The sequence below is a fragment of the Phodopus roborovskii genome, unplaced genomic scaffold (genome assembly GCF_943737965.1).
Source record: "Phodopus roborovskii unplaced genomic scaffold, PHOROB, whole genome shotgun sequence".
Taxonomy (NCBI): Eukaryota; Metazoa; Chordata; class Mammalia; order Rodentia; family Cricetidae; genus Phodopus; species Phodopus roborovskii.
Window position 1 is genome coordinate 42,770,650 of NW_026126410.1, and position 119,471 is coordinate 42,890,120.

The 119,471-nt window shown below is 45.4% G+C and overlaps 2 protein-coding genes, 1 long non-coding RNA gene and 1 pseudogene across 3 annotated transcripts; 2 read left to right on the plus strand and 2 right to left on the minus strand.

Annotated features, from left to right (window-relative positions):
* Window positions 1-7,451: 7,451 nt before the first annotated feature.
* On the plus strand, window positions 7,452-16,587 carry LOC127220805 (geranylgeranyl transferase type-2 subunit beta-like; annotated as a pseudogene).
* Window positions 16,588-33,029: 16,442 nt separating this feature from the next.
* Window positions 33,030-64,773, minus strand: Srd5a1 (steroid 5 alpha-reductase 1). The gene is made up of 5 exons (XM_051182642.1): window positions 64,327-64,773; window positions 52,581-52,747; window positions 48,546-48,647; window positions 42,267-42,417; window positions 33,030-35,383 (listed from the first exon to the last, which is right to left on the minus strand). Exons 1-5 carry the CDS (start codon window positions 64,605-64,607, stop codon window positions 35,317-35,319), a joined length of 768 nt encoding a protein of 255 aa, XP_051038599.1. The 5' UTR covers window positions 64,608-64,773; the 3' UTR covers window positions 33,030-35,316.
* A 554-nt stretch (window positions 64,774-65,327) lies between these two features.
* Nsun2 (NOP2/Sun RNA methyltransferase 2) lies at window positions 65,328-88,183 on the plus strand. Its single transcript, XM_051182643.1, has 19 exons — window positions 65,328-65,504; window positions 65,603-65,760; window positions 66,325-66,429; window positions 70,650-70,755; window positions 73,055-73,126; window positions 73,748-73,832; window positions 75,045-75,237; window positions 77,269-77,343; window positions 78,476-78,606; window positions 80,290-80,363; window positions 80,928-81,058; window positions 81,456-81,552; window positions 83,865-84,046; window positions 84,316-84,408; window positions 84,935-85,070; window positions 85,513-85,593; window positions 85,849-85,987; window positions 87,049-87,088; window positions 87,375-88,183. The coding sequence occupies exons 1-19, from the start codon at window positions 65,415-65,417 to the stop codon at window positions 87,652-87,654; spliced, it is 2,268 nt and encodes a 755-aa protein (XP_051038600.1). The 5' UTR covers window positions 65,328-65,414; the 3' UTR covers window positions 87,655-88,183.
* Window positions 86,673-87,489, minus strand: LOC127220716 (uncharacterized). Its single transcript, XR_007834393.1, has 2 exons — window positions 87,353-87,489; window positions 86,673-86,903 (listed from the first exon to the last, which is right to left on the minus strand). It is a non-coding gene; the product is annotated as an uncharacterized LOC127220716 (long non-coding RNA).
* Window positions 88,184-119,471: the final 31,288 nt, after the last annotated feature.

The window sequence follows — 119,471 nt, forward strand, 5'->3', positions numbered from 1 at the left end:
TTATCTAATCATAGATAAATTCATCCGCCTGTGACTTACTATTCAGGCAACAAATCCACATGGTGTTTCTGCTATGTGGCAAGTGCCGGGTATTCAGCAAGGGAGGGCAAGGATCCAGCCCTGGGGCATTTTCCATCAGAAGGGTCAGATGAGGACTCAAGCCGATACCCCCAGTGGTCTCTAACACCAAGCCTGTGTCTGTGAGCTTATTCAAGGCAAATCCTTCAGTGCAGCCTGCTCAAGGCCCTGCCGAGTCTCCACACTGCCTACAGTGTGGATTGTGAAGGGACTGCAAGCCAACTCAGGGACACAGACACCAGAATCTTATCAAATCCTTTTAGCAAGAGTTTCTAAAGAAGAAGAGAAGTCCCTTGATGGCACAGATTGTTGTCAACACCCCATAAAGCCACTGCATCCTTGCAGGGTGGGTATATGCTTGCACAGCCCCTTCCTCACTGCCCAGAGTCCAGAGTCTGCCTACAGCCCCTTCTAGAATGTCTTCATCCAGATTCACCCTCCCCTTCTTCAAGGTTCCCTCGCTAGCATGTGGACTTGCCATCACCTCTCTGGGTACGCCAATATGGCCACCTGAGCCCCTCAGCCACATGGCTGCATCCTGATTCCACACTGCAGGGCATGAGTGTTGGCCCCCTGTCTGTGAGCGGCTCATCTCCTTTGGTCCCACTGAAACTAATACCTGCCTTGGTATCCACTGGGAAGTGGGCTTGTCTTTTCTGTCCTTGGTCCTGACCCATGGCTAGTTTTCTTTGAGCTCACTCACTTCCATTTCTACACTGGTTGCCTGTGCCTGGGGACAGCAGCAAGAACACAGCCAACATGTCCTTGCATGTTCAAACTGAAACAAGAGCCTAGAGGAGATGACCCAAGCAGCACCACTGAATATGGTCTGAAGTTCCACATCTAGAAAGAAATCCTAGGACCAGTCCTGTAGGTTGATTCACTGATTAGAGCATCACAATTATGGAAAGATGGAAGATTACAATCAATCATCAGTTCCTTCTTAGACACTTGGTATGAACCTCTCTTTGTCTGGCCTAGCCTCTACACCTATCAGGTAACACTTGGGCATGTTTCGATACCTTCCATCAACGCCAAGCACAAAGAATGAATATTTAAGAATCTAAGATAACATCTCAAGAGTATAAAAGAAATGTTACCGAGTTTGTTGTGATCTGCAGTTGTGTCCACACCATATATCCAGTGAATGTGCTAATTATGGTTTTCTCTTGTTTTATGACTACAGACATTCACATAAACTCTTCCACAAAGGGACATGTCATTCAGAGCCACAAAAAGCCATCTCCCTAGGTTGGACCCTCACATTTGACTCAGAACAAACAGCCTCCTCTGGAGCAGGAGCTGTGTTTTGTGTCAACCAAACTAATGAAGTAGCATCTCGGATCCTCCCTATCTGGCTCTTGAGCTCGAGCAGACTTGTTAGAGCCATTTACCCACTTCCTGGGGTCTGGAATTTAGTGGCACCAGATGCTCACAAACATTCCACCATGCAAGCCACAGGAATGCCCCCTCACTTCTGTCATGACTTCCTCAGTACAACCCAAGTCTTCTGGAACCAGGTCCATCCGCAAAGCCTTCATAGGGTCACCTCATTACACGCCCCTAAGCCACGGAGACAGAGATCTGTGGTCACCATGACAGCCACTGACAACTGGAAAATGAGTGCTAGAACTTCAGTTTCTGCCTTATATTAGTTTTACTCTTTTATCGCCTAAAACAAATGGCCTAAGACATAAATGCAACAGTTAACGGTTCACCTTCTTACTGAATATCGCACATGCACTTCCAGGCTTTGTCATAGCAAGATTCCTCTGGGAATCTGAGCCCTTCCTTAGCCCCACCTCTGGGGCCTGCACTCAATTAACGCTTTCCTGTGATTCTCAGATCGGATTTGCCCATGTGCTTCTCTTTGTCTTTGTCATTCATGTAGAGGCAGGGAACAGGGTCCTTCTAGGATTGCAAAAGGCATCCCCAAAGAGTTGTCCCCAGCAAAAAAGTTCCCTAGCATCGATTACTTTTTAGAGAAAAAACTAGGAGTAAGCCCTAAAGTAGAGCAAGAGAGGTAATTTGGAAGCCTTAGCTATTGAATGCATACCCACTGGAGGCAAGGCTGTCAGCCTGGAAGAGGGGCAGGTGTTTACACACAGCTGAAATGGTAATTGGTTACTAAGTGCAAATCAGTAGGCGGAACTGGGCTGCTTATGAAGAAAAGCAAATCCATGTGTTTCAGGCTTTCAAGGAAACAGTAAAAAGATGCATTTCGTTTATGTTGTTTCCAGCTCCCTCTGCAAAACCATTTTTTTTTTTTTAATTCACTTGTTTCTTTTTGCAGCAGGACACGGGCGGGGGCATCTCAACAACAGTGTGTTTGTGGGTCAGTTGGTTTTATCATCAAGTTACAGAGAATAACTTTGTCAGAGTCGTTTTTTCTTTTTCTGTCTCCACAGAAGCTGTTTCTTTTCAGGAAATGCTCTTAGCACATTTCAGAGATGCAGGCCCTGGCACATCCTCCAGAAGCCACAGGCAGTAGCAGAGAGCAGAGCCTGTGTACCTAATTTCTACTGGGGAGCTCATGAGCCTATAGTGCCAGAGGAAATGCATGCCCAAATGTTGTGACAAGCTAGTAGTTAGTGAAAGCTTGATGAGTGACAGCGTACACAATGAACGACAGATCCTGGGGTGGCTCTCACATTATTTCAGGGGAGAGAGAAAGCATGGAATCTGCAAGGCCCCCAGAGGATGCAGCATGCTACCCTGGGGAGGGGTGCGTTCAGAAGGCAAGATTTGAGAATAACTTCAAGTGAGTGTTGCCAAACACTAAGACATTATTTATATTCCATTTTTGGTTGATATTTTAAAAAAAAACTGGACAGGATTAAATTTGAGTTGAAACTGCTTATGACCTAAACTCTGCTCATGTCTAAAAATCCAGTATAATTCCACGGGAGAAAAAGAAAAAAAATGTGGTCAACTTGAACCTATTTCCGGGGGATTGTTTTATGATTTTGCTTGGCTTTGCTAGAGAATCGAGGATAAATGTGCATATGGTTCTCCGCCTGTGGGGCTGAAGTGTAAAGGTTTTATGGATTAGAAGTGTCAAGTTAAATGATAGCAAAGACACATGCTCCAAAGGCAAGTTTAGTTTATTGATGAGGTCTGTTGCAGTGTGACCAGGCTTCCTGTGTGGCCTATATATCCAGAGGTCGAGCCAAGAGGAGGCTTTTCGAGAAAAAAAAAATGAGGATTATACAAGACACTTTGAAACAATCACTCTTGATTGCAAGATCAATGACAAAATGTGGGGCCCTTCCCATGTGGAGCAGCCAGTTTGTGGGCGAGCATCTTCCCAGAAGTATTTTCTGGGTAAGGCGTGGGGGCTGTCTGCAAGGCTCTGTATGTGGCAAAGTGGTGTGATGGTTAACTGTCAGACAATCAAGAAAAGCCCTTCTTTCACAGGCTCCCAGCTTTGTTTCCTGTTTGGATTGACACAAGTGATCAGTTTTGATGCTGACAGGTTTCCAGTATTTAAAAAAAAAAAGGAAGATTGACCTAAGGGGCAGGAGTTGCAGCCCAGTTGGGGGTGGGAACTATCCGTGGAACGCCTCTCCTGATTCTGAGTGAAACTTAGCATCTCCCCACCTGCTGAGTACACATGGTCATTCCCAACATTGGCATTTGTGCCTTACATTTAAAATTTCGATGCATTTAAATTTTACCTGGATGGAAAATGTGGAAACATAAGGCAAACAAGATGGAAGACATAAGGAAGTGTTTTTGTCTGTTTGTTTGTTTTTGACTAATCAGCCATTTGTCCCCACATTTCTCTTGGGACTGAGGTTGTGATAGTGAATTCTGCCAAACATGGGAGTGGGAATCTAAAGTTTCTGTTGTGTCCCAGTGACTTGTTTATTCACTTCCTGACCAGGAAAATACATTTTAAATCACTCTATTGTTATGTTTACTAACTGAAAAAAACCCAAAATCAAACATTATCTGTTACAAGTAGTTTTTTTTCCCCGGCAGTCTGGAGCCACTGCCTTGCCAGCCCCAATTAACACATTGAGACACTATATTTGATATAATTCTGTTGGCCTGTTACTAGTTTCTTATCAGCTAGCTCTGTCTTAATTATTAACCCATTTCTATTAATCTAAGTATTTCCACGTGGTCTCATCTTACGGGAGAGAGGGGCTGGTGTTCTTCTCTCTCCGTCCTCCATCTTGGATCTCTTCCCTACTCCTTCTGGAATCCTCCTTGTTTCCTAGTCCCACCTATCTTGCTTTCCTATTGGCCAACAGTGCTTTATTCATTAACCAACACGAGAAACATATTTACAGAATGACATCTCCCATCATATCCTCTTTTCTGTCTAAAATAAAAAGAAGGATTTTAACCTTAGCACAACAAAATATATAACAAAACAGTTATCAAATAAGAATCACAGTTAACAATATTTAGTCCATAACATTTAGCAAGATTTAAAGAAAATATGCCATCATCTATCCTATCTTAGTGAGTCTAAAGTCTTATATATAGCTTATTTTTAATCCTAACTAAGGAAAACTATAAACTATCTGTCTTCAACTCCATCAAAGACCACAGAGGGATAGTATATAAACTCTAGAAATGACAGAGACATCTTGCCTGGTCAGTCACCCGAAGTTCTGTAATGTTCCATTTTCAGCCCATAGGCCATAGTGTGTCTGGCAGACTCCTCAGTAAAGCAAGGAATTTTAACTGTCCATCTGTACTGGCAGTTTGTCAGTCATTTTTCTCTGTGTCCTGAAGACTGTCTGCCAGACTCTTCCATGAAGCAGGAACTCTGTAGCAATGTCCATCATGTATAAGCATTCACTTTTCTGTGGGTCCTGCATGTCCAGTTTATACAGCATAAATCAAATAGTCCAGACAAGAGCAATATCTTGCCCAAATGGCTAGTCTTGCCTTATTGAAAGCAAATTCCATAACGAGTTTCTTCGATGTCCATCTGTCTTTCTGACACAGGTGGTGTTGCCAGGAGCAGTGTGCCTCACTGTTAAGAAAAACTCTAAACCATTTTAAGTGCCATATACTGTAGGTCTTTGAAAGGTTTGAAGAATGCCTATCCATCTCAAATACATCTTGAAAACCTAGAATTAAGTAACTTAACTCTAAGTTTTGACTATCATAAGTAACTATCTAAAATCTGTACTAATTTATAAATTACATTTCTAAATGAGCTATATAAACACAATACCTAAACAAGAGGAGAAATATACATATCACAAAATTGACCTTAAATTTGTATCAATAAATGAAAATCCATTCCAAAACAAAGTATTCATATCTATATCATAATCCCCTTTTTACTTTTAAAAAGAGATTGGTTGTGATCATTAACCATTTATAACCAACCCCATTTAAATGAAAACAAACATTTATAGACAATATTTGGGAATTTGGGCATCGTTCTTTCCAAACTGCTTCCTGCTGGTAGGGGGTGCTGTCATAGGGGATCCTAAGAAGATGCAGAAATCCTGGCTAAAGTCTGCAAGGCTGGCTTGTCCCAACTGTTTTGAATGTTGGATCACCTGGGATGCTGTTTCAGGGGGTCTGGCTTGATCAAACTACATTAGTCTGGAAGGAATCCACAGCTTTTCATTTTCTGTGGAAATAAAAATAGAAATCCTTTTCCCCAGTAACCTGTCCTTAGACTTAAATTTTGGAGTCAAAGCATTTTTAAAATATATAAATTGGATTAATCCAGCAGCATTTCTTTTAACAGTTGTTATTTCCTCAGCAGTCAGACAATTTAAAGACAACAGAATAGCATATAGTATCCGAAGTTTCTCTGTGCTTTCCATCTTTACATGGCTTTTTTACTCTATTTTTTCTACTTCTATTTTTTCAATTTTTTAAGACAGGGTTTCTCTGTGTAACTTTTATCTGTCCTGAAAATAACTCCGTACACCGGGTTTACTTTGCAATCACAGAGATCTGCTTGCCTCTGTCTCCTGAGTGCTGGAATTAAAGGCGTGTGCCACCACACTCAGCTACTCTCTGTCTTCTTAAAACTATTTTATTCTTTTTCTCTCCCAAGCCTAAGTATATTTTTAAAACACACAGTAAACCTTTAGCGGTTTTTCTTAATGTGAATCTGTCTTTAATATAAATCTTTAACTTTTTCTGTCCTCAAGTCTTTATCTGGTAAACAACAACATTGCTAAAATGAAAGCCATAGCTGTATTAGCCTCAGCCTATCCAAGATGGCTGTGGGTACTTTTACCTCCAGAACTGAGAGCTATGCTCACTGCCTTGGTCTATGCTGCCATCCAGCAGCATGTTGCCAGCTTGGAGATGTGGTCACTGCCATTGCCAGCTCTCATACAGACCATTACATTGTTAGCAGAGCTCTTTAAATGAGGTTTTTTACCGCTTATCCTGAGTCAGGAAACCTCCCTTAAAGGAGCCCTGCAAGTCTTTGTCTCTAGCAAAATAGAGTCCAACTGAGAAAAATGCTGCTACCAAGAAGTCTTGCTTGTCTTTGTGGGGTTTTTTTGTTTGTTTGTTTGTTTTGTTTTTGTTTTTGTTTGGGGGGGTTGGCTTGTTTCTAAAACCCTTTCTTAAGCTTTTGTTAAGGTTTAAGTGGAAGTTCTTTGGTCCATGCTGGACACCATTATGTTATGAGTAGGGTTTTCCCCACCGGTCTGGGCCCACTGCTGCGCCAGCCACAGATAATACACAGAGACTCTGTATTTGATATAAAGCTGTTGGCCAGATTCTTGTTTCTTATCAGCTAGCTCTGTCTTAAATATTAACCCATTTCTATTAATCTAAGTAATTCCACATGGCCTTATCTTACCGGAGAGAGGGGCTGGCGTGCTTCGCTCTCCGTCCTCCATCTTGGATCTCCTCCCTACTACTTCCTCTTTCCTCCTAGTCTCCTAGTCCCACCTATCTTGCTTTCCTATTGGCCAACAGTGTTTTATTCATTAACCAATACGAGAAACATATTTACAGAATGGCATCTTCCATTAATTATCTTTTAAGATTATACATCCTAGCAGGTGTGTTATTCCAGATAGAACACGCAACTAATACTAATTAAATTTTATATCAATATTATTAATGTAAGTTCAAAAACAAAATTCCAATAGTTTCATAAATTAAAATATATTGGATTATTTGACATTTTAGTATCTATAACTTCATCTTACTTAACTGTAACTGCATATCTAAGAATTAATGTAAGTCTACTACAGATATGAACATTGTCTTCACTTGCTCAAAAACTGTCTTGCAATAGTGCTAGTTACTTCACAGTGACTGGACATTCCCTTTAATGCATTGCTAATATTTATTATTGAAGACATGTAGGCTTTCAGGGAGGGGGTCGACATAGGCACACTGCAGAAGGGTGTTACTGGAGAAGCATGCATGCAGATTAGTTTGCCTCCTACAGCTTAAAAGAAAAAGATGATTATGAATACTGTGTATCTGAGTATCTGAAAATTGGCGGCATTTATTGGGCCCTGATCATGACAGATCTAATGAACAGCTTCATTGCATGAACAGAAAAGAAATACTGGTATTTATCAAGTCATGCCAACATGAGTGTCAGAGAACAAATGCTAGCATTGAACACAAGCCACCATCTTCTGTACACACTTAGTGTTGTTCACACTCTAGTATTAATGCTACCGATGTGAGTAAAGTTGGGCTGAATGTTCAAAGTCCACAGGAAAGAGGCCATTCTTTTGCTGGAGACATCTGGGGAGACAGCAATTTCCCATTGCTCTCTTGGGCAAGCTTGAAGCTATGGATATGGAAAGATGATTGAATTTGCTTTGTCCTATGTGACTTTAAGGATGGATTTGAGTGCAGGCCAGGCTCTGTATCTCAGAGTGGACAGATCTATCATTGCAACAACAGCCAGTGAGCTGCATCAGGTGAATTCTGACCGTCTTAGTTGGTGGCTTTGTGAATGATGATTGCCTCAAGTGGACTCAGCAGAAAACCAGAGAAGTGACCAGATGCATCCTGTTCAAGATGGGGTTTGGCCTCTGATGGGGGAGGTCCTTCTGTATATATGTTTCTCTTATTGGTCGATGAATGAAACACTGATTGGCTGATTGGCCAGGCAGGAAGTATAGGCAGGGCTAGGAGATGAGAATAAGTCTGGGAAATGTAAGAAGACAGAGTTGTCATGTAGAGCCTGGGAAGAGAGGACATACCAGGCATTCTCCAGTAAGCCAAGACCATGTATATATACATAGCTTAATAGTAATGGGTTAATAATTAAGACAGAGCTAGTCAATAAGAATCCACCAGCCAACAGCTTTATAATTAATATAGCATCTGTATGTTTATTTGAGGCTGATGTGGCTGTGGGACCAGACTGGCAGGTAAGAAGTTGTATCAACAGGCCTCCCTGAAGATAATCAGGAGGCTGCATCAGCTTGATGGAAGAAAGCCATGTGATTTATCAAGACAAGACTGGAGGTTTGGCAGAGCAGCCAGGGGATTATGATGGATCCTTTTCATACTGGTTTGGCCTTGGTGGATTGTCACTTCTGGGAGAGGAGCCGATTAAGCCGGTTAGTCCTGTCTTTTGAGTGCCTGAAGAAGTGCTTACAGGGTGCATGTGCAGCCTGAACTGGTGAGCTGGAGTCAGAGAGGGAACTGTATTTACTGCGCAGCCCAGCACTGCCGTGTTTAGCGTGACTACCAAACCTGGAGGTGACTCCTGATAAAATGTATCATGTGACTGATACATAAGTATACATACTATAAAATAAACACCTATGTTGAATTTAGATCTTCAAGAAAAAAAGAAAACATGTAGCTCTCTTATTGGTTTCTGAGTGTTTGATTAGTTACCAGACATTAATCTGGAATTAATTACTAAGTAGTTTTAATGGATTGATTCCTATGTTATCTTCAGGTAGATAATGGACCACTCTCCTACTTTGTCACATACAGTGCTGTGTGTGTGTGTGTGTGTGTGTGTGTGTGTGTGAGAGAGAGAGAGAGAGAGAGAGAGAGAGAGAGAGAGAGTTTAATGTAATACTATCATCTAAAGTTTTCAAATCAGTGATGAATTCACTAGTCATGGTAGACACTTTCTCCTCTTGACTTTAATGCAAATACTCTATTCTATCATTGTTGAATAAGCTTTATTGATTTCTGCAAAGCTATTTGATGATTAAGAAAATGACATCCCCAGCCCTGTTCTAGAAGCTTTTTCTAAAATATGGAGATGAGCATCTATTGACATGTCTTACATTCTTTTATCCTTGACCTACTTATTGATTCAAGAGTCATAAACATGGCCAGCAACATGGCTTAATGGGTAAAGCCATCCGTTACTCATTTCATTGTAGATCTGCATAAGTAATCACTAATAACCACTTGACAGAGCCAATAAGGCTCTCTAAGTCTTCTATGCCAATGAAATTAGTCCTTCTTCAATTCAACCTCAGCCAGATTATTAAGACAAGGACAAAAAACAGTCATATTCTTTGCCAAAACAGCCATGTTCTCTATCTCAATGGCTGATACGTTTCCTTCTGAGATCCTGAGCTGTGTCTATAGTATGCCTTGCTCTCAGCCCTGTTGTCTCTCAAGCCCCTATTAGCATAGCCCATTAAAATCCACTAACAGCATCCAACCATCTTCCTAGTCCAAAGTCCCAAGGTCTTCCACATTCCTCCAGAAAACAGCATGGGCAGGCCTGTCACAACAACACCCAACTCCTGGTACCAACTTCTGTCTTAGTTACTTTCCTGTTGCCATGTGTGTTGTTATAGTTCTGATTGCTGGGAAGAGACGTTATGAGCATGGCAACATTTAACTGAGGTGGTGGCTCACACTTTCAGAGGTTTAGTCCATTACCATCATGGTAGGAAGCATGACAGCATATTGGTAGACATGTTGCTGAACATGGAGCTGCTACATGTTGATTGAAGTCAACAGGAAGTGGTCTGAGTGTCACACCGAGGGAAGTTTTAGCAAAAGAGACCCCAAAGCCAACTCCACAGTGACACACTTCCTCCAATAAGGCCATACCAACTTCAACAAGGCCACACCCCCTAATAGCACCACTCCACTTGGGGGACGTTTTTCTTTCAAACCACCACACCATGACAAAATATCATGACCAAGGCAACTTGTAAAAGGAAATGTTTAACTTGGGGCTCACAGTTGCAGCGGGGCAGCGTTCATGACCATCGTGGGAGGAGGGGGAGCATAGCAACAGGCAGGTCGGCACTGTACTGAAGCAGCTGCTGAGAACTCACATGCTGTTCCTCGGGTAGAAGGCAGAAGTAACTATCTGGGAATATCTTGGGCTTTTGAAACCTCAAGTCTTACCCTCAATGACAAACCACACCTCCTATTCCTTCCCAAACAGCTCCACCAACTGGGGCCCAAGCATTCAAATATATGAGCCTGTGCAGGGGGCATTCTCATTCAGACCTCTACAGTTTCTGTAAATGAACAATAAAGAAGGAGAATGTGAAGATTAAAGTGTCTAACACTAAATGGAAAGGGACGGGTGTGTGTGTGTGTGTGTGTGTGTGTGTGTGTGTGTGTGTGTGTAAAATAGAGATATGTGGAAGATAAGAGGGTATGGGGAAAGAATAACCACAATGCATTATACACATGTATAAAATTGTCAAAGTACGGTCTTAGTTAAAAAAATAATAATAATAAAAACACTGAAATTAGCATAAAACAAAACACCTAGAGTTAGATATATCAAAATGTGTGCCTTGAGCTGGAGATACGGTTGAAAATGCACATTGCTTTTACAGAAGACCAGAGTTTGGTTTCCAGTGCCCAAGTCAGGTGGCGTATGGCCACCTGTGGTCCCTGCTCCTTAGGGATACCTGACTGACTCCTCGGGCCTCCTGGACACCTACATTCACTTTCACATACACATAATTAAAAATAAACCTTAAAACTTATGTACAAAGCCTCAACTCTACACAGAGAACTACAGGCAGCTAAGGAACAGTAAGAGCAGAAGACATAATCTTCCCTAGAGAAGAGCAACAGTAATTGGCTAACCCAATACCAAATGGTCAGCCCTGAAAACATACATACAAGTAACACTATACAGATGAGCAGGTTGTTCTTAAGTATTTAGGAACATATATGCATGGACATGTATGTATGTAACAGCAACTAGTTAAAAGAAATCGAATTTGAGAGAGAGGAAGGAGTGTGTGAGAGATTCTGCAGGAAGGAAAGGGAAATGATATATTAATCTAAAAAAATGAATATATTTTCTGCTGTCATTGCACAACACTCACACAAAAGCAACTTAAGAGAAAAAAATGCTTATGTCAGCTCAGAGTTCCAGGAAGTCCTCTGTAGTAGGGCAGTCATGGGGCAGGAACTTGAAGGAGATGCCATAGCAGATCTAAAGCCAAGAAGCAGAAGGCTATAAATGAATGCATGCCTGTGCTGTTTAATCTCTCCCCCCCCCCAAAAAAAAAGCCAGGATTCCCCTGACCAGGGAATGACCATTCTCCCTGGGTAGTTCTTCACAATAATCAAGATACTCCTCTGTAGACTCACCCAGGGGCCAACCTGATCTAGACAGTTCCTCTGTGAAACATCCTTCATAGGTGGCTCTAGATGGTGTCCAGTTAACACTTAAAGCTAGCCATAGCAATGTGTGTGACCTTCACCCTGAGAAGCAGCAGAGGCATATCACCTTCATGGATTAGAAAAAGCAACAGTCCCTCCAACTGATTTGTGGGTTCAACTGAATACTAAGTAAAACCCTGCAAGATTCTTGTTTCAGAAACTGACTGATTCTAAAATGAGCGTGGAAATGCAAAAACACTACACTGACAAAGAAGACAGATGAGAACAGAGTTGGAAAACTTTGGTCTCTCACATCATCAGCCTTTTAGAGTCAGCTTTTGGGGGTATTTACCTTGTAGGTAGCACATGTGGGTTTTGTGCACCATGGATATCACATCATTTAAAAAACAAAAAGCCCAGTTGATAAACTGCTGTTTTTTAAATTCCTGATCTTTGAGTTTCCTCTATTCTTTACTTTTCCTTCCTTCTATTTTGATTCTTGCTGGTGCAGTGGGAACATTTTATATCCTCTCTCCTTTTTTTTTTCTTTTGAAGTTAGAGCCTTCAAAATCTGGAAATGATTGTATAGGTATTTTAATTAATTAATAATTAGTGTATTTATGGATTATGAATACATGCATACAGTACCTAATGAGACCAGAAGAGGGCAGAAGATCCTCAGTCATGAGTGGTGGGAATGGAACTCCAGTCCTCTGCAAGACCAATAGCTGCTCTTAACCAAGAAGCCATCTCTTCAGGCCCTATGTTGATATTTTATTATGAACTTAAGAACTAGTCTTGTCAAGTTTGTTGGCTTCTTTTGATACTACCAATGGCCCATCTAACCCAACCTTGATAAATACCTGCACATGTACCCAAGGATTTTAGTCCAGTCTCTGTTCACTTCTCCATGTTTCTGGTTAACCTGGCTGTAGTGAGATAACCACCATGCCCACACTGACACTAAACATGTAGGTACCATAAGAAGAGAAGATAGCTATCCAGAAAGAACCATGAAACAAAACAAACAAGAATCTGACGCGTGGTACCAATATCTAATTCTGATGAACTATTTCTATACAAAAATCTATTTCTCTTTACTTCCTAGTACTCTGCCCATCCCAATTCATGTAAACCAATGACTTTTGGAGTTAGATTTGGCTTTCCTTTTCTAAATTCAAACATGTTGTTAAAATAAAATTCAGAGTTTCTGTCTTATATTTTAAAAAGCCAATTGATGTAAAACAATAGAAAACTGTCATTTGTTTAAACTCGGTTTCTCTCTCTGAAATCCTAATTTCCCTCATACCTATTTTCATCCTTACTGTTGCCTTTCCTGGTATGCATACCTATAAAAGTTAAAAATTTCTGTGTTGATATTAATGTTTAAGTTTTCCACAAAGAACAATAACAATTCATAACAGAAATCTTTAAACTCTCCGGAAAGAAGATGGGGCCCCACTTCATCTATTCCATTTGATTCAACCTGATGCATCACCCTAAAACCAATTTGAGACTATAATGCTTGAGACAACTCCAGACTAGCTAGCAGAAACGGTGCACCTTCTTATTACACCCTGGCCAGAGCTTCAGATAAGAACTTCAGTAAAACATTTCCTGTCACACAGAGACTAGCTACAAATGTTACAGCTAGACCCCTTGAGAAATTTTGTTGCCTTAATTTTTTTCCTACAGGATCCCATGGAATCATCCTTGTCCCATTTCAGCAGGAAGCAATCCTAAGAAAACAACATCCCCTTTCCCTACTGTTGGCATTTAAGGGATAATATACACCTGCATAGGGTTGGTTTTTAGTTGCTTAGGGTTGGGTATGGAAGGTGATGTTCAGACTTTGGTATCTCTTTTAGATAAGATTAGGGTATGGTTGGGAAGGATATGGTTAGGATGGGATATAAGTAGATCTATATAATTTCTAGTGTACTAACTTTAGCAACTGTTAACTATAGATAACTTAAATTGCTAGATCCTTGATAACTAAAATTGTTAGATTCCTGTATGGCTGTTTTGCACCCAAATATAAAACACCTGAAAAAAAAATAAAAAAAAAAAAAAAAAAAAACAAAAAAAAAAAAAAATAGAAAAAAAAAAAAATATATATATATATATATAGATATATATATATACATCGAGAGAGAGAGAGATAGAGATAGAGATACACACACACACACATTTTGTATATTGATACAACTTAGGATATTTTGTCATGTTGCCGTTTACAATTCTACCTCTAGTTGAGATATTTCAGCTCTATCTCTGTTAGTGAGAAAGATATACATACATACATACATACATACATACATACATACATACATACAATCTTTACATTTTTTAAAAGTCTCTGTCCTTGCTGAATTAGTTTGGGAGCTTCAGCCATTATACAACTAGGTCCCTAAGAATTAGAGATATTTTCATCCATCTTTCTTTCTTTCTTTTTGGTTTTTTGAAACAGGATTTCTCTGTGTAGCTTTGGAGCCTATCCTGGTACTAGCTCTGTAGACCAGGCTGGCCATAAATTCACAGAGATCTGCCTACCTCTGTTTCCCGAGTGCTGGGATTAAAGGCATGCCACACCATGGCCCAGCTCACCCATATTTCTTATACCTATGAGATTAGTCAAATATAGATTTTGATCTTCAAACACTCCCTAGACCGTAGAAAATATTAGATACTAGACCGTGACTAGTACCAGGCCTGGTGCACTTTGCTGATAGCACTGCACCTTCCCAAGAAAATGTTGGGCACTGATGTCACTCCTTCAGGAGTCCATTCTCTCCTTGGTTATGGTCTCTTGGGCAAAGAACTGCCCCCACCTCCACAGCTGACTTTGGACATGCTGTCCTACTGTACTTGTAGGAGACAAACGCTGGATATGTAGTTCGCTTGCCAAACCCCCCCTCACTTAGATCTTAGTGACTTTGGGTGACTGCCAGGAGCCTGAAGTTGTCTTCACTGCACCTTTTGGAAGTTCTTGACGCCCCCACCTGCCCTAGTATTGTCTCTTCCTCAGCTTTAATGGGGTGAAGTTTAGACGAAAATCTTCTTCCAGATAGAAAAGGTACTAGACTTAAGCTTACGAGTAATTTACTGACATTTGTCTTATGCCACTAGTTTTCGTTCTTATAGCAACGTTTTACTGACTTTGTAAAATCAAAAAATTTTCTTTAGACTAAAAGGGGAACTGTAGTGAGATATCCACCCCACCCACACCTGTTGCACTGACCACGCCCATTGGGGCATCGGCACAGGTGCAGATGTGACCTGTGAGAGGCTAGGTCTGGGGTCCCGGACCCCAGCTTGCTCTCTTGCTTCCTGGTCCAGTTGCAGAGGGCATCCGGGTGGCATGCTGGGAGGGGAACCAGCGGCAGTCATCTGTTTCAGTGTAAGTGATTTCTCCCCGAATAAACATCATTGGACCTATACTGTGTTCCAGTCAGTGAATCTTATTTCCCACTTGATACCTGGCATCTCGTACAAACCAACTTAATTTTACTGGATCTTAATCACAAGGCTGAGAATCAATAATTTTTGTAAATTATTGTAAATCTTTTTGAGAATAATTTAATTGTGTTTTTCTGAGCGGGTGAATCTGTAGATTGTGTACATAAGTGGGTGTGGATGCACACCAGTGCAGACGCACAGAGACCAGTGAAGGCCACCGGGTGCTCTTCTCTATCAATCCATGCCTTATTCTCTACCAATCACGATACAGAGACTTATTATTAATTTTGAATGCTCGCCTTACCTTAGCTTTTTTTCTTAGCTAGCTCTTTTAACTTAAATTAACCTGTGCCTTTTTATATACCTTTTGCCTTGGTGTATCTTACTTTCACTGTTTCTATGTGTACGTCCGGCTGGCATCGGCCTGGCTTCTTGCCCCAGGTTTGTCCCCCATTCTCTCCTCCTGCTTCTCTGGTTGCTCTTTTTTCTTCCTCTTGAGCTTATAGTTCTTCTGTTTATTCTCTCTTCCTGGGAGCCCCACCTATCCTTTCTCCTGCTTCGCTACTGACTGTTCAGCTCTTTATTAGACCAATCCGGTGCCCTAGGTAGGCAAGGTGAAACAAATGTAACACACATCTACATAATTAAATACACATCCTTACATTGTTAAACAAATGTGGCATAAACAAAAGTAGCACACCTTTACACAGATAATAGTCCACAGTATAAACAAAGGTAACACACCTTTGCCTAGTTAAAATAATATTCCCCAACATTCCCTTGAGACAAAGTCTCTCACTGAAACTGGAAATAGGTTGGCAGACAATGAGTCCCCCATGATCCTCCTGTCTCTGCTCCCATAGGGCTGGGATCACAAACATGTGCGTAGCAATAGCTGGCTTTTTACAAGGGTGCTGGGAATTTGAACTCATGCTTGCTTGGTAAGTAACTTCCCCCAGCCCAGTCCTCTGCATTTTAACATTCTTCTGCCCACTGGTCTTTTCTGTGACTTTAGCATTCCCAAGCACCAGTTTTTGATTTGTGCCTGTGCTATTCAGAGCCCATCTGTATGTCACTCATGCCAATGCTTTAAATTAAAAAGAAAACCTGAGTGTTCACTACACATAGACAAAGAGGGTGATGCCTGGTTTGGCCACTTCTGCAGACTGAAGGTTGAATGAATTTGCTGCAACGGAACAAATGTATAATGACAGAGTGAGTAGTTAAATAAGTGACACAGAAAGTTCTTGGGTGTCTGTGGAATAAAACCACATATATGTTGAATCAGTAGGCAAGGGGAGGAGAAGGGTTGCTGTCCGCTCCCATGGCAGCTTTCAGATGATCTTTCTCAGCGGGGAAATGACAGAGGACAAAGCCCCCTGCCTTTGGTAATCATGGACTGCAGCTGCCAGCCTGCAGTCCAGCCAGCAGAAACAGCACAGTGCTGACATTATAGAGGTGTGGCCCCCTGATGCCATGGAGCTATGGCAACACTTCTGCCAGCGAAATGACTAAATGTGACGGTGTTGAAAATTGGAAGACATGACACATTCACGCATGCAAAGGAATTCTTCCAACTCCCTTTTAAAAGGTGGTGCTGTCAAAATCAAGTCAGTTCAAGCTCCAGCATGGACAGGAGAGAGGTCCGAAGGCCCCTCGTTAGCTGTGTTAGCAGCTATCAGCTGCTGACAGTGATGGCTCTTTGGGGGTGTGGCCCCTGCTAGGTGACCATGACCCGGTGGATGACCTCGTTCCCATTTACATATAGGTAGCACCAACTGGACACAGTGGGTTATTACAAGTAATTAATTAAAGGGGCAATGGAGTTGGGAGGGGAAACTGTTGGGAGGACCTGGGGGAACATTAGAATGGGGAGTGGCGGTTAACATTGTGGAGTTTTAGATTAAGGTGTTACATTCATTTATGACGTGGAATGTTTGTTTAATGATGCAAAGATGTGTTGTATTCTTTTAGGTTGCATTTGTTTAACTCTGTAAAGCTGTTAGTTTGTCTGCTGAAAACACTGGATTGGTCTAGTACAGAGCTGACCACCCAGTAGCTAGACAGAAGGATAGGCAGGGCTGCCTGGCAGAGAGACTAAACAGGATGAGAAATCTAGGCTAATGAGGGATGAGGAGAGGTGGACACCAGGGGCCAGCCACACAGCCGCACAGTCAGCTACAGAGTATGAAGGAAAGAAAGATATATAGAATAAAGAAAAGTAAAAAGCGCAGAGGCAAAAGATAGTTAAAAACAAATGGGATAATTTAAGTTAGAAAAGCTAGCTAGAAACAAACCAAGCTAAAGTCTGGCATTCATAAGTAAGAATAAGTCACTGTGTATTTATTTGGGAGTTGAGTGGTGGATGCCCAAAGAGTAAAAACAAAACAAACAAACAAAAAAACAAAAAACCCACAACTACAGGGTGTATATTATCAAAATACATTGTACACATGTATGAAAAATTTTCAAAGAATATATGAAAATACTTTTAAGTGTTGCTATGCTAGGGATTGAACAATTTCCAATCATCATAAAACAACCAACTATGCATGATTCCATTTGGCCAGAAAAAGAAGTACACACGGGCACATACACCTGCTGTGAAACAATTGACGTTTTAATTTATTGTGGCAGCCAGAAGAAGCTGGCACAAACTTAGTGATTTTGAGATCATGTAAACTTGTCACCCTGAGTTCTGGAGGGCAGAAGTTCAAAATCAGCTTCATTGACTCATGTCTAGAGGGCTGTGGGGCTCTGGAGAGAAACCCATTCCTTGTTTCTTAGCTTCTAGTGGGTACCCATTCCAAGCCTGTGTCCTTGGCTTGCAGCCCCTCCTCTTCCCTCAAAGGGCATCTCTCCATCATGTGCTGCCTCACACCAGCTTCTCAGATGTTGGCCCCATGGCCTCCTCCTCCAAAGGATCTTTGTGTCATTGGGTCACCTGAACACATCAGTATAATATGGCCTGCTATGATCCTTATCCATGCCTGCTAAGTCAAGTCCCTTCTGCTATGTAAGGGACACCCACGGGTTCCAGGTTTTAGGAAAAGAACATTTTTTACTTGACCACAGCTGGAGAAACACAGAATGGGGGATAGGAAAGGAATGGTGCTGTGACTACAGACACAGCGCTGTCCCCTGGGTTCTCCCAGCATCAATGCAGACAGCTCTCATTGGCTCCTCAGAAGGAGGAGAAGGAAGAGTAGCTGAATTCACTGAGCCTGTGGTGTGTATGAGCAAACATGTGTGCAGCTGTGTGCATGTAAACCTGTGGGAAGGTGTGTGCAGACAGGGGGATGTTCGAATATGAGTATGTGATTGTGGCAGTGTGTGTGTGTGTGTGTGTGTGTGTGTGTGTGTGTGTGTGTGTGTGTAGTTGTGTATAAGCAAATGACACTGTTAAGGGAACAGCTGAGTTTTTGAAAATCTATACCAGAAGTGACAATGGCAACATTCTTGGTTAGATAGTCCTAACATTGAACCGCTTTCTGCTGAGACCCTTCCAGTCGCCATCCCTCATCCTTCATAACTCAGGACAGAGGCATCCCCATTCTCAGGTACCAAGAGTGAGGATCAGGACTTACTGACTCTCTTCTTACAGTGACAGCTTTGGACAGTCTGAGCTCAAAGCCAGTCTCTCAGCCCTTCGCATGAGCCCGGCCTCATGTTGATTGTCGGCTGTTTCTCAGCTCTGGCCTTCAGCCTTGCCACTGTTAAAAAGCCAGCTGGGCAGAAAATAAATAAACAAATAAAGAAACAGGCAGTGGGGAGTGCTTAGGTGAGTTTATCTCTGAGGCAATGGGCGTTTACATTTTAACAGACACATGCTCAGCCCACCTATTTCAGGCATTAGACTGTATAATCCATTTTAACACGAAGTCACACAGTCACAATTCCCTGGAACTCAGATTCTTCTGAACCCGGCTTGTTGAATTCTTGGTAGAATCAGGAGCCCTGTTGTATTTGTTCTTCTGAATATTTCATTTTTATTTTTGAGATTATAATATAATTTGTTTCTCCCTTTTCCTCCTTCCAAACCCTCCCACAGACCCCTCCTGCTCTCCTTCAAATTCACGGCCTCTTTTTTTCCCACTGTTATTGAGTGCATATTTGTACATATGTATGTATAGGCAAACTACAACCCTAAATATAACCTTTTTGGTTCATATAATGTTACTTGCATGCATGTTTTGGGGGCAGCTTTGATCAGTTACCTATAGTTCTTTGACTGTCAAAGGTCTGGTGCCGTCCATGGTGTTTAAACCCTTTTCACAGACTGGACAAAGCCCTCCTACTTTTCTGAATGATTCTAGGCATCCAACTGCACGGAGTAATTTATAGCTTTTAATTTGGATTCTACAAAAGGAGGAAGGGAGTGGAGGGTTGGCAGCTACTGTCCTAGAAGAAATATGAATCTGTGCTGGCACAAGTGTTGACTGATCTTTACTCAACTTTTTGGATGCCCAAGAGCCTGAGCGGGGCTGTTGAGACCAGGACATCCTGAGAAGGTTTGGGTAGTCCTGACTCTATGCAGAAATGTTCTGGTGTCTGCACAGAATGGTTTGGGTGCTTTTTCTTCAAGTTGTGACCACTATCTTCTTACACACTCACATTAAAGCCGTCCCATTGCTTTGCACACTAACGCACTCAATTGTCTTTAAAATAACCCTGAATTGGAAGTGCAGGAGAGGGAAGAGAAGAGGACAGCTGGGGTTAGAGCTTGGTGGTCTTCCTGGGTCCCCCCTGCTTGAACTTAATGCAGCAGCCTGCTTCAAGCTGACTCCCCCCTGTCAGGAACCATCTGCAAAGCAGGCATTCGGGTGCCTCTTCCCTAGGGACTTGGAGGACAAACCTCACAGGAAAAAAGAAAGAAAAAGAAAAGAAAAGCAGACACGTGGGACTGGTCATGCAGCTCACTTATGTGCCAGAAGTCAGCTGAACTATCACAACGCAATACCCACCTGGTAATTAAGTGCACACTCAATGGCATGGACAGCATCAAGTTCACTAACAGAAGTTTGGGGTGCATGGAACCCTAAAAATAGCACATTCAAATGCAAAGTGTTGCCTTTTGAGTCCTGGGTACCCCGAATGCAGAGCATCATCCCAGTTGTAAAGGTAGCAGCACCTAGTAACTTTCCCATCCCTTGGGAAACATCATCCCCGTGTACTTCAAACTTCTTGGCTCTCAAGGCCAAGGTGAGCCTTGGAGAGTTCCTGGCATTCCTATCTACCCTGCACCTGTTGTGAACTTCGGACACCTATTGTGGACGAAATAGTGTTGACTTCCAATACACAGGTGAAACCCTTAATTCTCAATGTGAGTATAATTGGAGGTAGGACCGTTTAGGAGTAATTAGGTTAAGTGAGGTCATGGTGTTAGTTGAGAGCTCATATGACAAGGATAGGTGCCTCTTATAGCAAGATAAATGCCAGAGGTCTGTCAGTGAGCACAGAGGTTGTGCAAACGCATAGTGAGAAGAAACCTTTGTGCGAGACAGACAGAGCAGCCTGAGCTGATCTTCCAAAAATCAGCCCTTCTTCTGCCTGACTAGAAGCTCCTAGAACTATAAGCAAATAAGCCACCATTATCTAAGCTGCTTGGGGTGTGGTATTGTTACAGCAGCTGAGCAATACAGCACCAAAGTCACCGGTCACTTCCTGAGCACCAAATCCAACCTGCACAGTTCTGGCCATGAGAGAGATCGGAGCGGTTTTTCTCCCCCCACGGGCTATCAAAACAGCTGAGTTCTTACACAGATTAGGGCAGATAGAAGAAAAGTGAGCATAATTCTGAAGCAAGACTGTAGAGAGGGTTGCTGCTGTTGGGCTTGATGGGTAAGAAGAAACCACTGGTGTTTGTAGATTAGAAGAGAAAAGAAGTACATTTTTCACATTTGTCGGGTGGTTTGCTGCATAGCCAATACCAGGGGCTTGGCTGATGCCGTCTGGGAATGATGACAACGAGGATGAATGGCTGCTAGCGACTAGAAACACAACATGAGCAAGCTCATGGAAACCCAGATAACTTCCCAGATGGCCTACAGGTAAGTTAAATGTGAATGGAGGTCTCATTCAGAGTACAGGAAGAGAATGAGCCAGTCAGAGCAACTAGAAATTCCACCGGCATCGCGGCTCTTTCGTCGCTTAAGTCCTTGAAGACCTCGTGAGTCACTGCAAACCATCCCAGCCCAGCACTATTGTTTCTGTTTTCTCAATTTAAATGGAAACAAAAATTCAAAGAAACCCACTTGTCCCTTTCTGTTTGTACCAGCACACACACCAGCACCAAGAGCGATATGCATCGTCTTCCAATTGCTGGCTGTGTGCATCCCAATTACTATTGTGAGGCATTGGGCAAGAATACCACAGTGAGTCCATGGCCAGCGGATCCATTGTGGGATTTAGGCCAATCCCCATTTTTCATTTCCATAACACAAGCCTCTCTCTGACCAGTTAGACAGTAGCCCTATTCTTTTCAGAGATTAGCCTCACTTCAAAGCCATTGTCTAGTTCTCAGAAAGCTGAACATCAACCCTACTCACTGCACATCTGTCCTGGTAATTTTACTCTGTGGGAGAAAGCCTCACAAAACGTATGCGTGGACACTCTACAAGATCCTTATCTGTGTAAACTACTCCACAGCAACGTTCTCCTTTGGACTCTGCACACACGGGGCATGCCTGCTTAGCTCATTCTCACAATCTCAGATCCTAGCTGTGTTCCTGGGACAGAGGAGCACACAGACAGTCTGAATGAACAAATGGTTGGGCAGAAGGAAACAAACTCATTCAGTACTAAGCCTAGTTAGGACCAATAATCTATTAGGCCGAAACAGTGTTCAGTACCCAAGTTTTGCCTTCTTGGGCTCCCCAGGGGGTGACATTGTGTGACATTGTGGTAGGACCAGCTACCATGTATTCAGAATTGTGTCCTGGCCCTCTCATAGCCTTTGTGATCAACCTTATCATTCTTTCTTTGCTTGCTGATCTCTGCTTTTAAGCTAATCCGTATCTCAGCTCCAATGAGGAGTCTGGATCAAACAGTAATTAGCTTTCAAAGCATCAGTGTGACCTGATACTGAGGGCCAGTGCACTTGACATTCACTGTATACAAAGCAGCAAATGGATCTCCATGAGTTCAAGGCCAGCCTTATCTACCTGGAGAGCTCCAGTCTAGTAAAGAGTTATAAAGTGGGACACTGTCTCAAAATAAAATTTAAAAAGCATTTTTTTTTCTGGGCTCAGAGGGTAAAGGCATGTGGCCTGCAAACCTGATAATGTGAGTTCAACCCTCAGATCCATGGTGGAAGGAGATAAAATATCATCTGACTTTGACACAAATGTTCTGTGGCACATACATCATACACACACACACACACACACACACACACACACACACACTAATACATTTAAAGTGCTTTTGTTAGCAAAGCATGGTGGCACATGCTTGTTATTCTCACTGGTACATTCTAGACCAGTCTGGACTATAGCAGACTCAGGCTCAGAGAAATACAAAAGCAAAGGCTTTATTCTACTCTTCCTCTCTCCCTCTCTTCCTCTCCCCTCTCTTTCCTCTCTCCCTCTCCTCTCTCTCCTCTCCTCTCTTCTCTCCTCGCTCTTCTTTACTTCATTCACTTATTTATTGTGTAGGGGTGAGGCCTTGGGTGGGCACTCATATGTCACTTCACACATATGGAGGTCAGCGGAAGACTTGTGGGAATTGGTTCTCTCCTTCCCATGTGGGTCCTAGGGCTGGAACTTAGGTTATCAGCCTTGATGGTAGGTACCTTCACCTGCTGAGCCATCTCACTGACACTTGCAGTGATATTTTGAGTGAAGTTACTCTAGAATCTAGACATTTATGTACTGTTTTTTTTTTTTGTGGATATAAGTTCTGAAGTCTAGTGGATGAGTGGGAACTTGACTGAATCAAATTTATGCTTTTTAATATTTATTTTTTTTGTATGTGTGTGTTGCTTAGCCAGCATTTGTTTGTGTACCATCTGCATGCAGTTCCTGAGGAGGCCAGAAGAGGACATCATCCCCCCACACCTCCCATCCCCCCCACATCTCCTCCACCCCCCACCCCCCACCCCGCCCTGGAGTTACAGATGGTTGTGAGCCATCTTGTGGGTGCTGGGAGCTGACCCTCTGGGAGCAGCAGGTGTATTAACCACCAAGTCCTTTCTCCAGCTCCTTAGTTAAATTTTAATCTACGTTTAGTTTTTGTTTTTTTTGTTTTTTTGTTTTTTTGTTTTTTTTTGAAAACTGCCAGATCGCCTTTCAAGGCTGTCATACCTTTTGACTTGCAGTTCCCTGATATGTAGCATGTAGAACTTTTCATGTGTGATTGCTCAATTTTGTTTATTTCCCCTATGGGCCTATTGGAGATATTTCTGTTCCAGAACAAAAAGCATCACTTATTATTGCCAGAGAAATATGATTCTGAACTGTTTGGGCCAGACATTCCTCTAACTCGTCTTTCAGAGCCAATAGGGAGAGACTCACGCCAAATATTTCCTTTTAAGATGTTCTCAAATTCGGCAGCACAATCGGGGCTAAGAACAATAAGGAGTAATTAGCTTTCCCAGGATAGCCGCATGGGGAAGGGCGGAGCCATTGAGAATGGAGTGTGGTTTTGCAGTGGGGAAGCAACCAGCCACACTCTGCACTAAAACAGACAGCAATTAATGTGAGATTTCTTTTCAATCCTCCCTCTCACATGTATATTTCAGTCTGGATTGCCTAAATTGTAAGAAAGAAAATAAAGCACTGATCTAACCTGCTGGTTTCCCATCCTATCAAGCCTAAGAAGGATAGAAAACTCTGTATATACTAAGATGAAAAGAGCCACACCTTCTTGAGAGTCGAAAAGAGCAGGGCCCTGAACTCACCTCCAGGAAGCTCATAGTCTCCCTGGCAAGGCAGGTTTGAACCGAGCCCTACAGTAGGGATGGCCACATATGCAAAGAGCATGCAGTAGCTATTGCATCCAAGAGCTGCAGTGTCGAGAATGACCCTGGGCGCACATGGGTGATTGGCATTGTCTGCTTGACAGAGAAGGAAGCAATCTTAGAAAGCTGTGTGAAGGTTTGGTGGGGTGGGGGCCAGTGCTAGACCCTGACTAGGAGCCTGCAATGCTCAGCCCAGCTCTGGACTCAGTTTTCTCTTTGAGCATCATTCTGATGTGTATCTTCTAAGAAGTGTCATGGAAAGCAGTAGTGGCTCATGCCTTTAATCCCAGCCCTGGGGAGGCAGAAACAGGCAAATCTCTGAGTTAAAAGCCAGCTTGGTCTACAGAGTGAGTTTCAGGACAGCCAGGGCCACATGGAGAAACCCTGTTTAGAAAAAAGAAAGAGAAAGAGAGGGAAGAACGAAGGAAGGAAATGGAAGTGAGATATCTTATCATTCCTAGGTTTGTCTTTGCCCAGACCTTTGTCTACCTTGGCAGCTTTGCCTTCATCCCAAGCATTACTGGACTCTCTCCAACTCTTCCATCCACAGTACAGTGTAACAACCTCAGCTACTCTTTCTTAAGCAGTTTGTTGGTGGATATTGACGAATCTATTCCTCCAAAAGCTCTATAAAGTAAGCCAATTTCCACCATCTATCGAAAAGGAATGGAAGATGGGGAAGCAAGCTAGGAAAGGGACACTTTGGGCAGATTCCTTCTCCCATGTGAGCTGCACAGATCCAGCCACCAAGAGACACAGAACACAGATCTGGCACCTGAGAGATGTAGACTATAGCCCCAGCCTCTGAGGCAGAAAAGATGCCTTCCAAAGCATCTAGATGCACGAAAGACTCAGCTCTGTGCACAGCCTCCTTCTACTCCCCTGTCAGCCCATCTAGCTCAGTCTGTGGGGACTCCTTCCAAAATCTATTGTCTTCATGCCTGGCTCTATAGGCAGACACCACCTGTCCATTTGCCAACAGGCATCCAGACTGCTGAATGCCAAGGGATATTTTTATTTCCCTCTGTGGATATGTAGTCATTTTATGTAAAAGCTGGGTTGGGAGGACCAGGCTTTGAAGCGGTAGCAGTGTTATATTTAATCTTTATTTTATTTGACTGAGTAAAAGGTGGGCATTCTGAAGTATCATCCTGGAATTCCACCCGTCAGCAGAGGGTACAAACATGACTTTCCAGCTCCATTTTCCTCAGAAAAAGGTAGAGAATGACATTAAAAGGTAAAACTGGGACAAGTGGTCTGGTTTGAAGTTGACCGATAGTGTTAATCAGATTTCATGACTGTAGAGAAGGTTCTAGAAGTTCAGAGAAAACTCTTTTTGCTGACTTAGCAGTTCTATTTATCTTCTTACTAGTCAGGCTTTGAAGTTATCTAAATTAGCTAGGGCAACACCCTGGCCAGTTCTAGGGTAGAACAGACTAGACTTGGTCTTAGAATGTGGTGTCCTGGTTCCTTATGAAGCTAGCTGTGTTGGCTAGGTTTACTTCAACTTGATATAAGCTAGAGTCACTGGAAAGGAGAAAGCCTTAGTTGAGAAAATACCTCAATAAGACTGGGTTATAGGTACATCCTTACGGCATTTTCTTAATTAGCGATGGATAGGGGAAGGCCTGGCCCATTGATGGTGGCGCCAGCCCTGGGCTGGTGTTCCTGAGTTCTATAAGAAAGCAGGCTGAGCAAGACATGGGGAGGAAGCCAGTAAACAGCACCTGTTCATGGCCTCTGCAGCAGCCTCTGCCTCTGGCTTCCTCCCTGTTTGAAATCCTGTCTTGACTTCTTTTGGTAAACAGTGATGTGGACATTTAAGCCCAATAAACACTCCCCATGTTGGTTTTGTTCCTGGTGTTCCATCACATCAATAACAGCTCTAACGAGGACACTGACCTGAAGCCTGTCCTGACACATGGATATTTGTATTGGTGAAGTTTTCTGTCCTTGGTCAATTCTTTGCAAACAAAGCAAGCTACTACAGTTGTTATTATTACACTTGTTACCAGAGTTATAAAATCTCAATGTTGGGAGAACCAAGGCCCTGGGTAGGGTTCAGCTGTATCTGCTGCACAGGGTCCTGGCAGATTCCAGTCTAAGATGCAGGTTGTGGTGTTGCCACAGGCTTTCAGTGATCACAGGTGTGAGGGTCTCATTCATTTCTCTATGTCTACTGAGGAATCTTAAGCTCCTCCCAGACCCATCCCTAGGGAAACACCTACAATGACAGCTGCTTTACTAAGCAACCATCTCCTGGCAAGGTGAAGGTGGTGGTCATGACTACCACAATCATGTTCCCTGCCACCCACTATGAGAGTGTCACACAGATTGTGAAACCAGGGTGTGGGGTCTTGGGGGGGCCACTGTAGGATCCGTCAGCTATGATATAATACATCTTTCACGTCTATGTAGAAGGATCACTCGAACTCTGCAAGAAGAACAGCACTCTTACGCCACGAAATAATGAAACAAAGGTGTCTGTGGGCTGAAAACAAGGAGCCAGTGAGCCAGGACCACCTGTCAGCGGCGTGCATTTGTTGTAAGTGGCTGCAATGCGAAGTGTCTGGATATACAGAATGAAGTACGTTGCTGTGGCACATGTACGAGAACCCACACATCCCAACAACAGTGCCCACGTTATTGTTGAACATGTACCCACATCTGCATTCACTGCCCCAAGTGCCCATGCCTCCATTACCCGAGGTGACTCTATCAACACTACACAGATGTGAGCCTGCAGAGCTAGACCTCGGGCCAGAGCTTATAATGCTACATGTCCTGTCCCTCTGAGGAGACATGCGGGCAAGAACTGAGTGGCAGTAGGGTGATTATGTCTGAGACCACTGAGGCCAGGGAGGAGCAGTGTGAAACCATGTGGCAGGTGCCTGAGCCTCCGGTGAGCACACAGTGAGTGCCTGGACACATGGCACCCAGATACATGGCCCCTGTTGTGGAAAGAAACCACACTTGATGAGACCGATTGCAACTGCAGAGACGTGGAGAGGGTAGAATACTGAAGGTCCACAGAAGCTGATTACCTTCTCCGGCTAGCTTTAGCCCCCAGAATAGCCATTCTTTGACCACCTCTGTGCCACAACTGCCATGCTGTGACTAATGGACAAGACCCTTTTGAAATCTATTAACTTAGCAGACCACTGGCTTCTACCCACTCAAATGCTAAGACTATCATCAGGTAGCATCTTGGACCTACGGCAAAGCTTCCTCTATCTTACTGTAACCATCCATGTATTTTACATTTCCCTTGATTTGGGGCCTTCTCTGTTCTGTAAAACTATAAACTGTTTCCACATTAGAGCATGGGATTTGGGATAATTTGATAGATACGTTTTTCTGGTCTGCTTTCCTAGTATTTGGTTTAAGGTATCCACTTCATTTTGAAAACATTTCTGTCTAGATGTCTTGTTTTGTGTGCTTGCTTGCTTTCAGAACTCTAAAGGCATTTTGGATTCCGCTTGCCTTTGGAACTTTGAAAGCACTTTCGCTTTTGTTTGACTCTGAAGTGCTTTAATTTACTACCCTGCGGCCTGTTTCTCCTGACACTCTTCAAATACATAACCCTGAGTTTCTCTGCTGCTTCTCCTGTGACCCTGCTAAGACTCAGCAGAAGTTTTATGAACGCCTGGCAATAAAGACCGAAGACAAGATACAGTTGCCCCCTCCCTCCCACCCAAAGGTGCCGTTCTGTCAAGGGGAACACCCTACCATGTAGAGTGATCTCATAGGGGACCCTAATAAATATATCCCCATTTCTAGGTCAGAAGGAACTGCACTGGCTCACCTAGGAAGACACATATAAGGGATTGGTCACCCAGTGTTGTTGAGTCCCCCTGTATTTGCATAAATGTGCAGGATAACCCCGAGACCCAGGGGGAGAAGATGGCCTCAGGGTAAAAGCCGAGTAAGTCGATCCCAAAGGCAGCACACAAAATCCATCCCACACACACATTCCCTGGATATATATGCAAGTATTCAGAAAGGGAAAGCAGAGTAGGTGTGGGCAACAAGGTTTTCAAAAAGGAGAAAGTGTTTGGAGATAAACAGTCATCTGGTGCACCAGCCAACTTCATGTACTGAAAAGGACTTAGGAGGCCCTACATCAAGGGGAATTTAGTGGGGTGGTGGTGGCACATGCCTTTAATCCCAGCACTCGGGAGGCAGAGGCAGGCAGATCTTTGTGAGTTCGAGGCCAGCCTGGTCTACAGAGCAAGTCCAAGAAAGCAGAAAGCAGGTGAGGATGTTACTGAAGGTGGGACCATGATCCCAGCCCCAGCAAGCAGAAGAATTTGGCAGCTTCTGCCATGTGGTTCTGGCTTTAGAGCTAAGGATACAAGAAAGGGACACACAATTTGTCTCTGTGCCTAAGGAAAGCCTCTAAGGCCAGGCATTCGTCATGTGTGTCCCCGAATGGAGGCCTAAAAAGGCCATTAAGTGAAGCTGTGAAGCTGAAGCCTGGATTGCCAAGATGTTAGAGATGCCAGCCTTGTGGGATACCTGTGGAGGAGAGCTGCTAACACGGGGTTGCACCGGCCCAGGAGAAAGAAACTTGTTACAGTCAACAGAGCTGAATGAAGCTGGAGATCTGAAGAGTGTTTTTGACATCAGACATGGAGATGCAGGGTTTGGAGTTTACCCAGCTGGTTTCGGCCTTGCCTTGGTCCAATCTTTCCTCACTATGTTTCCTTCCCTATATTTTGGAATGGTGATGTACATCCTGTGACATTTATGTGCAAAATATGTGTTAGTATTCAGGTATCTGTACTGGCCTGCGCTTGGGGTTCTGACAGGATACGCCATCAGCTGCAGCCACTAAGAGCACCACCTGTGCACATTCACTATGTTCCCTTTTAAAAGGGTCCCACCCCTCTCTTCTCCTCTTCCCTCCTCTCTGTTCTCTCTCCCTTCCTTCCTCCCTCCCTCCCTCTCTCTCTCTCTTCCTCTCTCTCTGCCTCTTTTTACTCTTCTGCTGCTACTGTCCCCAGAGACTGGTCTCCCCTGTCCTCTCCCCCTTTCTCATTCCCTTTCCCCTAATAAAAACCCCACCATGTGAGCTCTGTTGCCCGGCGTCTTTCCCTCATGCTGCTGTTTTTTTAAAATTACAACAGTATGTGATCTGCTTTTTGATTTTGATTTTATAAGGCATTACAATTGAGTGATTGCATGAATCTCAAAGAGACTTTGGACTTTTAAACTTTGCTGAGATTGTGACAGACTATGAGGATTTTTGAAGTTGAACTAAATGCATTTGCATGGATACTGTTATAAGCTTATGGGGGCTTAGTTTGAATGTATTTGCCCTCTTAAGCTCATAGGGAGTAGGACTATTAGGAGGTGAGGCATTGATGGAGTGGGTATTGTGTTATTAGAGGAAGTGTGTCCATTGTGGGGGTGGGCTTTGAGGTTTCCTCTGCTCAGGATACTGCCCAGTGTCCCAGTTGGGTCCACCCACCCATTCTTCATAAGACAATTGAAGGCCAAATTTAAAAGCTCTGTACAAAATGGAATAAACCAACAGAGAGGCCCAGTCTCAACCAAGGTGGGAGGTGAAGACTAATTCCGAGGCTGTCGTGACTTCCACACATGCAATGTATCATGTGCTGAGGCTGCCCTGACTTCCATACGTGTGCTGTGGCATGTGCTGAAGCTGTCCTGACTTCCATACGTGTGCTGTGGCATGTGCTGAGGTTGTCCTGATTTTCATGCATGCAGTGTGGCATGTGTTGAGGCTGTCCTGACTTCTATATATGTGCTGTGGCATGTGTTGAGGCTGTCCTGACTTCCATACCTGTGCTGTGGCATGTGCTGAGGCTGTCCTGACTTCTATACATGTGCTGCGGCATGTGGTTACCTGCATTCCCATATGCAGCAATGCTCACAACACCCAGAAACACAAAGAAAATACACGTTTAAATTATTATTGAGATTCGGGATTTCTGCACAGATCTTTATCACACAGCTGACCTGAAATGAAGTCCACTGTCCATTCTGCTACAGTGACAAGTGTCCCACAAGTGACCCATTGCTGATGCTCCACCTCCCGATGTCTTCAAAGTGGTATTTCCTCTTGCTCTTGAGTCACTTATTCTCCAGAATCATCCTTTTTCTAAAGCACATGGTGACTTTATGTCACAGCTCATTTAAAAAAAAAAAAACCAAAGCAGAGTAGAAGTGATTTTGGGGCACCATCAACCCTCACCCAGGCTGTCCTGCAGTGTGAGGCAAGAGGTACTAGCCATTACAGACCATGACTCCCCCAAAACCAACATGTCAACTTTTCTCTCCATGCTGTCGCCTAGGCTGGTAGGGCACCATGTAGCTTAGGCTGGCCTCAAACTCAAAGAGATTGCCCTCAGCCTGCCAGCATGCCTGCCTGAGGGGTTTTGCTTCAAGGATGTTTGAGAACTAGTATACAGCTGATTTCCAGGCTTTACATTTTTGTCAGAGGCAGGTATGCAGGCGACAGGATCATGTACTGTCGTCACCGTCTAGGAGGACTTCACTGGGCTGTGCTCTAGGGGCCAGGACCTGCCATGCCACAGAACAAGCACACATCTGGGTGCTTCTTCACCCACTACCTTCTCCTACAGGTGCTGAAGAGTGACTCACTCCAAACCTTGGTACAGGATTTTTACGACACCAGGAAATGTGTAAGAGCTCATGTTGAACTGACCTCCACGCTTGGACACTGTGGAAGGCACTGCTAAAATCAAAAGGCCAGTTTCAGTCTTCTTTTTTTTTTTAAGGAAGTCTCTTCCAAATCATTTTAGACAGCAAGAGAAAGTTTTAAAAAGAGGGCTGGAGAGATGGCTCAGCGATTAAAAACAGACTGCTCTTCTAGACCACCTGGGTTTGATTCCCAGCATCTGTACATCAGCCAGCAACTGTGTGTAACTTCAGTTCCAGGGACTGACCCCACTTTCTGTCCTTGGGCTCTGCTCACACACAGTATACAGACATATATTTGGACAGAACACTCATACACAATAAAATAGTAATAAACCTTCAGAAACAATAAGAGAAAATGATTCTGGTGTGGTGGTTAGTAAGACAAGGTGAACTAATTTATTATTTGTAAAACCCACTTGTTAAAGAGAACTAAAGTGAGTGCCATCTAAAAACGCAATAGCAAGTTAAAAAAACAGCTGATGGATACAAGATGTGTACATCTACTAAAAAGACAGTGTGGTCATGTTCTTACCTAAGCAGACTTTAAGTCATGAAGCAGTCAGCTGGAGGACGATGTTTAAGCTGGTAAGAGGCACAGATTCACATGAGGCAAGACCATCATCAGAAATACAAGGAGAACTAAATATGGGAGATCAATCAGTTATAAAGAAAAATTAATGTTTGAACTAACGATAACAGAACCAAATAGGATAGACTTAACACATGGTCCTGTTATTGCTGTAAAGTGTGATCTCCCTTCAGGTTAGCAAGAAAGCCCAAAAGCCACAAAGAAAATTTACAGAAAATAATCTATATCCACACATGCAGTAAAGGATAAGGAAAAATTCTTTTGTATAGAAAACTAAGTGAGCTGGGCACAGTGGCATGTGCCTATAAGTTCAACAGCTAGAAGGCTGAGGCAGGAGGATGGACTTTCAGGGCAGCTTGGGACACATAGTACAATTTTGTCTCAAAACAAAATAAAGCGACACACTCCAAAAAAGTATCCTTCCAAATATATTACCTTTTAAAAAAAAAAAATCTCTGGATCAAAAGTAATCTTAAAAGTAAAATTAGAGATTATTTAGCATAATTATGTAAACATGTTTGTAAATTTTTTTTTTTTTTTTGTTAAGTGTGTGCACACATGCCCGGGTGTCTGTGGAGGCTGGAAGAATTGCAGGTGGTCATGAGCTTCCTGACATGGGTGCTGGGGACTGAACTGGGGCCCTCTGGTGAGGCATCTTTCCTGCCCCCATAGGAACATTGTGGCGATGAAGGAAAGAGGGTCTTGGTTATAGGAAACACACAGCTGCAAACCCTTGAAACAAGCTAGCTAAGAAGAGAGAGAACTGGCTGCTCCTCCAAAGCACCAGCATAGACTCCCAGCCCACAAGGTGGCTCACACCTCTATTTCCAGTTCCAGGTGATCTGATGCCCTTTATCTTCTATGGGTACTGCATGTACGTGGTATATAGACATAGATGCAGGCATATACACACTTTTTAAAAAACAAGGTAATTTAGAGTGTCAATGCAGTGTGTTGTAACCACCCTAATTCTCCACACTTGCTGTAAAATATCTTTCTCATTTCTTTCCTGCATAAAGTACCTCTGAAAAATCTCAAAATAAGCAACCTGTTTTTGTTTTACTACTGTGGGGGGTGGCATGCACAGGCCACGGTGTGTGTGAGACCAGGTATGCTAGAGGACAATGGTGGAGTAGATTCTTCTTTCATCTCTACATGGTATTGAACTCAGGTGGCCAGGTCTGCGCAGCAAATGACTTTGCTATTTGAGCCATCTTGCTGGCCCAAGAAGTAAATGGTCTTTAACACGGGGAAAATATCCCATGGGCTAAGGCAGAAAACATCAATAATCACTGCAGGACATAAAATACTCAAAAGCCATTTGTGCCCAAATCACACAGGAATCCAGAGAATCTTCCATGTTTTCCTCCAGCTTCTTGCTGACATACACAGCAAACGACAACAACAACAACAACAACAAAAAAAAAAAAAAAAAAAAAAAAAAAAAGGGGCGTCCAGTGCTGCCAAACTGGAAACCATGAGGGTGGCAACGGGAAAAGCTGGACTTCCTGAAGTAATTTAGCAGCATAGCTCGACATGGTGAAGCCACAAACATCCGTAGCTTCGTTTTATCCCAGTTACAAACCAATTGACCTCAATTAAGACCATAAAAGCTCCCATGACTTATGCACCCAACACTGGGAAATCGGTCAGCTTTCGGGGCTGAACGCTGAATTGGTAATGATAGTCCCAACCAACCACCAAGACAAACAATACAACTGGACTTAGAACTGTAGTTTTATTAACTTCCTTAATAATCACAGAATCACCGTTTACATAAGAGTTTTAAGTAATGAAGGAGAGTGTGATGTTAGGACAGGATTCCGTCTAAATTGATCTCGCACTTGGCGGGTGGGGGAAACAAGCACCAAGCCCATGGGCAACCTGGCCCTTCATGAACAAAGATGCACCACAGGGCTAACGTGTGGCTCAGTGACAGGGCATCTGTCTGGCAACCCAGAGTCCTGTATTCCATTCTGGCATCATGCCCTTCTTCAACGGAGGTTGAAGTTCACAGCAAACATTCCCAGGATCTCCGCTAAGTACCTCCTTCCATGTAAACCTTCCAGGACACACCAGGCAGGCCCGCTTCTGAAGTATGGAGAGGAAAGCTACAGTGTTTAGTGCTTTGGGTTTTGAAGATAAAGGGAAAGGTGGCAGATTTACGGTAAGGTTCCCCCTTTAAACATTGCTTTTGTTTGTTTGTTTTGCTTTTTATTATTAAAATGGAACAGCCACACCACGAAGTTTTCTGTGTCATTCTGCAAACCAGAGGCACAGAGAGTAGCTTGTCTATGAGAGCCAAGGGGCTGAGGAAGCCCTGCTGGGAAGAACACAGGGAAAATAGGTGGTACGTGTAGGAAAGGTGTGGGGGTGGGCACTATGCACACTGTCAGGTGTACCAGGAGGTCCACTGCAGCATCTTTAGTGGGGTCAGAGAGCACACTGTCCCATCACTTCCCCTGAGGACAATGGGCAGTAGAGAGAACATTGCCTTGGGGCAGTGCTGGTCAGTCTGGTAGGGACGGCTTTTCACCACTGGTCCCCAGACTACAAAGAGCTATAGAGGAGCCAGTGTCCTGGCTAGAGGCCTGGGGAGGGGGTCTTTTATCACTGCAGCTGCCTCCTTGGAGTATTACCAATTGGTACTGGGTTTTTTGTTTGTTTGTTTCCAAACAGGGTCTTCCTACACAGCCCAGGCTAGCCCTGAATTTTCTGTCCTTTCACTTCAGCCCTCCTAGTGCTTGGATTTCAGGGATGTGCAATGATTGGTCTTTGGGTGCATTCAAAATAAGAGATTCTGTTCTGAGATTTTTGTTTTATAATGATAAAAAACAATATGTGTTTTTAAATGCCTTAAAGAATTCTAGTTCTGGTGGCACATGCCTTTACTCCCATTAGGGATTAAAGCAGGGGAAGGTGGTCTCTGGGAGTAGACCAGGAGGCTAGGTCTATAAGAGCAAGTTCCAGGACAGGACAGGCTCCGAAGCCACAGAGAAACCCTGTCTCGAAAAACAAGACAAAACAAAACAAAAACAAACAAACAAAAACACAAAAAATTCTAGTTCTGACTAGCCCAAAGGAGGAACAAAAGGCAAAAGTAGGGCCAGTGAGTGAGTGAATACACTCTATACTTCCACTCTCTTTGGGACACAGCGTGTTGACAGGAGCACTTTACCTGGAGAGCTCAGTGTGCAGGCCTTTTCCCAGCCTCTGGGATCAAAGGGTTCACTGTTCAGCAGCTGCAGCAAAGGACAGCAGACTGTGATCTCTCCTGGGCTGTGACCACCCCCACACCACCAGGCTTCTGTGGCCAGGGCTGAGCAGGCAAAACACCCATCTGCGGAGGAGGCAGGATGCTGGCCTGCCTGCATTCCTTGGAGGGTTGGTTGTTTCTTACACTTTTGTGACACAGAACCCAGAGACACTGCCTGGTTTGGTAGCATTGGAGAGGTGGGAGGCCAACACACCTTTACTTGAGGAGGCCTCATATAACCCCGTGAGTTCAGGGCCAGCCTGGTCTACACTGAGACCTTGTCTCAAAATTTACAAACAGTGGGTGGTGGTGTACACCTTTGGTCTCAGCAATCAGGAACCAGAGGCAGGTGGATCTCTGTGAGTTGAAGGCCAGCCTTGTCTACAGAGCTAGTTCCAGGACAGCCAGGGCTGTACACTGAAACTCTACCTTGAAAAAAAAAGCAAAAACTGAAAATGAAATAAAAAATTTAAAAACAAACACACAAACAAAGCCAAACCCTAAAGAGGCACATTTAAAGCCAGAAACACTTTGGCTGCAATGACCCAGTGTTCTTCACTCCTGACCTGGCAACCGATCCCAGTGGGCTTAGTTTATGATTGATTTACTCCTTTACCGGGGGATTAAACCCCCCACCAGCCTTCCTGAAACAATGGTGCTACTAGAGAATTAAGGGAAACATATCATTTATAAGTGCCTAGAGAGCCTCATAAGGAAGGAAATTTTCCAAGACAATGCCACTGACAGCAGTTAAAGCACAAATGGAATTAGCATTTTTCTTGATTTGGGGTAATCTTCAAACTTCTCATGGTACCACCTAAAATGAGAAAAAAAAAAAAAAAAAAGGCTTAAAAAACCAATTCATTCTGCTATTTAAGCATCTTAGAAGATGGCAATGACAATGATTATGCAAGAAATGCCTAGCCTTTTTAAAAAATGTATTTAAAAAATGTGTGTGTGTGTGTATGTGTGTGTGTGTGCATGCACATGAGTGCATGTATGCGTGTGTGTACATACACACATACACTGTAGTAAATGTGTGGAGGTCAGAAGACAACTTTCTGGGAATTGGCTTTTTTCTTTCTACCATGTGGGTACTTGGAATTGAACTCAGAGATCCTCAGGCTTGGTGGCAATCGCCTTAGCCTACTAAGCCATCTTGTCAGCTGTAAGATCTCTCTTTTCTTTTCTTTTCTTTTCTTTTCTTTCCTTTTCTCTTCTCTTCTTTTCTTTTCATCTCTTCCCTTCCCTTCCCCCCCCCCCTGCAGTAAATCCACATTATAAATACTTCTAAGTGTCTGAGGTGTATCTCAGAAGTGGCCTGGATAATTCACTTTTCCTTTTAGATGGGATACTGACATGTACCAAAAAATACAATTGGGTAAAGTCCACAATTCAGCCTTTCCCTCTAAACACTTATCTTCAATGCATCAACACAGGCAGGTCAGTGGGGGAGGCAGATTAAGAATGCAAACTAAGGTTAGTTATGCCTACAGTGGGGATGGCCAGCAATCCACAAACACATTCTTTCTTGTCTTCCTTTTTCTGAGTCACTACTGCAAAAATCCCATCATTATGTCCCGAGGACACGCTTAGGAGGTTTTAAAAGGGACATGGAACTTAATAAGTAGGTTAAACATTACACTATTTCAGGCAGTTTCCTCTATGGCTGATCTTCAGGCTCAGGTGTTTGGTGTGAACAAGCACAGGTCTATAATCTAGTCTGCCACTTCAGGAAGAGTTGTGATCTGTCAAACATTCAGTGCTTTGCTAAGTAAGTATGGCTGCTCATTCTCCCCGAGTAGGCAGTCTCCCCTTAAGTCTCTTTAAGTTTTACTCTCAAAAGAGTACACTTGTTAGCAAACTACAACAGCCACCAATAGGGACATTTATAAACTGAAGTTCCAGAGCAGTTACTCTATTACAGAGCGGTTACAAGTCAATGCTATTTTGCTACACTGCAGTGAACACAAGGCTAGGAATTGCACCTTGAAGTGTCTTCTTCTGAGTAATTTATCTGATGGTTTAGTTGCTGGATCCACTGGGTTATTTTTTTTTTAATTCTCTATTATTATGTGCCTGTATTCTTTGCTACTCGAGAGGCTGAGGCAATGGGATTTTCAAATCCAGACCAGCCAAGGTAACATAACAGGACCGTGTGCAAAGGGACATTTATTTTCGTCCTTGGCTTGTAAGGCCAATAGTTTTTGAATATACCTCCACAGAACTGAATTACTCTTTGGGATTTAAAATCATCCCACACCAATATCGACTTAAAGAACTGAGGACAAAAGCATTTCCAACTCTGAAGGCCCTCTGCAGTCAATGCAGACCTGAGATAGAAACTGGCTAGGCAGTTTAAGGGCGGGGACTCCAACCGCCATCTTTCTTGGTTGGAAGCAAGACATGTCTTCAGTTCTCTGACCAGAAGGGGACGCTCAGGTATTTTTGCCTCTCCTAGGGTGTCTCAGTGAGGTTTGATGGAAACTCCAGTTCAGATGCTAATTCCTTCATGGTGGATGGATGTACTGCTCCCAAACTCTGGCCGACTTTCTAAGCAATTTAAAGGTACTTATTCTTAAGGGACGAAATGTTACTGTAGAGGCCACTGAGGTTATCTGTTGAGGCCCATTAAGAAAGTGATCTGCCCCTAGTCAAAGGAACGGAATCCACGGCTGGCCTTGGGTGGGACCTTTTCTGATCTACTCCAATGAATAGAACATTCATACTATTGACTCCTTTGTTAAACGTTCATCCAACGGGCCTGTTAGTCATGGGGCCCAGGGACCCTCAGGAAGTCACATTCACGAAAAGCTAAGCCATATTAAAAAAGAGACAGGAACAATAATTAACCCTTAATGAGACAATATACTTTCCCCTCTGAGAAATCCAGCCCTCGGTGCAGTTGCTGATGTCACACCATCACGTAGCTCTGCTCTATGTCCTGCTTTTCAGAGTTTAAAAGTGTGACTTCCTTTTTCTTCTTCTCTTTCTTTTAGATACTGGTCAAAGCCTGAGCCTGTTTTCTCGGGCACCTTGCACTTTCTCCTTCCTTTCATTGTGCAGCTGTCTGTGGCCATGTAAGCTGTTCACTGGCTCCCACTGCCTCTGCATGCTGGTCTCTTTTCATGTCCTTCATGTCCTCCTCACCCCTCCCCCCCCAAGCAGCTGCCATGATGCACACCTCGTCTGCCCTATGGTTTTCTCTCAAACCCAAATAAGACTGTGTTCCAGCCTCCTCCTGATGCCACCTTTCAATTGGTTTATCGATGAGATTGAGAATCCAGTGGAGGGGCCCTGGTTTCCCTGGCAACACAGAGAATGTCTTGGGATTTTCATTAGAAAGGCTCTCATTTGGAAAACTCAGGGATTATTTATTTCCCGTTTCTGGACACTTCACATTTGAATGTTGAGAGGGACTCTCTCTCTGTCTCTGTTTTGTCAGAGGAAAGTGATCCATGATGGAGTCAAACACCTCTTGTTCAGTCTTCCCCCTATCCAGTTTTCAAAAGTATGCTTGCTCATTTATCCCATCAAATGCGGCAGGTGTATAGAATAGCAACATGCCTCCAGGAGTCGACAGCATAAGAGGCCATGGTCCCTGTGCATTTTCTCTGCCTGGGGCTGAGCAATAGGACTCCATGAGGCCCAGTTCAGCGCCTGGTTATGTGTTCTTAAGTTACAGAGGACACTGTTTCCATCCACTCTTCTTCCAGGCCACCTAGCAGAGAAATCTGGGGCCTTCACAGGTCAAACTCACTGCCTTTACTTCCTGAAGGCTCAGTCCATTTAAAATGGCTGAAGTCTGTCTGGGTTTTTTGTAGATGTTGACAAAGTGCCAGAACCCAACAGCATGAGATCCTCCCCCACAAGCCTGAACCATAGTTGTGACCGTAACGTTCCCTTTGAAGGTCTTCGCCCACCAGCTCCTGGTGGCCCAACCTGTCTGGCCTCTCCATCCGTGTCTCTCCACGTGCTGTTCTCTTCTGGGCATGCAACTCTGCAGCTTTCCACATTTAATAAGCACCCTCACTATGGTGGCTTAGTTCCAGTATAACCTCGTCTTGTGCAGTCACATGAGTCCACAGGGACTGGGGTCAGAACTTTCTGCCTTCTGGTAGAATTCAGTCACCACAGTAACCCCATTTCTGACTAAAGGAGAGTTAGTGGGATATGAGCAGGCCAGGTAGGTGAAAGTAAGCTTCATGAAGAGGGGGTGGGTATCTAGAAAGGACCAATAGAAGGAAGGGGGAGACCCAGGACCCCAAGAAATGCCCAAACACCCAACGCAGTGTCCATTTAATAGATGTCCAGCCTTAGACTTTTCCCATCCTGTCTTTCCCAGTCATTCAACTCACTGCTTGTGGCAGGAGATGGACATGGCAATTCCCTAGACAACACCTGTCACCCACATTCCCTGTGGTCTCGTCTGGGATTTCAGAAGACAGCTGTATGCCTGACTGAAAACTGACAAGCATCAGAAGTACCCGTGACCCACTTGGTATTCCAAGGACTCCCCAAGCTAGGGGATACCCCAACCATGCCTACTGTGGTAGAAACCCAGGTGAGCCGTCACCCCCACTGGGAGAAAGGACAGTAGGTGTTTAGACTCCAATGGCATGGAATCCAAGTGATCAATGATTAATAATAGACCAGTGTCATTGAGGCAAGACTTCTGTGAGCGTGTCAGTACACAGAGGCTATGGGCCTGAGGAGGTCAAACTGAAAGCCATGCTGGCAGCCGACATAGGTAATGTGTAGGTCTCCCACACGGTACTACTGTTGGTGACATAAAGCTGCAGGAAGCAATCAGGACTGTGGATGACCACCAGGGACAGCAGCAGCTGCATAGCAAAGCTGGCCTGAGTCAATGAGATGAACCATGTGTGCTGTGGAGGCTACGCAGAGTCGGTTGTAAGTCCCAGATGTCGTGTAAGGGGCTGTTTATACTGTCGGAATCTAGTTTCACTGTAGTCTGGTTGTGACTGTACCCTGGTTCTTCCCTCTTGGGTGACAAGAATTGTTTCTGAGCTGTAGGGGGATGGGTCGCCAAAATGAGGCAGCCAAATCTTGGTTCCCTGGCTCTCCTAGTACGGCAATGTGCTAAGGAGTTGGCGTCTGTCTGCCTCCTCCTGAACCTGGCTCTCTGTCTGGCTCTGTGAACACAGGGGAATGAGGTTGGGGTAGAGTGGCTGATGATTTGAGGTAGCAAATGTGGCTCTTGGCTTATCTCCGAGCTGGTGTTGTTTACTGAAGGAGGAAACTGGGCAGGCAGAGCATTCAGCCATGGGAAAGGTGTGGAGAGCCTGTTTCTAAATGTGACCTCTCCAGGGGACAGACCAGACTGTGCTAGCTGCTCCCTGCTGACTGACAAGACTAGACATCCCAAATCAGGTGGATGAAGAAACTCAAGTAATCAAAAGGTAACTATGACCCAAGATCTCTCCATCTCCCCTCCCCCAGCTCGCTTTAGATAGGCAGACTAGTTCCAGGAATTCCTTGCCAACTTGCTTTGATCATCATGGTGTTTCATCACAGCAATAGTAACCCTACTAGGAAACTAAAGTGTGCAAAAGGTCAAAGTTCAGCAAACTGATATCAAACCTCTGCTTAGATCAATAGAGTTATAGGTCTACTCTTCAGAACAATTACCAGGACTGACTCAGAAAAAAAAAAAAAAAAAAACAATCAAAATTTATTTAAGTGTTTGGTTTTATCTGAAGTGTCCAAGATTTATCTAAATATTACACAGGAGCTAAGAGTACCAGGCTGATACATTGATCTTCTGGGTGTTCAATGAACATGCTCCGAGGCTATGCTAATGTAGTAAGAGAGATGAAAAGGGGACTATTCCTCCCCTTACGCTGTCTCAGAATGTCCTGTAACTGGGGCGGGAGGTGGGGAGGTGGGGGGCTGGAGGGGGATTACCTGGAGACCCCACCCAGTGAGCTCTAACCAGTATCTGGTCTCCTCTGTGCTTTGGAGTGAAACCACACAAAAGGAAGGCCTTTGACTGTAACTCATCTTCATACTGATGGAATAATCACTAAAAGGGAAAGGGGGCAGAGGCTCCTCTGATGCTGTTGTCCCCGAGAACCAGGCCCTTAAGTGGCCTTGGCACTAAAAAGTTAGAGGCAGCTGGTTCTGGCCACAGGTTTGATCGTAAACAGCCCAGGGTATGACCGTGAGGGTAACACTCACTGGACACTGGGTTCAACATTACAGCACCTATGTGAGGCCCACTATTGTTTTAACCTAATCGTCAATTAGTGATTAATCTCCCTCCCTCTCTGTCTCTCTGTATCTGTCTCTCTCTCAGAGGCACCTCTCACTGTGGTTCTAGCCACTCTGAAAACTACCAACATGCCTGAAAATAGATCCGGAGTTCATCACTCTCAACAGCAGCCTTGGATGTGGGACATTTTGGGTAATTGCTGGCCTACTCTGGGCTATACTAAAGTGGTTTCTAATATTCTCCATTCCACCTGGCCCTCTGCTACTACAGATGGTTCTGCAGGAAGGGCCCAAGATATACTGCCTGCCAAAATGTTATCAAAACCTGCAGGACCAGTCCCAGGAGTCACCTTGTGAGAGTTCTTTCTCTTTGAGACCTGTGCCACCACAAGACCCTGCCCCATCTTAGCATGAGGCCGATGCTGCAGCAGCCATCGCCCTATTCCCTGACAGAAGTAAGTGTTGACCTCTGAGATGGGGGAATGCAGGAGAGTTAGAGGTACTTAACTAGAGTAGGAAAGCAAACAAAGGCTGCTACTTGTCCCCAGAATACACTGAGAGGTGAAACAGCAGGCAGGTGTAGGGGCAGTATCTAAACTATCACTAGGAGGAAGGGGGAAGCCCTGTCAAATGCCCAACACAGACTCCATTTATTCCAGCCTCGGTCTCTCCCATCCCAATGGGACAAAGCAGTTACTTTTCCTCTCTGTGAAGTTATGTCAACAGACTAGGCAATCCCATAGACAGCAAGCAGTTAGGTCATTACCCTGACTGTTTTTTTGGCCATTTGATAATGTAAGTCACCTCTGTCACAGGTACTTGCCCTTATTTCTTTACAGCCCTCTGCCTTTCTCAGCAGCTCTGGGGGTTTTCAGGTTGTGGTGGTCTGAATAAGAATGCCCCCCCCCATAGGCTCACGTACTTGACTGCTTAGTCACCAGGGAATAGCAGTACAGGAAAGGACTGGGAGGTGTGGCCTTGTAAAAGGAACTGTGCTACTGGGGGTGAACTCTGAGGTTTCAAAAGCCCATGCCACGCCCAGCGTCTCCTACCCCTTACAGATAGGACAGGCTCTCAGCTACTTCTCCAGCGCCTGCCTGCACGCCACCATGCTCTCCGCCAGGAAGATAATGAATTAAACCTCTGAGAGTGTAAGCAAGTTCCCAGTTGCCTTGGTCGAGGCACTGCTTCTCAGCAACAGAACAGTGTCAAAGGCATGGTCCCTGACACTCTGATCAATTCCTGTCAGTCTCTGTTCACGTGAAGACTCCGACCTGCCAACACAAGGGAGGACCCACCCCCTCCCTGCGCCCAAAGCAACAGGTCCTGCTCCTCCAGCTCTCTCCTGTAAGCAGCCAGGATCAGCGGCTCACACCATTGCTAGGGTTATGAAAGTCTAGCCTGGAAGCTGTGATGCTGAGGCCCAAGAGCAAGCTGCAGATTGCAAGATGCGTTTCCAAACTTACTGGTGATGCTGCTTCGCCCTGGTGAATAGTGCGCTGAAAGTGAACAGGGCAAACACTCCGGCCTGGAGGGACCTGCTGGCCAGCGCAAAGCCGCACCACTCCATGATCTCCCCGAAGTAGTTGGCTGCAGAGACATATTCAAACAAGCCTCCTAGATGGAAAGAGAGGAAAGAAAAGTAACTACAAAACAAGCCAGACAACCGTGTGGAGGGGAGTGGCAGCTCCCGAGTTAGGCTGGCCAGCAGGGGAAGGAGTGGGAAGCAGAAAGAAGAAAGAAACGGGGAGGTCTGGCAGGGAAGGTGTCAGAGCAGGAGCAGAGGTCACAAAAAGACTGCTGACCTGATCACAGCTGGCTGACAAACTGGTTTTTCTAAGAAAGTAACTCAAGGTAGCCGCCATGTCCTCTGCCATTAGGATTTGGAAGCAGCCCTTTTCTGTAGTAACTTTGAGCAGTAGATTGTGGAAAGCAGCATACATTAGGAGAGATTTTGGAGGGGGTCAGGTCTGGGAGGCTGACAAGGGGAGGAGGGGGTTTAATGGAGAAGAACCAGAGAGGCAGAGGAGGATGCAGACTGAGGCAGAGGCGGGGGGGGGGGGGCACACTGCTCCCTTAGAGAGACTTCTCATCAAGATCAGCTAAACCTCGCTCCTTGGCCCAGTCCTACACCATACAGCCCAGCTCCTCATCAGCTCTATGCAATGGCCTTTGCTGTCAATCCAACCATATATAATGAACACAGTGGGTTTCTAGAGGGCTGCAGTTTCCACTATCAGACAGCTCAGCCCACAAGACCCCAGATTCTCTGTCTGACTGTCTGTGTCTGTCTTTTTCTTTATTCATGTACTTCTGTATCTGCCGCTTTCTTTATCTGCGTACTATCCCAGTCAGGTCCCAAGGCCCTGGAACTATGTAAGGAGACACCGAGACATCACTGAGGGAGAGGGGGAGAGGAGAAGGGGACGGGGAGAGTGAACATACACTTAAAGGTCAGTTTCAAATTGCAGCATTTTGAGTGTAGGGTGATTGTTTTTGTTTTTGTTTTCCAAGAATTCCTGTCTTCTTGCATCTGTGGCCAGAGTACAGGGGACTGAGAAGGATAATTTGTTGCTTCGGGCACTTCCTTGGAATGATACTGTCTCACTCACCACCATAGGAAAAGTAGCCACACATGGTGGCACATGACTGTTATCTCAGCATAGGATATACGAGATTCTGCCTTCAGAAAGAAAGTTCTAGGCATATGACAAGGGACTCAGGGTATAGGTAGTGTCTAAGGGAGGAGCTGGAGCTCCAGGATTGGGACTAGTGTGCAAAGAAGGGCCAGGGTCTGGGAGTGTGGTCACAGGTAGATCAGGGTGCTTGTTGCCAAACTTAATGATCTGAGTTCGACACCCAGAACCTACAGGTTGGCAGGAGAGCTGACTCCCATGAGTTGTCCTCTGACCTCCACACATGTGGTGTGTGTAGCAGGTGTGTGCCGCACACACACACATATACATATTCAAATGATGATGATAATAATGAAAAATGACAAAAATTGCCTGAATTCTCAAAGTGGGCACCTCTGCAGCCTCCCTTCAAATGCCACACCATCCCAACCCGGGGTGGAGGCTGCAACGGGACCCTTGAGTGTCCAATGTGGAGAGTTTATCATCTGGTGTGGGAGCAGGGGCTGGCGTGCACATGGCTGGTAAGAATCCCAGACAGCACTCTGCTAGCTGTTGTGCCTTTAATAGAGGCAGGGGAAGGATGCTGTGTTACAAGACAGTGCATGTCAAGTTTGTGTAAAATGTCACAAAGGAATGCATTGCCCAATACATTAATGTATGCTAATTTCATAAACCCTGAGGGCAGGTCAGATGGCAGTCACTTGCTCTGTGAGCACAAGGACTTGGTTTCAATCCCCACCACCCACATAAAAAAGCCAGCCATGGGAGCATACGCTTGTGTTCTCAGTTTTGCAGAGATGGAGACAGAAGGAATCCCAGGGCCTGCTAGGTAGCCAGTCAAGCACTTAAGTGCCTTTTAAAATATTTTAACTGGACAACAAAAATAACAGAGCAGTGGATTCTCACTGTCACCTATAGCCCATGGCACTTGCCCTTTATCTCAATCTGGGTTGCGTGGTCTGGGAACCTTCTCCGAATCTACATGTGCAGACAAGCACGGATCATACCTCTACATCTATGCCTGGATCTGTATTAGCTAGCAAAGAAACTGACGTCAGTGTGACTGTCAATCAGTTCTGCTAAATAACTCTGTAGGGTGTGACTCCATCTTTAAGCATGAACATCACCACCACGCATGAGAAAATACAACCATGTCAAGTGTCACGTCAGAAAAGCCTCTTGAAATTCAAAGCATGCAGGAAGTTGGTCAATTTAAAACTAAGAGCTGTCACAGCACCTCGGTGGCCACAGCCCCTGTGCCCTAGGCCCCCAAAACCACCGAGGGAATGGACGTAAGGAATGCTGGGCAAAAGCCTGTGTTTCCTGCTTCAGAGGTACTCAAGGATCTATCTGAGCCGCCACCAGGAGGAGGATTCTCCAGGTACAGCTGACGGCTTTCTGTCAGCTTCCCCTGGTGTGTGGTGAGCTCTTCTGAAAGGTAGCCGTGAGGCTTGAGCATCTCCGCCAAGGCTTTCTTCTCTTAGGTTCCAGGTGTGTTCCGTATCCTCCAACAGGCACACCTACCCCCCACCCCGCTTTGCTTTGTGCAGCTACCACGAAACTGACTCTCTCAGACTTCATTTCTTCCTCTCTTTTCATTTCCATCTTTTATGTCCTTCTGTGGGGGCTGCTGGTTGTCCTTGGAGTCATCTTAACTTCAAAGATTAGAAAGGATCAACTTTAGTAGATAAGTCCTTCCTAGCCTCACGACTCCCGCCTTGCCTTTTCTGGGCTGCTGACATCTCTGTTGTCTGCTTAGCTTGTTCTAAGACCAGCGTGGAGTGTTGTGGGGTATCTGTATACTGTGTGAACATGTATTTGCTGTGACTGGTGCGACAGAAAGTTGAGTGTCCAACAGCTAGGCAGGTGAAACAGGCGAGATTTCTGGAGAGGGGAACAATGAGGAGGAGAATCCAGGCTCACAGGAGATGCTGGGAGACAGAGAGGAAACAGGAGGTACAAGGTGGAAGAGAGGTGACGCCATGTGACAGAACACAGATTACTATAAATGGGTTAAGTTGTAAGAGCTAGTTAGGAACAAGGCTAAACTAAGGCCAAGTTTTCATGACTAGTAAGTCTCCGTGTCTTATTTGGGATCTGGCTGGGGACAGAGAAAGACTCGTTTCAGTGGAGGCATCTGGGGACATGCTGCTCCAGACAAGGAGGTGGTTACTCCTCACTGCAGGATGTGGGCTGCCCTGGTTGTAGCAGGGATGGAGCCAGGCTTGGAGCTGGCAGAGCTCTGCTGGCACCCAGCCAATGAGCACTGATGCTGCAGCTGTCTGATTTATGTCCCTATAGACAAACCACACTGGGATTTCAGCTGCAATTTCCTCTGGCCGGAGAGAGGCATTCCTGTTCAGACAGACTCCACAGCTGTCTCCCCCAGCAAGTGTGTTTGCAAAGGTGTCCTGACTTTCTCTTTCTTGTTCTTCGGGTTTCAATACATCAGGTTAGGACATAAATATGCAACCGGCATCATGAAATCAAAGAAGCTGGGTGCAGTAGTGTAAATGGAGGTCTCTTTGTCCTGCAGCCACTTTCAAATAATCATTTAGAGGCTTAACATTAATTACAGAATGCTTGGCCTCTAGCTCTTACATTTCAGTGAACCCATTTCTATTCATCTATGTATTGCCACATGGCCGAGGATTTTACCAGTCCACTGGCATCTTACTTTTGGGGCAGCTGCTCACATCTCTCTTGACTATGCCCTTCTTTCTCCCTGTATTCAGTTTGGCTTTTCCTTTGGCTTTCTCACCTAGCTATATTCTTCCTTGCCATAGGCCAAAGCAGCTTTAATTACCAACCAATGAAGACAACATATATTCACAGCATATAGAAGGGTTATGCCACAGCATGGTAGTACATGCCTTTGATACCAGCCTTTCAGAGGCAGACAGCAGAGGGCCAGCCTGGTCCAGATAGCAAGTTCCAGGCAAGCCATGGATACCAAGTGAGAACCTTGAATGAAAAAGGGGAAAAGACAGTTTTGGTGGCATCTCTGCTGCTGTGAGCTGGACAGCCTGCTGTATATGAAGTCCCTCTGGGCTTCTGTGTGACCCACTCTGGCTAGGCAGGCCCCTCCTCCGGGACCCAGCCCTCTACAGATATTACAAGAATCAATGACCATGAAATGTCCATCATAGACTCATGTATTGGGACATTTGGTCCCCCAGTTCCTGGCACTATTTTGAGAGTGTGTAGGACTTTTAGGAGGTGTGGCCTATGTGGACAAAGTAGGCTGTTGACATGGGTAAACCTTCAGAGTGCTTCCTGATCGCCCCGATGCAGGGCGGTTCTAGCCATGAAATTCTACCGTGCTTTCTAGTACCCTCTCAACTGTAAGCCAAGACAGACCCGTCCTCTAAAGTTGCTTCTAGTCGGGGTGCTGTGTCTCTTAGACGTGGTTGTTTCTTGAACCTGTCACTCCCATGGCTTGTCCTCTTCTTGCAAAGCATCCTGGGTCCTCCCACATCTGGAAGCAAGTCTTTATCATTCAGATGTGGATATGAGGCATGAGGCAAGGGAACCTTCTGAAAGCATTGGGGTTCACAAAGCACCCCTCAAACTATGAAGGCAGTCATTGCAGGGGGCGGGGCTCTTCAAGCTGCCAATGGGCAAGTCAGACCGGGGAACTCCTGCAATGCAGCTTCCCTGAGTCACTACCCATTGGGGTGGGCTGTAGGTAACACACCTGCTCCTGGAAGCCACACCAATCAGCTCACCGGTTCATTTAAGGAGACTGAGTTAGAATCCTTCCTTTGGTCTGTCACTGCCCTGTCTGGGAATGATGGGAAGACAGATGGTTGTTTACATCATCTCAGGAAAAGCCACGCTGTCTATCACAGGACTGTAACTCCTGGAGGCTACCTCTGCCGCTTCCTGCCTCTAGGGAGTTGGAGTGACTTGAAATATGGTGTGGTTTTCTTTTACTTTTTTTGTACATCTTATGTTTGTTGTTAATCAACCTCGTGTGCTTTTCTTCATCAAAGTTTCAAGCTCATCTACGATGCTGTGTTGTTTTTAGAGATTCTACTGGTTTCCACTTTCCATGCGCTCAGCTACTGACTCATCGGGGCCATCTCCACTTTCAAATCTGCTCCGATCCCGTCCTCCAGTCCACAGAGCTCTGAAACAGTGCCCTAGATCCTTGTGAGACACACCGACTTTTGCACGATTTTTGCCCGTCTCTTCCTCGGGGCACGGTGCTGCCTTGAGGGCTAAGTGGTTGTGGCTGAAGACGGATGCCTCTGGGGCTTTGCTGCCAGGTCAGTGGTGGCACCACACCAAGACCACATGGAGCATAACCCACAGCTTTAGGTTTTTCAGATTGACCACGGGCCATGAGTTTGAGTGAGCCTGAGGGGCACTAGTCACAACTGTCACACGGTGCCCTTCGGACTGCCTCCTGATGATGGGCTTTTCCTGGAAGCTCATGTCTTTCTCAGCCAGGGTTTCTACTGCTGTGACAGACACCATGGCCACAGCAGTTCTTATAAGTTAGACAATTAATTGGGGGTCTCACTTATATCTTCAGAGGTTTGGTCCGCTATCATCACGGTGTGGACCATGGTGGCATGCAGGCAGCAGGAAGTTGACTGGGTCACTGGGTGGTATCCTGAGCATAGGAGACCGCAAAGCCTCCCCCCCCCCCCAGTGACATACCTCCTCCAACAAGGCCATACCCACGTCAACAAAGCTACCTGGGGCCAATTATATTTAAACCACCACAGCACAATAATGTATATTTAAGGGTTTTATTCCTCTAAAAAACAAACAAACAAAAAATCGCACACGATATTTTATATAGTTTTCAAGAGGGAGAGTCCACGAAAGAAGCCATTCTGGCACAGTGCTGGACATTAAGGCCTGCAGGGTCCTGTGGCCTCTTAAGTCTTATCATCCCACCTCCAAACAGACACCTTGCACTGCTTAACCATCTCCCCGGAAGCCAAACCTGGGCCCTTGTAAGGACAGTCCGAACTGTGGCTCACACAGAGAAATTTCAGTCCCTAAACACTGTGCTGTGGGTTTACAGATCTGAGAAATGAAGGTAGGGTGGCCACATGCAAAGCGACTCTGCAGAGGGCCCCTCTTGGTACGTACCCCTGGGGATTTTGTATCCCACTTCCCCAGGTTTCCTCAGATTCCTCAGGATGTGGTCTGAATGGATATTTATCACCATGCCTGTTAACCACAAGGCAAAACCTAAAGAATAAACAAGATTAGTATGGTTAATGACTGGCAGGAGTTAAGAAAGCCATGCTCAGCTGAACAGTACATTGCATTCCTTGTATCAGTGTGAGTATGAGTATGAGCCATGGCTGGCAGCAACAGCACAACCACCAGGGCTAGCCACAGCAACAGTCTGTTTCCTTAACCATGTTTACAGAAATCAATTCCACCCAAAACACTTGTGGTCTCAATCTATGTTTTTACCATGACAGGAACAGAAAACAGGACTTAATTATGACCTGGGCACAGGGGAATTAGGCTGCAGGTATGTTTACATCCCCTTTTCCTCAGGAAAACTGCATGAGGAAATACTTACAGTCTCCCCTCCATATAAGAAGAGGCAAATATTTACTGACTACCCACCCTACCCCCGGGGAGTAGGCATAGATCCTAGGATCCCAGTGATGGTTCTTTCTCCCCTTCGAGCTCCATAGTGCATGTCCCTGGATTTCATCCTATCAACCCGCTACAACCTCCCCAGTGAGCTCTCCCCTCCTACTTGGCCACTCCTCCCTCCCCTTAACTTCCATCCCCAGGGGCTAGAAACTACATGGCTGTCTCTGGCATCCCAGCACCGAGGAGGTTCCTCTCCCTGGGATGTTTCTTCAGATCCTCAGGAGTTTTCAATGGAGCATAGTGTGAGACTTTATTAAAGATGGGTTCATGTCTACTTCAGTGCAGAGGTTTGGAGAGATGTTCTCAGAAGTGGTCCTCATGGTGAGCATCACATCAGTTACCTTCAACCAGAAAAGGCAAACAGCCAAAACTCTGCTTTGATACAGAAAGCAACCATCTGATTTTTCTGAGATACTATAAATGTAAAGGCCAAATAGTGTCTCACAGTATACAGACACTTCCGGGCAGGACCTGTATTCAGAGTGCCTCTTCCTACTACAGTTAGCATTGGAAGGAAAGGAGAGGCCCAGAGCTGGGCACCTAGGAGTTACCGTATCCTCCAGAGGCTGTGTGCACCAGGCACCTCTCACAGACACGCCTACAGGTGTGTTTAACCCTCCTCGTTTCAGCAAATGGCAACTTTCTCCTCTCTGTGAGGCACTTGTCACTCCACTCTGAGCAGCAGCCAAGCCACAGTTAAGATGTTTTCCTCTTAAAATTCTCCCACCAAACAAATCAGCCCGCTCCCTTTGAATCCAGTTTCCATGGGCTGAGGTCATGAACTGAATAAAGAAGAGAAGGCAAGCTTGGCTTCAACATTCGCCTCCCTCCACGGCATGACTCTGCATGCAATGTGACCAGTCACCTCATGCGCCTGCCACCGTACCTTCCCTGTCCTGATGGCCTGCACCCTCAAACCGTGACCAGCACAAACCCTTCCTTCCCTAAGGTGCTTTCCTCTTGTATTTTGTTACACTAAGGAGAATAATAACTGGCACACTTTCAGAGTTAAAGTGGGGCCACTTCTGCCAAGTCCCACCTAAAAAATAAGTAATAGATCAGTGGAGGGGATGTGCACATACACATATGAACAACAGTGGGGGGTGGACATGGACACATATGAACTATAGTGGGGGATGGGCACGTACTCATATGAACTATAGTGGGGGATGGGCATGGACACATATGAACTATAGTGGGGGATGGGCATGGGCACATATGAACTATAGTGGGGGATGGGCATGGACACATATGAACTATAGTGGGGGATGGGCATGGGCACATATGAACTATAGTGAGGGATGGGCATGGGCACATATGAACTATAGTGAGGGATGGGCATGGGCGCATGAACTATAGTGGGGGATGGGCATGGACACATATGAACTATAGTGGGGGATGGGCATGGACACATATGAACTATAGTGGGGGATGGACATGGACACATATGAACTATAGTGGGGGATGGGCATGGGCACATGAACTATAGTGGGGGATGGGCATGTACACATATGAACAATAGTGGGGGAGGGGTGGGCATGTACACACATGAACAATAGAGTGGGGGGAGGGGTGGGCATGTACACATATGAACAATAGAGTCGGGGAGGCCTTCCGTTCACATATGCAGAAATGAGCACAGTTTCTGTCAACTATAGCCCCACCCAGCAGCCACTGAAACTCCCGGGGTATATATCAGAAGAGTTAACGTGGACTGGATGCCACCATTGTTATCTTGGTACATATCTCAAACATTCCCCTTCATTTTATTCCTAAGACCTTCCCTTTGCCTCAGCCTTCTTGTATGCACAGGCAGTCTGCAACATAGTGATGTTGTTTCCATAGTGATGCCCTCTGACTGTTAGTTTGGGTTGCAAATCTTTCAGAGTAGCCACTTTTACTGCTAGGGGAAACTTTCCCTTAGAGTTTTGCATAAGGACAACCTCCTAGCCTGTCTCCTCACAAAACAACATGCTGAATGACATCCACAATTAAATGAAGCAATCTAGCTCACTTCCTGCTGGGCATGTCTTTGCTTTCATGCCCTTCCATTTAATGGTGGAGAAGTCAGAGGTCTGGAAACAATTAATAGGCAGCTCAAGTTGGAGACCAACTGCAAGATGCTTCCAGGTGATGTGATCTCTTCAATGAGCTGCTTCAAATGGTGACACACCCACCCCTGGAAGGACCCTAACAGAATGATCTCCACAATCCCCACGGAAATGACTGAGGCATCTGAGTCCTTGGACTAGGTGGGTCATCAGCCTGTGGCCCAGCCCAGCCCGGTGAGCTCCTATGATCTCATCCACTCATGCTATGCTCACACTGGGTCACCCCTCATCAAAGACGCTCCTTTTTGCAGCAGAGACCATTACAGAAATCTACAACACTCAAAATGCAGAGAACAGCTGACTACGGAGGGCCCCACTCCAGCCAATCCATCTAAAACACAACACTACATTAAAGATTCGGGGAACATATAGGATGTGGCATAAAGACCGTAAGAGCCAGAGGACTAGGACATCTGCCGAGACATAGTATCTTCTAGGCAGGGAAGGTGCACCCATGACACCTCAACAGTGGGGTTGCCTGAACTTGCATAATGATAGCACCAACTGGCACGCCAATGTGGCTGGGGAAAATTCCACAAGGTAAAGAGCTACAGGCAACCAATGGTTGTTGAAAGAGAAGAGTGAGTTTTTTCTATGGCTGAGCTCCATTACAGGTGATCCATCCCAGGTGACCAACCCTAAACACATACACATACGAGCAACTCTAAATGGACTCAGTAGGTTTCCTGTGTGTGCGTGCACATGTGTCATAATAATTAAAGAAAAGAAGGTGGCCTGGCGTTAGTGGCGTACACCTTTAATCCCAGCACCTAGGAGGCAGAGGCGGGTGGATCTCTGTGAGTTCCAGGCCAGCCTAGTCTACAGAGCAAGTTCCAGGACAACCTCCAAAGCTATACAGAGAAACCCTGTCTCGAAAAACCAAGAAAAAAAGTTAAGAAAAGAAGGTTGTGAATTTGAGATGAAGTTGGGAAAGCATGGGAGGAGTTGGAGGAGGAAGAGGGAGGGGGTGGAAAGGTTGTAAATATAACACTCATGCATGAAACTCTCAAAAGATTAATTAAAAAAATAAGCATTTGAAACGTATTATCTACCAATAAAAGGAATGAGAGAGAAAGAAAGGAAACAGGGAGAGAGAGGAGGAGAAAGAGAGGGAGAAAAAGAGAGAGGGAGAGGTAAAAATTCCTCTTTTGCTTCTGATCACCCTAGAGCTGCTCTTTCCAAAGTTCCCTGTATCCCAGCATGTGAATCAGTACCAGTGGGGTCAAAGTACCTGGCTTGGGCCTTCCCTGCTGGCCCCAGCAAGCAAAGACCATCTCATCCTCCCTGCTCTGCAACCCCTGAGGAGGTCACATTACAGACCTGTGGTTCCTTCTCTAGCTTGAACTTTCTAATAGAAATCTCTGGGCGTAAGTGGAAGGGATGATCTCTGGTCACTCACCAGTCAGGAAACAGGGATGGGCCACCCAGTCTTCGGCATACACCGCAAACTGGCTCAAGTATCTGCTCTGCAAGTAGCCATTGTAGGTACAGAACAGGACTGCTGCAGCAAAGGAAAGCATCGGTGTGGGTTTCCCTCCTCGGATCAGGAGCGGGAAAACCAAAGTCCTTGGGAAACACAAGCAAGAAACACACTTAAGAACTGGAGGGTCTGTTTCTGCACTGTTGCTTTACATGGGTTGGGTTTTTCCAAGTTTGTTTTCTTGTACAGATGTCATCCTTGGTTCACATTTATACTGATTTACTCTATGCTAAAATCCAGGGATTTTAAATAAAGAACTCACTGTGCTTCACGAGTGTTCATCAGTCACAGTATTCAATATTCTAATTACACAAAGCATGGAACAGATATACTCACTTAGAGAAAAAAATCCTAAAACCACCTGCAAAGCAATCTGACACTTCTGACCTCTGTGGGCACCTGCACAGTCCTACACACACACACACACACACACACACACGCACGCACGCACGCACGCACGCACGCACGCACACACACACACACACACAATTTAAAAAAATAAAAATTTTAAAAAATATGCCTGTTAAAATATAGATTATTGGTGGCCAGAGGGAGATCTTAGTTGGTAAAGACTCATCTTGCAAACACAGGATTTGAGTATAATCCCCAGCACTTACATTGCCAGCACTGGGGAGGCAGCAAAGGGGACAGGCAGATCCTGGGTCTTGCTGATCAGTCAGCCTAGCCTCATCAGAGCCCAGGGGATGCTCTACTGGATACGTCCTCAGTACTCATGTTACAGCACGTTTAAGTGGGCTCTAGGAATCTACCCAGGGCTTTATCTTTACATAACAAGTGCTTTACTGTTTGTTGTGGAACACTATTTATAAGTGTTACGTTTCTTCCTACTGCTTTTGTTTACAATGCAAAAACATGTTTCATTTGTTTGACTGAATAAAATTAACCTGTTATCAGGAGGCCAAAATCAGCACCAGCTGACAGGAAGTGGTAGGGAGGAGCCAGGTGTAGCATGGGAGCCATGCAGAAGGTCTCATGGGGTTTTAGGGTTTTTCAGGAGACTAGAGCAAAGACAGAAGGTGAGCTCCTTGCCATTGAGCCTCTCTGAGGCAGAATTTCATCTCAACCTTTGAATCCTGAGTTCTACAGAGGGGTAGAGATCTAGATAAAGTTTCCCTTATTGGCTCTGAGAGATCTGGTTCGTCCTTGTGGCTGAACCATTGGTGGTAGCAGAGGAGTTGTAGTTGTTGATTAGGACACCAGTTGTGTAAGGGGCAGCCACTGAACTGGGTGAGAAACAACCACTTTACCAAATGAGCTAGCTCCCAGTGTGTTAATATTTAAAGTCATAGGCTGGAGACCTGTGGTGACATATTATTTATGACTTATTAAAGCTTGACTGAGGATTCAGAAAGCAAAGTCAGCCAAAAGCCTTAGAAACCAGGCACACATCTTTAATCCCAGCAGCAGGAAGCTAGGAGGTGTTGACACACAACTTTAATCCTAGGACTCAGGATTAAGAGACGGATGGATCTCTGTGAGCCCAAGGCTACCCAGATCTACACAAGAGTGAATCAGTCTAAAAGAGAATTATAGCTCCCACCTTTAATCCCAATACTAAGGAAGTATGTAAGATAGAAGGAGAGGTATTCGTTCTCCAGCCACGCTGAGGAGAAGTTACAGTCTGAGGCTTGGTGAGAGCTCATGGAGACAGGATCAGCCCACTCAGCCTGAGGTAGAGGTAAGAATCTAATGGCCAGCTGCTTTGCTTTTCTGATATTCAGCTTGAAGCCTGAACCCCAAAATCATTCTCTGGGTCATTTATTTAATGCCGGCACCCAGCATTAAAGTAAGACCTCACAAAAAAGCTTTTGAGGCGACCTCACAAAAAAGCTTTTGAGGCAAAGGGCCCATGCCCATGCCCAGCCAAAGCCTGAGCAGGAGTCGGGACTCTGCCTGAGTCTCGATTCTGGAGTCCTCATGTCTGAGTCACTGCTAAGCAGCTAAGTTTTCTCCTCAATTTTTTGAGCAAGTGTGGGATTTTTTGGTTGCAGCTTTTCTCCAGCCTTCAGCTGCCACCCAAACTCTGGAGCCCCCCTCTCTTAGGGCTGACTCTGATTCAGATATACGCCTCACAGTTCACTGACACTGTTTGCAGATTTTGAAAGTTAATTAGAAATTCTTACAGGAAGGGATTAGTTATAAAAAAAAAAAAAAGTTTTTCCCCCACAGTAAAAAAATGGAAAATACTATTAAAATGGAGAAAATCAGAACCTTCATATGATTACATAATAATATGGTTAAAAATGGAACATGAAGGGATAATCAACTCACTGTTGTTATTTCATAATCTTTGTTGTCCTTTTGATAATTCTTGGTTCAATCTCTAAAAACAGTTGGTTGAGATGAGTGCTAAGATGCAGGCCTTATAAAAACTTTTTAAAGCAGATTATAGACATATCCGAACCCAGACTGAGAAATTAAATTGGAAAAAAAATTCAGCATTGCATTTCAAGGTTAAAAATGAGCACTCTAAGGTCTTAAGAGAACCACTTTTAATATATCCAGTAACCTTACAGGAAGTGCCAAATGAAGGAGATTCTGTAAGTAAGAGCTACTTGGAAGCCTGGGACAATGTTAGATTCAGGGAAATTCAAGGAAGCTGTAGTCTCATATGAAATCCACTCAGCATTTGTGAAGCACATGATAAACACGTGGCTTATTTGTAATGGGGTTATCCCTGCAGATTGGATAGATTTGATTTAAACTGTCTTAGAGCCTGAACCACAATTACAATGGGTTGGCTGGTTCGGAGAAGAGGCTAGGGATATTGAACAAAAGGCTAGAGGTATAGATATCAAATTCTTGGAGGAGATTGTGCTTAGGAAGGCAATGTCAATAAGATGATCACCTCTTGGGTTTAATCTATGCAGTAGCTCTGAATGCTTGGGACAGAACTGGAGAAGCAGGAAAGAAAATTGAATCATTTTCCAAAGTCATACAGGGCCCAAAGGAAGTGTTCAGGCTTCTTACAAAGACTGTCATTAGTAGTCAATAGAATGATATCAGACTCAGATGCAAGAAAAGTAGTAATCGAAAGAATGGCTTATGAAAATGCTAATGCCCAATGCAAAAGGATAATTAGGCCTTTCAAAGCAAAATCAGCACCTTTGGAGGACTGAATCAGAGACACAATTAATGTCAAAGCTCATGATGATGATATATGGAGAAGTGATTTCAAAAGGTTTAAAGAAAAAAATTGAAGTGTCAAATGTTTTTTGGCAGACAAGGTCACCTGGAAAGATATCATAAACAAGGCATTTCTATAAACAATTCTCTTTATAACTATAATCCAAACAGAACGAACTTTCTGGATTATGCAAAAGGTGTGGCAAAGGCAGGCATTGGACTAGGGAGTGTAGGTCGACCAGAGAGTACCAAGGTAATCATTTGCCTCCATTAGGAAACACCCTGAGGGGCCTCTTGAAGGCCCCTCTGCCGAATCCAGTTCAGTCCTTTCCTGTCACCTTGGAACCCACTACCCAGAGCAATTAAAGAGCCTAATACCTATTGTAAGAAAACATACAGCTCTGGATGGTAGAAGAGCCACAAAAGAGAGAACAAAAAAAGTCAGAAAAAAAATCACAAAGTGAGTATATTGGCAAACTTCTATAAATGAGTAGAGACCAATATTAAAAGTATAGGAATAGATGATGTCATCATGGAAGGTCTGATAGACACAGGTGCAGATGTAACAATTATATCACAAGGATCCTTGGCATCCAAATTGGCCTCTGCAGGAGGTAAATGTTCAACTCTTCAGGACTGGAACTCCACTGCTTCCTTACTCTATCAGGTTTCTACCTCAGTATCTGACTCCTGAGTTTTTATTAATAATAGAGCAATTTAGATAAATGCTTCAGTCACCCATGGGCAGATCCGATACAGCATGAACTTGACCATCATCACCTTTTGCTCTGAGCATGGGGAATGGGCTGCACGAGTGTCTAAGCTCTGGCACAGCAGTCTGGCAGCCCAGAAAGGTGTCTGCTCTATTCTGAACTTAGAGGGAAGACACACAAGTCCTGAATGAGGACCCCCAAGCTCCTGGTGAGCTCTGTAGGTCTTCTGGAAGGAGCTTCTCTGCAGATTCAGCAAATTGTGTTCTTGATTCATCTGAACATTCAGAGGCAAACGTCGTCAACATGCAAAATATTCACAGCTTAATGATAATGCCATTGGAATCTAGTCATGTCACGTGCTTTATACATTTTCCCACGAAACCCAAATTCAATGCGGAATCTCTTATCATGTTAATTTGCAACAAACATAATTTCTCTACTCGGGCTTTGCCAATGTTTCATGAGACAGAACTTTCATGTTTTAAAAGTCTCTTTGGGTAATGGGGAGTTGCCATCTAATATTTGATAGGAAGAATTTAATCTGCAAGGTCATATCATTATGGAACGTGCATACCAAAGAATGGACAAAACAGAATTACAAGAGCTTCTCAAGTGCACCACTGAAAATGAATACGACGGACTGCTATCAGTAGATTTCTGCTTTCCTCAAGAGCCTCAAGAGTATCTAACAAAGCCCCCAGTGCCAAGCATGGGAAACCTCCCTTCGTAGTTAGTTGAGGGAGTCCAAGAGACTGCCGTTACCCTTGGTGACCTCCCAACTACCATTTTGAGCACTCCCACCCCCTCCCCCGAGCCTGTTCTCAGAACCAAAGGTTCATATTCCCAAGGCCAGGTGTGGCTTCCCTCTGGTGCACTCACTGGTACACACTCCGGTACACCAGACTCTCAGCACCACTTCTTGGCTTTGCCCATGTTATTTTGTTCTCAACTGCCCCCTCGATTGGCTTGTGCCACCCACAATAACCTGCACCAACAAGGGCTAGGGACAGTTTGCCAGATTGGCTGTAGTAAATGTTGTTTCCACCCTGGTTTTCTTCCAGAACTTGCCGATAGAGCTCGAATGACTGTTTAATAAATGAGGTGCATGGGGAGAGTGGAAACTGCTTATCTTTTCTACTGGTGAAACTTAAATGTCAACAAATTACCTGGGCTTATGTGTCTAGCAACATGTATCTCTCTCTCTCCCTCCACCCTACCCACCACTCCCACACAAGTCCCTCCCAGAAGTTTTAAATACCACATCTGTTGGGGCCAATAAAGATGGGTTGGGTCCATTTCATCTTGCCTCAGGATTAGAGTTCAAGACTGTCCTTAGTATGTCAAAAGACCTAAAGGTCTAAACACTTGGTTAAGGCAGGATGTTTCAGCCTTGGTGGTGTCTGTCTTATCTAAATAACAACAGGTGTGTTCATTCTTGAACCTGCAGGCTTGATAACCAAATTACTTGGAGGATTAAGGGAAGTCTGTTTGCTCCTTACAAGGGATAAGGATAATAGAAAGTCTTCTGCCATGACCCCACTTTTGGTTGGGTAGCCCTGCAAAGACAGCTTCCCACCCACATCTGGCAAAACAAGTGGCTTTTGGAACAGTTTTCTACTCAGCCACAAAGACACTAAGTCATGGCACTTGCAGGAAAGAGGACAGAACTGGAGATCCATGTGTTAAGCAAAAATAAGGAAGTGAGACAAACAACACATATCCTTTCTCATGAGTGGATGGTAGATCTCATGTGGGGACTCAAGACAAGGTTTCTGTGTAGACTTGATTGTCTTGGAACTCATTCTGTAGACCAGGCTGGCCTAGAACTTTCAGGGATCCATCTGACTCTGCCTCACCAGTGCTGGGATTAAAAGTGTGTGTCACCACCACCTAGCTGGATCCTAGATTTTAACTTTTACATACGTGTGTGTGTGTATAAATGTTTGTACTAGTACAGATCACGAAACTAGAATAGGGATCTTGAGGAGGAGGAAAGATTTTAATGGGGGCACAGGAGTGGTTGCTGTGCTCAGGGTTCTCCTCCCTATAGAAGGGTCTGCTCAGCCTCTGCCACTCCAGATGTGACTTTCGCATTTACACAGCTGTCTCCATTCTCTCACTTGTCTACAATTAATCAAGGCATTCCAAACCCAAAGGCTTTGACTGAAACTGCTGAGTGAAATTTATTTCTTACTTTGTGTTTTCACAAGTTCTTTGCTGGCATCGAGCGTGGAAGAGATAGGCCCATATGTATGTAGGGGTAAAACAGTGCCTGTCATCAATTATCAAACCCTTTCATGTGCCAGTACTCCATGAGCTGTTCAGACAGCAGTCTATTTATCATGAATACCAATCCTACATACTTAGGCATCAAGAAGAAACAGCTCATGCTATTAGTGGGAAACCTTGCACAGTGTAGGAACTTACTCCAAGAAATTATGGTGTTGGGATAACCCTATGATAACAGGTAGACTCAAAATTTGCTCAATGGCCACTCTGCCTTACAAAACAAACAAACAAAGTGATTTCTACAAGACGTTTTTATAACGAGGCTATGGTGGTTTGAATGACAGCATATTTCCTATGGTCCATTACTTGAATGTTTGCTCCTCAGCTTTTGACTCTGGGGAGACTTAGGAGATATGGCCTTGCTGGAAGAAGTGTCTCACTGGCGATGGCTTTGAGAGATTAACATGTGCCCTTTTAAGTTCATTCTGTTTCCTAATTTTGACTTTGGATGTGAACCTTCAGCTGTTACTGCCACCATGCCTGGTGAAGGACTCCTACTCCTTCAGAACCATAAGCCCAAAATAATACTTCATCTCTAAGTTTCCTTGGTCACATGTTTTACCAAAACAACAGAAAAGTAGCTAATACAGAAGTGCCTTGTCTTGGGCAGATTACACCTTCCGTAATAATTCTGAGTCAAGAATTGCTGTTTCAAAATACTCTGTGCAATTCTCTCATTTACCTTGGCAAAGGTCATCTTAACCAAATTCTTTTAAATGTGCAAAACCCGCAAAGGCCCTGGTACTTCTCCCAAAAGCATGTGTCATACCCTCTGGGAAATCCCTCTCTGCTTGTTATTTAATTCCAAAAGGGGAAATAAGTGTGTTAGTTTGTTTGGCTACCCATTGCTTAGGGTAGTGAAATAAGTATGCCATTTTATTCAACCACCTTCTTGCCTGGGTCAAATCTCTGTGCTCAGAGCAATAATAAAAGATCCCTTTGTTTGGTGTGAACCTAACTTTGTCTGCCCCAAGAGCCATGGAAACCCAAGGGTTTACAACCAACCTTTTAAGATGTCTCCCACCTGCAATGTCTAGTTTCTACTGGAAACTGAGAAATTCTTGTTATTAAGTTCCCAAGGCTTATGCTGCTTTGGAGGTTGTCCTGGAACTTGCTCTGTAGACCAGGCTGGCCTTGTGCTCACAGAGATCCGCCTGCCTCTGCCTCTGCCTCCAGGGTGCTGGGATCAAAGGTGTGTGCCACCAACACCCTGCTTCTTTATATATATCTTTTCAGAAGCATTTATTTATAAAAGCTTAAAAATAAACAACTGTTAAGAGTCCTGGACCAGACTACTCAAGTTAAGCCTAAATGCTGCCCTCTGTCCATCCTCATAGTTAATTTTGGGCTCTTAGCTTTCTAAGCGCGCGCGCGCACACACACACAGAGAGGTGTGCAAGGTGGGAGGGAGGAATGGAGGGAGGGAGGGAGGAAGGGAGGGAGGGAGGGAGGGAAAGAGAGGTCACCTAAGGCCTTCCTGAGTGTCTGAATTCCAGGCAAACGACTCTCACTACTCCAAGGAAGCCTACAGACTGCAGGCTGCCAGACTCTAAGGCATCTCCACCTTCTCACCTAACCCACATTCCACATTCTCAGAGCCTCAGTTTCCTTCCTCTCGAAGCCCTCTACCACCTGGGAATCAGGGACAACCTGGCTGCAGCTTGTGCTGTCAAGTCTTCTCTTTTTCTGAGTCCTGCAAGAAGGGACTTCCACTCTGCCTTGTGGGACTGAACTCCTTTAGAGCTTCCAACATTTTGCTGTTGTTTTTGTGCTTCCCAGGCCAGAGACCTTGCATGAATATGCCCTGTTCTGCAAATAATGTTTTGTTTTAAAGTACCATGCTGTACAGCATTGCATGTTCTTTGTTTTCTAGAGATAGGGTCCTGCTATGTAGCCCAGGCTAACACTGACCCTGAGATCCTCTTGCTTTGGTCTGAGTGTTGTGTTGTGGAATATTTGTACACTGTGTGAAAATGTGTTGCTGTGATTTATAAGAAGGTGAAGCTAGGAGGAGGTAAAAGGGAGGACTTCCAGGGACAGAGAGGACTCTGGGAAGAAGAACGGAGGAGATGCTATGAGACAGGCAGAGGAAAAAGGAGGTGTAAGATGGAAGAGAGATAATGCCACATGATAGAATGTAGATGAATATAAATGGGTAAGGTACAAGAGCTAGTTAGGAACAGGCCTAAGCTATAGGACGAACATTCACAATTAATAAGAAGTCTCTGTGTCATTTCTCTGTGCCAAGAGAAAAATCTGCCTACAATGCTGGGGTTACAGATGTGCAAAAGATGTGTTACTTTTTCGGAGAGAAAAGTAACTTCACTTGATGACTGTTTGTTGGCTCATTTTCCACAAGTGATCTAGAGGTCACTGTAGATGGAATGTTTGTAAATAAACTTTCCATGTAATTTGAAATTTTTTTTTTACTGGCTTGCAACTCAGAGTGCTGGGATTCGAGTGTGCCAGTACACCCATGTAAGATGAAAGTTAAAAGTTATGTCAAATTACATAATACTGGGATAAAGTCTGAATGATGCTGAATTCTCTCCCCCTTTTCATTCTCTTTCGTTTCCCTCTCCTGAGTATCAAACTTAATTCTATACGTAGGTAAGACACCAAGCATTTCAGTAATTTCTTAGTTAAGTGGAAGTTCTGAAATACCAGTAGCTAAAATGTAAATTTAGGTCTCTTGGGCTTGTTAAATTCTATGCAAAGGACTACTTATCACATAGCAATATGCATGACCAGTTTAAACCATTCTCTATGATCAAATACGTACTTACTGCAACCATAGGTCTATGTGAAAATTTTAACATTGACAACCTTTATTTTCATAAGCTTTGTCTCATCACATGTACATGGCATGAGAAAAATCAAAGTGAATTTCTTTTTTGTTAGGCAAACTAGATGAATGGCTTGTAGTGAGAAGTAGACTAATGTCTACATTGGAGGGTTTAAAAATAAGATTACTTATAAAATACAAAGGTAAAGGGGAAAATATAAGCAAAGTGGAAAGGAACCAACAAATAGAAAAGACAGCCCTGAAGAAAAAGATAGTTATGAGGATGAATTTTAGGTAAGAAAAAAATTAAACAGGGAAATGGGATATTTTTGTATGAGAAAGAATTCTGTGTGGTAGGATAATTTATTATTTATTTATATTTGTTTATTTGGTCTGAGTTGAATAGTCAGAATGCCCCAGAATGGGAAGAAAGAGCAAAACTAAAGATAAAGCATGTTGCAAAGGGGCTGAGCAGGTGTCAGGTTTGTGAAGAATGAACGTTATGGAAACAACCTGCACTGGACATGTGTGTAGGATACATGTCTGTGCCGGCACTAATGCTACATGTTGCACCTGCATGACTCTCTGAGGGAACTGAGAGATGAGGTTTTGACAGTTGAGCATGAGTGCAAGCAGGATCTTGCCAGGCCAAGGAGTTTGGAATGATGGTGTTTACAAACTGTAAAAACGGGTGCACAATGGAGAACGGATCCTCATAAACCTCCCTGTTTGCATGTGCCTGAGATACGGGCACTGTGATCTCCCATTACCAATCACTTGTTCCTAGGCTTACATTACACCAGAACCCAGCACTTCAGAGAAAGTACTCCATCAAAGGGTAAAGGTGACAGCTCTTCAAATAATAACCACTTCTGCCATTGTACTAATGACAACAGATAAAGAAGGCAAGAAGTAATTGGGGAGGGGCTTGCACCACTGTGTTATTGGGAAGACTTATCATGAAAGAATATGCCAGAACTACAACCTTGGGCAGTGGTCACCACAACCTTACACCAAAAATAACTTCTGCAAGGATGTCTGTTTAACCTTAGATTATTGACCTCCCCCTGCCCTGCCCCCCCCCAGTTATAACTCTTTAAGGAAAGTGTTAGTTTCAAAATACTGTATGTAATCCTGAGGCTGCCCCTTTTAATTTTTTTGGCTTTACCAATGGCACATACATTCTCATTCCAATAGTCTGTGAGCCCTTTTCCCCTTTGCTCAATGCTAGCGCTCTCTCCCCTAACTCAGAGCCTCCCTTGCACCACTTAAGCTAATGTCCTGACAATGAGTAACACTCTCAGTCCAAAGGGAGTCTCCGGGATTTGTTATTTAGATGGACGTACCTTTAGCAGTTTGCCTCCAGAACTAACGTTTATCCATAAGTGATACACACTGACACAAATTTTGGTGTTTTTATGGAGGTATTTCCACGGACAAGAATTCAGTGGATATTCAAACAGCAGCGATGTCCTGTCCCTTCATAAAAATAGATCAAGCAATTCGACAACAACTTTGTGTTTGTTATCTTCTTTGTGTTTTTATTTGTATCTGTGTGTGGGTGCATGTACGTGCATGTACGTGATAGAGTGCACGTCGAGGTCAGAAGACAACCTCAGCTGTCCATCTTCGCCTTCTAATGTCATTCACTGCTGTGCATACCAGTCTAGCTAGTCCCATTTCCTATCTCTGCTGTCCATCTCCCCACAGGGACAGTGTTACTACAGAAGCTTGTGTGGGAAGCAAACTCTGGTTCCTGGGCTTGCACAGCTCCCCACTGAGCCATGTCTCCAGCTGCTGGAATGCAGTTCTTTGAGGCACACAGAATCCAGTCTTTGTTATGTGTTGATTATGTCCCCATATAAAATGCCTGCACTAAAGATGACTAGTTCAGGATGGTGAGAGCGAGTGGCTGGCCTAGAAATCAACTACTGTACTATGCTGTACTCCAGGGACTTGTGGGCACAGGACTGAGAAACCATTCTTCCTTCTCACTGTAATATAATAAAGAACAGGCTACCAACATAACACTGAATTCTCCAAGAGTCTCCAGAAAATGAGCATTTTAAGGTAGGTCCCCCAAACCAGAGAATGAGAGACTTGCAAACATCAAGGAACTCAATTCCCTAAGAATACTTTTTATTGTGCAATTTTCCGGATCTGGATGAAAACATTCAAATGTTGACTTACAAATGTCGGAGTCAGTTACAAATAACTGGAGACAGTCCAGTCCAGTTTATTAGAAAACCTGAAGGCCTGAGATATCACTGAAACATCTTTCACATAAACTTCTCTCGGGAAGAGATTCATAAGCTAGCTGTGTTTGTGCCTGGAAAGCCAACCCCTCTCAAACAAAGACAACACATCTCTGAAATTGCTCAAGTCCACCCACATTCGGGGTCCAGAGAGGACCCGAGAGACTAAGCTGTTAGCAAGTTAAAGCTGGGTCACCCGGTTATGAGAGAGGTTGCGCCAAGGATAAAGATTCCCCAAGGGCGAAACAGTAGACACGCAGTAACATCACTACGCTGCAGACAGCCAGAGAAATCGGGACTACTGTACCACTAGCCATGACTAGGCACGCACGCCCACCACTTCCACGCGAACTTTTATACCTCCCTTTCCACGCCATCCTCTGTATTTCGGAATTAAATCATTGAGCGCGAGTTCTCGTTAGACAACAGCTGTGGGGTGGGGGGGAGAAGCGAGTGCAGGAGGATTAGAACATTACCTTTGCACGTAGTGGATCAGAAACATGGCCAGTAGGACCCGGTTGGGCAGGCTGCCTAGGCGCGCGGCTGCAGGGCGAGCGTACTCAAACAGCGGCCAAGCCATCGAGGGCAGCTCCTGCAGGAACCAGGCGGGTCGCGCCGGCACCTGGCGGCCGGGATAGTGCGACGAGTAGCGGCCGTAGGGAGAGCCCAACAAAGTGAGCGCCGCGAAGGCCACGAAGGCCATGAGCCCCTCTACGTAGGTGAGCGCGTCCAGCAGGCGTAACTCGTCCAAGTCCATAGTTGAGGTCGAGCAGCGTGCTCCATACCTGGGCGTCCAAGTGGGGCCACATATAAGCCCAGGAGGAGGGCGCAGAGCGGCCCACTCTAGCCAGCGCCCCAGCAGCGCGTACCTGCCCAGGGGAGGGGCGAGCCACCTGTTCGGGCGGGGACTGGACGACAAGCTGACACCACCAGACAACGCCCTCCCGCGGGGGTTCCAAAGCAGAGGCCTATTGCGGAGAGCCCTGCCTACGCAGAGAGCCCAGCCCTCCCTCGGGCCCCCTGCGATCCGGAAGAGCTACCCATTGGCCTAGGGCTCCTTTGGCTCGCATCCCCGAGTGGAGGGAGGGCGAGGTCCAAGTCCGCAAGGGCGTGCCCGGCAGCCGGAGCCCCAGCCGAGCCCCACAGTCCAGTTTACACAACTACGGCCCCGCCCCTTGCTCTAAGAGCCTCCCTCTGCGACCCGCTCTGCACCCTGAGGCCACGCCCCCGCAGAAACCACGCCTCTCCAGTCCCCCCCCGCCTCCTCTCTGCGCACGCGCCGCTCTCAGGTCGTCCACGCAGGTGCCTGGGCTCCGCGCAAGACGGGTTGATGCATGCTCAGTTGCCGTGGGGGTTGCCGTGGGGGACACATGTTCCCTGAAGGACAATCACCCATTCCTCGTGTGCGTTTCCTGCAGGATAGAGCTGCATCCTACAAGGCATATTTCTAGACTGCCCCCGCTAGGACCCTGCGCGGGGTCCTTGGGGAGCAGCCGGAAGTGCAGCGTGCGAGCTGGCTGTGCTGGTTCGCTGTCTGCGCTCCGCGTGTGCAGCCGCGTGGGCCATGGGCCGGCGGGAGAGGGGCCGGCGGCTGCAGCCGCAGCCTGAGGGCGCGGAGGACGGCACCGAGGGCGGCAGCAAGCGCGGACAGGCGGTAGGCACCGGGGACAGCGTGGGCTCGGGCGTGCAGGCTTGCTCGTGGGCCGGGTTAGCGGGGGTGGGGGGCTCGCTCACCCCTGGCTTCCCCGTCAGGATTGGGAAGGTGGGTACCCCGAGATCATCAAGGAGAACAAGCTCTTCGAGCACTACTATCAAGAACTCAAGATCGTGCCCGAGGGAGAGTGGGACCAGTTCATGAACTCACTCCGGGAGCCCCTCCCGGCCACGCTGAGGATCACCGGTTACAAAAGGTAAGTCTGTTGTGGTTTTCCTGGTGGGGGGGTGGTGTGGACATCAGGCCCTGGAGGGGGAGATGGGGTGCAGGGGAGCAGCCTGGGCTGCATAGGCGTTGCAGGTGGAAGATCAGAACATGACTAGGAAACTGCTTCCTGCGGGTGAGCGAGTTGATGCGCCCAATGAGGAACATGCAAAACTTGTGGCGCCTAATTTTGCCTCTTCTCCCCGCCCACTACTGTACACAATCCCCCAGATTTGCTCCAAGTGAAAATGAAGCAGGGCAGAAATGCAGTATTTCATTACCGTATTTTTAAGGTGTGTTCAACCTGTGCGCCCAACGCAAAGCAGCAAACTACAGAGGTTTGGGATTTAGTTAAATCGGTTTTGGTGCTCTGCAAATTGAATTCTTATAAATTAACAGCGTCACAGTGTTAGAAGGCTGCACACCCCTGGATGATGAAGGAACATTTCGGAGTTGGTTTTAGTTTTAAAATGTTTTTAGCGTTAAAATTATTAAATTTTATCAACTCAGAGTTTTAGGCCACTATGGAAAATTACTTTTGTTTTGTTTTTCATAGCCATGCAAAAGAGATTCTCCATTGCTTGAAGAACAAGTATTTTAAGGAGTTGGAGGACCTGGAGGTAGATGGACAGAAAGTTGAAGTTCCACAGCCTCTAAGCTGGTTGGTACAAAATCCTCCCTCATCTTGGTTTTCTATTCTATTTATTTATATTATTATCCCTTGGATGCATTTCTCAGCTCTGTAATCGATGTTGACATAAAGAGCCTAGGTGAGCTTTTCCAGCATCTTAAGTTATTTTCCCTGGTGCTTTTACTAACATCAGACTGGTGTGCACACATTCATAAGTGACACCCTTGTCAGTCCTGTTTCCCACACAGAGTTCCGTCAGCTGGTTTTTTGGGTCTAGCCTCTTTGTTGATGTTCCTGAGTGACTTTTCTCACTTATGTGTATAACCCACTTGAGTTTCCCATTGAGAGTTCCCGGGTAGATGTTCTCCATTAAGAAAGGGAGAGAGACTCTGCTTGGCAAAGCCTCGACGAGGGCTGGTGTGGCTTATGTCCCAGTGTCTCCCCACACAGCCTTCAGGCAGGTTCAGTCTTCAGTGTGTCCAGCGGCCATGGTCCCATGATGGGACTTCCTTGTCCTGTGATCCCTGGAGGCTAAGGTGTAGGATGCCTCATGCAATACCGAAAGTGCTCCGTACAGTGAATGGACAAACTTACAGACTTTTAAAATTATGTGTGTCTCATAGTTCGGATTTGGGAATAGAATTTTCATACACACAAAAAGTTTTTTATGTCATTGCTGTGTAAGGGTGAATTTAGTAAAGTCTTTTCTGGTAGCTTTGTAGATTTGGGCAATTTTATGCCTTTTATTTTGAGACAGGGTCTCTTGTAGCTCTGGCCGGTCTAGGTTTGCTCTGTAGACCAGACTAGCCTCGAACTCACAGAGAATGAACACCTTGACTCCCTTCTGTTGGAATTAAAGATCTGTGCCACCATGTCTGGCATTTTGACTATTTGTAAATTGATGTCATTTTTTATTTTTAGGTAGCCTTTTGTGGTCACAACCCAGGATTAGGGCTTTGTCAATCATGGAATATAGATGTCCTTTTCTCACGGGCCATTTAGATTTTCTGTGTCCTTAGCATAGTTAGGCACAGCATATTCACCGATAGGAGTACTGGATATCAGATGCTAAAATCTATGTGCAACAATGATCCAAACCTAATGTCACTGCTGCAGAGTAAGAGTCCTGAAGCATTATACCCGGCTCCCGGGTTATGTGTTTGGACTAGATTTTAAAATCCGGGAAGTAATACATAGGAGAATGACTCGAGCATGCTGCTGTAGTGCAGTTCAAGTCTGTTGTAGTGAGTCAGAACAGAAGCTGTGTCTCGGCTGCTTTGGTCATTGACTGGCTAAGGTATGGAGTCTTCTCAGTGTCTGGCCTTCCTCCCCCTGGTAGCTGGCCAGCTGACTGGCCTCTTCCTAACTTCTCCTTGAGTCTTGGTTTGAGACTGGTGGTAGTGGTGTTTGTACATTGCTTGATGTAGGGGCTTCTGGCACCTTAGTTTCCCGTGGAGTTACTGCTTTACGTCTCACTTGGAGACATTTGTTCTGTAAACCTTGAATAGTGCTTGGGCAGGGAGGCTTTGCAGATGAGAAACCCTCTGTCTGCTGGCCTCAGCATGCTGTTGTAGTCACCATGTTCTCTACTTTACAGTCAGACTCTTTGAACAGCCCTTGAGCACCCAACTGCAGCAAATGGCAAAGTTGCTTTCCCGACTCATTTTCTGCAGTCGTGTACGGGCATGGGGCAAAGCCTTCCAAAGCCCTCAGAGTAAGGTCACGATAGGTGGGGAAGGTCAGAGTGTCTCTATCTCTGTCAGTGGCCGGCAGCTGGCTACTGCTGTGCTTAGTTTTCTGAACACAGCTAGGGTATGAAGAAAGACTGAATGCTTTGGTTCCTAATTAATAGCTTTTCCCATTATCAATGGGTTATTTAATCAGGTTTACATGTTAGTGTTGGATACTTGGAAATCTCAGCAGTAAGGCAGCAGCTTTCTGGGACTTGTGGTTCTGTTCAAAATGCAGCCAGCCACAGGGTATTCTCTCTGGCCAAATATAAAAAGATAGTGCTGCTTCTGTCTTTCATAAAACTTCAAATGGATTTTAAAACCCTTTAAGACACTGATTTTAAAACAACTACATGTCAGCAGATTTTTCTTTGGGCGGCCAGCTCATAAAAAAATGACACAGACTTATTATTAATTATGAAAGCTTGGCCTGTAGCTTAGGCTTGTCCCACTATCTCTTAGCCCATTTCTATTCATCTATGTGTTGCCATGGGAGTTGGGCTTTTGCCTCTCCTCTGCTTCCACTGGCGAATCCTGTCCTCTTTCCCCAGACCTCTCTCTTGTCTGTCCCTGGAAGACCTGCCTAACCTCTTTTCTTATCTAGCTATTGGCCAGGCCACTTAGCTTTTTTGTAAACCAATCAAAAGGTGCTTTGGCAAAGACATATTTTCATGGTGTGCAAAAAGATTATTTCGCAACAAATACACCTGTTCATGATTATTTGGTCTTAAAAGTACATGTTTTAAAATATTTGCCATTGTCTGGTGAGATAGCATAAGCCTTTGATCCCAGCACTTGGGACTCGGTGGCAATCAGAAGTTTAAGTCCAGCCTGGTCTATGTAGGGAGCTCTAATGTAGCCAAAGCTACATGAAATCCTATCTTAATTTATTTATATATATATATATTTTTTTTGCTGGCTACTCTAAAGATATATGGTCAGTTTGTTTTTTTGTTTGTTTTTTTTCTTGTTCATTTTCAGTTTTGCATTTAGCTATTTGGAAGTTTAAAACATTTTACTTAGGAGATCAGTAGCTGCCAGGCTCACTATAGGAGACCTTGAAGCTTATTGTAAACTTACACCTTAACTATTGGTACTAGAAACTGATCCATAGGACCTAGGAAGCAGCTGTTCACTCAAACGATGTGCAGGTTGCTCCCATACTTGAAATGAAAATTCAGTTATTTCTAGTAAGTCTGAGTGGTTCACACTAACAGGCTCTGGTATATGGCATTCACACTGGCGCTCTGGTGAGTGGTAAATGTTCGCATTGACACTCTGGAAAGTAGTAAATGTTCACTCTGACGCTCTGGTGAATGGTAAATGTTCACACTGACACTCTGGACAGTGGTTAATGTTCACACTGACACTCTGGAGAGTGGTAAATGTTCACACTGATGCTCTGGTGAGTGGTGAATGTTCACACTGATGCTCTGGGTTGTGGTATATGGATGTCATTCACACTGACACTCGAATGGTATATGGTGTTCACACTGATGCTCTGGTAAATGTTCACACTGACGCTCTGGTGAGTGGTATATGGTGTTCATAATGACGCTCTGGTGACCTGGCGATTTGTACAGTTTACTGTCATTGGACACAGGCAAGTTGGGGGTTGCCAGAAATTATATAATAGTTGGCATGTTGCTTCTCTGTGTTTCAGGTAACACAGTAGTCCAGATGATTTTTGAAATACAACTTTAGGAGCCAAAACCGCACATGTATCTATATTACTACCTGTAGTGACCTCAGTTTTTTGTTTAACTGCCTGATAAATCGAACATAGCTTAAAAGTACTGTGTAAGTGGAGGGTTCTGTGTGAGAAATCCACACTCAGTCCTGTTTTCATAATTTAGTAGACAGAACTTATTACGGCAATCTTAATCTTATTACGGGAATCTTGAATAGGGCTTTAAGATGTTGGAAACTTGTTTGTTCTTGTTACTCCCAACTTTAAATCTGTCACTTGTGTCTGTTTTCCGGTCAGCCTTATTTCATTGTCCCGGCTGCTACCATGGCTACAGATTGATACGTAGAACCTTTGTGACCCTGCATTGTTAACGGAGTTCATTGTCATGCTGCATGCATGACAGCAATGACACACACGTTGATCACCGTCTCGCCTGCTTAATTTTACGTCGAGTTAACTGGGTGTGGTGAGCACTGTGCTATGGGTCACATCAGAGCCCTCATTTCTGTCATTGCAGACCAGTAAATAGGTACAGGCCAAGTGTAGATACCTCTCCCAGTCACTGACCTCATAAAGATAGAATGTTCAGAGATTGACACAGACGTCGAGAGAGACTTTGTCCTTCAGTCTCTAGGTCACCCCGGCCTGGGAGTTAAAAGTGAGTGCATTAGTGGGCCTCTATCTTGTTGCCCTGTAAAACTGCTTTGTGTAGAAATAGAAAGTAATCTAAGAAAGTGGTGATGATGTTTGTCAAACATTTAAATGCCCGCTTGCACATGTATGCCTTATTGTATGAGAATGGTGGTTAACTCTGGGCTCACCTCACTTAGGTACCCTGAAGGGCTTGCCTGGCACACAAACTTGAGTCGAAAGATCTTGAGGAAGTCCCCGCTGCTGGCCAAACTCCATCAGTTCCTGGTCAGCGAGACAGAGTGTGTAAGTCGGTTCTGTGGGTGCACTGGGGGCCTGAAAGCACAAGGCGCAGTGTCAGCGACCTTCCACTGCATGGGGGACCGGGCACAGTCAAGCCCTGCTAGTCTCAGTTTCTCCATGTCGGCCAAACTGCTCTTGTCTCAGTCATGGACTCCTGAAGATAGTAAGTTCGCCTGTCACTGTTCAGTTTGTCTTACTGTCTCCTCTTTGTGGATTAATGTGGCGAGTGCAGGACTAGGCAATCACTCATGGTCCACCTGTTTGGTATATAACCCTTTTCTTAGATGTGCATTCTATTTGCCTGTCATGCACGTGGAGGACAAGATTTTAAGGCAGATTAGTGGACTATGGACGTTGTCCAGTTTCCTTTTTAATGGCATTGTTAATTTCACACTTATTTGGTTTTCCTATGTTTGACTTTTGCCCGTGAAAACAAATGCTTGTAGCTAAGTGCAGCTGTGGTTCTCGTAGCTGCAGTCCTTCCAGGCTGCTGTGAACAGCTTCAGTCATCAAGGTCTGTAGGCAGAGAACAGGCACTGTCTTTTCATGTAGCTGATAAGTGTACTCCCTGTAGCTTCCCTTTTCCTTCTTTTGAGGTCTTTAATTTCACATTTAACTCAGGAGTTTCACCTCTTCTTCTTGTCCACCTCTTTCTGGTCAAGTGACCCATTTTGTACCAGTTACAAAGTGGGCTGCTTGTTCAGCAAGCTTTAGAGATTGCTGTGGTTCCCATAGTTCTTCTTTCCTGACGCCATTACCTCTGTCCCACTTCACAGCTGTTTCCTATCTCCATGGCTTTCTGTCAGAAGAGTAGAGGATATAAATTTGTCTTGGCTTTCCCTCCCTGGTAGTAAGAGTTGAGAGCTTCCACAACTCTGTCTGTACTGGGCTGTGCACAGCTCCCCATCTGTTAAGTGTATGTTTTTTCCCCGTTGGCCTGTTCCCACCGCTGCGCCAGCTCCAGATGACACACAGAGACACTGCATTTGATATAAGGCTGTTGGCCAGTTACTAGTTTCTTAAAGGGCTAGTTCTGTCTTAAATATTAACCCATTTCTATTAATATAAGTACTTCCACGTGGTCTTATCTTGCCAGAGAGAGGGCCCAGACCTTGCCAGAGAGAGGGCCCAGACCTCTGTTCTCTCAAGTCTCTACATGTTGACTCCCTCTTACTACTTCCGGAATCCTCCTTGTCTCCTAGTCCCGCTTATCTTGCTTTCCTATTGGCCACAGTGCTTTATTCATTAACCAATATGAGAAACGTTTTTACAGACTGACATCTCCCATCACCCAACCAAGTTTGTGGCTCCATAAAAGATTAGCAAACCATTGGTAGCATCAGGTGTGTGCTTTGAGTAGAGCAGAGGCTTTGGGGTCTAGAGGTGGGCAACGGGTGGGTATTGTGGTAGGGGGAGGTGGCTATGTGGAAGGAAGGCTTCCAGCTTTTATCAGGACCTAGGTAGTAAGAGCTGTGCAGCTCAGCAGAGTTGGCTTTGCAAACCGGAATCACATGGGTAAACCAGAAGCTTAGAGTCGGTGTGCCTGGGTGAGCTAATGAAAATGCCGCAGAGTCACTGCTGTCCAAACAAGAGAGCAGTGGTCGGTGCAGATGTCAACTCTGATGTTAGTTCTGACTGTCATATGCCTGGCTTGTCATGTGTTAGCGCTTGGCCGAAGCTGGTGGCTCGTGCACACAGCCCACACAGCTTGCAGGCTGTTGGTGGAGTTGTGATTGAGGCGGTGCTGGTCTATCTCTGCAAGTCTGTCTCTGAGTGTGTCTCTTGTGTCTGCCCGCTCCTGAGCCCTCATGAAAGCAACCCGAGAGTGGTACTAGTTGTTGAAAGGATGGATGGGATCAGTAGCTGACGTCATGTCTCCACAAGGAGTTGCTTAGATCTAGATAATGGACATGGAGGGTCCCTGATAAAAGCTGACCCAGAGGACAGGAGGATTATTGTCTGAAGACCAATTTTTTTCCTACACTAAATTTTGGCTCCTGGCTGCCTGCTGCTTTGTAGATAGGAGACCACCCTTGAGGACATCACCAAACCCTATGCCTGAAAGGACCTAGACTGTGGTACCAACCTCCTGAATCATATTTCACATTCTAACTTTGATGCTAGTAGGTTATTGTTAGTTAGATAGCAAGTGACTATCCATTAATTCAGAAATCTCTCCTCACTGACAGTTTTGTAGAGATGTTCCTGTCTTGGGAAGATTATGGGACCTTTTCCTAATGCCCTCGAAAGGTGCCTGATTTGACGTGTTGCTTTTCTTATTGTCCCTGGTTTTCTCCCCAAGGGAAACATCAGCCGGCAGGAGGCTGTCAGCATGATTCCTCCACTGCTGCTCAACGTTGAGCCCCATCATAAGGTATAGTGTACCAGATAGAAGGCGGCAGGGAGGGCGGGTACGGTGGTGCTGAACCCTCTCTGAACCCTCAGGCGTTAGCCTTTTCTGATAAAGGTGTGTTATAAGCTTTTGTAGTTTTTAGTTTTGTCTTCTTTCTTACAATAGACAGAGCTACACGTGAATTTAAAGGGTTTTTTAACTTAGCAAATTAACTATACAGATACAACCTTCTATGATCTTGTTGTCCTAATCACATTGACTCCATGGAGCTCATTAGTGGGGGACACCCTTGCATAATTTTGAAGTAAATTGGCTTTGTCCACACACCCGTCTGGGAGCAGATGAGGAAAAGGGGGGAAGTGAAAGAGCATGGGCTCCGGCTGTGGAGTGACATTCAGTGTCATGCTGGGATGATTCCTGTTCCCCGTTGTACAGCTCGCAGTGCCGTTCTGTTCTCATCCCTGTGGGGACCATGTCTCTCTCATCGTGTGACTTCTTGGTTTTATGGGTAGAGAACATTCTCTGTAATTTAGGTCTTGAAATGCAAGTCAGCATATTAGAATGACTCACAAGATGGCTTAAGATCAAATGTAGAGTATTACAGCTTTTAAAAAGTGGCACGTTCTTGTTTGGTTTTTATAGATCTTAGACATGTGTGCAGCCCCTGGATCCAAGACCACACAGTTAATTGAAATGTTGCACGCAGACATGAGTGTCCCATTTCCAGGTAATCACTGGGGGGTGGGGGTGGGGCAGAGAAACCATTCTGGTGGGTTGTGGGTGAGGAAAGTTCCTCCCCTTTCCTGCCTCCTGAGCTGCGAAGTTGCCTGTGACTATACCGAAGGTCGCATACCATGTTGACAAGTTCTGAAGTCATCATGAACAGACTGACCCTGTCTGTGTGCGCTAATAGGAAATGGGCAGGCGTTTTGTCAGGCCTGCACAGACCACTTTTAAATGTGGGTCATAACACCTGGGCATTGTTCAGGGTTTGCCATAGGAGAGGCGCAGTGGCTTGTTCGTGGCTGTTGCTGCCAGTCCCCTCCATTCAGATCCCTTCACCTTTCAGCGGTGGGTCGTGGCAGCATTAGGTGCCACATATGAACTGGGCTGTGATGCGCAGTGGGGTGGGGAGGCAGCAGAGCGCTCAGAAGGTGGCAGCTCTTTCTGCAGTCTGCCAGTGTCGCCTGCTTCCTGGTTTTTAGAAGCTGCCCAGCCCCAGTTTTGTTTTGCTTGCATACTTACACTGGGGGTGTTTTTCCCCCCTTGTTTGTGTTTTCTTAAGCCCTCATTTTGTTGATAGATAACAATTTCCCCCCCAAAGCATCTGTATTACATATTTTTAATGATTTCCATGTTTTTGGTAAAGGGCTTGCTTAGCTGCCAAGAGCAGTTTACTTTTGTGTCCCTGATATCTTATGTTCCTCGACATAGGGAAGAATGGTCCTGGCTGTAAATGCTGTTCAGCTTATTTTGTCTCTTTTGCTGAAATGTGAGAGGAACCAGAAACGAGCAGGGACACCAGACACCATATCCCAGGGGTTGTTTGATGGGCTAAGGTGACAGGACCTTACCCCAAACCTGATCTTCATTCTCGAGCCGAGTTCTGGCATGTGGGCTGGGTGTTGTTTGCCTTTCTCTCCTCATCTCACTCATAAGTAATAATCTTAGAGAAGTCATTAGTTAACATAAGACAGCTCAACAGGGACAAAGTAGTAGCTGTTAAGAAATGAGACAGGAGGTTTTGATAGTTTTGGGCTCCTATGAATGAAGTCCACGCTCCAATGATTAGCTCTTTTCCCCTTTTCTAGAAAATCTTGATCTCGGGTCTTACATCTCACAACTTTCTTTCTCACCTGCCGACCAGAGGTTATGGTTATGTGTTTCAGGGAATGATTCTCCTGCCACATCTCACCTGACTACAATTTTATGTTCCTAGAGGGATTTGTAATCGCAAATGATGTGGACAACAAGCGCTGCTATCTGCTCGTTCATCAGGCCAAAAGGCTGAGCAGCCCCTGCATTATGGTGGTGAACCATGATGCATCCAGCATCCCTAGACTCACAGTAGATGTGGACGGAAGGAAAGAGGTTCTCTTCTATGACCGAATTTTATGTGATGTTCCCTGCAGGTATTTATATTATTAAGAGGCCAGAAAACCCAAAATCTATCAGGAAGTCCAGTCACATGTAGCTTAGACTAAAGGACAACACATGAACATGGGTGGTGTGCATGGTTACTGTGGCCATGAATATGGAGAAAGAGTGTCATGTTGATGGGATAAAACAGTGATAAATGGCTCTAGAAGAGAGGTGACATTTGTTTGACATTCAGCCATGCGCGCGCGCGCGTGCGCGCACACACACGCGCGCACGCGCACACACACACACACACACACGGATGTATTTCAGGATATCACTGGATCCATTTGCATCCCAGGTATTCTCTTCTTAGAGTGTGCATATTAAAAATGTTGGGGTAGGCTGAGAGATGGTGGCTCATACCTTTGATCCCAGCACTCAGAGGTAGAGACAGGTGGGTCTCTTGAGTGTTCAAGGTCAGCCTGGTCTGCTCATTGAGTGTCAGGACAGGCTCCAAAGCTACACAGAGAAACCCTGTCTTGAAAAACCAAAAGAAAGAAAAAAAATTAGTCTTTTCTATTACAGTTTCTTACTTAGTTCAGTGAAAGAAACTTAGGAATGGAAACTGAAACTCTCATTTTACTTACATACCAATACTTCGAATTTAATGACTGAAATGTTAGACCCTATTCTGTTGTAGATGTAGTTCAGAAGTAGGTGAAAACCCACGTGGGTAACTGGATTTGTGGAGACCAGAGCACAGGGTCTGCAGGAGAGAGCCCATCTGAGGGCTTAGGGACCCTCTTCAGAAGGATGACATTTTCTTAAATGTTTGTGCTGGTAGTGGAACTTAGTTTGAAATTATAGCTGCTACACTTAAGTGTGGCTGAGTGAAAGTGCATGGAAACTGAAACTTTAGAACTGTATGTATGAACTTTAAGGCATGGACTACCTTAGAGCATGGTCAGTAAAACTTGTAACGTTCTGTGTGAAGCATCATAAATTCATGAAGCATAAATTCTCTCATTTCCTTGGTTACAATATTCTTTAACCACCTGGCGGGTGGTGGCACACACCTTTAATCCCAGCACACGGGAGGCAGAGGCAGGCCGATCTCTGAGTTCAAGGCCAGCCTAGTCTCCAGAGTAATTCCAGGACAGCCAGGGGTCTCCAAAAACCATGGGGGGGGGGGGGTATGTAATCAGCATATCAATAAACATTTGGTCGTAGGTGGAAGAAGTTCCTGAAATTATGGTGTCAGGTCTTGCTAATCTTGTGAACCTGCTCATGAGTCCCAGAGAGATGATGCAGGGTCATTTGCTAGGGCAGCAGCGAACCATGGCAGATGAACTTTTGAACCATGTGAGCCTGTCCTGAAAAATGCACGTGCAGCTAATTTTCACCAAGTCAATGGAAGCAGTGAGAAAGTTGGTAATAGCGTTGAATCAGCTTGGTTGAATTTGCTGTGGCAAAATCTTTGCAAGTATAATTGTGGTTTTAAAATGTCATTTTTTTTTTTTATTAATCCCTTTTCTAAAATAGCATTTATGTAGAGACCTGTCTGTGTTCTAAGTATACAGATTAGTGCTGCTGGTGCAGGCTGAACATCCCCTAATTTGAAAATATAAATTTGCTTCAAAAGCCAACGCATTGTGAGTCTTTGTCAGATCTGCAAGTGAACAACCACACCTGAACTCAAGTGACAAGTCACAGCCAAAACACTGCATACTCAGAATGGCCTGTAATTATCTTCAGGGTGTATGTGTAACATGTGCACAAAACAAATGGATTTGTATTTAGAATTGGTTCTCCTCCTCACTTCCAAAGACACCTAGATCTTGTTTTCTCGGGAACACTGTGCCTATGGAAGGCTTCTCCCATGGAAGGAGTCTCTTAGAGTTGATGAGGCTTTCTACTCTGTCCATCCGTCTTTGCTTTGGGAATTGGCTTTGTCTGCTATGAGGATAGAGGTGCTATAGTGAGATTTCACAGTCCCTGCTTTGCAGTTCAGCTAGGATATGACATGGCTGCGAAACATCTACCCAGGCAGGAATTCAGTTTGTTATATGTTTTCTTTCCAGTGGTGATGGCACCATGAGAAAAAACATTGATGTTTGGAAGAAATGGACCACCTTAAACAGCTTGCAGCTCCATGGGTAAGCAAATTGGTTAGACTCGGAACATGGGTATCATTTCCTGACTGACCATCTATGGGTGGCACCTGGAGCCACAGTTAATAGCTGCCTCATGAGAGTTTACCAAGCAATGGTTCTCAACCCTTTAGGGGCCAGTTACCAGATATCCTGAATATCAGATATTTACATTACAGTTCAGAGCAGTAACAAAATTACAGTCATGAAGTAGCAATGAAACAGTTTTATGGTCACTGCATTAAGGGCTTGCAGTATTGGGAAGGTTGAGAACCACTGCTTTAGAGCCTTTAAGCATAGTAGCTGTTATTTTTATTCCATCAAGATGCATATTTATTTAAATGGCCTTTCATGCCCGGCTCACATGACATTGGAAGCATGTGTTTCCTCCACTGTAACTAACTGATCTCCCATGGTAGCATCTGTTAGTGCTTATTGTATTGCCCTGTTTGTGTGTGGCATTCTCTCTTATTTCTTAATTTCATGTGGTTTTTTTTTTTTTTTTTTTTTTTTTTGCGTGTGTTCGTGCACACGTTTATGTGTGCCTAGTGCCTGTGGAGGTCGGAGGTGGACGTTAAATCCTGGGACTGGAGTTATGGATGGATGGTCATGAGCCACCATGTGGGTGTTGGAACCAAACCCAAGTCCTCAGCCAGGGCTGTTGCCTGCTGAGCCATCCATCTCTTTAGCTCACACACAGCGTTTTCGATGGCTCTTTCTAAATTGCTTGGTCTTTTTTCTTTTAATATGAGCACATGTCCTTCAGTGTGTAGTGGGATGGTCTAGTAGACTAGTAAAAACTGACTGCCAATAATTTAACTTTGCTTATTAAATGCTACTGGTTTTGTAGATTGGAGGAAAGAGTTTGTATCTCTTATGTGAATAAATTTGGAGAGTTTTCCTAGAGAAATTCTCCAAATATGTTGTATTTTTCTTGTTAAGCTGTTGAGAAATGTAGCTGAGCAAAAAAACTATAAAAGTAGATTTCTTTTTAAAGAGTGAACACAAATGGCTTCCATAAAATTGTAGTTTGCAACCTGGACAAGTGCTTTGTTCGTTTCTTACCATAGTCCGTGTGTGACAGGTAACTAGGTGCTCTACGGCCCATGCTCTGTTTTAACCTGCAGTCCTCCCTTAGCCTACAGCTCCGGATTGCAACTCGAGGTGCAGAGCAGCTGGCAGAAGGGGGCAGGATGGTGTACTCCACATGCTCCTTGAACCCAGTCGAGGACGAAGCTGTAATAGCAGCCCTGCTGGAGAAGAGTGACGGTGAGCATGTGTGGTGCTGGCCCTTAGGGGACAGCACAGGGTGGGGGGTCCTGATTATTTGCATGTGTGTTTAATTGGTTTCTGTGATACATTTGTCAAATTTTGTGAATTGCTTTCGACATTGGTGCATGTAAAGGTGTTTAGTAAGGTAGTGGTCCCATTAACTGCAGCACAGCATGTTAGGGATTGACAGTACTGTGCAGCTCTCACCACTGTCCATCTTACTTCTTCAGTCTACAAAACCAAGTAAGTCGCTGTGTCCCCCTGCCACCAGCCCTGTTGCCCCCACTTGGGTTTTTTCCCTCTGGACTTTTGGTCCTAGGGTCCTCATGCAGGTGGGTCATAATGTAGCTGTCTTCTCATGACAGCCTTGTGTGCTGTCAGGGTTTCATTCCGCGTGTAAGCTGAGCAGTACCCAGTAGCCTGTTTGACTTCCCCGTGCTCACTGAATCATCAGGGGCCTGTGAACATGGTGTGTTGAGAGTCTCCTAGACAGCCTGCTCTCGGTGCTTTGGGATGTGCATCTGGAAGGGGTTTGCTGAACTCTCTGGTAACTCTTCCTGTGTTGAGGACTTACAGGGCTGCTCTTTGTACTGACAGCATCATTGTACATCCTGTACGTGGGTTCCAGTTGCGTCATGTCCTTGCCAGACCTATGGTTGTTTTGTTAGTACCCATCCCACTGGTTGTAAGGTCTTAGCACACTGAATTACACTAAGCCATGTGACACGCAGCATTTTCAAACTATTCCAAAATAGCATTTTAGCATTTGACTGAAGTGTTAGCTTTCTTCCGAAAGCAAGCAGTAGGTTTTCTCTATGTTTAGGGGTCATATCCACCAGTATGCCACTCTCAGGAACATGGAGGAAGTTCAACATAACTTGGGGAGCGCACTTGCCATCCCTTGCCTGGGGTGTTACAGCCCTGATTGGTCTGGGTTGTGCAGCCATTCCTCGGCTGAGTCCTGTAGACTGAGATTTAATATATTGCTCTTTGTAGTCATATACATTGGCACCCCTGGATGGAGAACTTGTGTTTGCTTTGAAGGAGGGAGGTTCTTAGCAGGCTGCTCTGTAAAAGCCCCTGTAGGTGTAGGATCCCCTTGGGGATCCTTTAGTTTGTTTATCAGTTATTTGGGGTCTTCGCTGCTTCTCTGGGGAGTTTGTTGTTTTCCACACATCTGTATTGATAGCTGGTTAAATGATGACTGATGCCCCCACCGTACAGCGTCCTACAACGTCACTGTGGAAGACAGCAGAATCAGAGTGTGTTCTCACTGCTTTGCTGTAAGACAACTTTAAAAAACTCCCCAGGGTGTAAAACTTTATAGTTGAACTTCATTCTGGGGTGTTTTAGACAGAAGGGCATGAAGACGCAGATCACCTGACCAGGGTGTATATTGAATTTTTATTTGCATTTTAAGAATACAGGTAAATGACTTTTAGTAAAGTTACTCAGCTGAGTATGACCACAGTCCAGTTTGAGGTCATTTGTTGCACCCTAAGAGGGTTCTTTGTGGCCATTAGCATTCACTCCCAGGCCTACTCCAGGCCGCTCTCTGTCAATGGACTTGCCTTCCCTGGACATTCCTACCATGCTGGAACCACACTGCATGGACTTTGCTGTGTCTCTTTGAGTGGGCGTAGTGTGACAGCCTGTGGGGTTCTCTTCGTTTATTCCTAGGTGCTCTTGAGCTAGCTGACGTATCTGCCGAGTTGCCAGGATTGAAGTGGATGCCTGGAGTCTCCCAGTGGAAGGTAATCCTGCGGTGAGGGCTTCAGTTCAAAGGAGCAGGGCGCCTGAAGGGGTTAAGAGTCACAAGTGTTGGAAGACATTAAGTGTGGGTATTGTGAGTCAGTACCCAACACAGACTCTATTTAAAGACAAATGCTAGATTTCATGTGTTTTTGTTCCCCATATAAAACCTATGTTTGCTCTCATGCCCATAGATTAACACCTTGATGAGTATGGGATGGGCGTGGGGGTTTCAATTCAACCTTGCTTTTATAAACAAAACAGTTCCCCTTTGACCTTCCTGCCCAAACAGGAAGAGATTTGTTTTATTTTGTTTTAAGTAAATAAATAACCTGGGCAGTGAGTTTGGTGGTGTTTATCCTGGATTTGGGGTGAAGGTATTTTGGTATTTCTAGAAGATGCTATAAGTTATTTGCCAAGCATGTTTTAGCATTATGTTTGCAAATAGTCTTTCTCTGGAGAGACAGATATAGTACCCTTTGTGCTGTGTGGGGGAGCTCATCTCATGCCTTTCCCTGTGCATTGATAAGCTGCTCATTGGAGTAGTGCTGCTGGTCTCTCTGCAGGTCATGACTAGAGATGGGCAGTGGTTTGCAGGCTGGGATGAGGTTCCCCAGGGCAGGCACACACAAATTCGACCTACTATGTTCCCACCAAAGGACCTGGAAAAACTACGGGCTATGCATCTAGAGCGATGGTAAGTGTGGGCGCTGCAGGCTTTGTGGTAGGGAGATGGAGGTGGTGAACTTGGTGCCCATTGGTTGCTACAACCAGTGTTTACAAATACTGGAACTGGTTAGAATCTCAGAGTTGATGCTTTGGAAACTGCATGAGCTTTTTCACCCCTCATTCATTAGTGTGTAGTGATTGTACAAAGTGATGGCTTGGCTTCATTGTGATAGTTCCAGAAATGCTCGCACTGTCTCTCTTATTCATTCCTCCTTTTTTGTGTGTTTGCCCTCATCTGCCCCTGTTCCCTCCATCGACTTTTCAAAGACCATATGAGTGGGAGCTCTTCTGTGAGAGGAGCTGAGTATCTGCGGTAGGGGGAAATGAGATCACTTACATGACGTCTTACACATGTACTGTTCTAGCCTTCGGATACTACCACATCATCAGAACACTGGAGGCTTCTTTGTGGCAGTGTTGGTCAAAAAAGCATCAATGCCATGGAATAAGCGTCAGCCAAAGGTAAGGGTTTAAATCCAAAACCATCTATCTAATGGAACACTTGACCTTACTGCTCTTGAAACAAGACAAGACCTGTAAGAGTTGGTTCAGTTGAAATGCAGGTGGAGGCTTTGAGGAGTGGGATGTGTAGAGAGGCTAAGCGTAAAGGAAGGGGGGGTTCATCTGCATTTCATGTAACAGCAGTTGGGATGATATGAGATTGATAATGCGTAGGAATAGGGGCTCTGAGTCTGGAGTAATCTGACATCCAGTGTCCTACACCATAGGGTAGGGGTTCGTTCTGTCCTCTCTATGTGCTGGTCATCAGTGAGCAGTCACGGGAAGTGCTGTCTCATGGCCTTCCCAGGCCCCATATGTGGTCCCTCTCTTAATGTTGTTCCCCTCCTCTCTGTTAGTCCAGCCATTGGTTGTGACTCATAAATGAGACTTTGGCCTGGAATTGTTGCGCAAACATCTGTTTCAAGATCAATCTTGGATTAGGACTAAAACTGCTCAGCTTTGGAAAAAAACAGAAAGGAACTGTTTTCTCAAAGGATTGCAGCCTTCTCTGGCTACAGTTACAGATGGCCCAGTTTTCAGCCAGAGAAGGCAGAGACCCTGTGCTTTTAGGTGTCACCATGAATTTTGTAGGCTAGGAAGGTCCTCACTTTGAGGGTGGGGACCTAACTCTGGGGCCATCCTAACTCCTTGGGAGTAAAGCTTAGAACTGTTCTCTTTCCTGATAGAGGTAGGATGCCAGCCATTGGCAGTCTTTGTTTTCCAGTACTGTGCTTTAAAAAAAAAGAAGTAAAATTAACTAGGGCATTTTACTTATGCCCATATATTTCAAATGCTGTTTCCACAGAGTCATTTAGGTTTAGTAGCAGGGTGCCTTGTGTCTTACAGTGTGTTTTAACAGTGGCATGCATTTAATTAGTTCTTTGGAGCTGGGGTTGAAACTAGAGTCTGTCCTGTGTCCAGTTCCAGCAGTGTGTGCTGTGAGAATATTGCGTCTTTGTTTGTACTTGTGGCGTTTTTTTTTTTTTTTCTCCCATGCTCTGGACCCATAGCTAGCTGGTGGTTCTGCGCTGTTGGGAACAGTCCAGTGCTGTTGTGAGTGTGCTGTAGATGGGCCTGCACTGAAGTGCCTCAGGCTTCCCACTCCTGCAGTGTGATGGGGCCTTTCCCCTTGGATGAGCTGTCATTTGCAGGGTTCCATGTTAGCATGTCTGCCCCCACCCCCGTTTCTGTGTATGTGCATGCGTGTCTGTGCATATGCGTGTGTGTGTGTGAGAGAGAGCTGGGGTACTGCTGGGGGTACGATTCTCGTCAGGTTGTGTCTTACTAGTCAGTCCTGGGGAACAGAGAACACTCAGAATTACAGCCACAGACATAGACACTGCTGTGTCTTTTCAGAAACACTTACAGTGGGCTGTTGGAGCAGTCTCTTGACACTGTTGCTGTGACTTCGGAACTTGCCTGCACAGTACAGTAGCATCCTAAATTGTAATCTGACGGTGGAATTGGAAGATACACTTTTTTTTTCTAAAGATTTTATTTATTATGTATACAGTGTCTTGCCTGCATGTTTGCCTGCAGGCCAGAAGAGAGTACCATATCTCATTATAGATGGCTGTGAGCCACCATGTGGCTGCTGGGAATTGAACTCAGGACCTCTAGAAGAGTAGCCAATGCTCTTAATCCCTGAACCATCTCTCCAGCCCCTTGGAAGCTCCAGTCTTACAGATCTTCTGACATGCACAAAGGCTTTGTAGATTGTTTGGTGTTGCTAGTGGTTGAGTCCTGGGCTGTGTGCCTGTTGGGCAGGTGAGCTAGAATACTAAGAAACTTGTAAGTTTCAACATGTAACTAAAACCTTTTGCTTCTACTCCAAGCCAGTTGTATATTGTGGTTGCTCCCCTTTTTCATTTCCCCCAGTTCCTGAAGCCTTGGAAGAATGTTCTTCCTAATTACTCACCCCTTGGAGCAGTTCCCACACACCCCCTTTTGGTTAAATTTCATGTGCCCCTGGTTAGCAATCTCACTTTCTTTTGAACTTGTGCCTTACCCAGAGCAGGCACAAGGTTAATGAGTAAGAGCAGGCTGACTCAGTAGACCTTTGCCAAGGGCAGCCTTGGTGTTCTTCATGGATCTCTTCTCAGTCACCTCCACGTGAACAGAGCCTGCAAACCTCAATTGAAAGAGCAAACTCAAAAATGTCTAATGCCATAGAAAAGCACATCTGGTTGACATAAACATGGTAGCTTTAATTTCTTACAGTGGTGAAGTGTGTTGTTGCTTTATTGTGAAAATGAACTTGTTCCCCTCGACAGGTGCAGAGTAAATCTTCAGAGCCCAGGGAGACCAGAGCATCCAGCAGTGTGGGAACCACAGAGAGGAATCCTGGTGACCCCTCAGAACTGGACGGGCAGCTGACCACCGGAGCTGGTGGCTCAGAAGTGACACATAGCACCGAGAACACAGAGTGTAATGAGAAGAAAGATGGCGTGTGTGGGTGAGGAAAGCCACATCTGGGCATGTAAACTAAATGGAATCCCAGAGCCTCGGCCGTGGAAATTTCCAGGGACCGAGGACATAGCACAGATTGTGAGTTAGGCTCTGCAGGTTAGAGAGCACCCACAGCTGCTTCCAGCACTCGGTGTTGACTGGGATTCAGCTCTACAGTTCAGGACCGGGTGCTGGGTGGGGCAGGCAGAGTGCTGTGGGGTGGATGCTCCTGCCATACTTGCTGATGGCCTTACCACCTCCATATTCCCTCCCCAGCCCTCCTCCATCAAAGAAAATGAAGTTGTTTGGATTTAAAGAAGATCCATTTGTGTTCATTCCTGAAGATGACCCTTTGTTCCCGCCTATTGAGTAAGGGTTCTGCCGCTTGAATCCCACCTTAAATGCATCACCAGTCGCATACAGCTGGTGTCTTGAAGTTAGACCCTTCCTCCTGATCGCAGCTTAGAGCTGGATAGCACTGAAGAGGCGTGCCAGCCTTACCACCCGCATTTGAGGGCGGCAGAAGAGCAGTCAACTGGGACCCAGTTTGGTTCCTCTCTCTCGGTTGCGTGTAGAGGCAGTGGCCACTGCTCCCAGTCTGCTCTTGTTGGGTAATGGAGAAGAGTGTCAGTCTGGGTATTGGTGGAATTACCTTGCACAGGGACAGAAAAGCATGGACTGTAAAAGTGTTAATGTTTGGCCTAGTGTGGGAGTCTGGGCTCCTTGTCATCGGAGTAATAATTGGTAGAGAGCTGCTCCTGGAACAGCCCTTGGCCTGGCTGTCCTGCAGGTACACCCTGCTTGTGCTTTGAGACAAGCTGGACTATGTCTGGAAGTGAGGTTCGGAGGTGTCTGTCCTGGGCTGACTGTGTAAACCGTGTCGCTTCGTTGACAGGAAGTTTTACGCCTTGGATCCTTCCTTCCCGAGGATGAATTTGTTGACTCGAACTACAGAAGGGAAGAAGCGGCAGCTTTACATGGTCTCCAAGGAGCTGAGGAATGTTCTGCTGAACAACAGCGAGAAGATGAAGGTGAGGGCGCGTCGAGGCACGAGCAGAGCTGTGCATACCCACGCCGGTTTTCTCGGGGGGGGGGGGGCAGGTCGCAGTGCCCCCATTTTGTTTTCTCCCAAGACAGTTTTCCTTGGGTTTGAGCCCAGTGGCTGTGCTTCCTAGCAGTGCTGTGGTGAACTGCCTTGTTCGGCTCCTCTTGGGTATGCTGGGCTGTTGCGGCAGTGACCCTGAGTGCCTCTGTTTTGATGCATAGAGACATGTGTGACTTACTCTTGTGTTTAATTGTTGTCATGAGCAGTTGGAACTGAGTTGATTCTTGGAAACCAGTTCCAGAAGGGGCCATCGCTTTCCATCGCTTTCCAAAGCTGCTCGTAGGCAGCCGGTTACCCAGCAGTGGAAGAGGCTGCAGCAAACAATTGTCCGTCCTTAATTCCTGTTTCATCTCACTTTTAACTTCCAGGTCATTAACACCGGGATAAAAGTCTGGTGTCGCAATAACAGTGGCGAAGAGTTTGACTGTGCGTTCCGTTTGGCACAGGAGGTAATTTGGAAATGGAAAGTCCTAGCCATGGTGGTGTGAGACAGCCAAAAGAGGGACTTACGGCACGTCATTAGATTTCAGTACTTCAAGACTTGCTGAAGCTGACCAGGCCTCCTAAGAAAGAGGTCCTTGGGTGCCTCTAGGGCCCTGACCCAGGGGAGAGACTTCAGTCAAGTCATGAATCTCATAGCAAAGCCCTCATGGGATCACAACTCTCTCTGTCTCTCTCCTCTCCCTCCTTCCCTTCTCTTACAGGGGATATATACATTGTATCCGTTTATTAATTCAAGAATCATCACTGTGTCCATGGAAGATGTGAAGACCCTGTTGACGCAGGAGAACCCGTTCTTCAGAAAACTCAGCAGTGAGGCCTACAGTCAAGTCAAAGACCTGGGTGAGTGCAGGGACCCAGAGGCTGCCTTGTGTGTGTGGCCTTCAGAGGCCCCCATTTGGTCCCCATAAATTACATACACTGGGCACTTAGGACCTGAGTCAGGAAGGTCAGATGTTCAGGGTCATCCTTGGCTGCACAGCAAGCAATATGAGTAACAGCTGTGGACAGGACGTTAACCTGCAGATGACTTAATGTTACAGAGGCTGTAAATGGGCCTTATGCAAATTCTTGTCGTTTCATATGAAAGACTCGATTCCTCTTTGGGAGTTTTTCCCTTGTCTCTGTATTACCCTACTACTACTAGGCAGCACCCCCTGAGTTTATAAAGTGCTGGGGTCCTGGTTGTGTGGCCCACCTCTTGACTCTTACCGATCTTGTAGGCTTCTGGGGTTCAGGTTCCTCTGTTACTTCTGAGACCTACAGGCAGCCTTGGTTTCTAACTATCCTCTTACAGCTCCTAAACTAATGCATTAAGTCACTAGGTCATGGTGGTGATGTCTTTGCCAAGCCTCTTTTTTCCTTTGTTTGCATTCTTCTCACAAGTGTCTGCTAGAGTGTACAGACAGCTCTCTCTGCAGCTGCGTGCTTCTGAGCTTATACAGCCTTGTCTCACCCTGGTGTGAGCCACAGGAATGCGGAGTTTAGACATTCTTATCTTCCACTCCAACTCCTTTCAAAGCAGAGGTTATTTAAAAAGAAACGGGAACTTTATATTTCTTTTTTAAATCTTAGATGAAGGTTTCTTTTATGTCTCTCGTTGATGGTTTGGCATGTATGTGCCATAGTGAGCATGTAGAGGTCAGAAGACACCCTGTAGTAATTGATTCCTTCCTCACACTCTGGGTTCTAGGATCAAAGCCCAGACCCCAGCCTTCAGGTTAGGACATGGCAATTCTCAGGTCACTGTAGGCTGGACCTAGGAGCATTCAGAGTTGACCAGTAGTTAAGCCTCCGCCCTCCTGCCTCACTGAGAGTTGTCCTCTGAAGAACAGCATATACATCTTAGCTGTACCCACTAAGTGGAAGCCTTGGTACATGCAACTGTTTCTCTTTTCCTCCAGCAAAGGGAAGTGTTGTGCTGAAGTATGAACCGGATTCTGCGTAAGTGTATATGCCTCACTGTTGGATGAGTAACTAGATGCTGTAGGTCACGTGTAACCCAAAACTTGGAGGGAAGGGCAGGAGGGTCCCAGCTACAGCATCTTCAGGCTTTGCCCTTTGGGGGAGTTCCAGAGTGGGAGGAACAACAAACTGATTGCATCCGTGGCAGGAGTTGGAGGAGTTGGGTACAGCTGTTCTTTTTGTTTGTTTTGAGAAGTTGCACGTCTGTCCTTAGGCGTAGCCAATGGGATGCTGAATGCTTACATGGGACCTTCTTTGTTGGCAGGAATCCAGATGCCCTCCAGTGCCCCATTGTGCTGTGTGGGTGGCGGGGAAAGGCTTCTATTCGAACTTTTGTGCCCAAGAATGAGCGACTTCATTATCTCAGGATGATGGGCTTGGAGGTGTTGGGAGAAAAGAAAAAAGATGGGGTCATTCTTACCAATGAGAGTGTAACCAGCCCAGAGCAGCCTGAAAACGATGAGGGTGCCGAGCAGACAACACAAGATGCCTGCATCCCAGACACCGTTACTGGTGACCCAGCAGCAGCTGAGCCGTCCCGGTGAAGATGTCTCCACACACTGAACTGCCAGCGTCCCTTGCTGCTGGAGATGAAATCCAAAATGTCCTTAGCTGCGAAGTGTATTGTTGGGGCCTGTACACGGGTTGGTGGCAACAGTCTCGGGAGAGTTGTTTTATAGCATTTAGGAGTCGCTCTGGCAGATTGGATCCATGTTTCTGCTACTAAAGGCTGATGCGAAACAGCCTTTGCAGAAATTCGGGTCCCTTGTTGGGCCAGTATTGGCCTAGTCTTTTAAATTTTATTTATAGTAAAAACAACAACTCTTTAGGAGATGACTCTATGCTTTAATAACATTTGGACTGCACATTGGTGCGCCATGCGGTGATGCTGTCTGTCGCCTGAGACCTCAGGTGACTTCTGTGCCTTTGTGGTAAAGGGTGAAGTAAGCGATCCTGGAGTGAAGACTGGTGAATCATGATGGTAGTTGTGGGGACAGTTCTGTGCTTACCTAGCTGGTGCTTTAAGTGGGGTTGCGCTTACTTGGGTCATGAAATAAAGAGCTATTATGATGACGTGTCTGTATGTGACTTTTTAATTTGTTCTTAGTTGGCTAACGGGAGAGAAAGCCAAGCCTTGTTGTCTCTGGTGTAAGCATTGAAGCAGGGCTACCATGGAGTTGTTGGCCAGTGTGTCCTGAGAGGCTTCCTGCTTCCGTGAGGTACTACAGACTGGACTGATGTGCTGGATCCTTGACTTGGCGTTAGCACAGAACCAACCTCTGCTGGCTGAGCCATCAACTTTTCCGTGCCTAAGAATGGAGAGGCAGAGCAGGATGGAGCTGTGCAGCCCCCCTGCCTGGCTTCCAGGTGTGATAGCTGCTCACACTTACCCTTCCCAGCAGTGCTGTGACCATGTCCAGAGGGAGGGCTTTGTGCAGCTCTCCCTGTCAGCCCTTGGTATTGAACAGCCTCATGCTCAGAATTGACAGCTGACGAATATTCCTGATCAGTGTGCACACATGTGGGCCAGACATGACACCTGCTTATGACTGTCTGCAATGTCTGCCTCTTACTCATTGTCCAGGCAGTGTTCTTGGAGTAGAATTTCCTTCCTGTGTATGTAATGTACTTGGACTGTGCTGTTGAGCATCTGTTATAGTCACAAAAGATCATTCCAGCTGGGCCTGTTGACTGTTGACATCCCCTGGGGGAGGGTCACAGGACCATCATCTGAGTGTCCAGCTATACCATATGACACATTGTAACAGTCTCAGGGTGGGGCTGGAGAAGGCCAGGGTGGGGGCCCCTCCACCTAAGTGGCTGCGGGAAAGCCATCTGCTGGTTAAAGACTTGGCACTGGCTCCCCAGAATGAACCAGGTAGAACTGTGGAGTTGAAGCTTGTCATCGGACTCCTAGGAGGGGTAGACTCTGCTTATGTTCCTCTTGCCACGGGAGGGAGAATTGTAGCAACCGTGAGTCTCTCCTACAAATGGGTCTTAGTTACGTGTATGACCTTGAGACTAGAAGGCCGCTGAGCCATAACCATTGGAAGCACCTCACTGCCAAATGGCACGGTGACATCCTCAGCCAGTGCTGCCCAGGCTGCCTGTCTTGTGATGTCTTCCCTTACAGGGTGTGGGTTAGTTGTTTGGTAGAATGACCTTGTGCTTTTGTGTCCAACCCGACAGGCAGTGTGCCCGGGCTCATGTTACTGTTGGTTTGCTGTCACCTTGCGTGGTAGCAGGTTTGCTCATTGAAGTCCTCTGCTTGCCATTGTTCTCCCTCAGATGTTGGTGTCTTACTGGGAGGTCTTTAAAGACTTTCTTTTTGAGTTTTTTCCTACCCCACCAGCCAGCGCCAAATAACGGCGTGGAGATGCAGCAGTGAGGCCTAGTTAGGGTCACTATTGCTGTGCTCAAACACCATGACCAAAGCAATTTGGGGAGGAAAGGGTTTATTTCAGTTTACAGTCCATCAACGAGGGAAGTCAGGACAGGGGCCTGGAGGTGGGAGTTGATGCCAAGGCCATGGAGAGGTGTTGCTTACTGGCTTGTTCAGCCTGCTTTCTTCTGCAACCCAGGACCAACAGCCCAGGGATATTTCCATCCACAATGGGCAGGGCCCTCATCAATCACTAATTAAGAAAATAAAATGCCCGTACAGACCTGTGTAAATGGAGTTCTTAATTGGTCTAGATAATAAAAGGCCTGAGTCAGATATAGAGGGAAATGTTGAAAGATCAGAGAGAAGCCACCACACATCTTACCCCCTAAGCAGTTCAGCAGAGTTGATTTCCTGTTTCCCCCTGCTTAGATCCTGTTTCTGCCCAGTGACCTCACTTCCTATCTGTCTGGACAGACCTCTATGGTTAGCTAGTAGCAATCTCCTTTCTCTGACCCCCCGACAGGCTTTATTTGTATGAGAAAGATAACACCACAGGCTTGCCTTATAGCACAATCTTAAGAGAGGTATCCTCTCAATTGAGGTTCCCTTCTTTCAGATGACTCCAGCTTACATCAAGTTGACAGGAAACTAGCCAGGTCAGGGCCCACCCATAGAAACAGCTACAAAAAAAACCTGCTTCTAAGCATCTCCAGAGGAGGCAACACAGGCCTGGTTTCATCCAGGTAAGCGGTCCAGTCTTCCAGGGAGGCTCAGCTAATCTGGAACCCAGCTTTTTCTTGGGGTCATAGAGGTGCCTTCTGTGGCACAGCTCAAACTCCAAGGTTCCATAGTGGAAGGAGGGGAACACTGAGATCCAAGTGGCCAGAAGTCAGCTAAGGGCTGCCTCTGCCTGGCCTTTCTTCCCCAAGGAGGGAGACTCAGGCCCACTACATTGGGAACCAAATCAGGCCAGCAAGCCTGTGAGCAGAAGGTTCACGGGGCACTTGGGCTTTCTGAGTCCACTGAGTCGTATTCAGTGATATTTCGGATCACGGAGTTCTGCAGTCAGGCAGTAAAAGCAACAGTGCCCTCTGGGGTTTCTTCGCTGGGATTACCCTGTTCATCCACTTTCCATTTTGATGTGGAAATAACGTGCCGAGGTGGGACTCTGTCTTGGTGCATTCTGATTTAGGACAAAAGAGCTTAAGCTAATAGTGTTTGTATGGGTAGCAAACACTGCTTTTTCACTGTTCTGGAGAATAGCATTGTGTGAGCATCAATTCCGAGGTCACAGGTGTCTGTCAGTTTATAAGGGCACTAATCCCCTTTAGGAGACCTACAGCCTTCGGACCTAAACTCCCACATCCCTCAGGAACACCAATGTGAGCCCAGGTTTCCGAATACACATAGTACCACCATGACCAGGATGGAGCTTGGCAAGGGCTGAGAGTAGGCCGGCCTCACAGGGACCACACCTGCAGGGAGATCACAGTGGGTTAGGCCTCTTCTCTTCTGGAGTGCAGTGTGACTACAGAGGAATTTTAGATAAAGCCCAGTGAGAAGTCCCCAACAGTAACCAGCACTGAAACAGGAGGAAGTCAGCCACCAAAACGGATGAAAAGTTCTGCACACTGGGGTAGCACAAAGGAAAGTGAAGGCCCCTAGTCTTGGGACTTGTGAAGGCTACTTTTAATTGTACTGAGAGCAGGGTTGTTGATACATTAAACCTGACCATGTGGCTGTTAAGCCTTTGGAACTGCTTTGTGGAAGGAATGAGGAAACATTTGGTTTGTTGGCTAGAAAAGTTACTGAATGCTGGAAGCAGAACAGGTCATTATAGCAGGCCGCGGGAAGTCAGTAAAGCTGAGAAAAATTCCTAGTGCAACAAGGACTATATCAGTAACTGGACTGGGGCCATTGTGGCCAAGAATCTGGCGGCGTTTTGCCTGTGTCCTGAGAGCTCGAGTGGGTTTAAGGGAGAACATGGCAAAGTGCTTCATCTACACGAAACCATTTCAAGGCAGGGTAATGTTTGTGCTGGTGCTTATGAAGCAGCTAGCTAAATTGGTGCCGTTGTGGTGAAGCCTCCTGTGCTGGGAAGGCTGTCTCGAAGGCAAGAACCACCCATCAGAAGCTTCGTCTTGTTGGGTTCTGAAAGTCTTAAGTTAAAGGGTTCCCTGGTCTTTAAAGCCACTGCCTCAGAGTCAACACACAGAAGCTCATTATGACTGTGGGCCTGGGAGGGCTAAATGTGGAGCTGGTAGCAGAACTTTGCAGTGTTAGAATGACTACCTTATATGCCATCCTAGAGCCCTCATCCAGTAGCTGATGGAAGCAGAAGCAGACACCCACAGCTAAACACTGAGCTGGACTCCCGGAATCCAGTTGCAGAGAGGGAGGAGTGATGAGCAAAGGGGTAAAAACCAGGCTGGAGAAACCCACAGAAACAGCTGACCTGAACAAGGGGAAGCTCATGGACACCAGACTGATAGCTGAGAAACCACCATAAGACTGACCCAGACCACCTGAATGTGGTATTAGTTAGGAGGACTGGGCAGTCTATGAGGCCTCTCTGGTAGTGGATCAGTATTTATCACTAGTACACGAATGGACTTTGGGAGCCCATTCCACACAGAGGGATACTCTCTCTGCCTAGACACATAGGGGAGGGCCTAGGCCCTGCTCCAAATGATATGACAGACTTTGAAGACTCCCCATGAAAGGTCTCACTCTCCCTGGGGAGCAGAAAGGGGATGGAATAGGGGTTGGGATGGGGGACAGGAGAGGCGGGGAGGGTAAGGGAACTGGGATTGACATGTAAAACAAGCTTGTTTGTAATTTGAATTAAAAAATTATATATATATATACATACATACATACACACACACACACACACACACACACACACACAAAATCACCATCCATGAGGTGCTTGTTTTGAAGGCAAAGATACAAGACTGAGGGGGTTGTGGAGAGCAATTGAGGCTAAACATTGTGTGTCATGTTTGTAAACCCTGAGATGACTGTGCAGGAAGCCGGAAAGGTGAAACCCCAGTGCAGTAAGAGCCAGAGCCCAGGATATGGGAGATGCCAGGGCATGCGGTGTCCACCAAAAGTAAATAAATATGAAAGAAAGTAAAAAATGTCAGGTGTGGAGTGGAGCTGGCCTGTGCTCAAGAGAAAAGCTTGTCTTTAACAAATGCTCAATCAAAGCTCAGGAGCCAGACGCTGGGATCAACGCCTCCTAGCTCAGAGAGGCCTTCGTCCTCAGCCAATATCCCAGAAACCTTTCAAACAAACCTCCTCAAACTGAACGTCCCTCCCTTCTACTTCCTCTGTGTTTCTCTATCCATCCTGACTCCCTCTCACTCTCTATGATCTTTTTTCTTAATAATCCTATGTTCACTTCCTGTCAGCTCCTTGCTTACTCCGCCTCTTGACCTTTCATCGACTTTATTTAATCCTGTTCACAATGTTCAAGGAGAAAGCTCCTGGATTAAAGATGTGAGCTAGGGCTAAGCCACCCCTACAACTAGAAACAAGTTTTTCCAGTAAATAACACAATCTCAGGGTTCACATTGTGATTAAATATCCGGCAACAACAATCACACCCTTTGGAGCCCAGTTGATTACAAGTAGAAGACAAAGTTTGTTATTTTCCCTTGAGGATTTTTGTTTCATTCTGATCTCATTGATACTTATCTCCTGGTTCTTCCCTTTTAGAAAATTAAGTTTATTCTGTGCCTGTATATGTTGAAAATTTGTAACTTGATTTTTATTTTAGAGGAGCTCATAGTTAAAGGGTTTTAGACTTTTCGTGTATTGGAATTTAAGTCTATGGAGACTTACTAAGTTTGTATTTTACATTATGAGACACACATGAGACTTTGGGACAAATGTGTGCTCTCCCCGCCCCCACTCTTCTTCTCCCCCTTCCCTCCCCCCCCCCCCCCACACCAGGGTGGCAAGTTTCCCCTCCCCCTTCCTCTCTGGAATTTTAGTTGTATGTCTAGTGTTGATCACAGCTACAAAGGTGCCGTATAAGTTAGCCCCACTCTGGAATTCATCTGAGAACAGAATACGAGGTTTATAACAAAGAAGCTGCAAGGCCAGGAAGGAAGCCAGGCTGTGCACAGGTGGGAGAAACCTGTGGGCTAAACAACTGACCCAGGGGCTTGTGCCCAACTGCCGTCAGGAAGCAAGACCTACTGCTCTTCACACTCAAGCTTAGGAGGCTGGAGGTCTGTGGAGAGGTGTTGCCTTGGTTACTTCTGTTGCTATGATAAGACACCCCGGCAAAAGCAACTTAAGAGAGGAGGGTTGTTTGGGTTCACGGTTCCAGGGTGCAGTCCAACATGGCAGAGAGGTCATGGTGGCTGAGTAAGGCACTAACATTTGCCATATGCCACTAACAGGAAGCAGAGGGAGATGAATACATGTGCCCTATTCACTTGCTCATTTTAATACAGTCCAGGATCTCAGCCTAGGAGATGCTGCCACTCATAGTCGGTGCATATTCCCACCTCACTTAAACCTAGCTAAGATAATCCCCCAAGAAACATCCAGAGGGCCATATCCCAGGCAATTCCAGATCCCATAAAACCGACAGTTGCAATTAGCTGTCAGGTGCAAAGGGGGTTCCATGATGTAGTTGGGTTTCATACTTCATGTCTCAGGAAGAGTGCCAATGAGTGCTTATCTTTACAATATTGGAGTGGGAAAGATCTTTTAAAATATGACCCAAGCCACAGAAACATGAAAAGAAAGATATACACAAGTTTAATTACATAAAAAAAAAATTAAAAATTCCCATGGGCAAAGCAGCAGAAGATAAGGGCAAACTGAAAAGCATGCAGAACCAAAGGGCTAATTTCTTAATAAATACAGAATGCCTTCAATTCCTTCCAACAGGAAATGGTCATCAAAGAGAGAAACTGGCAAAACAGATAAATACTAACAGCCAATAAACATGTGAAATTATGCCCGACCTCATTAGGAAAGGCAATTAGTTCTTTGTGCCTGTCATATTGTATGGGCCAAGTGCATGTTAATTAAACCTGTATGAGTGGCAGTTTTATCGATTCCGCCAAGTAAGAAGTGCCCAAACACTCTGAGGAATTGTGCTTGCAGGAAGTTAGACTGCATAGTCGTTTGGTAAATGGGAGAGGACAAACCAGCCTGGTGAGTCACTGCAGCATTGAAAGCCAGGCGGGAAGCACCAGCCAGTTGGAACAAACCCAGGTATGGGATGCCCACAGTGGAACAAAGGTGTGCAGGCATGAGGGTAAGGCGGCCCACATTTGCTGAAGCATGTCTCCTATGAATCAGCGTGTGTGAAGAAGGCGGAGCCTGCCAGCATCGGTTCTTGCCTGATGTCCCTGAAGACCCATTCTGGCTGTAGGGAGAAGACTGCATGTTGTGTATGTGTGTGTATGTGCAGGGATCAAAGAAGGACACGTCATATACTTTCACCTGTCGTCCTATGTCAGGGTATTGTTAAAACCAGGCAAACACTTGGAAAGCAACAGAAATTGACAATAAGGTGACAAGATGACTCACCAGGTAAAATATTATTACCTGAGTTCAATGCCTGGTCATCCTTTGACCTCCACACACAGGCGTTGGTGTTGTAGCAGGCCTGGCAAAGATGAAGTTGCTTTTATTGAAGAGAATCCCTACTCCCTGAACCCACCAGACTGTTGAAACAATGGTCCCCCAAATGCTGGCTTTCTCCTAGGAATCTCATGGAAAACTCCCTGCTCTGTCTTTCCTGGTCAAGTACCAACACCTGGCTCCCATCTCCTCTCTGCTTCATCTCAAATGCATCCCAGAGCCTTTGGATCTCCCAGGGCCCTCAGCCTGGTCCATGGGGAGCAAGGAGGAGATGGCCCTCCTGCTTGACCCCCCTGAGACCCACACTGAGAATAGAAGACCAGTGTGTTCTGGCTCCATCTTTCCTGGTCAGCCGTTCATGTTCTGTAATTCACCAAGGTGATGGGTGAGCTTCCTGTTGGCTGTCACCTGCTATTGCAAGGGAGGGGTCTTGACAAAGCTGCCTTGGTTAGGTGTTGTATTGCTGTGAAAAGACACCATGACCGTGGCAACTCATTAAGGAAACATTTAATTGGGGGTGGAAACAGGCAAGTCAACTGTGACACCAGGCAGTGTCCTGAGCATAGGAAACCTCAAAGCCCTCCTCCAACAAGGACATTTGAGCTCTCACACAAGTCCAAAGAGGAGTGGAACAGAACAGAGCCAGCGCCTACTCAGTCCCTACTCAGTGATTCAGGAGAGAATCTGTATGCGACAGCATTCGGGCCCCTAAAACGAATGAATAGAAGCAGGCAGGCTTTACTCTTCTGGAACTTTGGGGCCGCCAGTGCCACACCCACATTTGTGACCAGAGCATGGAGGCTAAGTCCTTTGGTGCTGAGGTCACCTTCCAGGAGGGAATCCTGCATGAGCAGTGGGAGACTAAGGGGAGTGATCTTTAGACTAGAACAAGGGCATTACAAGGGCTAGCCTGTAGGGAGACCCTCATGGATGCAGAGGGGAGGGGTACAGGTCTGAAGGCTAACCAGAAACCAAGTTTAGCAGGTTGAATCTGCCCCATTCAAGGCCTCCCTGGGGCATGCAGTGTGCGTGTGCTGAGAAGCCTAAGCCAAGAGTCAGGTTGGAGGACAAGCTTTGGGAGCACAAGCTGTATGCAGCATTACTACAGGACTGTGGTGACCTCACTAACTAAAGTAGCCTGTAACTGCAGAGCAAGATGGAGCTCCTGTGACGGAGGGAGTACTCCTGATGGGCAGGAGCGAGAGCGCTTAGGTCTCTTACCCAGGACTTCCGAGTGTCATATGGGCTTTTCAGCTGACAGCCGTGTGCTGAAGCTGGGGCTTCTCATACCAGAGCTAAACACACACACTTGGCTATGTCCAGAGAGGCTCGGGTGAATGACAGCTATGGCGGACCAGCTGCTGCGCCAAGCCAGCATGTGAGGCCTAAGCTACACCTCCTGTCTCCTCTGCTGCTCAAAAGAAGGTGCTTCCCACCACCCACGTTACCAGACCACACGGGGAAGGGGGCCTACTGGGAAATGTAGTTCAGCCAGTCCACGCTAACCAGCACTGTGCCACCATCCCTGTCCCAGTGATGGGTGGGCTCTGGTGCCCCCTTGTGGAGAGGCCTGAGACTTGCCGTGAGAAGTCAGGAAGTTTGACTGCTCAACAGGCCCGAAGGCCTGAACTCTACCCTGGGACATGGTGGAAGGAAAGACAGATTCCCACAAGATTTCCCCTGACCTCTAAATATGGACCATGACATGTGTGCACAGGATAAAAACTTAAAGTTACAACCACCAAGCTATCCCTTGATTTATCACTTTAAAGTTTAAGTTGTTAGTTCTTTTTCATTATGGAAAATCTCAAGCATACAGGGGGAGAAACGGTACCATGATGCTTCTTTTACAGCTGCTGCTCAGCTCCAAGGAGCTTACACACACACTGCACACCCACACACCACACACACACCATACTATAGCACACACCACACACATATCACACACACCACACACACTACACCACACATCATACAACACACCACATACAACACACACACATACATCACACACACAGGCATCACACACAACACCATACATACCACACACTGCATACACACACATACATCACAGACACACACCACACCACATACACCACACACATAACACACACATACACTACATACATAACACATACATATATCACATACCACACATATATACACACATATCACACCACACACATATACACATCACACACATGCACACTATACACATACATACCACCCCTCGTACCACACTTGCATCACACACCACACCACATACACCACACACATACACACATACATACATCACACACCACACCATACATAACACGCACACATACACACATATCACACACACACACCACATTCTATCAGTCCATAAATTTCTAGGGGCAAAAAGAAGTAAAGGAACACTTTGTCTCAATACAACCATGATGTGATTTCCTCACCTATAAGAGCAAAATATGATAGAATTGTGCTCCACATAAAAATCCCAGGCCCTTAACATTTTAAGGACATGCAGCCTTCTGGAGGCAGAGTCCCCATCCGTCTCCCTGTGCGACTGGCTGTGCCTCTTGCATCTGGTACTTGAGGACACACTCTATAAGTGCTCATCAGATGGGCCCAATGTCCTGAAATGAGCTGCTCCTGCCCTAGCTGGACCCAGCTAGTTTCCTCCCGTGATGCACTTGTCCTCTCTGGACAGCTGGCCTTGCTCTAATAAGCTGTCTGTCTGCTCCTTTGGTGATTTTTATCTGAGTAGAAGTTATTCCCCAATCGATTATCTGCTTTTCCACCTTGACTATTCCTTGGGATCACCGGAGTGGCTCTGAGAAGACCCTGGAGAGTCTGCTGTGACAGGGCTGGGTGCATGGGCCTCTCCCAGGGAGCCATGGCAGGGAGCTGTTACTTGGCCCATCCTCAAAGCCCTGGCAGCTTCTAGAAGATAAACTGATTAGCAGGAGCTACTGCTCTGGAGGCCTGAAATCATTTGCCTGACCCAGTTTTATGGCTTTCAAGTCTAGGCAACAGCTGGAGCCAGACTATTAAGCTAGAAGCATTGCCTAATTGAGAGCCACAAGGGGTTCCTTTACCAGAGTGATGGGAGGATCACGCTGGCCCCTCCATCATCTGTGTCTTATCAAGGAGGCTCCCCAGGTCCTTAAAGCGGGCTGGGCCTCCAGAGCAGACATGCTTTTATTTCTTCTATATCTCGCTGTAGAATCTTCCTTCCTTCCTTCTTTCTTTTTTCTTTGTGTAATATCTCTTTTTTTAATTAATTAATTTATTTATTTTTATTTTATATATCGATCCCAGTTCCCTTTCCCTCCCTTCTTTCTTCCTTCCCCTCCCTCCTTCTTTAGAATCTTCTTTCTCACAGGGTCCTATCAGCTAACCACAGGGCGTCAGCCTGTCCTTCCTCACCTGCTGATTTCAGGGGTAACTGGATTCACTGAGACTGTTCCTGCAGAGGCAAAGGCTGGATATATAGGTAAAACACTAACATGGTTCCCATGATTCCCTAGCAGGCACACCACAACCACACCTTTCCTGGGATGTCAGGCAGGACCATAAAGGGACTGTGATTACTTCACAAACAGTTGGCCTTGCCAGGTCAGAGTTCACAGGTGAGTGTTTTCAAGGTCCCCTTAAAGAGTAGTTGGTCAGGGACGGAGGGGCTGTAGGTCAAAGACCTGCCAGGCTTCTGGAAGTTTAGAGTAGTTCTAGATGAGAGCTAACAAGACAGCTAGGGGCTCAGTTCTAGTAAATTCCACCAACAACCTGGAGACCATGGGAACTGGATGTTGCCAGTGTGAAACATCCAGAAGGAGACAGGTTCCTGACACCTTGACATCACCCCGCTGAGGCCGTGTCCTAGAACTTAGGAAACTGTGAGATGACAGACTGTGGGATTTATTTTGCAGCAAAATATGTATACTATGAATATTATTAATCACATTAATATGAAACTGACTTTAATTTTCAGCATCCTGGATGGAAACTATATATGTCCATTAAGCAGCAACCTCCTTTTCCACATTCTCATTTCCCAACTGCACTGTCTTCTCATGCCCTCTCCATTGCCCTGTCCATGGTCCTGGTCCTCACTGATTTGTCGATGCCCTCTCTGTGCCGCCCCCCCCCCCCACTTTCCTGGCCCTCCTCCTCAGGCCTCTTCTTCATCGGCCATCATCAACGCTATTTTTTTTGTTTGTTTGTTTCTGGAAACCCCCTCCCTTCCCTCTACCTGGTAGCTAGCCCTATGACTCTGTCCCACACAAGTGGACTCATGGAGCTGCATTTGTTTTCTGAGTGGCTTTTTCACTTTGGTGTCATAGTCGCAGGCTTCACTCGGGTTTACATGTGCTGCAACACTTACCTGCTGCCTTTTATCCATCCTTTCAGTGCTGTGAGTTATGCTATGCACACTGGTGGTGTACACTGCTCCTATTTGCTGGTATTGTTTTTGTCGTTTGTCATGTAGCGGCCAACAAACAATACAGTAGGAAACTAGGCTCTCAAGGGAAATGGGAATTAGCTGTGTTTGTAGACCCTAGCTCATGCTATGAGCTCACTCATGTCTTCATATCCACAGTAGCCGTGGGTGAGTAAGGAACGGAGTGGACAGGCCAGGAGTGACACACACTAGACTTCAAAATGAGACTTGTGTTGAAAGTCTCTACACAATCACTCTCCCTCCAGATGTCATGCTGCCATGCCCTGCTGCCTGGGGTCCTGGGCTGGGGACAGCCTGGCTCAGGGATCCCTCCTGTCCTGGTCAGAACCCGCCATAAAAGAAGAGACTTTTCATATGTTCACTTGGAGGGAGTGCTGGTGGCCTGGGGGGCGGTGAGTGTTGGTGTTTCTGAGTGGAGAGTCCCTCTCAGAAACATGAACAAAAAATCAGACACCACAATTTCCTAGAGTGGTGGACAAGATTAAATGTTTTGAAATCATTTCTTTTGAGCACCTGGAAACACCCCAGAAGTAAATGGAGATAGTTTCTGCAATGCTGGTCATGTGTGTAGGGGGGGTCTAAGAACAGTGGGAAGGAGCAGTGTGGGGCGGCATGGGGAGGGGACCTGTGCATTTTAACAGTCTATAGTGAGATTCAAGAGTGAGGTGCATTTTAACAGTCTATAGTGAGATTCAAGAGTGAGGGAACATTTTTTTTTTTTTTTTTTTTTTTTTTTTTACTGTGATAGTTTTATTTAGGGAGTTGCTGCCCAGCTCTAGGAGAGGGAAGCCAATGATCATCTTTTTGTTTTTGTTATCCTATAGGAAGTCATTCTTGAGTTCCATTGAATCAGATTAGGTGATGGGGGTCTGTGCTGGCTCAGCACTGGACACATGGGACACACAGGAATAATGGTCTGTATTTAGTGAGTGTTTAAGAGTGGCCTGGATGGGAAGCAGGAGGGGTTTACTTTGGTTCACTGTCTTCTGGCCCAGCTTCTCATGGTGGGGAAATTGGTAGGAATGTGAGGTGGCTGATCACATTTTGTCAGAGCAGTGATGGCTGGTGCTTAGCTGGCTGCCTCTAGCCCAGGAGGAGCTAGTCACACAGGGAGGTTGGCTTAGAGCTAGCTCTCCTTTCACACTATATTTTAAAGCAAGGTCTCATTAAATTTTCCAGGCTATCCTTGGCCTCATTGACAGCCCAGGTAAACCTTCAACTTGATTCCTCATTCCTTAGTCTCTAGAGCAACTGAGAATACAGGCCTGTACCACTAGGCCTAGCTTTTCTTAAGTTCTACACAAAAATTTTTGCTTCCTATTCTGTAGTTAAAGTGCATAATTTTGTTCTTGCAAAGGAAGCCCTTCAAATAAAACAAGCCATCGCCCGACTGTCATGATAATATTATGGGTTTATTTTTTCTGAATTATATAAGAAATGCCAGCACATTGCAAAGAGGTTAAAATGAAACCTTCCAAGCAAGTCAAAATAGGTCTTATTTTACTTTTAATTGATAACTTAAATTGTAGGTATTTGTAGAGTGCCATGTGAAGTTAGCACCTTGGAGTGCTGAAATGACAGTAGTTAACCCATCTGTAACCTCAGGATTTACTGTACCTTCCTTTCAAATCTCTGGTGGCCTTGAGACACAGAGTGGATTGTTATTAACTAATGCTGTCACATCTTGCAACAAATCACTACAATCTATTTCTCTTGTCTGACATTTGGTACCCTTTAACAAGTCTTTTCAGCACAAAGCAATTAGCATAGTTATTTGTTGTCAGCCCATTCAACTTTTCCTCCAGTGTAAAAATGTTACAAAATGCCACTATCAGCAAGTGGAATCTGCTAGGACATCAGGTCATCAACATCTTTGTGTCACTTTCTTTTTGTGCTAGGTAGATTTCATTAACAAAATGAGCCCTAATTCATCCTAAAATGTTGCAGCCTGGGTGTTCTGATGCTGGCCTCAGTATCATTGTTTCCACATAGGTCTCAACTAATTGTTCTCTAACTGCAACCAAGGGGTGGCAATCCAGGAACCATACCCTATCAATTTCATCAGGCCCATTGTGTTCCCATAATAAGCCAAGCATTAAAAAAAAATACTGTCTAATAAACTGGACTGGTTCATTATAAGATGACAGTGTATGCAATTTCTGTGTGGAAATAATTAGATTATTAGAAAGAAAATTTGGCTTCTTAAGAGGCAGCGCTGTTAATCCAGGCTGCAGAATATATTCACTAAGGACAATTTTAATGACAGTGATTGGATTTAACCTTGACATTCAAACTCAACCAGCCTGGGTAATTCCTCCATCAGCTTGTTTGTTTGTTTTGCTTTTTTGTTTTTTGTTTTTCTCCTGTGATGCTGAGGATCAAACCTGGGGCCTCTGGAACTCTAGTTAAGATATTCTTTCTGAACTACACCCCCAGCCCTACAATAATTTTTAAAGAGTGTACTCCAAGAAATTATAACTAAGCCCATGTAAACAGGTACTTATTTGTAAATTTATAGTGTATAAAAACTTGACCCTACTTTGGGTTTATTCCCATCTTGCTCAGTGGGACAAGCAAATTAATTTGTAGAAACCAAGAAGCTGAGATAGAAAAAAAAATTTTTTTTCTTTGCATGATTTTAAAGTCAGTACAGAAAAGCCAACTTTATGGCTATCTTACTTATGAAGATGGCTGCAATGATCTTAACAAAATCTGAATAGATGGAGTACCACAGTGTATGAGAAAATGGTAATAACTGATATGTAGGAATCCACGTTTTTCATATAAGGAAGCCTCAAAATTGATAGTTTTGTGAAAAAAGGACTTATCTCAGAAGAGTCTAATAAAATTAACCATTCACAATGAGATTAGAAACCTTTTTACCTAGAAGTGCCAGAGGATATTTCTAATGTCTCATGATGGATAGTGTGCATGTTGACTGTCCCCAAGGGCCCTGTCCCCAAGGCTTGACCCCATGTCTAGCCTTCTGTTGGGAGGTGCTGGGACTGCCACCGACAAGCTGCATTTCTTTTGTTTTTCTTGGATGGAAATGTCATTAGGAAAAGTGCAGCTCCGAATCAGGGATGTGTGGACCCCGTCACTCAGAGTTTTCTTAGCTCTGAGTTTTAAATTTCTGTGGTCCAGCACCCAGTAGCTTGTATTACAGCCAGGGCTTAAGACATTGAAAACTTAGCTATTGGTATTACAGCCACCCTGACTCAAGCTGAAACCAGTAAGTCTTCCTGGTTGGCTGTCCAGAACTTTTACAGCATCCAAGGCTAGATGCTCTTCCATGGCCACGATCTCTGATGTTTATTTGTATTCTTGGCTCTCTGCCACCCTTCACTTCTGCACACTGCTCCCCACTGTCTTCTCAGTACTTAGACTGTCCTTCATGGGCTCAGCTGTTTCTGTACCAGGACGTTCTTTGGAACTCATCTTCTATCTTTTCCTGGGCTCTGCTAAGGCTGGCTGCCCTGGGAGTTGACCGTTCTTCGTGTGATAAGCACAGCACACTCGACCCATGATGAAAGCTCACAACCACTTGGAGGAGACCTTGTTGGAGCCTAAGCTGCACTGTTGAGGAACTGCTGCTTGGAAGAGCATGCCTGCTCTTACCAATAGTCACACACATACCTTAGCTGTTGTGTATAGAGAAGTCCTCCTCCTCCACAACTGCATTGTGTCTGTAGTGCCTGTGAGTGGGCTTACCCTCAATGGACGTAGGCAGAATCGTCGCAGGGTCATCTGAACTAGTTATGACCAGTCAGGGCCTCCTGAGGCAAAGCATAGGTAGCGAGGTGACCACAAAGGTGATTTCCACCACCAGAAAGGAGTCTCTTCAGGGGAGAAGCTGATTTTTAAGTCTTCCTTGGGCAACCTGGAGGGTTTATGACAGTTCACAGCTGAGACTGTCCTGATGGCAGCTCAGGGGACAGCTGAAGGAGTGGCTGCTTGATTGACACCCCACCCCAGAGGCCTCTATGAGACCGGTGCTGTTGATTGCCTCCTCTGCTGTTTTCCAGTAGTGGCCGCATCTTGCTCACAGTCTTGGTGGACTCAGGAAGCATGCAGACAACAGCAGCCACTCCCATCAGGCTTTTGTCTCTGCTTGTCCTGCTCTAGCCACTAAGTTTCATCCCTGAATCTGCTGCTGTGTTCAGCCAAGCATGAAGGGTCTGACAGCTGTCAATCAAGCAGACAAACTGCCCCTGACAGACAGTTTAAAAAGGAACAGCATTAAGAGATGTTTACAATAAAGATTTAAGATGCAGCACACTTCTAAGAATATTTAACCTCTAGACAAATAGCCTTGTGGAGGGTCAGCTCCCTGTTCTCAGTGTCTTGAGGAGGTGGAACCCCGGGCGAGGAATTGATCACTGGGGATACTCAGTCCCCTCCCTTCTCTCTTTTCCTCCTTGCCTGCCATGAGACACTGCTTCCTCTTCAACTTGAAAAGCAGAGGCGAGACTAGAGCACAGTTGGAAGTGTGTAGAAAAGTTAAAAAAAAGCAAGTTGCCCTCTTTTTGCCATCTTTGCACACCCACCACTGTACACATCTTTGCACACCACCACCCTGGTACACATCTTTGCACACCTCCATGCTGGTACACATCTTTGTACACGATCACCCTGGTACACATCTTTGCACACCCACCACTGTATACATTTTTGCATATCACCACCCTGGTACACATCTTTGCACACCACCACCCTGGTACACATCTTTGCACACCACCACCCTGGTACACATCTTTGCACACCACCACCCTGGTATACATCTTTGTACACCTCCATGCTGGTGCACAACTTTTCACACTTCCACCCTGGTACACATCTTTGCACACCTCCATGCTGGTACACATCTTTGCACACGATCACCCTGGTACACATCTTTGCACACCACCACCCTGGTACACATCTTTGCACACCACCATCATGAAGCACATGGATATCTTGGAAGATGCTCTCAAGGTCATCAATGATTCTGAGAAGAGAGGAAATGTCAGGCCCTCCTCAGGCCACGCCCTTAAGCCATCAATCATTTCCTAAATGTGATGATGGAGCATGGTTACATCTGCAAATTTGGAATCACTGATGACCACAGAGCTGGGGGAATCCTTGTGAACCTCACAGGAAGGCTGAACAAGTGTGGAGTGATCAGCCTGAGATTTGATGTGTAGCTCAAAGATTTAAGGACAGCCCAGATAGATGGATAGGTGGGTACAGAACCACACAGAGAGAAATTCTCTCCAAATACATTTCTAGAGTTAATGCAGCTCCAGACAGAGGAACTTCTAAGTGATTTGTACCCTGAAAGTTAATGGAATTGTTTTGACAGTTCTAACAGTTTGTGTATGTGTGCATTTTTAAAAAAGAAATTTAAACATATAAAAACCATACCATCTGTAAAAAGAAATGTTATTTCTCATTTGGAAGCCCTTGCTTCTTTGTCTTGCTAAGTGCTTTGCCTAGGATATAAATTGTTTAAAATGCACAACCACTTTGCTTAGACTTACATGTCATAAGATTTTTAAAGTGACATACAAATTTATTGTAATTTTATCTTTAACATAAAATACAAGTAAGCCATAAATTGTACAGTGGTATTTATATAAAATATATGTTTCCATTCTATTGTATAAAGTTAAATAACAGTAAAATTAAGCAGTACTTGGTCATATGGAAATATCCTTATTTTGTTACTGGCCTAAGTTACATAAGATCACAAATAAAATATGCATGAGCAAGAGAAACAGGGACTAGCCACAGTTCCACTGGCTACTGAAGCCAGGTCAGCCGATTTCATGAACAGGCAGGAGTTAGACACAGACTTATATTATTTTTTTCCTTCACTTATTAACCCACCCTTGTGGAGGATTTCCCTGTCAGGCATGCCCCAGTGTCATAACCACAATCTCCCATTACTCTGTTCTCATTTTCACAAGCTTGTTGGTGGGTAAGGCCACAGATGGTAAGGTAAATTCTTGTGTTTCTCCAACAATATGCTCTGTGCCAAGGGATTCAGGCAACAACTAAGGTTAAGGAAATGTCCCACACTTCCTTCTTTTGAAGCATCCAGGAGAAGCACATTCTCTTTCCTGAGCATTGTTGCAGAATCTGGTATAGCATCCTTGGTGTCACATGGAAACTCTATCAGCAAACCCTTGCTGGGAGTGTTTCCTCTTGGGACAGTTCAGTGGGAACTTCAAGCACCTGCTTGGTATTCTCCCTAGTCCATGACTGCTTGGTGGTATCTCTGGTGTCTTCCCCACTTTTACTTGTACCCATCACATCTTATTCAAGCCAGCTATATGTTTTCAGAATCTCTATGTTGGATCCTGGATTTAGAGTTCAGGTGTCCTCGTCACTGGTTCAAATCCATCATTATCTTGTTGCCTGACAGACTCTGAGGAAACAAATCCTATGTTCTCCTTGTAACAGAAAACACCTGTCCTGTATGTAGGACTTCTAATAACTGAGGGATGTTGTGTTCTTGAAGTATTTCTGTAGTTCACTTCCATGATGGGCTCCTTTGGATTATTGCTAAACCTGGGTGGACATTTCTCTGTTTGGGGACTCCAAGGATGTCTCTCACAATTAGAACATTCAAGTTCTTTTTTCTCATTTTTGAAATGGTTTTTCATTGTGTTTTGTTCTTTTCCATTTTCTCCAACTACCCCTCCCCCCCAAAAAAAACTAATAATATTGGAGAAAATGCTGTGCCATCTGTCGCTCAGGTGCAGGGAAGTCACAGTCAAACTGCTTCTTGCTTGCCCTCAGATGTTGGTTATAACATTCTGACCCTGTTGCGGAGACAGGGGTGTGTGTGTGCAGCCTGGGCTGGCCTTGAACTCTAGATGCTCGGTTTCCTCACTCACACACCTGCTTCTGTAGTCTGAGAGCCGGTATTACCTATGTGTGCCACCACAGTGTACTCCAGTTCTGGTGTTCTTAACGAGTTTTGAGGTGAACGAAATTCTTGTCACGCAAACAGTAGCCTGTTTGACATCAGGGGTTTCCCATAGTGATGCTATTGACCCAGTCATATTTATTCCTATGATAATCTTGAGTTTCACTTTGACTTATAGTCTACATTGAAGCTATTTAATGATCAATTATTAAACAACCTCGTTCATGCTCAAATATTGGGTCTTTGGGCAAACAGTTTTACAACCACAAAGAAAGAGCCTGGAAGACAAAACTACATTAATGAGTGAACTCCATGGGCTCAGGCGTAGTGTGAGTGGCCTTGGGGACTGTCTTAGCCTCTTTTCTGTTACTCTGACAAAATCCTCTGATGATCAGCCCAGGAAGGAAGAGTTATTTCCTCACAGATTTCCGTCACACAGAAGAAATGACTGCAGCAGGAGCTCAGGGCAGTCGGTCACATCGCATTCACAGTCAAGAGGCAAGGACAGATGAATGTTAGTGCTCAACTCATTTTGTTTTCTTTATTACCTGTCCAGGATCTCAGTCTGGGGAATGGTACTGCCCACAGTGAGTAGGTCTTCTGAACTTAGTTGACCTAATCAAGACAGTTCTGCACAGGCATGCCCATCTTCCAGGTGCTTCCAGATCTCAACATGTCAACTGTTGGGGAAATGAGTCACCACAGGGACATACGTGCTTTGCAAATGGACATTTCCTCTTCTTTCTCTGGCATTTGATGCTGACAGTGCCTAGTGACGTTCGTCTCTCAAAGGACTCAAAGTGATGTAAAGGGGTGGCGTGGCTCTGCTTAGCAGAGACTCGTTTGTGCTGAAGTAGAATGGAGGGGGAGGCTTGTTGGGAGACACTTGTTGGGAGGTGGACCGCACCCAGTGACTATCTATGTCTTAACACTATTACTCCTTTGCAGGTTCCTTTACTTTTTGTTGGGTATCTATTCATCCCAGAACTTAGCAACTTAAGGAAAAAACAATGATTTTTTTTAAAACATTCCTATTCCTGTAGGTGTTTGCTGGGCTCAGGTGGATGGTTTGGACTTGGAGTCTCTTGCAGCCCAATGGTGATGGTGGTGACCTCACTCATACACTTCCTTGGTGATGCTAGTGCCAGCCAGAAGCTTGTCTGGGGTTTGGGCAGGTCCCTATGCCTGTGGTGTATGGGTCTCTGAAGCATGACAGCTGAGTGATAGCAAGTCTCAAGAGGCTGGGCGCTGATGTTTCCTTCTTCTCAAGGCCATTCTGTGCTCCAGGAACACAACTTAAGCTCAGAGAGAAAGAAGGAGGCATACTCAAGGCAAGAACACTTCTCCTGGGTCTGGGTATGGGAGTGAAGACAGATATAACTCTGTTTCTATTAGCTGAGCTTCTTCTGGCCTGGTATGGTGCCTGGACTGAGGAAGACAAGCAGTATATCCTTATCTCTTTGGAGACCCAAAGGCTTTATCCATCCACTCATGCATTCTTCCACTCACTCAGCAAGTTTGCCAGGTGTAAATTTTTGGGCTGGATAATTTTTATGTCAACTTGGGCAGAAGCTTGGGCTATCCAGGAAGAAGGACTCTTCATTGAGAAAATGCCTCCATAGTTAGGACAGGTTTGTAGAAAAGTTGGTGGGGGCATTTTCTTGGTTGATGATTAATGTTGGAGCATCCAGCTCACGGTGGTAGTGCTGCCCCACCCCCACCCCCTGATGGTGGTCCTAGGAGCTGAGCCAGCAAGCCGGTGAGGAGCACTCTGCCTGTGGCTTCTGCTTCAGCTCCTGGTTCTGGGTTCCTGTCCTGCCTGAGTTCCTGCCCTGACTTCCCTTCAAAGATGGGCTGTGATATGTAATTGGAAGCTGAAAAGATCTCTTCCCCAAGTGGCTTTTGGTTATGGTATTTTATCACAGCAACTGAAACAACTAAAACACAGGTGCAGTCCTTATGGGTGCATGATTTAATATAAAGCTAGTCTGTACGACCCTCAGCTGCTCAGAGTGTTGTGTGAGAAGAAAGATATGCTGGCTTCCAGCAAGCATGTAAAACTGCCACAAGGTAAGGCTAGCAGCATCTGTCTTCAGAGCCTTCAGCAGTCTGGCCTTGGGGAGTTGGTTGGTTGGAAGGACTTTGTTGAGGTTCTGCCTGGAGATTTGCTACAATATGCCCTCCTCCTTTGAAGCTGGTTGCTAGTGAATTCTTTCCGGCTGTCTCTCCTCTCTTATAGGAGGCCATGGGCCTCCAGACTGTAGTTACAGACGAGAACACTAAAGCAATCAAGGTGGAGGTGATTTCAGGGCCTGTGCCAGACTGGAAATGCTGTGTCCTTCATTCACTTGCTCTTGCAGGCCCTGGCTCCCAGGGCGACACTTTCTTCTCATGGAGCGGCACCAGCGAAGATGCAGATTGGCCGTTACATCTCAGTTCAGGAGATCCACAAGAGAGGAGGAAGAGAGGGTGATACAGTCTGTGTGGAGGAAGGGCCTCAGTTAGGCCCACAGTGAAGATGGTAGGTGCCAGGGCTGGGAAATCAACTATGCAGGTAATCTCATGCCAAGACGAGGTTGGGGAATCAGATACATAGATGAGCCATTTGGCTGGACCCATTTACTGAAGTTTTCTCCAGCGATTTTAATGTCAGACATACCCCCAAGTCCACTGAGCATTTGGGGGACCTCTCACCCGGCATATTGCTGATGCTTGGGCCTGAGAGATCATATGTAAGGTTTTGGCTCAACGCTAGACTTCTCGGGACCAAAACATGCTCCCAAACTATGGCTGGGGACAGAATGGAGTGGGGTCTAGCTTCAGAGCAGGTGCCACATACATGCCTGGGCTTAGGCAGGAACTGGAGCTGATGGGAAACACTCTTGGGCACTCCTGGTTGCTCCTCCTCGAGGGGTCCATCCTCTTTCCCCTCCCTTGACGTGGCCTCTACTTCTTCCTGGTCTTGGGGGCGTGGCCTCTGCAGCTTTCGGTTCTTGGCCATACTTACCACCTCAGCCCTTCGTCTGACCTCTCAGTCTTCTCCAGCATTTGCTAACCCTAATTCTCTGACTTCGACTCTTGGTCATCCTCCAAATGTCATCTATCTGACCCTTTTGTTCTCCCTCATCCCTCCCTGTGCCACCTGAAGCCACAACGCCCCCTCTGGTTTATTTGCTCACTTGCCCTTAGCTCCTGGGACTACAGTGCACCTGCACTATGCGGTCTTGACCAGTCCTCATCGCCTATGAGTTTGTGCAGCATTTGGAAAGACCTTGCTGCTAGTCTGTCCAGTGTTAACTCCCTGGTCCTATATTTTGGTGGTGAGCCTAGCCTTTAACGGCTGAGCCATCTCTCCAGCCCACTTCCTGGTCCTAACGGATAGACAATGTCTTTAAAGGCAACACATTGTCCTATGAGAAGCACTGGTAATAATAAGGACCACTGGAAGCCAGCCGAGTCATGGCTGACCAGGAGTGTCAGCCCAAAGCCCCTGATGCTGCAACTCATAGTCTCTGGGAGGGGCACCCCCCCCTTCCACATAGCACCATCACGAGAGGGTAATGGAAGCCTACTAAGGCGTCTATGATGTGATAGCCCTTTTGTACACCATAAGGATGAGTCTGTGCTTAACGTGCCTTCTGATTGGTTTACTAAAAGGCAGAATGGCCAATAGCTACGCAGGAGGGGATAGGCTGGACTTCTGGGCAGAGATGCATCTTTAGAGTGTATGAAGAGAACATCCCACAACGGGCTTGCCACCGCCATTTGTGGCACTAAGGACTCTGTGAGCTAAGGTACAGTTCCAAAGTAGGCTAGGATCTGGGTACTCAGCTGGACGGCCCTTGGCTGTGAAATACACATTTCAGTTGCTCTTTGGCATTGCAGGCCAGCATGGAGAAAAGCTATTCTTCCCCAGTCCACCAGAAAGCCATAATCTCACTTGGAAAAAGGTTGTAAAAAAAAAAAAAAAAAAGAGTATCTTGGCCAGAGCTTAAGCATCCAGACAACTAAGTCACCAGTCACTGATATCCAGAGCTCATAAGGGAGAGGAGGAGGTTGTTTAAGCTTGTGCAGCTGTGCATGGAGCTGGCCTAGGTGCTGACCTGTTCCTGACTTCCCAAAGAGTTCTTCATTCTAGAGTACTGCCTTCTTTTATCCATATGCTCCACAGACCACCTCAGAGTTGAGGAGTTCAGCAATAGCAGGGCAATCTGGAAGTTCCAGGAGACTATTATTTACCACTATTGCCAAATATTGGCTTCTCAAATAGACAGGAGGCTAGGCTAGCCTGGGATGTCCCAGGTGCTACCTACCTGTCCACCTGACACCTGGCCTGTGGTGCACACTTAGTGTTCACATGCTTCCACTGCAGGCTCTGATATGGTTCAAAATGCTTAGATGGTGTTATTTAATCCTCAATTCTTCTCAGGTCTTCCTCCTACCTCTCAGGACCAATCCTTGAAAACTCCTGCTGGGATGCTAATTGCAGTTGGATTAAAATATCAATTTTGTGGAGGTGGTTTGGAAGCCTTCCCCTCAAAACCCACAGAATGAGTTCCTAGTCCTGTCTTATCTTGGCTTTATGTCTTTTAATAAGTTTTTTTTTAAAGTAATTTCCCTTCACTATTTGTAGTTCTTGTTTTTATTTCTCAGAAACATTGTGGATGTAGAGAAATGCTACGGATAATTGCATTTTACTTTGCATGCGTGTGCTCACATTAATTCTAAAGATCCCTTTGGCTTTCTAATATTTAATACCTTCCAGCAAATAAAATGTTATTATATCACTTTTTCTCAGGGTTTTCAATGATTACTTTTCACTGAGCTGTTGGAATCACCCAAACTACATTAAACAAAAATTACAAAAAGCAGTCAGTTTTGTACAATTCTTGGCTTTAATTAAAATAACGGTGATACTTTGCCATTTTAAAAATGATAATGATTTTCACTAAGAATCTTGTGACTAAGCATGGGTTTTTTCATTCTATATCTATATTTGGCTGAAAGATCTCATTAGGAACAACAGGTCAGCATATCAGATGTTCTGAGTGTCTTTTGATTTATTGTTTAAAAAGATTCCTCCAATGCTGGGTGGTGGCGGCACAGGCCTTTGGTGAGTATCTGAGTTGGAGGCCAGCCAGTCTACAGAGTGAGTTCTAGGACAGCCATGGCTGCACAGAGAAGTCTGTCTTGAACCCAACCCCCAAAAATTCCCTCCATAATGTATTAATACAAAATTACACATTTTGACAGATATCTGGGTCTGCACCTACTCCCTACCTGAAATTAGATAGAAGATATAGATAATAAGATGGTTAGGTGAGAAATAGGTCAAGTAATAGATACAAAGAAAGATATTAAATTGATGATAGATAGATGTTACATGATATATAAGGGGATCATAGATGCCTTGATACTATTGCATTAAAATATGAGTGCTTTGGCATTAAAATATGAGTGCTGAGATTATAAAATAAGGTCAGCCAGTGGTGACACACACCTTTAATCTCAGCACCCAGGAGGCAGAGGCAGGTGAATCTCTGAGTTTGAGGCCAACCTAGTCCAGGATGGCCAAGGCTTCATAGAGAAACCCTGTCTTGAAAAATAAAAAAAAAAAAAAAAAAATGTTATAAATTAAGAAAATATGCATCCTTTCTTTTGGGGCCAGGCAAAACAAGGGAAACCTTGTATCCTTCAAATATTTTATAAGTTTGGTTTCAACTCCAGGTGGGCCTTTGGCAATGGTAGTCCAGTCTTGTCCACAGGACTTTAGAGATCCAAGTTCCCTATTTATTTTTCTAGTCATGTCCACTCCAGTTCTCACAGTGGCGTCTTCCCCTGCCCATACCCTCCTGCCCCTTCTCAGGCGCGCATGTCTGACTGGGGTTTGAGAGACATTCTTGTCCTATATCTCATTAGTTTCAGCTCCATATTGATTTCTTTCCCCTGGTTCCTTAAGGGGTTAGCAATTTTCTTTTTCCTTTTCACTCATCCTGCTGTTTGGACCTGGCTGTCTTTGTTCTATGCTCTCCTTCCTGCTTTTGTGACTGGCTGTGTTTTCCACCCCCCTTTAATTGTCACCATAATTTCTGTGGCAGCAAGTGTGTCTACTTTGGGTAAACAGTGTAGCAGCCATTTCCACACAAGGATTTCTCAACTTTTCCCCTGTCCTCTCGATTATAACTTTTAGATCAATTTGGAGCACGTGTGATTCCTCTTTCTTTTCTTTCCTCCTCTCCTATTCATAATTCTTCCCATTATGCTGTAGGATTTATAGAAACCCCCCTGTGGTTATTTTTCATGGAGTTCTCAATGAGCAGGCTCATAGGACACATTCTCACACAGTCTTTGCATAATAAACACCCTGAGCTCGCCCAGGGCACTATGATCTGCTGAGAACTGCCCTTTCCAGTGAATTTTGTATGGGGCACCCTGTAGACACTCCTCAGAGCTCCTGTCTGGCACCCCAGTGGGATGCTGGCCCAAATAGGATTGTGGACTTCTGGTTCTTACTCAAAGTTGCTACTTCCAGTTCTTCCAACTTCCAGATCTTCCCAGAAATGACAGACTCCCACACTTTCCACCACAGCAATCTTGTTCTTTTTTGCCTATATATTTGTGCTGTCTCTCTCTCCCTCTCTCCATTTGTAGCAGGAAGAATGTTGGTTCCAGAAAGATATCTAAGTCCTTCAGTTCTGCACATGTGACTTTGTGGGAAATCAGATCTTTGTGGATGACAGGGCATTTAGGGACTCAAGATGATTGTGGGCATAATGTCCACAATCCAATGAAGAGTACTTAGGAGACAGGAGAGACAGAATTAAGCACACAGGTTGTCCTATTTTCATTTCTGTTACTGTGAAAAATTACCCTGGTAAAAAGAAACTTAAAGAAGGATTTTTAGTTATTTATTTATTTATTTATTTATTTTATTTTTTTATTTATTTGAGATAGGGTTTCTCTGTGTAGCTTTGGAGCCTGTCCTGGAACTGGTTCTATAGACTGGCCTCAAATTCCTGGAATTCACAGAGGCTGCCTGCCTCTGCCTCCTAAGTGCTGGGATTAAAGCTGTGCACCACCAGCACCCAGTGAGCAGAAGGGTTTAGTGTGGCTCACAACCCCAGGTTATAGTCCATCACAGTAGGGAGGTCAGGACAACAGGAACTCATCCATGAGCAGACAGAGCAAATGCATGCAAGCCCTGCTCAGCTCACCTTCTCTATTCTTAGGTGGTCCAGGACGTACGCCTAGGGATAATGGTGCTGCCCAGATGGTCAGGCATTCCTACCACAATGAATGCAATCAAGACAATCTCCCGCAGATGTACCCACAGGCCAACCTGATACAGACAATCCTGTGCTGACACTCTCTTCCCAGCTGATCTTAGATATCATCAAGTTACCAAGTAAAATTCCCATTGCAGCAGAGATGCCTGTGAAGAGGGAGACAGAGGCAAAGATTGGACATTGATGCCTGGATGCACAAGGATTATTGCCAACAGAAAACAAGACCAAGTGCCTTACTTATAAGACAAAGCAAGTTCTAGGTGAAATAAAGACATTCTAACAAGTACAGGCTTATAAAGAAATGTAACAGTCATTTTAAATTTAATACATTAGTCATAGCAATTCAGTCAGCAACATTCAGATGACAACCCTTTTACAAAATACACGTTAGATGACAGAATGTTAATTTCTACAATCTACAAATTAAAAAAAAACTCACCTAATATTTTAAATTGGCGAAGAGTACTAAACAATGAAGTTCTCCAAAATGAAACCCAAGTGTGCAACAGTTGTCCAAAAAGATGTCCTAATAGTTCAATAGTAAGGGGAATTTAAAAGCACCTATTGCTACCCTAGGGTGTGGGGAGGGCACAATGATATGTTGCTAAGGAAAAGATAATTTTTTACCACTTTATTAACCAAGAAATTTTGAAAACATTTTTCTGAAATCTGAAAAACTCCTTTTTTTTGATGATTCTAATACATGGACACAAAGTTACTCATTTAAAAGTTACCCCCAGCACATTACTCTTGGAGCCCTGTAATGGTTGACAGTGTGAGCTTCACAGGTCCTAGAGTCACCTGGGGAGACAAAGCTCTGTGTGGGTCTGTGAGAGAATTTGTATCTCTTTCCTAGTGATTGAAAGAATACCATGACCTAGACGACTTACAGAAGATGGGGTTTATTTGGGCTTACCTCTTCTCTTTGTTTCTTTTCTACTGTTGTAACAAAACACTGCAACTTGCAGGAGGAAGGGCTTATTTCAGGGTTGCAGTCCAGCGGGAAGAGTCCAGTCCATCACCACCACAGAGGGGATGCAGTATGGCAGCAGGGGAGCAGCTGAGAGCATGCATCTCCAATCACAATAGCAGGCAGAAAGGTCACTCAGGAATGGTGTTTTAGTCAGGGTTACTATCACTTGATAAAATGTGATCAAAAAGCAAGTTGGGGAGGAAAAGGGTTTATTTGGCTTATACTTCGGCATTGCTGGTCATCACTAGCAGGAAGTCAGGACAGGAACTCACACAGGGGGCAGGATCCCAGAAGCAGAAGCTGATGCAGAGGCTATGGAGGAGAGCTGCTTACTGCTTTGCTTCATCTGGCTTGCTCAACCCACCTTCTTATAGAACCCAGGGCCAGCATCCCTGGGATAGCACCACCCACCATGGGCTGGGGCCTCCTCATTGATCACTAAATGAGAAAATGCCTTACAGCTGGATCTCAAGGAGGCATTTCTTCAGCTGAGGTCCCTTCCTCTGATGACTCTAGCTCGTGTCAAGTTGATACACACACACACACACACACACACACACACACACACACACACACACAGCCAGTAAAATGGTGTGTAGTGTCTGAAGCCTCAAAGCCTGTCCTGAGTGACAATTCCTCTAGCAAGGCCACTCTCCTCCCCCTAAATATGGGGACACAATATTCAAATACCAGAGACTACAGGATGTAAGGAGTACAGAGACAGTTTTGTTCAAATAGTTACAGAATTTATAGATTGGGTTACTGAAGTGAGAAAACTCATCTTGAATATGGAAAGTGCCAGCCATGGGCTGGGGTCATGGGCTAAAAACTGAAGGGAGACCCTAAGCCAGGCTCCAGCATCATCTCTCCGATTCCTGACTGCAGATATTGCTGAGATTGGCTGCCTCAAGCTCCTGCCTCTCTGCCTCTGCACCTTGCTGGACCTGCAAACTTATTTTGACAAGTAGTTAACAAGGGCATGCCTAGGAATCAACAGTGTGGTACTAGACAGTGGCATAGACACAGGCAGAAGATTACATGGTGGGGGGCTTTGTCTAAGCAGAGAACTGGAATCCACATGTATGTGGTGGCATGTGCTTATAGTCCCAACACTTGGGAAGCCAAGGCAGAAAAATAGAATTCAAGGCCAAGCTGAAGTGAGATCATGTCTCTAAACAAACAATAAAGAGAAAGGGTAGATACAGACAGGCTTAGAGATAAATGATGTTAACTACAAATATATATATATATATATATATATGTGTGTGTGTGTGTGTGTGTGTGTGTTTGTGTGTGTGTATATATATACATGTATATATATACATAAACATATATATATGAATGTATACAATGGATATGTATATTCTAAGAAACACAAATACATATGGTGGTAGTACCCATGTATGCATACATGTATGTAAGTCTTTGAGGTTTATATGATGATGGAGGAGAGAAAGTGGACAGAAGTGTTCTGGAATGTAGCCTTGGTCACATGGGAGTGAGATGAGATTGCTGTGAGGAAGCAACTGGGAGAAAGCAAAATGACGGTTGAATGATGACACCTGTGGGTATCAGCCATCCATGAAACATTTGCCTCTGCCTGTCTGTGGATGTGTGAATGGTACCTGTGAGCTATACAGTCCATTCATGCAAGAATTTCCATCCATGGAGCTGGAGAGATGGCCTGTGGTCAAGAGCAGTTGCTAGTTCTGGCAAAGGACCCAGGCTCAGTTTCTAGCACCCACACAGTGGCTCACAAATACATGCACACAGTGTAAGTACCTACATGTAGGCAAATCACCATTTAAATAAAACAAATCTTAAAAATATCTCCATCCATGTCTCCCCATGGATGTGTGGCTGATACCTAGGAGCTATGTAGATCATTCATGAGAATCCTCACTGGTGCCTGTCTGTGGTGTGTCACTCCAGCAAAGGCTACTAATGGCAGCTACCCATGGAAAGTGGGGCTCTAGAACTGGGACTACCACTCTGTAATGTTCCAGTCTTTATGATGACTGCACTGGGGATAGAACCCTTTTTACTGTGGTTGGAGAAAGATGCTGTTTGGGGACTGTGTTCAGTCAGGTAGAGCATGGAGGGCGCCAGATCCTGACCTCCTGTCTTGCGGCTCACAGTTCTGGACTGCTCACAGTTGACAGATGGACACAGATGGGCACAGATGGGCACTGTTGCTTCAGGACCGGGTGCCTTTACAACTGCTGATCATTGAGAGAAACAGAAGACCTCACCATTCTCCCAGTGTGGCATGTGACATGTACATACACCTGTGAGGGACACACTTTCGCAGTGTGTGCAAATATGCACAGTAGCATTACACTTACAGGCACGCATACATACCACACAGGTCTGCACCCACACAGAGCACATATACAGAATGCACACACACAGAGCCATTCTCTGCATTCCCCCCAAATGCCCTGACTTCTCCGAAAGATAAGGTCAAATTTCTGGTGGCATGGTGGTTCCCAGGTCACACTACTGTCACAGTATTGACCCATGCAAACACTCCCAATGTGGTATGGGAGGGCCTTTGTAGAAAGCCATGTTATGATGGGAGATGTCATTCTGTAACTATGTTTCTCTTATTGGTTCATGAATAAATCATTGTTGGCCAATAAGAAAGCAAGATAGGTAAAATTAGGAGACAAGGAAAACCCTGGGAGATATAGCAGAGAGGAGTCGAGTGTAGGACACAAGAAAAAGTAAGAGGTCCGGACCCACTCTCAGGTACATGGAAACACTTAGATTGATAGAAATGGGTTAATAATTAAGACAGAGCTAACCAATAATAAACTCTAGTAACAGGTCAACAGCCTTATATCTAATACAGCTCTCTGTGTTATTTGGGGCTGGCGTGGCTGAGGGACCAGGCTGGTGGGAAAACTGCTTGTAACAATGTACATTGTACCCGGAAGCCAGAACATTTGTGTCCACAGTGTGGGGCTAATAGTTAAAGCAATGACAAAGTGGGAGACTGACTGCTGATAATCCCTCAGAGAGGCTGGCCGTGTGAACAGGACCCCAGCTTTGATTCCCTGGCTCTTGCTGCCATCCCACCAGGTTAAACTTCATTTCCTGTCCTAAAACAGGGCAGAAGCAATGGAGACTCAGTCCAGAGACACTTCTGTATAGACCCTCTCCCAGAGACAAACAGCCCCAAGAATCTTTAAGTTCATCCGCTTGAGCCCCACGCCTAGCAAACCTATCACAAAAATGAAATTTATAAGAGGACCCACTGAATGCCGACATCCTCTGTGAATGTTGGCTTCGTCACCATCAGGGTCTACGATAGCTAATCCTTCATCCTGGCTCAGCAGCATCTTCCTGTCACCATCACACCAGTAGCCCCCTCACACCCATCTTCCCCATCATCATCAACAACAGCAGCTGTATCATCGTTATCACACGCCAACAGCATCACTAGTTTCCTTCATTATCACCTTCGTAAGATCATCATCCTCATCAGCTAGTGACATGGTCCCTTCATCCTTGGTGACATCTCCATCATCCTCACCATCATCGGTATCGCGGTAAACAGCAACAGTAGCCTTCTTGTGGAGTAAGGGAATCCTGGTGCCTATGCCTACCCAGCACTGGAAGGCAGAGCTGAGGCAATCCATGTAGCTTCCCTGTGTCCTCCATTGTGCTGCTCCATTCACCTCCAGACCCTCACCCCACTGCTGAGCCATGAACCTGCCCTCCCTGGGCCTATCTTGTCACCGTGGGGCGTTTCCGCTGCCATGCCCATTCTGTCACTTTCCTTAAGTCCCCCTGCTCTCTATTCTGTTCATTGAACGAGGACTGTACCTAGCCCAGAGTCTTGCTGGTAAAGATATGGTTTCTTGGGGTAAGTGAAGATGAATTCTGCTTTGCCTCATCAGGCTGGCAGGAAAGTTAAAGGGACTCACACAGAGAGCCAGGCATTGTGCCATGCATGAGGGTCAGATTGGCTCACCCAAGGCCCAGCACAGGGCTCTGCGTGGTAGCACCTGGGCTCAGGAACGTTTCTGCAATACGTTGGTGTCTTGGTCTTTCTCCCTTGCCAGATAAGGTGACTGTTTACGGGATGTGTTGGTTTTTCTGGGTGGAAAATTTGTGGAGAAGTGTGCAGTTGGAAGGGCACCAGAGCCAGGTGCCTGTGACAGGCTGCATGGTAGGGCTGATTGAGCTGCCAACGGAGAGGGCAGTGAGTGGTGGCTTGCTTGGGACAGCAGGTACAGAAAGTGCCAGAGCAAGGCCATCATGTCAGGTAATGGAGGTGGCTGTCAGGCTGGCTTTCATTAGACCAAACTGCAGCACGTTGTACAGCTCCATCCAGAGAGCTCGAGGAGGAGGATCCGGGGATTCTCAGTGTGTGACTGGATGAGGTTGCCAGGAGCCAACATGAAATCCAGATGGGTTCATAAGCATTTAAAAAAAAACTTGATATTTACTTTTTATCTAATTTTACTAGGGAGAGGCAGGTGTCTGAGGAGTGGGAGAGAAAAGGGCATATTGGTGGGGAGGGATTTAAAGAATAAACAAAGGGCCAAGAAAGAGCCTGGGGGAGGAGGGCCTGTCAGGCCAGTGGGTGGGGATCAGCTGGGCTTCAGGACCCTTGGAAGAGGTGACCGGCTGCAAGGCCAGGTGAGCACACTTAGGGCAGAGCACACTCAAGCACACTCTAGCAGAGCATAGCCACCAAAGGTGGCCATGTGACACACTAGAGACTCACCAGGAGGTG

Coding starts and splice junctions, on each gene's coding strand:
- Nsun2 (XM_051182643.1), top strand. CDS start 65,415: ATGGGCCGGCGGGAGAGGGGCCGGCGGCTGCAGCCGCAGCCTGAGGGC. Junction 81,553..83,864: donor GGAATAAGCGTCAGCCAAAG/GTAAGGGTTTAA, acceptor TCCCCTCGACAG/GTGCAGAGTAAATCTTCAGA. Junction 84,409..84,934: donor CCTTTGTTCCCGCCTATTGA/GTAAGGGTTCTG, acceptor CTTCGTTGACAG/GAAGTTTTACGCCTTGGATC.
- Srd5a1 (XM_051182642.1), bottom strand. CDS start 64,607: ATGGACTTGGACGAGTTACGCCTGCTGGACGCGCTCACCTACGTAGAG. Junction 52,748..64,326: donor CTGATCCACTACGTGCAAAG/GTAATGTTCTAA, acceptor GTGTTTCCCAAG/GACTTTGGTTTTCCCGCTCC. Junction 35,384..42,266: donor AGGGCGAAGCAGCATCACCA/GTAAGTTTGGAA, acceptor TTCTCATTTTAG/GTGGTACCATGAGAAGTTTG.